This window comes from Sceloporus occidentalis, unplaced genomic scaffold (assembly GCF_023333645.1).
Source record: "Sceloporus occidentalis isolate IW3139 unplaced genomic scaffold, rSceOcc1.0.p SCAF_1, whole genome shotgun sequence".
Taxonomy (NCBI): Eukaryota; Metazoa; Chordata; class Lepidosauria; order Squamata; family Phrynosomatidae; genus Sceloporus; species Sceloporus occidentalis.
In genome coordinates this window covers 8,901,477-9,020,737 of record NW_028316981.1, presented here as the reverse complement: position 1 = coordinate 9,020,737, position 119,261 = coordinate 8,901,477, and the positions used below count along the sequence as shown (strand labels likewise).

Genomic DNA, 119,261 nt, shown 5'->3' with positions numbered 1-119,261 from the left:
CCCCCTCCTCTTCTTTCTCTTCCTCCTCTTCTTCTTTCTCTTCATCCTCTTCTTCCTCCTCCTCTTCCTTCTCTTCCATGTAATTATTTTTATACAGTCGCCCCTCCTTTCTCATGGACTTGAGGTCCGGAGCCTTCAATATTCACGGAGGGGCAACCTCCGTAATTTTCAAATTGAAATTTGACTATGCTCAGGAGTTTAAAATTATAATACTGAAATGTACTGAGGGTAAAGGTGGCCAGGATGATGGATTCAGATCATATCAAACCCTCTGCTCTGGAATGTAAACAATTCGGAGATGGCTCCTGATTCGAGATACAAACCCAAATGTAACAGACGGTACTGCAGAGAAAGTTTGGAGACAATTCAAGAAAACATATATAGATAATAGTTTGATTGATGGACTCCCACGAGGGACAGACATACGTTAGATATAATGTTTGAGCATCCAATGCATGAAAAGGAGGTGTATATGTTTAATTTATATCTAACCAATGAAATGTGATATGTAGTTTTCTTTGTTCAAAGTACTATAAAAGTTTGGTTCACTTTGGGATCTAGGCTCCAGAAATTTGGAAGTGCCCCACCCCCTTTCTGAAGATGCTATGTTTCCTTTTCAGTTGTGCTTCTGGGTCTCCGTGGTTCTGAAAGACTGAAAAATCCCAGAATTCCATAGCCTTGAGCCAGAAAAGAGTTAAAAGTGGTAGGGAGCACAAGGAAGGGCTCCGAGAGAATTGCTAGCAAAGGAAAAAGAGAGAGAGATTTGGGAACTTCACAAGATTGGGGGGCATTCCCACTTAGCAGATAAAACGGATTATATTGGAGCGATTCTGGTTCGGATTATGTTCCGGGAATAATTCAAATTTTTTCCATCGTTTCCATTACCAAAAGGGACAAATTACCTCGATTCATTTAGACCCTGTTTTCGTTCCCATTTATTTTAAATCGCTTTATTTTAAAGCGGATTAACTTGCTCCCCGTTCCCATTTGTGTCCACAAGCTGTCAAGCAAGTGCGTAGGCTTCAGACATCACAAGTCTAGGGTTTTTTTTGGGGGGGGGGGCAGCCAATGAAAATCAGCTGCATCCAAGGCTCTTCTGTTGTGTTTACCCAGACTAGAAGGAGGCTTAGCAAATCGGATCAAGGAGGAGAATGCAGCGGGCTTCATTATTGGGGAGAGAATCTTTGGGGAAGAGAGAAGATAAGGCTTGATCCGTCCCCCTCAGATCCCTGAGTGTCCAGGCTCTCCATTCCCCAAAATCGCTTTGCCTCCCCCATTGCTCCCTGGGCTGTTTGGAGGGCGATCCCATAGTTCCTCTGGAAGGAGCCTCCTTTCCCAAAATTGCTTTGCCTCCCCCATTGCTCCTTGGGCTGTTTGGAGGGCGATCAAGCAGGCAAAGCCCATCTGCTGCTCTGGCGCTCAAGCAGAGGTGAAAAAAGAAAAAAATAGTTTAAAATGGTGTTCAATGGCTCTCCTCACACATCGGTCTATGAATGAGGAGCAGAGGGGAGGTTGCAATCTACCGGGGTAAAGGCTATGCGAATGGAAGAAAATGGTGCCGGCGATGCAGAAAGAGAACAAAGAGGGTGACACCCCCAGGCCAGCCCCTTGAGTGCTGCTCCTCCCATCTCCAGGTTCCTGAATCAGACACCCTTTCGTTACCATTTGGATACAGCGAATCGTACCCCGCTTTCAAAAATAACTTGCATTATAACCTACTATTTTTTAAAACTGAATTATAGGCTGATAATCCGGTTTAAACATTTTAATTCAATTCTAATTCGAGATGCTGTGGGAACGAATGAGGGGTAATGGAGATTGAATTCGAGCTTCAGTGGGAACAATGCACCCTAAATTCGGATCATGACTCGCTTTATAGGTAAGTGGGAACGACCCCTAAAGGAGACTCCACCGCTCTCTGAGGCAGTTTATTTCATTGTCAAACAGCCCTTACTGTCAGGAAGTTCCTCCTAATGTTTAGGTGGAGTCCCTTTTCTTGGTGTTTGCATACATTGTTCTTGGTCCTATTCTAATTCTCTGGAGCAGGGGAAAACAAGCTTGCTCCATCCTCAATGTCACATCCCTTCAAATATTTAAACAGGACTGTTGTATAGGGTTGCCATAAGCCAGGACCTCCAAACCGGGACAAATGTAGGACAAACGTAGGACAACATTTTCAAATGTAGGGCACAGTTTTAATAAATGGAGGACACGCGAAAAAAATGATGACTTTTTAAAAAATGATAATATAAATGCATGTTTCTTAGGCATGATCAAAATGGAGGACATTTTGAAATTTGACAGAAGAGGACATGTCCTGGAAAAGGAGGAGGATGTCTGGTCACCTTGTCTCTGGTCCAAAATACACTGCAGAAATAAAACATAGCTGGACTGAAATGCCCAGAGTTCCACACTGAGGAAAGAATCCAGTTCGAGAGTGACTTAACCGTCCTGGGTTAGTGCTGGGAAATGCTGGGAATTGTAGTACACTGTGGCCCCAGAGCCATCTCTGACAGGGAGTCACATAACCCTCCAAACATAGTTGAACTGCAGTGCCCAGAATTCCTCCCCAGGTGCATCCACACTGAGGAAATGGTCCAGTTTGAGACTGCTCAGTGCTGGGGAATCCTGGGAATTGTAGTCTATTGTGGCCTCAGAGCCTCTGACAGAGAAGTCTCAATGTCTCCCAAACACTAGCATTCCCAGGATTCCCTACCATTGAGTTAAAGCAGTCTCAAAATGGGTTATTACTCCTGCAGAGTGTGAGAGAGATAGAAAGGCTAGGGACTGGATTCATTCATTAACTCACAAAAGGAGGATCTCTGTGTCCAAAACACACTGCTTTGACTGCCAGGGCTCAGTGCTATGGAATCCTGGGAACTGTAGTTTATTGTGGCACCAGAGCTCTCTGACAGAGAAGGCCAAATGCCTCACAGACACCAGAATTCCAGAGCATTGAGCCCTGGCAGTCAAAGTTAGAAAAAATACACAGGGGCAAAATAAATATTGAAAATGGCCACGCACCTCCTCCTCCTCCTCCTCCTCCTCATCATCCTCGCCTCAGTGCCAAAGGAAATGGCCCTCTCCCCCCTGCTGCCTTGCTGGAACCAAACAGAGGAGGAGCTCTGGCTCTTCCTGAGTCTGGCAACCTCCTGTTGCCATGATCAAGCCTTGAAGATAATTCCCCAAACGTTTGGCCAAAACTCACCAAATCCCCCCGTATCTCACCAAATATTCAGTCAAAATCCCTGAAAAGTCCCTGTAATGTTAATATGGCAATAAAACGTAGGCCTAATTGAATAAAAACAATTGGAACTTATTTCAACTCTCAAAATTACCACTAAAACCAACCTCCAAAATCACACCAAAGGCTCTGAAAAGTACCCATTTGGGTGTGAAAGTCACCAGATTGGTAACAGGCCGGGAGTCAAGGAGGAAACCGTGCAGGGACGCCCCCTAGTGGTGAAAAACCGGGAATGTCCCGCCGGCAGGAGGGTTATGGCAACCCTACTGTCGTATCACCTCTTAACCTTCTCTTCTCCAGCTAAACATACCCAACTCCCTAAGAGCCTGTGCAGACCAGCCATTGGAACAGTTGGAAGAGACCACAAGGGCCATCCAGTCCAGCTCCTGCCATGCAGTGTGTTCCACTGTCAAACAGCCCTTACTGTTAAGAGGTTCCTCCTAATGTTGAGGTGGAATTTCTTTTCCTGTAGCTTTCTTCCATTGTTCCAGGTCCTGTTTTCTGGAGCAGCAGAAAACAAGCTTGTTATATCTGAATTGGAGGTTGGAAATGTTGCTTTTGTGGACTGCAGCGGTCATCAAGGCTAACCCCGTGCCATACAGGAAGACACAACCAAAGCATTCCCTGTGACAGATGACCATCCATCCTCTGTTTAAAAACCTCCCGAAACTCCACCACACTTTGAGGCAGCTCATTGCTGTTGAAACAATGGATGTGAAAAGACCAAAAAATAAAGGGTACTGTAAATAAGCTTTATCTATAGTTGTTTAAAAGGGTAACAAAAAATGTATATAACAAAAGTATGCAAAACCAATATATACAAAGGATACAAAAATAAACCATAGTAATAATGGCAAGCACAATAACAAATAGCAAATAATACAAAAATAATACAACTGAAAAGAAGGCTGATAATAGACTGAGTGAAACACTAAAGCTATGAAGGCTCAAAAGTTGATTAGAGGTATACATATACCACTGAAGGTCATCTGTATTCTTAGTAGTTCTCCATTAACCCTATAATGGTCATTAACCCTCAAATATAGTTTGTTACTATTCCAACAATTCCATGGTCTTACTGTCAGGAAACCGCTGGGAGAGATCACCCGGAGACACGGGGCGCGGTGTTATCAGTACACTGATGACACCCAAATATGCTTCTCTGTGTCTCCGACTGATGTAGTGACCAGGGATGGCATCTCTCCTCTATATGCCTGTCTGGAGTCAGTAATGGGCTGGATGAGGGAAAACAGACTCAGCCTGAATCCAGAGAAAACAGAAATACTCGTGATAGGCTCTCCTGGCCCGGGGGTGGATATTTGTCCACCTGTCCTGAACAGGGTCACGCTCCCCCTGAAGGACTCAGTTTGCAGTCTGGGGGTACTTCTTGACACGTCGCTCCACCTTACATCTCAGGTGGATGCGACAGTCAGGAGCACCTGTTATCAGCTTCGGCTGATATGCCAGCTGCGACCCTACCTGGGCTGGAGGGACCTTGAAACGGTGGTACATGTTCTGGTGACCTCTCGGTTGGATTTCTGTAACACGCTCTACATGGGGCAACCCTTGTACCAAACCCGGAAGCTTCAATTAGTGCAGAATATGGCAGCGAGGTTGGTCACTGGATGCTCCAGGACCAGCCATATAACACCTGTTTTACAAGATCTACATTGGCTGCCCATTCGCTTCCGGGTGCAATACAAGGTGTTGGTTATCACCTATAAAGCCCTAAATGGCTTGGGCCCAGGGTACTTGGAGGACCGCCTCTCCCCATATAATCCTCCCCGCACTCTCAGGTCGGCCGGGAAGCAATTGCTGAGGGTTCCTGACACGAGATATTCCGTGACTGCACAGAGGGCGTTTTCTATCTCGGCCCCGCAGCTTTGGAACTCTCTTCCCAGTGAGCTCCGCTCGGTTACCTCCCTTGACCTGTTCAGGAAGAAGCTGAAAACCTTCCTCTTTCAACAGGTTTTCCCCCAGACGCTAAGATATCTGCTCTCTCCCCATTGCACCAGCACTTTAAGCTAGTTATTGTTGTGGTTTTAATCTTGTAATTTTTTACCCTGTTTTTAATAATTTGATGTATTGTTGTGATTTTATATGGCTACTGTTTGTAAACTGTACATTGTGTAGTACTCTTGTTGTAACCTGCTTTGATCTGCCAGGAAAAGCGGGCTATAAATAAACAGTTTATTATTACTATTATTATTAGGAAGTCCTTCCTAATGTTGAGGTGGAATCTCTTTCCTGTAGCTTACATCCATTGCTCCGGGTCCTATTCCCTTGACTTCCTTCCTTCCCTCATAGTTTCTCTTTATAATGGAGGCTTTTGAACAGAGGAAGGAGCCCAGCTTGAATTGGATTGCTCAACAAGTCCAGACATCTCACTCATTGCTCACTGAAAGCATGTAAAAGTGCTTCAGTGGGAAGTTAACAACATCCGGTGCAGTCATGCTGGCTACATGACTCACAGAGTAGTCTTTGATTATGTTGGCTCTTCGGCTTAGTAACGGAGATGAGCACCATCCCCTAAAGTTGGTTACAATTAGCCATTCATGTCATGAAGAAACGTTCACCTTTTTATTCCAGACCAACAAAGCTATGTCTCTGTATTCTAACTGAAGTACAGGACCCCCTGCATAAGGCAAAAAGCGTGCATGCTCGAGACCCATTAGATATAATGGGGCTCGTGCTCGTCGCATGGCCAGGTGCACACGCCATTCTGCCATTCTCCCGGCGGCTTCTGCACAATCTGGAAGCCACCTGTAACGAGTCCATGTATGGTGCGGGCTCACTGTACATAAACATTCCTACATTTTTGTACATGAGACTTTTTTACTGTTTATATTTTAAATAAAATTTATTGTCTGTTAATTGTTAAGCGATAAACAAAAAACATATTTCATCATTTAAGGACAAAGGTATATTTAAATTATTACAGTGATATAAGAAACATTTTACAACTCTTCACAGCTCATACCAACCAATTTTAGAGATGGTTTCAAATTCAGCCTTTTCACCTTTAGATATTAAAAGGCCATATTGCCAATCATTTGTGATACCTGTTATCCAGAATTCATTGGACACTTGCTTTCCTCTTTATACTGGTGTCCATTAAAACAGTAATTACTTCTTTAAACCTCTACATTAACAATTAAATCTCATTCATTCTTCCCAGTTACTCTGCACTTGAAATTCTCACAGAGGACATACTGTTTTGAGACAGGTGGATGACATTCCTTTGCAACCTTGCCAAATCCCATAAAGCACTTTTTAATAATAATTTTTAAAAACTTAGCTTTATTCTTCAATTAAAATTCATTTTGAAATCTCAGCATTCATGGGGGTACCCTTGAGACATTCTTAGATAGTCAGTAAGGTCTCCATTCTAAGAGACATTATTTCCACATCTCACATGCTCCTCCACACTTTTGTTGTGAAATATGGTAGTTTCTCCTAACAGCTCTTCATGCAGTGATAGCTTTTCCTATGGCGATTCCTATGGTCTGACACCAGCAGGGAGATTGCAATGAGATCCACATTCCAAGCCCTTACCAGGCTTCTCCCCAACTGCATGACTTAATATGAGATAAGCATTCAATTCTTACTGAAGCTTATTACTCCTTACAAGCATGTATACATTCTCCTGTTTGGACTGTTTCTGGCTTCCAACAATCCAAGCATTTAAATGGTTTCCTCCTTGTGTGCTTTTGGGCCTGAACAGACAGGCCAAAATAAAGCTGCTTCGGGTGACTTTGGAGGTATGCTGTTTAAATGATGCATGCATCCTAAGAGGCCAGAAGCTACCCTTAAAGCTGTGTTCCAATCCTTAGCACTGGAGCGTGGCTTTGGCACACCTTCCGGCCTCCTAGACCTCCAAGCAATTCAACATTTTCTCCATTGTGTGAGTTCCCCGATGACGGGTGAGGCTTGTTTTCCGAGTGAAACTTTTCCCACACTCCACGCATATAAATGGTTTCTCCCCTGTGTGCACTGCTTGATGACTATTGAAACTTATCTTTTTAATGAAACCTTTTCCACACTCCAAGCATTTAAATGGTTTCTCACCTGTGTGTGTTACCAGGTGATGCGTGAGGTGCGTTTTCTGACTAAAGCTTTTCCTACACTCACAGCACTGAAATGGTTTCACCCCAGAGTGAGTTGCTTGATGACGCGTGAGGTGCGTCTTTTGACTAAAGGTCTTTTCACACTCTAAGCATTTAAATGGTTTCTTCCCAGTGTGCATTGCTTGATGACGAGTAAGGCTCATTTTCCTAATGAAACTTTTTTCACACTCCATGCATTTAAATGGTCTCTCCCCTGTGTGAGTCGCTAAATGATGAGTGAGATGGGTCTTCCAACTGAAGCCTTTTCCACACTTTGAACATTTAAATGGTTTTTCTCCTGTATGCATTGCATGATGGCGTGTGAGGCTTATTTTCTGACTAAATTTTTTCCCACATACCAAGCATTTAAATGGTTTTTCTCCTCTGTGCATTGCTTGATGGCGACTGAGGCTTATTTTCTGACTGAAACTTTTTCTACACTCCAAGCATTTAAAAGGTTTCTCCCCTGTGTGAACTGCCTGATGACATGTGAGGAGTGACTTCTGACTGAAGCTCTTTCCACACTTAATACATTTAAATGGTTTTTCCCCTGTGTGGATTCTTAGGTGTATCCTAAGGTGTGACCTCCAGTTGAAGCTCTTTCCACATCCAAAACACTTAAATGATTTTTCTCTTGCCTGAATTCTTTTATGAGTAATTAACCTCTTCTTCAAATTAGAAGTCTTTCCATGCTTACCCCCTTTGAAAGTTTGCTTCCCTGAGTGAGTTCTTCTATGAAGATTCACATTTGTTTTATACCTGAAGCTTCTCTCATGCACAGGACGAAGATATGTATTGTTTTCCTTTCTTTTCTTTGTTATTTCTTGGTTTGAGATTCCACAAACCTGATCATTTTTAAAAGAAGGCTGATGCAACACCATCGTTTTCTTGTTCTGAGTGTCAGTTTTTCTCTCTTGTCTTTTCATCTGTTTACATTTAGCTCTTGGAATCAAGGCCCTGCATTGTTTTCCTTTATTCTTGTTCTTATGTCCATCTCCACCTTCAAAGGAGAGAGACAAATAGTCAGAATTTAAGAGAATGGTGGAAACTTAAGCAAAAGAGGAAACATATTCAGTGGTAGCAAAAGAGATAACACTGTTTGTTAGCTGATATCTCCTTGCATCAGTCTCAGGGGGAAGAGGCTCTTGACTGGTACTTCTGAGACATCAGTTCTGCTGATTTGCTCCTTCAACTCTTTCCCTGAAAGCTGGTTGCTTAAAGGTTTTTGGAAAACTATAAATTGATGTCTATTTTTAACTCTCTTAACGATAGTATTAAAGTTTTACCTCTTCGATCATTTTTTTAAACATTGTGCTGGCTGGCATTAATGCAGAATTAGTATTGTCCAGCATGGGGTGTTGTGTCCATGGAGACTAGGGCTCAGCTCTCAGCTGAAAAAACCACAGCATGAATTTGGAATATAATTACTGACTTGCTTGGGGGATAGGGCCCTCTTATTTATAGACTTAGGGGCTGTGCAGACAGCCCCAAAGGCGCGACCTACAGCTGCCTCTTTTACAGCCAGATCGGGGTGGGGCCATGGTAACCACACACCACAACCCCAATCTGGACTTTTCAAGGCACAAAAAGGAATCATAAAAAGTGGCTCCTTTTTTAGTCCTGGAAAGGGTGCAATAGTTGCATTGTCGTGGCTCTACGGCACTCCTTCGGTACTGCTTCATGCGGACACAGTGCCAGGAGAGCGCTGTAATGCTGCACACCATGCGCTATGGCACGTGGTTTCACGCCACCCTGAGGGCAGAGCCAGGGTGTGCGTCATATGGACGCTACACCCCGACTCTGTCCCCAACCCGGCCTTTAAGGCCAGTCTGCACAGGGCCTTAATTAGGAATGTCAAGAATACACACTAAATTTCTTATATTTGTCAATTTCAGCACAGTTTTGACTTCAACAAAGAATTCTCAAGTCTTGTGGTGGCATTACTCTATTTCGGACAAAGAAGAAACATGGCACTTTTTTTCTTCAAAAGCTGTAATTTGAGCAATACTCCTGTGTACAATACCACAAGAAAGAAAAGGGCTTACCCAGAGAGGACACAAGATCCAAATTCTCTTCCATCACTTCCTGATGAAGGGCCCTTTGGCCTGCATCCAGCAGGGCCCACTCTGCCTCAGTGAAAAACACAGCCACTTCCTCAAAAATCTGAAAAGGGAAAGAAGTGTTACCTGTGAGTAAAAAACAACAATTCCAGTAAAACAAGACAAGACAATGTAACTTAGGGTTATTCAAAAGAATTTAAATCTTTGCACAACAGCATGCACAGCCACCTTACTGGGCAACTGTGATGGAAACACAGGGCAAGAAACAGAGGTGCAAGGGAAATGGTACCCAGCTTGCTTCTTTCTGGCCCAAAAGGAATCCTGCCCCTTACCAGATGCTTTCTTGCAGAAGCCATTCTAAGTCCACCATCATGAGAAGATGTGCTTGTGTATATTGGCCATGTCTTTAGTTCTCTTCCTACAAGGAAGAAAAATGACAAAATAGAGGGTTATTCACCTTTCTCTCTATTTCTGATCCAACTCTTTCAATACTCTTGAAAAAGCAGCAAGAATTGTAATATGCAAACACAAACAACTGGAAGGGAAGAGAAGAATCAGGTGATCTGAAACGGTAAAGAGACATGAATATCTTAATAAATGCATGCCAGGCCAAGCAAGCATCCCAGGAAGAAGTAAATGGTCCAGAACGTTAATGGGTTTGGAAGAAAGCTAGAGAGGAGACAAACTTCTCACTAGTCATTTCCTGGCTGACATTGAGAAAGTGAGGCTAGCATTCACGTGAAACTGGAACCAGGAAGTGGCCCCCTTCTTTGCCCCAGAAATGCAAAGGTTCTCGATGCGTTCAGAGCCCCACTGAACATGCGCATAGGTGGCAATTCAAATTGTTGAATCCATGGTGTGATATTTGAATGGACTCTGCTTCCCCTTCCCTTTAGAATGGCTTTGGATTGGAGTTCCAATTTCACGTGTGATAAGGGCCTGTCTCTTAATGGCTTCTCATATTTATATGCAAAATGTAACTCTCAGCTCTCAGAACCAGCTTTCAACTGAAATCCACACCAGGGAACAATATCATTAGAGACCTATTAATACATTTCTGCACTGCATATCATCACAGCAGAGGGGAGGGGAGGGGTGGGTTTGCTGTTTCTTGGAGATGGTGATGCTCTCCAGGTTTTAAACTCTCCCTGAACAAGGAAGGGGTAAAAACAAAGGATGTACCAGCCGGGGGCTGTCTAATGGCCAGCTTAGCTCGAGATAGCCCTTCCACTGATCTTTCCTCCCCTGTACACATATAATTTCAAAGATCTCCTTCTTTGAAGGGCTTTAAACAGAGGCTGGCCATCTATAGGGAGTGCTTTGATTGTGAGTTCCTGCATGGCAGAATGGGGTTGGACTGGATGGTCCTTGTGATCTCTTCCAACACTATGATTTTATAATCACAGAATCATAGTAGGAAGGGACTGCAAAGACCATCTACTCCAACCTCCTGTCAAGCAGAAAGAGACAAATAAAGCACACCTGAAAGATGCCCATGCAGTCTCTATTGAAAGACCCCTGAAGATGGAGAGTCTACTACCTACCCAGGAACTCCATGTCACAATCAAACAGCTCTTACAGTAAAAAAGTGATTCCTAATGTTTAGGTGGAATCTCTTTCCTTGAAATATGAGTCCGTTGGTTGACATTAAGTTTGGAGCAACAGTAAACAAGTTCACCTCATCTTCTAAATGACACCAGATATTTAAAGATGGCTTTCATGCCACCTCTGAGTCTTCTTTTCTCCAAGCTAAAACATACCCATTTCCCTCAATCGCTCCTCATAAGGCTTGGTTTCCAAGTTCTGGTGAAGATACATAAAACTTTTAAAGCCCTGCAACCAACCCATTCAAGCCCAGATACTTTAGGCATACTTGAGGCGGGGAGGGCAAGCTGAAAAAGTCCCTTACCCATCAACATGGATCCTCTGTTCTCATCCTTCATGATCCTCTTGGAATAAGAAGGGGCCTTCTCCCATTCAGCAGCCTCTTCCACAAAGAAGTCCTGCACCTTAAGAAGGAGCGAGTATAAGAAAGAAAAAGAAGAGTCAGGAAAGGAACGGAAGAGAGCAAGGTCTATGGGGGCTTGCTTTAGATGATTAAAAAAATATAAAAAATAGAGAACTGGTAGAGAGTTTTACATTATTATGATTATATTTTATATCACAAGAACTGAGACTCAGATTTACAGCAACTGAAAGGATTAAAACAAAGTACAAAAATAACAATTCAAAATTAATCTGTAGAATTGAAATCATTTAAGATTTATAGATATAAAAATATATAGGCAAGACAGCAATAATAGAGTATCACATTACTAAAAGCCAGTTCAGTCAGTTTACACGTGCCTGTGGAAATTATAAAAAAAGTTTTCATCTGCTGATGGAAGAAAAGCAAAGGAACTAATCTAACTTCCCTAGGATGGGAAATCTAGAGCCTAGGGGCAGCCACCGCTCCCAAGTTCCCACCAGATAAAACACATGAGGGGGTAGTAGGATGTCAGGGCCTAAGCACATCCATAAGAGACAATACAGTGAGCCCATGCCATACGCAGGCTTTGAGCTTACGCACAAAGCAAGCTGCGGTGGACAAAATGGTGCAGGTGCTGCAGGTGCCTGCACAGCGCCTCACACGGAAATGCGCTGCCATAGAAAATAATGGGATTTAACTGTACACTGTTTTCCACATACACAGGGGAGGGGGTCTGGAATGAATCCCCCCCATATAGGAAGGGGCCACTGTACAAACTTTCAGAAAGCCTGGAGGACAGCCATTTGGTCAGCTGTGACTGGAAGCTAACCACTAGGCAGTTGAGCTATTATAACAAGGGAGTGATATATTCTGTGTAACCAGCTCCAGTAAACAATCTGTTTGCAGCTCTTTAGAGCACCTGAAGTTTTGACACACTCTTGAAAGGGAGCCCCATGAACAGCATGTTGCAGTAAACCAAATGGGATGCAACTGTGGGCAGACCAGACAACCTCAGGAAAAGATGCAGTTGCTATGCTTTTAGGGGCTGTACATACAGGGGCAGCAGGATCCTGCCCCTTTCTAGCTGGATTGGGGGCTGTGGCAACTGCATGCTGCAACCCCAATCTGGCCTTTTGAGGGTGCAAAAGGGTGCTATAGCAACAGTGTCATATGGACGCAGTGTCAGAGGAGCGCTGTTACCCATGCTGCTCCATATAAATTTTGGTATAAATGATAACCCTTAATGACTCCTAGATGGACTCTAACAGCCTGTCCACCATTGCCAGCAAGGCATGAGGACATGTACACACACCCCTGAGGGGCACCCACATCATCATATCTAAGGAGTCGCATAAAAGGATTATCATAGGAGCAGGAAGAGCAAATATTTGCCTTCCCTGAGGCTCTTGCCCCCTCCCAGGGTCTGTTGTCCGAGCAGCTTAAGACCACTAAGACAATCAGACAGGGACATGCAGGTGAAAAGAAAGTAATTAAACACCTTTGTTCTCACCATCAAGCACCTTTGCCAGAAGCAAGATTTTGCCTATAAATATCATCAGGTTTGCCTGTTCACGGGGCCAGTCTGGATTTCAGGGGGAAGCTCTGTCCCCTTGAACCCTGACCTGGCTCCTGGCCAGTCATTCCATGGCTGAGCCTCATGCCATCCTCATCATATTCCATTTGGATTCCTGGAGGGAGTCTACATTCTGGTACGTATCACCCCAGTGATGCCTAAAATCCTATTCCATGCTAACCTATGCTTTTCCTGAGCCTTGTATGTGTGTGTGTATGCTAGTGAATCGTATGTTTTTCCCCTTATAAATAAATTGGTTATTAATTCTAGAAGTCTGTCTCAGCTCTATTTATTGGAATCCCCTGGTCTACTCCGTATACACATCGGGAGGCGATTGTGCAAGGGCCGTCATAGCAGGCCCTCCTCTTGCAATATTTAAGCTAATAACAATAATAATAAAATTCCCCTAAACGGACCCTTGGCTACAGCGCCATGATGCAGCACACTGTGTGGAGTGGAGCACAGCATCAGGGCAACCTGGGGTGCAGAATTGGGCATGCGTCATGAGGACACTACGTCCTGAATCCATCCCATGCCAGCCTTAATGTCTGGTGTGTACAGGGCCTTAGTTGTGAAAAAGCCCTCCTGGCCACTACCAGTGAAACCTGAGCATCCTGGCTCAGGGCTGAATCCAGGAATTTTCTCAAACTGTGAATCTGTATCTTCTAGGGGAGCATAATCCCATCCAGCAGGAATCCATATTCCTTGTTCTATCTATTGACTGATCAGCAGCCCAATTTTATTATCTGCATTCAAAATTGTTTAAAAGATTTCAGAAATAAACATGCCTGGTGCTTTCACACAACCAGGAAGAGGCACTCTCACCTGTCTCTCTCCCTGCTTCTCCTCCTCTGCCTGGCTCAGGAGGAAGGCCTCTGCCAAGGCCACTGCTTGGGAGGTTGTCTCCGCTCCACACTCTCGAACCCAGCTCCCCATCTTTGGGGGAAGGACGGCCAGGAACTGCTCCAGGATCACCAGGTCCAGCATCTCAGCCTTGGTGTGTCTCTCTGGCTTCAGCCACTGACAGCAGAGATTGTGGAGATGGCTGCAAACCTTTCGGGGCCCCAAAGCCTCCTCCTGGAAGACAAACTGTTGAAAGTGCTGGCGTTGTGCGTCTGATCCCAGCACATCCGCCCACAAACACTTCTTCATGGTTCTTTGCAAGAAATTGCCCCTGCGCTTATACCATATTGTGCTCAGGCAGCCAACTGAGTCCTTCTTTTCCACTTTGGCTGTTTCCTCCAAGGCTGTTTCCAACATGGCTGAAGGCCCATCACAGCCAAGGAAAATGATTAGGGGTGCCAAGGCCTACAAAGAAAGCATGAGGTCCAGTGGCTGAGATATTCTGAAGACCACTTTGAGGTAAAGAGAGGTGTTCAATCCAGTTCAAGCTGGAGAGTGGCTTTTTATTCCGTTCAGAAGCCTCCACTCCAAAGAGAAACTAAGAGGGCAAGAGGCGGGGAGAGACTTGCCTTTCTTGGACACAAACCAAGACCACTGTGCAATGTCAAAGGCTCTCCCTCTTTCACTCTCTAACAATCCCTTGACTTCTCTCTGATCCTTTTCTTGGGCTTCCCTACCATTCCCACTCCCCTCCTTTTAGCACATCTACTCAAGAAGAGCCTATTTGAAGGACATGGGCTTTCAAGCCTCCTCCCAGGGCTACCAGGGGGGCCAGATGTCATAACCACAGAGGAGAACAAGGCACTGCAACTTGTAGGACGTCAAAGGAAAATGTAGGACACGACCAAATAAACCTTTAAAAAACCACTCATACAGATGTAAAATCATAGAATCCTAGAATTGGGAGAGACCCCAAGGGCCATCCAGTCCAACCCCATCCTGCCATGCAGGAACTCTCCATCAAAGCACTTCCTTTGACAGATGGCCATCCAGCCTCTGTTTCAAGACTTCCAGGGAAGGAGACAGCACCACTCTCCGAGGAAGGAGTGTCTTCCGCTGTCCAACAGCCCTTACTCCCAGGAAGTTCTTCCTAATGTTGAGCTGGAATCTCTTTTCCTGGAACTTGTACCCATTGTTCTGGTTCCTATTCTCTGGAGCAGCAGAAAACAAGGTTGCTTCTTCCTCAAGGAGACATGAGGTAAATATAAAACTCCTTCACACAGGAGGGAAGGGGCTTCCTTCTGCCCGGAGGAGGAGGAGGAGGAGGCACCTTCCCTCCTTCCTTGAGGCAGATTAAAAAAAGCGGCCTTGCTGGGCCCTGGCCTCCCTGGCAGCAGGGTTGCTTTGAGGAGGGGACCGGCGAGGGAGGAGCTCTCTTGACTGGGCCAAGAAAGCAGGGAAGGGAAGGGACGGGATCCGCCCCTCAGGGAGAGGGGGCTGCGGAGGGAAAAAGAGAATGAAAGAAAGAAAGAAAGAAAGAAAGAAAGAAAGAAAGAAAGATGAGAGATGAGAGAGAGATGAGAGATAGCCAGATAGACAGAAAGGTGGATGAATAGATGGCAGCTAAATAGCTAGCTAGCTAGGTAGATGATAGATAGATAGATAGATAGATAGATAGATAGATAGATCGATAAAAGCTAGCTAGCTAGATGATAGACAGATGACAGATAGAAAGAAAAAGCCCGGGGGCTGCGCGGCGGGGTTTCCCTGCCTTGGTCCCGGGGCCTGGAGGCGGCGCCAGCGGACGGAGACAGCCCTCCCTCCCTCCCTCCCTCCCTCCAGACAGAGAGGGTCCCTGAGGAGGCGTCACTCTCGGCCTGGGTTTCCCAGAGGGGCGGCCGGCAGCAGCGTCGGGCGGAAGCCTTGGAGGGCTCCCAGGGCCGGTCAGTTGCCACCGCCGCCGCCGCCGCCGCCGGAGGAAGGGGAAGCGCCGCAGGGCTGGCGAGGGGAGGGGGCCACGGTGGAGCGGCGCTTCCTGTCGGCCCTGGAGGGCCCCTGGGGCCTGGGCCAGTGGCGCTCTCTCCGCCTGGGAGCCAGCCAAGCCGAGGGGAGGCCCAGGGCGGCTCCGCCTCCTGTTGCGGGCAGACAGAGGCTTCGGACTTCAGCTCCCAGAATGCCTGACCGTTGACTGAGCCTGACAGAGGCTTCTGGGAACTGAAGTCAAAACACCCGGAGGACCAAGGGAACGGAAAGGCTTGCGGCGATGGAGGGAGGGGCTTTGCGGAAGGGCCTTGGCTAGTTTGCTTCTTGGGTGCTTTCGAGTCATTTCCGGCCCTAAAGTGATCCTTCCGGTGACCCTAAAGCGCAGCTGGGGCCGCCTTGGGCTCAGCAATGACTCGAAGGCCCAGAGCACAATGGTGAGGGGAGGAAGAGAAGCATCTGGGGCGGCGGCAGAAAGCCTGCCTTGAGCCCCTTCCCCTCCCTCCCGTTCTGCCTCCTCAGGAGGGAGCATCGCCAGAGGGGAGCAGGGAGGGGAAGGAGCAGCTGGACCTTAGCAATGGCAGGGGGCCTCTCTGTTGGCAAAGCACTGGCTGCTGCTGCTGCTGTTGTTGTGGTTGTTGTTGTTGTTGTGTGCCTTCAAGTCATTTCCAATTTAGGCAAGCCTAAGATGAACCTGTCACAAGTTTTGTTTTGCTTTTTGGCAGGTTCCTTCAGAGGGGGTCTGCCATGGCCATCCTCTCAGGCTGAGAGAGCGTGACCTGTCCAGGGTCAACCGTTGGGTTTCATGGCTGAGCGGGGAAGTCATAGTCCATCGTGAAGGTAGAGGTGGGGAAAAGCCAGTCTTTCTCTGTTGGAGGGCAGAATTCTGGACAGGAGGCCACAGGTCCCTCCTTGCCTGCAGACTCCGCCTGGTCCTCAGGCAGCAAAATCTCTGCAGAAAGATGGGAAAGCACCCCAGTTCTCTCCTGGAGACCTTGAACCCGCTACACGTCAGGAAAGGGGGGGAGTGGGAGAAATGAGAGTAGGAAGCTTTCTTGGGACAGAGGCATGGGGACAGTGCTGGCTTGTAGAAAGGTTTTGAACCGTGGAGAAGGAGTTATGTACTGGAATTCTGTTGAAATTGTGATTAAAAAGAAATAGGTCAAGCCCTGCTTTGGTTTGGAGATTCCCTATTCCGATAGTGCATTCAGAGAGCAAAAAGTCCATCCCCTGTAAGCAAGAGGATCAGGTAGGCTATGGGTGAGGCTTCCCCTCCAGACCCCCCCCCCATCCATTCTGTCATTTAACACGTAACTGAGAAAAGGACTTTCCTTGCTTGATTTCCAATTGTCAGTTGCTTTCTTTCTTTATAGTGACAAGACTCTCTGAAGTAAACAACCTGAAGTTCCTGTTGATTAAATTTTCACATGCTGCAACTCTGTCGTATGCTGTGATAAATAATTCAGAACAAAGGGAACTATCTCCGGAACGGCTTGGAGATGCTTATAGAATGCAGGAAAGAAGGAAAAGCAGGATTCAATTGGATAGGAAGTAGAAGAAAATACCTTACTGATGTTTAAGCTGAGAGCAGTGGAGCATTTGGGGAAGGAACCGCACAACAGCACCAAATGAAAAATATGCTCATTTCAGACACAAAGTGCCAGCGTTTCAGGCAGTTCTGCTATGAAGAAGCTGAAGGGCCTAGAAAGGTTTGCAGCCACCTCTACAATCTCTGTTGCCAATGGCTGAAGCCAGAGAAGCACACAAAGACTGAGATGCTGGATCTGGTGATCTTGGAGCAGTTCTTGGCTATCCTTCCACCAGAGATGTCAGCTTGGGTGAAAAAGTGTGGAGTAGTGACCAGTTCCCAGGCACAAGCCCTGGCAGAAAGCTTCCTCCTCAGTCAGACAGAGGACAAGAAGCAGAAGGAACAGCAGGTGGGAGTATTTCATTTTGGCACTTTGGAAAGGCTGGGAATATCTATTTTCAAAATACCTGTATTTGATGATGGGCCACCCTAGCTTTCTTTTTCTGTTTTGTGTTCCTTGCTGCTTCTTCTGGTTGTAGGATGTTTTTGTGGAAGAGACAGCTGAAGCAGGGAAGGATCCTTCTGAGACCAAGTGGGTCAGGCCAGACAGAGACAGAGTCTGTGCTCCAATAGGTAAGGGGCTGTGCAGGTTGCTGCACACTGACAGTTGTCTCTGTTTTTTACTTTGAGACCAAACGTGTTTAAGAGAAAAAAAGAACAAGAGAACGACTGCTCCTGTAGGTTGGCAATTTGGCCACCAAACAGGCCTAGACTCCCATCTACAGCTCCTGCACCCTTCCTATGTGATGAAAAGCCAGGAAGATGCACTATAGCCATAGCCAGAAAAAAACTCCTTCTGCTCTGTTAATGTAAGATTAATATTCTCAATCCTGTAAACTTCTCTGAGTCCCAGTTTTAGGAAAAGGGTGGGATATAAATAAATATCATCATCATCATCATCATCCAGAAGAATTGCATGGCGCCCTGCCTAATATTGTTCCTTTGTATGGCTTTGAATCGAAAGCTGCTTTGACAGCTGATCACAGTTTTGAATTTTATTATTATTATTATTATTATTATTATTATTATTATACTTTATTTCTAAAGCGCTGTAATTATATTTTGGGTATAAAAGTGACAAACAGTAGGGATCAGTAACAAAATGTGTCACTTTAGATCACGTTAGTTAATATCCAAATACTGAGTTTCCTTCTCCTTTCTTTCTCCTACCCTGTTTCCCCTGAATGAAAGGTGAACAAGGCTTGCTTTAGATCTCTTTTGTGTGTAGACCCAGGTCGTCTGGCTGAGGACATGGTTTCATCGGAGATTAGCATCTGCTGCGATGAACAGAGTTGATTAATATTGTCTCTCTAGGAATCTCTAGGTCTTCCAGCACAATTCTGCTAGAAGTTGACCATATATTTCTAGAAAAAAAACTTCTCTAAGCATTTGTAGGTCCTCTAGCATAATTCTATAGTCAGCTTCTGTCAGGTGTCGGTCAGAGATTTGAGTTGGAGGACCAGCAGATTTCTAGAAAGATGTTCTCAGGTTAAAAAGAATATTGGTTTTTTATTTGTGTCCCCCCCCCCCTTCACTTTCACAGGACATTCTGACAAAAAAAGAGGCTTCCCTCTTTGGAAACTTGATCAAGTGGAGGAATCTGCTAGGTCTGGATTAGGAAAAAGTCTTCCTGCCATCCAGGCTGAGAGCAGTGGAGTCTTCTTGGAAAGAACCACACAGCACAGCTTGAGGAAAGATACACTCAGTTCAGATCTACAGCACCAAATCTTCAGGCAGTTCTCCTATGAAGAGGCAGAAGGGCTCAGAAAAGTTTTCAGCCAGCTTCACAATCTGTGCTGCCAATGGCTGAAGCCAGAAACACACACGAAGATGCAGATGGTAGACCTGGTGGTCCTGGAGCAATTCGTGACTATCCTTCCCCCAGAGATGGAGAACTGGCTCAAAGAGTGTGGAGTGGAAACGAGTTCCCAGGCAGTGGCCCTGGCAGAGGGTTTCCTTTTGAGCCACATAGAAGAGAAGAAACAGAAAGAGCAGCAGGTGAGAGTGTTTCATGCTGTTACATTCAGCCCTCTACATTCACAGGTTTCCCTCTTGCAGTTTTGTTTGTTTGCAAGTTTGTGATGTAACTGCTGCTGAACTAGTTGGGCTTCCTTGTCCTTTCTTCTCCTTAACACCTCCAGCACAAACCTCTTGGTTTTATATATAGAAGCATCAGTAGTAGTTGCTGCAGCCACCAAACCCCTTCTTTGCACTGCTTTGTTCTCCTTCCTCCCTTCTTCTGCCAGTAGTCCCTGCACCCCATCTTTTAATGATGTGGGATATGGATAAGAACATTGATAAAACTGGGAGTGTGACACTGGGGCCGTTGGCAGGAAAAAGGGGATAGGAGAAAAGAGTGTGGAGAAGGGTCACTGACTGTAGTGATTACTGCTGCTGCTTCTGTCTGTAGAAGAGGGAGGTTGGCGCTGAAGCTGCTGGTAGTAGAAGGGGAAAGTAAAAGGAAGATGTGTGGGGAAAGATCCAGTGGCTGCAGAGATTGCTACTGCTGCTTCTCTCTAAAACCAGGAGGTAGGCACTGAGACTGTTGGCTGGAGCGGAGGTGTAATGATAACGATCTGGTGGTGGTACATTTTAGGGGTGGGCTAGAGATTTTTCCACATCTGCAGAGAGGCTGGGCCCCTAAATTCTGCAAAAGTGGAGGGCCAACTACTTTCAGAGGGCTGTGAATATTTATTTTCAAAAACATCTACTTAACCACTTTTTCCTAGAAATCATCCAGGTGTGGATGGTGCTGTTTGATCTTATCCTCTTCCAGTCCTAACTGTTTTTTCCACTGCAGGACTTGATTATGAAAGGAACAGCTGAGATAGAGAAGGATCCATCTGAAAAGTGGGACATGCCAAAGAGGAACAGAGTCTCCACCTCATTAGGTAAGAGGGCTCTTTTCTTCCTGCTCCCCTCCTCTTGAGTATGCTGAAGACATCTGCACTTTGTGAGTTGCTGCACTTGAATAGCTCTGTGTATTCAATACCTTTAATATAAATCCATTTGTCTATAAGGGAGGAAAGATCAAATGGAAGGGAAGCTTGTGTGGGTTGTTCTTTTGGCCACTAGGCAGCCCCAGAATCCCTTTTGCAGTTCCTGCCCCCTTCCCATGTGGGGAAGAGGCAGGAACCTGGACTATATCACTGACAGCCATAGGCAGAAAGACCTCCTTCAGCCACATTGAAGTACGGATGTGTACCAAGGACCCCTGAATTATATTGTTCCCTTATGTTAGTTTGAATTGAAAGCTGCTTTGGAAATCAATATTGGTTTTGCATTTTGAGTCTATATTAGAAAAGAGTGTCAAAATACGGCTTTTTAAAATGAACTGCTGCTGGTTTCACTCATTTGCATTTCCTTCTTTTCTCCAGCCCATTTTATTCTGAGAGTCCTTCACAATTCCTTGAAGCAAATGCTTCAAATAAATAAATAAACTCTGTGGAGTCCATATTTCATTTTTTACTTTTTTGGAGTCAATTAATATATTTTAAAATATTTAACTTGTGTTAAATATAAGTTTTTGTTGATTTTGGAATGATTTTAATTTTTAATATTTTCATACATTGTGCATCACTACAGGAACCCTAGTGGCATAAGAGGTAGTTCACAAATGCTTGCAAATAGATAAATAAGTACATAAATAAACTTTCAAAATTAGATAGTTCTCCTATCTTTCTTTTGTTGCTATGTATATTTACTCATCCCTTCACATTTGCAGCTTTGATTATTCATGGATTGTATAAATATGTTCTCTCTAGCAATATCTAGGTCCTCCATCGCAGCTTTATGGTCAACTTTAACCAAAGGTTGCGCTGAAGGACCTAGAGATTCCTAAAGCCCTGTTACAGACTGCCAAAATAAAGCTGCTTTGGGTCTCTTTGGAGGTATGCTATTTAAATGATACATGGGTCCTAAGAGTCTGGAGGTCGCGCCAAAGCCACACTCCATTCCTAAGCACTGGAGTACAGCTTTGGTGCAGCTTCCGGATTCTTAGGATGCATGCATCATTTAAACAGCATACCTCCAAAGAGACCCGAAGCAGCTTTATTTTGGCAGTCTGTAACAGGCCAAAGAGAACATTCCATTAGGCATTTGTAGCTCCTCCAGCTATGGTCAGTGCTGACCAGACAGTTGCACTGGAGGACCTAGAAATTCTTAAAGATATTATCTCAGCTAAAAATATCATATTTTCGTTATTTGTGTTTTTTCCACATTCATAGGAGTGCTGTGCCCCTAACCGCAGAGAATGTGGAGGGATGAGTGTATTTACAAAATTTTGGTATCAGTTCTGAGCTTGGAGCTACTCTGTGTTTCCTGCCACCTCCAACTAGTGTGTGTTTCATGTAATTTTGTCTGTGTTTTAGTGACTATGGAAATACCTCAGTCAAAAATAGGAAGATTTGAATGTGACTCACCCTTTATGCTTTTGTATCCTCCACAGAAAATGGAACAAAGGAATGGACAACACATACTAGTTCATCTGCTAATAATGATGCGCTTGGCGCAGCTTCAGTGAGACCGGATCAGGTAGGGGGCAGGATCCCTAGAGGTCTGAGTGTCCCTGACCCCTGCACATTGCCCTGGACCTGAAAGAATCCTTTCTGTTTGTTAGGCTCATCTACCATGGTTGCCATGTTTGAAAATTTAAATCTGGTTAGGCAACTCCAATCTGTCTAGCTGCTTTTTCCTATTACTGTCACTCATTTCTGCTCTTTGACAATCTATGAATTCATATACTAAATAGCACCAAACAGCTTGCTCATTTTTCATGGAAATTTCCTGAAATTCCAATACTTAAGAATACGTAATTGGAATGTTGATGACTATTTGGTTCAACTACAATCACAAATTGGGCACTCTGGTAACCAGAAGGTAATGGCAGTTGACACTGGGCCAGATGAACTGAGAAGTGGCAAGTCTAAAACATATGGGGGAGAAACAACACCTGTTTCAAGTCACGTTTCTTTCTTTAGGTGATCTTTGAAGAGGTGGCTGTATTTTTCACTGAGGAAGAGTGGGCCTTGCTGGACCCAGGTCAATGGGCCCTGCACAGGGAAGTGATGGAAGACAATTTGGGGCTTGTGTTCTCCCTCAGTAAGTCCCCTTCTTCTTTCTTGTGGTTCCTTAAAGATAACGGCTTAAAATCATGATTGCTGTTGTTAACTCCCATCGAGTCAACCGTGGCTCATGGTGACCCTGTGGATGAGACATCTTCAAGAGCCCTTATCTGCCACTGCTTTGCTTAGGCCCTGTAAATTCAGGCCTGTGGCTTCTCTTTGGCCATTCAGACTCCCTTTTACCCTAATTCCCAAACCAGATTAAAAAGTGGGTAGTTCATACTGGTGCCGGTTTATTCACACCTGTTCAGGGGCAAGTCCCCCTCAGTGCAGGTCTTTTGAAAGTGGGATTTCCCCCGTTTCTTTTGAGAAAACCTGGGTGCCGGGTCAAATACAAGGGGAGAGACAGGTCACTGGAGGTGGGCAGTTGGGCAGAACTGTCCCTCCCCTCTGTCTCCCCTCACCTACCAGCGCAGTTGAGTCTATCCATCCAGCATTTTGTCATCCTCTCTTTCTACTGCTTTCTACCTTCCTAGCATTATCTTCTTTTCTAAGAGGTCATACCTTCTCATGATGTGGCCAAAGTATGACAGCCTCAGTTTCATTACCTTGCTTCTTGGGAGAGTTCAGGCGTTATCTATTCAATACTGTACTGTGGGGTTTTTTTTACATTTCTTGCTGTTCTTTTATGGTTAACTGTGTACCTATTTTAAAATTTTGCACAATGTAAATATTTTAGGTATAACTGTAAGCTATGTTGCCTTCATACTTGGAAAAAGGCAAGATATTTATAAGTCTAACAACAGCACTGTTCCAGTCAGTGTCCTTGTCTCTCTTGTGCTTTGACCAGTTCTTTCTTTCCTTTACAGATGCTGAAGAGCCATTGTATAAGAAGGAAGAGGAACCATGCAGGGTGTTATCCATAACAGCCAACTATAAACAGATGGAGGAAAATGAAAGAAACTCTGACTCTCAAGAGAAGGGGAAGAACAAAGCATCTGTTTTTCAGGGTAGGGAGGTCTATGAAATCTCACTGCAAGAAATGATGAAAGAAAAAAAGAAAAGAAATAGATATATATGCCTTCTATGTGGAAGAAGCTTCCGTTTTAAAGGCAGTCTGAACTGTCATGTGAGAACTCACACAGGGGCGATTTCTTTCAAAGGTGATGAGTGCAGAAAGATGCTCAGTGTTAGGAAAGCCCTGATTTCCCATCAAAAATGTTACATGAGTGAGAAACCATTTCAGTGCTTGGAATGTGGAAAATTTTTCAGTCATAAGACAATCCTCACTCGTCATCAAGCAACTCACACAGGGGAGAAGCCATTTCATTGCTTGCAATGTGGAAAGAGCTTCAGTCAGAAGACAGATCTCACTATTCATCAAAGAAGTCATACAGGAGAGAAGCCATTTCAGTGCTTCCAGTGTGGAAAGAGATTCAGTCATAAGCAAAACCTCACTGCTCATCAGAGAAGTCATACAGGAGAGAAGCCGTTTCAGTGTTTGGAGTGTGGAAAGAGATTCAGTCAGAAGCAAAACCTCACTGCTCATCAAAGAAATCATACAGATGAGAAGCCATTTCAGTGCTTGGAGTGTGGAAAGAGGTTCAGTCAGAAGATAGGACTTATTTATCATCAAAGAAGTCATACAGGAGAGAAGCCATTTGAATGCTTAGAGTGTGGAAAGAGGTTCAGCCAGAAGTCAGGACTTACTTGTCATCAAAGAAGTCATACAGACGAGAAGCCGTATCAGTGCTTGGAATGTGGAAAAAGGTTCAGTCAGAAGCAAAACCTTACTTCTCATCAAAGAAACCATACAGACGAGAAGCCTTTTCAGTGCTTGGAGTGTGGAAAGAGCTTCAGTCAGAAGATAGGACTTACATTTCATCAAAGAAGTCATACAGGAGAAAGGCCATTTCAGTGTTTGGAGTGTGGAAAGAGCTTCAGTCAGAAGTCAGGACTGACCTGTCATCAAAGAAGTCATACAGGAGAGAAGCCTTTTCCATGCTTAGAGTGTGGGAAGAGGTTCAGTCAGAAGCAAAACCTCAATGCTCATCAAAAGCGTCATAAAGAGGGAAACCATTTCAGTGCTTAAGAGTTTGGTAAGAGTTTTATTCGAACAACACACCTCAGTCATCGCCAAACAACTTACAATTTCAGGAGTGGTCCTCAAACCTTTCCTCTTCAGCGACAACCCTAGTGCCCCCAAGATCTCTTTCTTGATACTAGGTCTACTGTTTGTGCACCAGCCAGGCAGTGGCATCTACCTCAGTTGGTCCCAGCTCACTACAATCTATTTCTGTTTCAATTTCCTCATTGCCTAATTTGAATTTATGTAGGTCCTCAGTCGTCTTTTTCCCCCTCTTTATGTTCAGCAGTAGGCCTGCCTTTGGAGTTTCTTCCTTGACCATCCTTAGTAATTGTCCCAAGTCATTGATGTTTTCCACTATTAATATTTTGTCAGTCTCCTATCATGTTCCTTCATCCTTGTGGTCTCTTCCAACTCTATTATTCTATCATTCACTACTCCTTCTGAGTCTAGCCCTTTTCTTTGTATGCTATTTTCTGCATACAAGTTGAACATGCATGGTGATAATATGCAGCCTTGCCTGACTCCTTTGCCTATTGAGAGCCATTCAGTTTCTCCATATTCTTTTCTGACAGTGGCCTCTTATAGAATCATAGAATCATGGAATCATAGATTTGGAAGAAACCGCAAGGGCCATCCAGTCCAACCCCCTGTCATGCAGGAACTCTTACTCAAAGCATCCCTGAGAGATGGCCATCCAGCCTCTGCTTAAAGACCTCCAATGAGGGAGACTCCACTACACTCCAAGGGAATTTGTTCCACTGTCAAACAGCCCTGACTGTCAGGAAGTTCTTCCTAATGTTGAGCTGGAATCTCTTTTCCTGGAACTTGTACCCATTGCTCCGGGTCCTAGTCTCTGGAGCAGCAGAAAACAAGTCAGCTCCCTCCTCAGTATGACAACCCTTCAAGTATTTCAACAGGGCTATCATATCACCTCTTAACCTTCTCTTCTCCAGGCTAAACATCCCCAACTCCTTAAGTCGTTCCTCATAGGACATGGTTTCCAGACCTGTCACCATTTTAGTCGCCCTCCTTTGGGCAAGTTCCAGTTTTTCAACATCCTTTTTGAATTGTGGTGCCCAGAACTGGATGCAGTATTCCAGGTGGGGCCTGACTAGAGCAGAATAGAGTGGCACTATTACTTCCCTTGATCTAGACTCTATACCTCTATTGATGCAGCCTAAAATCGCATTAGCCTGGTTTGCTGCCGCATCGTACTGTTGACTCATGTTCAACTTGTGGTCTACTTGGACTCTCAGATCCCTTTCACATGTAGTCTCATTCAGCCATGTTTCCCCCATCCTATATCTGTGCATTTTATTTTTCTGCCCTAAGTGCAGTACCTTACATTTCTCTCTGTTGAAGTTCATTTTGTTAGCTGTGGCCCAGCTTTCTAGTCTATTCAGGTCATTTTGAATGTTGATCCTGTCCTCTGGGGTATTTGCTACTCCTCCTAATTTGGTGTCATCTGCAAATTTGATAAGTATGCTCCCAATTCTGTCATCCAGGTCATTGATAAAGATGTTGAATAGCACTGGGCCCAGGACAGACCCCCATGGGACCCCGCTGGTCACTTCTCTCCAGGATGAAAAGGATCCATTGTTGAGCACCCTTTGCGTTCGGCCAGGTAACCAATTACAAATCCACTTAACAGTTGCCTTGTCTAGCCCACATTTTACCAGCTTGTTTGCAAGAATGTCGTGGGGAACCTTGTCAAAGGCCTTACTGAAATCAAGATATACTATATCCACAGCATTCGCTTCATCTACCAAGCTGGTAATTTTATCAAAAAAAGAGATTAGATTTGTCTGGCATGACTTCTTTCTCTGAAACCCGTGTTGACTTTTTGTGATTATGGCATTGCCTTCTAGATGTTCACAGACTCTCTGTTTAATGATCTGCTCCAGAATCTTTCCTGGTATTGATGTCAGACTAACTGGCCGATAATTGTTTGGATCCTCTTTTTCCCCTTTTTGAAGATGGGGACAACGTTTGCCCTCCTCGAGTCTGCTGGGACTTCTCCTGTTCTCCAGGAGTTTTCAAAGATTATTGTCAATGGCTCCAATATTACATTTGCCAGTTCTTTTAATACCCTTGGATGTAGTTCATCTGGTCCTGGAGATTTACATTTGTTTAGATTAATCAGATATTCCTGAACTATCTCTTTACTTATTCTGTGCTGAAATTCCCCTGTTCTGTCCTCTGCTCCATTATCCTCAGGTTGAGCACCCTTTGCTTTTTCTGAGAAGACTGAGGCAAAGAAGTTGTTGAGTAATTCTGCCTTTTCTCTGTCTTCTGTTAGCATTTTGCCATCTTCTCCACACAGTGACCCTACTGTTTCCTTTTTCTTCCTTTTGTTGCGGATATATCCAAAAAAGCCCTTTTTATTGTTCTTAACCTCTCTAGCAATCCTGAATTCATTCTGCGCTTTAGCTTTTCTGACTTTACCCCTACACATGCCTGCTATTTCTTTGAATTCCTTTTTTGTGATTTCCCCCTTTTTCCATTTCTTATACATGTTCCGTTTCAAACTTAGCTCCGTTGAAAGTTCCTTAGTCATCCATCCTGGTTTCTTGAGACATCTCCCATTTTTCTTCTTCATTGGAACTGTTTGAAATTGTGCTTTCAGTATCTCTCCTTTGAGAAACTCCCATCCGTCTTGAATTCCCTTCTCTTTTAGTATTCCTGACCATGGGATCACCCCCAGTATTTCTCTAAGTTTACTAAAATCAGCTTTCCTAAAGTCTAGAATGCATGTCTGACTATGCCTGGCTTCTCCTTTCCGTTGTATAACAAACTCCAGTAGTACATGATCACTCCCACCTAAGGATCTCACCACTTGCACCCCATTAACTAGGTCATCTTTGTTGGTTTGGATCAGATCCAAAATAGCTGATCCCCTTGTTGCCTCTTCCACCTTTTCGAAGATGAAATTGTCTCTAATTCAAGTGAGGAATTTGCTAGACCTTGAGGATTTTGCTGAGTTTGACTTCCAGCAAATATCAGGATAATTGAAGTCACCCATCACTACTACATCCCTCTTTTTTGAATGTGTGGTCATCTGTTCTAGAAAGACATCATCCAATTGCTCAGTCTGACTTGGGGGTCTGTAGTAGACTCCCACAATAACATCCTTGTTGTTCCCCTCGTTACTTTTAATCCAGATGCTCTCTACCTGGTTGCCAGTATTGATGTCCTGGATCTCTTCACTGGTGTAAATGTCCCTGGCATATAAGACTATTCCTTCTCCTTTCTTGTTTGGCCTATTTCTCTTAAAAATGTTATACCTGTGTATTCCTACATTCCAATCATGAGACTCATCCCACAGTGATGCCTATTATATCATATTTGCTTTGTTGTACTAGCAGTTTGAATTAGTTTTGCTTGTTTCCCATGCTCTGTGCATTAGTGTAGAGACATTGAAGACCAAGGCCCCATTCCCACTGGCCTATAACGCAGATCAGGACACGAATCATGGGTGCTTCGTTTCCATTAGAGCGCGCATTCGACCCACATTGCTCTGATATCGTTCCAATTGAGATTCGAATCTGAATCTAATTATACTGAAAAATCCAAATTTTAGGTCGATAAACCGGTTTAAAAAAATAATGGCTTTTTTGCAAATTTTCCTGTGCCTCCGGAGTCTGATTCGGGGCAAATGAATGGGAACGAAAGGGTGTCTGATTTGGGAACCTGGGGGTGGGAGGAGCAGTGTTCAATGGGCTGGCTTGGGGCTGTCACCCTGTTTCTTCTCTTTCTGCATCACTGGCGCCATTTTCTTCCGTTCACATAGCCTTTCCCCCAGTGGATTGGGAAGCAGGGTAAGGCGACCACGCTACATTGAGCTCCAAACGCAGTAAACACATTACTCCCCCTGCAACCTCCCCTCTGCTCCACATTCATAGACCGATGTGTGAGGAGACCCATTGAACACCATTTTAAACTATTATTTTTTTCTTTTTTTGCCTCTGCCTGAGCGCCTGAGCAGCAGATGGACTTTGCAGTACATGCCTGCTTGATTGCCCCCCAGACAGCCCAGGGAGCAATGGGGCAGGCAAAGGGATTTGAGGTGATTAGAGGCTCCCTTTCTCTCTTTCCCAAAGGGAATCTGGGGAGACACAGAAGATCCTTAGATGCAGCTGCTATTCATTGGCTGCCCCCAAACAACAACAACAAACAAACAGAAATGGGAATGAGGAGCAAAATAAACTGTGTCAACGTGTTTCGAATTAGGTGATGACACTTGTGATGTCTGAAGCCTAGGCGCTTGATTGACAGCTTGCAGACACAAATGGGAACGGGGAGCAAATTACTCTGCTTTAAAATACAGCGATTTAAAATGAATGGGAACGAAAACAGGGTCAAAATAAATCGGGGTAATTTGCCCCCTTTCCTAATGGAAACGATGGAAAAATTCGAATTAGATTCGGAAAATAATCCGAGTCAGAATCGCGCCAATATAAGCCGTTTTATCTGCCAAGTGGGAATGGGGCCCATGTGTCCCCTTGACATGGTGCCTGTGCAAGTTTTTTTGCCTCCCACTTTTGGGTCCTTGCTCTGTTTGTCTTTTTCCCTTTATGACAGTTTACCTATTTTTTCCAGCCCCTTTGCCTTCCAGAATATTGTCTCCCTCCCCCACATAACTCAATTTAAAGCCCTCATGATCAAATTTTTGAGACTATTGGCAAAAACGTTTCTGCCAACTGGCGTGAGATGCAACCCATCCCTTGCCAGAAGTCCTTCCTCATGGAACCTCAGTCCATGATCCAAGAATCCAAATTGTTCTTGGCGGCACCATCTGAGTTACTCAGCTCTGCTATTTTCCTCTCCCTTCCTGGACCATGCCCTTCGACTGGATGAAGAGATGAGATGACAACCTGTGCATCCATTTCTTTCAACTTCCTACCCAAAGCCTCATAGTCCCTTCTGATATTCTGAAGGCTGTGCCTTGCAGTATCATTGGTTCCCACATGAACCAAAAGAAAAGGGTGATGTTCAGTAGGCTTGACAAGTCTTGTCAGCCTCTCTGTCACATCACGGATCTTTGCCCCAGGGAGACAGCACACCTCCCAAGACATCTACTCAAGCCCACAAGCCACTGGTTTAGTGCCTCTCATCAAGGAGTCCCCCACGACCACCACATGCCTCCTCCGAGGCTTAGCAGCGGCTGTTCCCTTTGGTGATTCTTCCAAGGTCGCCTGCTCTGTCCCTGAAGTCTGTCCCTGCTGCTCATCATCCTTCATAACAGAGAGATTGAAATCGATTCTGTAGCTGCAAGCTCACAGAACATTCCCTGGTTTTCCTGCTTCTGTGTGTGACACTCCTCCAACCATCTACTTCTCTTGTATGTGAAGTGACATCCTCCTCCCCAGCAACTTCCTCTGTGTGTTTCCCATTCAGGACCATCTGGTCCGTTCTGGTCAGGAAAACCTCTTGCTTCCTAAGATGCTGATCTGTAGCTACCTGGGCCTCCAGCTGCTGCACTTTCTCTTCTAAGAGGGCTACCAATATGCACTTGGTGCAGGTGAAGTAGTTCCCCATATCCCTAGGCAAAAAGACAAACATCCCACAAGTGTTGCAGGTGACTGCAGCAAGTCCTTCAGTGTCCATACCGAAAGGTCTTAAGGAGGCACTGAAACAAGACTGTGGGCTCTCCCTGCTAAATACCAGTGTAAAGAACCCCTGCTGGCTTGGCCTTTGTCCTCAAACTCTGTTAGTAAGCTCAATCAACTGGAACTATAGTTATGTACAGAGCTCCTGGCTACTAGCTAATTCCAAAGGCAAGTGTCTGTCTCACAAGTTCCCACAAGCCCCTTAAGAGGGCAATGAACAGAAAAGTGTAAAATGAAGGAGATGTCCTCCAGCCCTGTGCCAAGGTGACCTTCTCTTGTGTACTCCAAATCCTCCTAGACTACAAAAAAATAAAAATGAATGTGAAAAAGGAATTGTCCTGAGTATAGATTTCTCAGCAGAACCATCAAGTGTATCAGCACTCTCACCTCTCTGAGATCATTCCATAGCTTTTCATGATCAATGTAATCAAAGGCTTTGCTATAGTCTACAAAGCACATGTTGTTTTTCTCTTGGAATTTTTTGATGTGCTCCATTAGCATATGTTTGCAATGTGGTTCTTAGTGCCACTTCTTCTCCCCAAAACTGCATGTATCTCTGAGATTTCTCTCTCCATATGTCACTGGAGTCTGTTGCAGTATTTTAAACATAATTTTCTTGCATGGAAGATTAGTGCTATGGCCCTATAGTTACTACAGTCCCATGTGTCCCCTTTTTGGTGAATGGGGGTGTATATTGACCATTTCCAGTCTTTTGGCCAGTCTTTTGTTTCCCATCTTTTTTGGCATATTTTAGTTAACACCTGAATTGATTGTGTGTATATGGATTGCAGCAGTTTGATTGGTATCATCTGTTCCTACTGATTTATTTTTCACAATGTCTCTTAATGATGCTTCTCCCTCGCTTACTAGAATTTGGAGTTGTGTTGTTTTCCTTTCCATCTTAAGAGATCTTCTGAGCCATGTTCCCTCTTTGATGTGCTTTCTCTCTTTCCCCCCTTTCTACTTTCTGTTTTTGTGCTGTTTCTCATTACAGGGTTTTCTTGGTGAAATAGTCTCGCAAGGGGGTTCACCTGTCTCTTTTTTCATGCAGTGCTAGCCTGCATTAGCTATGGTGTCACTGCTGTCCTCTCTATGAGATCCTCTGAGCTATGTTAAGAGAGACTGCCATATTTCACAGCAAAAGTGTAGAGGAGGAGGATGTGATACGTGGAAATAAAGTATTTGGGAATGGAGACCTTATTGAATATATTAAGAACTTACTCAGGAAATACCCCCATGAATGCTGAGACTGCATAAAGCTAATTTTTTTATTGATTAAAATGTGGTTTGTGGGAGTTGTTGGTAATGACGCAAAGTAATGTCATCTACCTGTATTAATATCTTCTGTGAGAATTTCAAGTAGAAAGCAACTGGAAAGACTGAATGAGATTTAATTGTTAATGTAGAGGTTTAAAGAAGTAATGTATTAATGGGCACAGATATAAAGACCAATGAATTCTGGATAACTGGTATCAAAAATGATTGGCAATGCGGCCTTTACATGTCTAAAGGGGGAAAGCTTGAGTCTGAACATCGCTAAAGGGTTGTTTGGAAGAAGCAGTGAAGAGTTGTATTTCTTATACCACCGTGTAAAATTTTGGTTATCAGTTAATGGTAGATAACTAATGGATAGTAAATTTTGTGTAAAATATCAACAGTAAAAAAGTCCCATGTATAGAAATTTTTACATACTTCTGTGCCCCACTGCCACCCCATTTCCTGAGGTAAGTCAACCTTCTGTCCAGGAGGAATTTCAAAATGTTCTCCATTTTGAGCTTGACTAAGCAGCATGAATTTTTATTTATATTAGTGTGTTTAGATTTTATTTCGTAATGTATCCCTTAGCACATCTACGCAAGAGCCTACTCAAGGATGTGGTGTCTTAGTGGTTCAAGGCTAGTTCTGATGATCAGAAAATCAGAAGGTTGGCAGTTCAAGGCCTGAGTACTGCAGGATGGGGTGAGCTCCCATCACTAGCCCCCGCTTCTGCCAACCTAGCAGTTCGAAAGCATGCAAATGCAAGTAAATGGGCACCACTTCTCGTTGGATGCAGTCATGCTGGCCACATGGCCACCAGAGCAGTCCTCGGACAACGCTGGCTCTTCGGCTTAATAGTGGACATGAGCACTGCCCCCTATAGACAGGAACGTCAAGTGACTGTCTTTACTTTTACTTAAGAACCTACTTCCTGGCAGGAAGGATGTTGAGCTTTCAAGCCTCCTTCCAGGGCTACCAGCAGCCTAGAGTGACCAGAGGAAAACAAGGCCCCGCAAAGTGTAGGACAGTGGAGAAAAAATGTAGGGCGTGGCCAGAAAAACCCCACTGACATAAATGTAAATTCACCAAACAGTGTTACCTTTATTGGACAAACCGAAATGCACAATACACCTGTTGCAAGGTTTCAAAGCTCCATTGGCTTCTTCCTCAGGCAAGATGTTACAAACCAAACAGGAGAACAATTGGAGATGTTAGTAAGATGCCTGCATTTTGTTTCTGTCCTTGGCTAAGATGGCATGGGGAGGGTATCTTTTGCAGGCAGGCTCCTCCTCCTCTGGCCATGCGGAAATTGGGCAAAGTCCAGGAAATTTTTAAAGTCCATTTGCCTCTCAACCAGGACTCCTCTTCTGCAATCCAATATGTCTCCGTTCCTGTGAGGCCACAGGCCTCTTTGTAGGCAGAGGACAATGGATTCCTCCAGAAGTCTCCATGTTTTTGCATCAGGAACATTTTGGTAGGTTTTGAGGTAAAACATACCAAATTTGAGGAGAAAAAAATTGGACTTTGCCCAGTTGCCACATGGCCAGAGGAGGAGGAAGAGGAGGAGGCGCCGGCCTGCTAGAGATACTCTAGTCTCAGGAGCAGCAGAAAACAAACTTGCTCCCTCCTCAATATGACATCCTTTCAGATATTTAAACAGGGCTTTTATATAATAATAATATTTTTTATTTGTATACCGCTTTTCCTCCAGATCAAAGCGGTTCACAACATACAAGCTACATGTCACAAAGCAATACAATACATCAACAGTGACATCAGCTCTTAACCTTCTTTTCTCCAGACTAAACATTCCCAGCTCCCTCAGTCGTTCCTCATAGGGCATGGTTTCCAGACCCTTCACCATTTTAGTCACTCTCCTTTGGACACGCTCCAGTTTCTCAATGTCCTTTTTGAATTGTGGTGCCCAGAACTGGACACAGTATTCCAGGTGGGACCTGACCAAAGCAGAATCGAGTGGCACTATTACTTCCCTTGATCTAGACTACTTTTTTTTAATCCGCCTCTATCCAAATGGGAGGCGGGCTAAAAACCATTATTATTATTTAACCATTCCAGCACATCTATTATTTTCAGGCAGGAAGAGAGCAGGCTCCAAATCGCATCCTTCTCTAAGTGCTGCCCGAGAGATTCTGGCACCTGAGGCGAAGAAGGGGCCCCTCACTTTCTTCTTTCGGTCCCTTCTGTCCTTTACACAGGAGGAGGAGGACCTGAGACGGTGGAAGAAGGCATGAGGTAAAAATAAAGCTCCTTCACACAGGAGGGGAGACATCTGGGGCTGGAAGAAGGGGCTTCGTTTTCCCCAGACAGGATACGCCTTCACTCCTCCCTGAGGTAATTTTTAAAAAAACCCAAGCTTGGTTGGGCCCTGTCCTCCCTCGCGGGGTTGTTGTGAACTGAGGAGGGGAGTGGGCGCCTCTTCCTCCGAGGGAGAGGGGACTAAGGAGAAGTACTCTCCCTGCTGAGGGCCCGGCTCCACTTCTCTTCCCTCAGAGGCTGCGCTGGGTTTCCCTGGCAACCGCTGTCACTCTTGACCTAGGCCCCGCCCTATCCATCCCTGGCTCCACAAAGGGGGCGGGGCCGGCTCTTTTGGGTTTCGAGTCGTCTCAGGAACCTCCCTCCTTCAGAACAAGGGCTGTCATTCTCGGCCTAGGCCCCGCCTCTTCCGGCCGAGCGGGAATCTTTACCCGCCGTAGAGCGTGAGGAGCCACCTGTCCGTGGAGGATTCTGGGAAGGAAGGAGCCCGGATGTAATGCTCCCCTTTTTTGCCTTCCTCTACGGATGGAGGGAGCTCTATTAAGCAATGACAAGGAAGACAAGGGCAATGGAGGCACAAAGTACAACAATCCTGGAGTAACAATAGTCCTAGGCTCCCCATTCTGCCGCAAGGTGGGTGCCAGGTAACTATGCTGCTGTTAGCGCTGATGCTGCTGTGATGGCCAGTGCAAATTTCAATCGTTTACTGTATAACGAGGCATGCTAGACCCGAAACACACTGCAGAAACAATCCAGTCTGAGACCACTTTAGCTGCCCTGGCTCAGTGCTAGGGAATTCTGGGAATTGTAGTTTGTGGTGGCACCAGAGCTCTCTGACAGAAGGCTAAGTGTCTCACAGAAATAAAGTTCCCAGGATTCCCTAGCACTCAGCCAGGGCAGCTAAAGCAGTCTCAAACTGGATTGTTTCTCCAGTGTGTTTTGGACCAGAAATACAATAAGGCATGTAGCAAAGATACAAATTTTATGACAATCCTCTGTAAAGGGCAGTATACAAATAGTGCTGGTGCCCACTTCATGTACAATACAGTCAGCCCTCCATATTTGTGGATTCTCTAGCCACAGATTGAAGCATCCACAGCTCGAAAACATTCAATATATAGTTGTCCCTCCATATTCACTAGGGTTAGGAGCACAAGACCCCTTTGAATATGGGAAAAGTGCAAATATCAAAAACACCATGTTTTAACTGGAGAGGACACCTCTCTAGGAATCTCTAGGTCCTCCAGGGCAACTCTGTGGTCAACGTCCAACAGACACTGACCATAGAACTGCGCTGGAGGCACTAGAAATGCCTAGTGGAGAGTTCTCTCTAAGAATCTCTAGGTCTTTCAGTGCAACCTTTGGTTAAAGTTGACCATAGAGCTGCACTGGAGGACCTAGATATTCCTAGAGAGAATATATTAATCAAATCTGTGAATAATAAAATCCTCAAATATCAAAGAGGGATGAGTGTATATATAAATTCTGAGAGGCAAACCTTCACTTTGATGTTTTTAAGGGACACCATTTTGATAAAGCGTTGTATTTTATAGAACTTTGTTATCCCATGGGGAAGGGGTCCTGGAATGGAAAGAAAGATGCCATTCCTAGCTTGAATGGGATTGTAAAACACCTAACTAGCACAGGAGAATGGAAATAATAGCTCCTTCGCCCAATACCTTTTTTGTAACATTTCCAGTCTTTTGCCTTGCAGGACAGTCTGACAAAAAGCAAGCTTTCTCTCATTGGAAGCTTGTCCAGATGAAGGAATCTACTAGGTCTGAGTTAGGAAAAGGCCTTCCTTCTGTTCGGTTAGAGAGCAGTGGAGCATTTTGGGCAAGAACCACACAGCACAGCCTGAGGAAAGATATGCTCAGTTCAGATCTACATCGCCACCGTTTCAGACAATTCTGCTATGAGGCAGTAGAAGGGCCCAGGAAAGTTTGCAGCCAAGTCCACGATCTGTGCTGCCAATGGCTCAAACCAGAAAGGCACTCCAAGACTGAGATGCTGGACCTGGTGGTCCTGGAACAATTCTTGGCTGTCCTTCCCTCAGAGATGGAGAACTGGATCAGAGAGTGTGGAGCAGAAACATGTTCCCAGGCAGTGGCCCTGGCAGAGGGTTTCCTTCTGAGTCAGGCAGAGGAGAAGAAGCAGAAAGAACAGAAGGTAAGAGCATTTCATACTGATACAGTCAGGCCTCTTCATTTGCTAGTTTCCTTTTTGCAGTTTTGTTTATTTGCAGATTGGTAGCTGCTGCCAAACTAGTTGGGCTTCATTGTCCTCTCTTCTTCCTTAGCAGCCCAAGCACTAGCCTCTCAATTGTATATATAGAAGAGGCAATAGCAGCCATCTGATCATTCTTCACAACCCTTTCTCTGCCCCCTCTTCTCTTGCCAACACCCTGATTTTTATAGATATGCAATGTGGAGAGTGATCCTGGTAACACCAGGAACTTGGCACTGGGCCTGTTGGCAGGAGGAGGGGGGAAAGAAGGAGTGTGGAGAAGGGTCCGATGGCTGCAGAGGCAGCTACTGCTGCTCCGGTCCCTAAAACTGGGGTGTAAGCACTGGAGCTGTTGGCTGGAGAGGAGGAGGGGTGAGAGGAATGATCTGGTGACTTTACATTTTTGGGGAGCCTAGAAGTATTCATAGTTTTCCCAATTGCTTGGAAGGGTTGGGCTTCTAACTCTTGCAAAAGTGGAGGGTCAATTACTTTCGGAGGACAGGAAATAACTTAGCTTGAAAAATGTCTGCATAACCATTTTTCCCTATAAATCATCCAGAGTGTGGATGGTGCCGTTTGAACTTATCCTCTACCATTCTTTTTCTGATCCTCATTTGTTGGTCATTCTGACTGGTTTTTCCACTGCAGGCCTTGATTATGAAAGTAATAGCTGAGGCAGAGAAGGATCCATCTGAAAACAAATGTATCCTGCCGAATAGGGACAGAGTCTCCACCTCTTTAGGTAAGAGTGAAGAGGGTTCTTTTCTTTCTGGCCCCCTCCTCTCGAGTATGCTGATGACATCTGGGCTTTGTGAGTTGCTGCACTTGAATAGCTTTATATATTCAAGATTTTGAATATAAGTCCGTTTTGTCTATAAGGGAGGAAAGATCACATGGAAGGGTGGCTTGTGTGGCTTGTTCTTCTGGCCGAAATAGAAAAGGAGACGCTAACAAAGTATCAAGATACTTTGTATCCCTAAGTACTGTATATTACTATAATGTAACCACTGTTAGTGATTACATAGGCCCTTTCTACATGGGCCTTTGCCACACCCCCAGTACGTCCTAGGGGTTGGCCGAGGACACAGCGTCCAATCAGGCCTCACCCCTAAGACATACTGGGTACGTCAAAATGGCACCGCCCTATACACATGGGCGCCGCCATTTTGACGTCACGGACGCTTATCACAGTAATGACGCCGCAAGAGTGCCATTGGTGCCTCGCGGCATCATAACTACCACCACAAAAAGAACCCGCTTTTTGCAGGTTCTTTTTGCTGCGCCAGAGAATCGCACAGTTTGTCTGCTGTGGTTCCCTTGCGCAGAAAACACGGGTGCCGGCAGAGCGCCCTTTTTGGGCACTCTGCAAAGCGCCATAGTTAACCTATTTTAAATATGAATTTTTGTTGCCTTTGGAATGATTTTATTTGTGTATTTAACATTTTCAACATTTTCATCCATTGTGCAGCAGTGCAGAGATCCTAGTAATTTGAGAGAAGGTAGACAAATGCTTTCAAATAGATAAATAAATAAATAAATAAACTTGGTTTAGGCTGTTTTCCTATTTTTCTTTTGTTGCTATGTACATATTTACAAGATTTTGGTACCCATTCTGATCATGGAGCTACTCCTTGTTTCCTGCCGCCTCCAATTTGTGTGTGTGAGATGTAATTTTGTCTGTTGTTTTACTGACAAGGATTGGAATATGAATTATCCTTTCTTCCTTTGTGTCCTTCACAGGAGGTGGAACAAGAGCATGGACAGTGCAGACTAGCTCCTCTCATGATAGTGATACTCTTCATGCAGCTTCAGTGAGGCTGGATCAGGTAGGGGGCAGGATCCCTGGAGAGCTGGATATTCCTCATCCCTGCACATCTCTCTGGACCTAAAAATTCTGTTCATTAGGCTTCCCTACGGTGGTTGCTATGTTTGAACATTTAAAGGTGGTTATCAATTGTTTCTTTTTCCAGTGTCAGCCATTTCAGCTTATGAACAATCTATGAATGCAAATTGTAAATAGCTTAAATAGTACCAAAGAGCTTACTAAATTTCCATGGAAATTTCCTGAAATGTCCAATTCATTCCAATACATAATTGGAATGTTGATGATTATCTGGCTCAACCACCATCTTGTATTGGGCACTTTGGTGGCCAGAAGGTGATGGCAGGTGACAAGTATAAAGGATATGTCTGGGAAACACCTGTTTCAGCTCACATTTCTTTCTTCAGGTGAGCTTCGAAGAGGTGGCTGTATTTTTCACTGAAGAGGAGTGGGCTTTCCTGGACCAAGGACGATGGGCCCTGCATAGGAAAGTGATGGAGGAGAATTTGGGGCTTGTGTCCTCCCTGGGTAAATCCCTTTCTCTCTTATGGTTCATCAAATATAACTGCCTATAATCATGGTTGCTATTGTCAACTGCCCCTGAGTCGGCCCCAACACATGGCGACCCTATGGATAAGACATCTTCAAGAGCCCCTATTATCCACTGCTCTGCCTAGGCCCTGTAAATTCAGGCCTGTGACCTACCTCATTGAGTCTGTCCATCTGGTGTGTGGTCTTCCTTTCTGTGTACTGCCTTCTACCTTCTCTAGCAATATCGTCTCTAATGAGTGATGCTGTCTCAAGCCAAAAGTACAACAGCCTCAGTTTCATTATCTTGGCTTACTAAGAGAGTTCAGACTTTATCTGTTCAAGAATCCATTTATTCCTTCATTTGGCCATCCACAGTGTCCTCAGCATTCTTCTCCAGCATCACATCTGAAATGAGTTGAGTTTCTTTTTATCCATTTTCTTCACTGTCCAGCTCTCATATGCATACATGGTGATAGGGAATATAGTGGATTGGATGATTCTAACTTTATTGCTCATTCTTAATTATTTTTTATTTCTTCATTGTCTAGGCTGAATTTATTGGATACTCCATGGTCATTATTTTTGTTTTCTTCATATTCAGCAGTAACCATGCCTTTGCACTTTCTTCCTTGACCTTCCATAGTAAGTCATTAACATTCATTAACTGACCCCTTTATGGATTCTTCCTTCTTTTGAATGTGTTTAATAAGATCATTGCCAATAAGACAGTCTATTGGAATGGAATCATAGACTGTAAATCTCCATTGCAGTTCATGTCCTCTAAATATTATGTTTAATTTGGCCACTGGCATTGAAAACACAGATCCACCTAGCCCTTTTATAAACATCTGCTCATTTGGGCACAGATATTGGGGTTGTATCAACTGTGATTTGATTATGCATGGAATGCCCACTTATACAATCTATTTATTTGTATCTCTTCTCTATGTTCTGTGGTCTCAATTTTATGAGGTATCTTGTTGATTAATAGACATGGCCTGGGACAGTGGCCCTCGCAATCATCGCTTGGTCTCTCCCCTGTCGTTTTCATTGTAACTGCAGGTTCAGTACTTTCTCTATGACCACCGTTTTTATCTGTAGGCCTCACTGTACTTATGCAATAAGCTGATTTTACCTCTCTATTCTGATTTTTTGGACAACTGTATCTAAAATGTCCCAGTTTTCCACATTCATAACTTATTCTGTTACCAATATTTGTTTGTTCTCTCTTAGACCAACCATCTCTCTTATGGTCTTCAGGGTCATATTCTCTTGATGCAACACTTTTCCTCTCAGTTTCATGTGTTTTCTTCTGTTGCCAAGGTTGAAAATTGTTATCATGGTCAATCCTCTCTTTTGAGGTATACCCATTTTGGAGATTTATTTGTTCATTTTCTGCCAATTTTTCTCTGTCCTTGGTAATTTTATATCATCCCCTCTGATTAAGGCCAATGTATCTATTATCTTGGCTGCCTCAGATACGGTTTTAGGTTGTCGGTCCTGAACCAACCACCTATATTCTTGGGGAATGACATTATAAAACTGTTCCAAGCCTATCAGACTTTGTAATTCATCTTTAGTTGTTATTTTAGACCCCTCAATCCAACTTTTAATAAATAATCCAGTCTACATCCTAGCTGGGTATAGGTTTCATCGCTTTTTTTCTTAATCGCCCGAAACTCTCTTCTGTGGTGTTCAGGAGTTAATCCAAATCTCTGTTTTGCCATATCTTTAAACAAATTGTAATTTTGGGCTTCATCTGGCCTCATTTCAGCATAAATTTCTGTCAGATCACCACTAATATGTGACCTCACATAGCTCATCCTTTCCTCTTCTTTTATATTTAATTCTTCACAAGTTCTCTCAAAGTTAGTGAAGAAGGACTCAATATTGTCTCCTTTAGAATATCGTGGAAACCGTTTCATGTCAATTTGAGGTACTTGGTTTACCTCAGCCACCATCTGAGTTTGAGGGATTCCCTGTTCTAACATCCTCATCCAAAACTGATGATCCATCTCAGCTTGTCTTGCCCTCAGTCTTTCTAACTCAATCTCCTTTTCCCTTTCAATTTCCTTTTCCCTAAAAACCCTCTCATTTTCTATCCTGTCCTTTTCCTTTTCTTTTTCAATTTTGGCCATTTCCTTTTCAATTTTGGCCATTTCAATTCTTTCTTTTATTTTTCAAATCTCTACACTCTCCTGAGGTTCAGAGATTACGGTGTCAACACTAGCCACCATTTCTTCTCTGAATTCCTCCTCCACCATTTCTGGCCCTGTTGGAGGCTTGACTTTCTTAGGAGGCATTGTTGATAGTATTTCCTTACAATTACCTCAAACTTTTACCTCAGGAAACACTCTTACTTTACTCTGCCTCAACTGAGTCAAAAGAATCCACTTGGATTTAAAGTCAGACTCGTGATTCCCTAGAATACCACAAATTTTACCTCAGGAATCACGTCTATTTAACCGGGTCTCAGCTATGCATAGAGACTCCACTTGCCCCTAAAATCAAATTAGTGATTCCTTATATTTACCACTGACATTTACCTCAGGAATCACAACGTGTGCTTTTTCTTTCCTACTAGTCTCTTACCACTACCAATACGTTTACCTCAGAGACTAGTCTTATCTAGGGTTGTCAGTTTTCAAGTGATCTCCTACAAATTACCTTTTTTTGGTTTTACCTCAGAGATCACTTCTCTGAACCTAACGCCTAGATTTTAAACTGTAGGTTTTTCTTTCTTTCAGTTTAAACCTACTATCGGGTATCTGGTATTTCCACTCAGACCCCTTAACTTCAGCACACCTTCGGCTACTAGATTTTTCGTATCCCGGCACTGCTCACCAAATTATGTAATGAACCTCCTTTCTTATGTGGCAGGCGCTTGGGACTTTTATTATCCCACCCCGCTGCCACCAAATCATGTAACGATTTCCCACCACCTCACAATTCTTTCCCTCTTTTTACCCAACACCCCTGTGGGTTTTCAATGGTCAGTAGCATGGATGGATTTCAAAAACAAGGCCAAGTGGATAGATAAACAAGAATAAACATTTATTTTGAAACAGAATAAGTGTCATATCTCCAGAATAAGTGTCATACCTTGAGACATATATTTAGTTGAGATTATATTAGACTTTCTATGTATCAGTTTAGGAGGGGAAATAGAGATCTACAGCTTTAAGAAAGGCAAGGATTGTGGGAAATCCCAGGGTCTTACACTGTTTCCCTCTAGCTAGTTTCAGTTGTGTAGTAAGATTTCAGCCAAGTCAGACCTGGAGAGAGTATTTTCCTTTGACAAAGATAAGTCCACAGAAGAAGAAAGATAAAACCCACCAAGAAGAGAGAGCAAGGTATTTAAGAAGGTCTATTGAGAAAAAGGAGATCAGTTTCATGTTTTTGTGTTTATAACCAGTAAAGCTTTTGAAAACTTTAGAAATTTGTGGACAAATCTTTTGTTCAGGCTGTGTTCCTAGGAGCCAGAGGCCTTACTACACCCAAAGTCCATAGCATTGCTCTTGGGACAAAACAATAAGCAAAGATAACTTTGGCAGGAAGTTGTTACTATGTCTTCTTTTGGTTACAAATATACAGGTCTGGTTTTAACTTTCAAATAATAACTCAGCCACACAGGCTCTAATCTCCCTCAAGAAATTATGTAACCCAAACCCCTCTTTTTAGAGTCTGGCTACACTGAGTCTCTCTTCTCTAGACTCTCCAAAAGTATTATTGTCCCTCTCTGGACAAAGCAGTTCTTTAACTAAATATTCCCTCAAGAACTATTGGAACTCAGTCCTCTCTTGGACTTTATTGTTCCCTCACTCTCTAATCCTAACTATCTCCCCAACTCCACTCCAGCTCCACCCCTCAGGATTTTAAACCCCAATTGAAGTTCTAAACTGTCCCAGTTCCAACTGACTCCCAACTGCCAGCTCGGAATCTTTTTAAAAGTCCCAGCCCGCATTCTATTGGCTGGTCCTCTGCTGCCTTCTGATTGGTCAGCCACGTGTTCTGTGCAGTTTTGTGAGACATTTGTTTCAATTTCTTTCAAATTCATGATTACCTTTTCAATATTACTATATTTAAGAAGGCTGGCTCAATGCTAGGGAATTCTGGGAACTGTAGTTTTGTGAGACATTTAGCCTCGTCTGTCAGAGACCTCTGGTGTCACAATAAACTACAATTTCCAAGATTCCCTAACGTTGAGTCAGAGCAGTTTCAAACTGGATTATTTCTCAAGTGTGTTTAGGACCTAGGTATTCGTTATGTGAAACTTTGATTGGCGTAAAAGGAATATTTTTCCTCCCAGGAATTATAAAATGTATGTTTAATATATCAAATATGGTATTTGTGTGCCATTTCCAGTTGCACATAATACATTTTAGGTTCCCAAAGTAAGAAATTTACCTTTGTTGTATTAACACTGCATTTCTCTCTGGTTCAAAAGTTTTCTTTTTTTATCCAGGTTTTCAAAAGTGTTGCAAATTTTAGCCTGGGCTTCTGCTTGGCAGAGGAACTCAGTCCCTTCACGGCTACCCACCAGAGGGCTTCCTTTGCCAGTTGCCAAAGTGGTTCTCTCTTGTCACCATTAAGAATGACAGGTTGAAAGGCAAGAGAGAAGGCAAATGAGGGAGCCCTTCCTTCCATGATGACCATACAGGTTTCAATGGCTCACTCATACAGAAGAGCAGAATCCAGTTTCTCCTAGCTGTTTTGTGCTTTGGCTAAAAATGTTTCTGCTGCATCTTACCTGACATTGAAATCATACCAGATAGTTCCTGCCTACAATCTTAGTGTGCAAAAGGAAAGATACCTAGGGATTAAAAAAGGAAGGAGTGATTAAGAGGTTGATAACAAACTTAGGTCCAAAACACTACAGAAATAATCCAATTTGAGACTGCTTTAACTGCCCTGGTTCTGTGCTAGGGAATCCTGGGAATTTTAGTTTATTGGTTCACCAGAGCTTTCTGATAGAGGCTAAATGTCTCACAAAACTACAGTTCCCAGAATTCCCTAGCATTGAGTCAGAGCAGTTAAAGCAGTCTGAAACTAGATTATTTCTGCAGTGTGTTTGGGACTTTAGCCACCAGTTCTTCAGATTATAAAATCTGTAGAGCATCCCAGGGAGAAAGGGAAACTCATTGTATATCTGCTCTTAGGAAAGCCAGTGGAGAGGCTCTGGATTCCCATATATAATAAATAATAATAATAATAATAATAATAATAATAATAATATTTATTTATTTATTTATTTATTTGTATACCGCCCTATGGCGAACCAATCCGGGCGGTTGACAACAGTAAAATATAAAATATAACAATTAAAAACACTTTATCCCTCCCCCTCTTAAGACAGTATTAAACAGTATAACATATTAAAAACACAATATCAAAGCATAAAAACAACAATTAAAAACTAAAAACCCTGATATCCCTCTGTTGATCCTCAACCATCACTAAGATGGGGCCACGGGAGGAATGAGGGAATCAGGGAACCTGGGCCGGGATGGTTAATCTGGAAAGGCCTGCCAGAAGAGATCCGTCTTGACCGCTTTTTTAAAGCTGTCTAATGATGTTATCTGACGGATCTCATTCGGCAGGTCATTCCAGAGTTTGGGGGCGACAGCAGAGAACGCCCTCTGGGAGGTCGCCGCAAGCCTAGATTTTAGAGGCTGCAGTAAGTTCTTCCCAGAGGACCAGAGAGCACGGGGAGGATTGTAGGGGAGAAGGCGGTCCCTGAGATAGCTTGGACCCAAGCCATTTAGGGCTTTAAAGGTGATAACCAACACCTTGTACTGGGCCCGGAAGCTGATAGGCAGCCAGTGGAGGGACCTCAAAACCGGAGTAATGTGGTCCCTCCTAGATGTTCCTGAGACAAGCCTGGCTGCCATGTTTTGAACCAGCTGTAATTTCGAGTCAAGCACAGGGGTAGCCCCATGTAGAGTGCATTACAGAAGTCAAGGCGTGAGGTTACCAGCGCGTGCACAACCGTCTCGAGATCCCTTACTTCCAGAAAAGGGCGCAGCTGGCATATCAGCCGAAGCTGATAACAGGCACTCCTGACCATCGCATTTACCTGATTTGTCATCAGGAGCAATGAGTCAAGGAGCACCCCCAGACTGCAAACACAGTCACTGGAGGAGAGTGTGACCCCATCTAGGACTGGAGGTTGCAACCCAATTCTTGGTTTCGGGGCCGCTACCATGAGCACCTCCGTCTTGTCTGGATTCAGTTTCAGTCTGTTTTTCCTCATCCAGCCCATTACCGCCTGAAGACATTCATTGAGAGAAGAGATACCATCGGAATTCGAGGCCGACGAACGAGATACGGAGAAATAGATTTGGGTGTCATCAGCGTACTGATAACACCCAGCACCATGACTCCGTATTATCTCACCCAGCGGCTTCATATAGATGTTAAATAACATTGGGGACAAAATAGCCCCCTGAGGAACCCCACAAGTGAGGTACCTCTTACTGGAGCTACAGTCCCCGAGTAGCACCCTCTGAGACTTGCCCGAGAGGAAGGACCGGAACCACTGCAAAGCAGTGCCCCCGATACCTAACCCCCTCAGGCGGTCCAAGAGGATGCCGTGATGTATAGTATCGAAAGCTGCTGAGAGGTCTAAGAGCACCAACAGGGTCACACTCCCCCTGTCAATGCTCAGACGCAGATCGTTGGTCAAGGCAACCATGGCAGTCTCAACCCCAAAGCCTGTCCTAAAGCCGGTTTGAAATGGGTCTAGATAATCAGTTTCATCCAAGACAGCTTGGAGCTGAAGGGCAACCGCCCTCTCGATCACCTTGCTCAAAAATGGCAGCAATGACACCGGCCTATAATTCCTCATATCCAGGGGGTCTAGGGAAGGTTTTTTCAGGAGTGGCCTAACCGCCGCTTCCTTTAAACAAGATGGAATATGTCCTTCCCTGAAGGATGCACCGATGATATCCGTAAGGAATCTCATCAATGCATCCCCCCCGGGCGGCCAGCCATGATGGGCAAGGGTCGAGAGGGCAAGTTGTCTTCCTCACCTTACCAAGCAGCTTGTCCACGTCATCAGTACTCACAGATTGGAACTGATCCAGTATGACTACATCGGCGGAGTCACTGGACGCCTCACCTGTCGACTCTGTTTCAACGGTGGCATCTAAGTCGGCTCTTATCTGAGAGATTTTGTCTGCAAAGAAGTTGTTAAACGGGTCACAGCAGGCCATCGTCGGGTTAAGTAAGGGATTTGGCGCAGGGGGCACCTGCATCATTTCCCTCACCACCTTAAACAGCTCTGCTGGACGGGACTCTGCAGATGCAATACGTGCAGAGGAGAAGGCTCTCTTTGCTGCACGTATTGCCTCCCGATAGGAACGAAGAAAGTTCCTATGGCGAGTTCTGTTGGATAAGAGTCGAGTCTTCCGCCACCTGCGCTCTAGCTGTCGTCCAAACCGCTTCATCTTCTTCAGCTCTGGCGTGAACCAGGGCCTCCGATTTGGGGCGGGATGGCAAGGGCGCTTGGGAGCGATCGTGTCGATAGCCCTGGTAAGATCGGTGTTCCAGGTATTGACCAGAGCATCGACAGGATCACCGGCATTCCCAACCATTAAACCCTCTAAGGCTGTCTGGAATCCAATGGGCTCCATCAGCCTTCGAGGGCGGACCATTCTAATGGGTCCGCCACCCCCGGTGGGGCAGATATTGGCTCTAAGTTTCGTCTTGACCAGGAAATGATCCATCCATGACAATACGGAGGTACTTACCACCTCCGCCCATGGATATTCCTGCTCCGTACTGAAGACCGCATCGAGTGTATGACCTGCACAATGTGTGGGCCCTTTGACCAATTGGGATAGGCCCATGTTTGTCATGGTCTCCATGAACTCCTGAGCTGCACCTGTTAAACTGGTCTCGAGCGGGATGTTGAAGTCCCCCAAAACTAAGAGTCTGGGGGTCTCCAACAACAGCTCAGAGACCAGCTGTGTCAGCTCGGTCAGGGAGTCTGCTAGATAACGGGGTGGCTGGTAGACTAGCAAAATCCCCAAACTATCCCTGGTCTTCAGGCTAAGGTACATACACTCGAAATGGACTGTGTTCCGGACAGGTATCCTGGCCAAGGTCAGATGGTTCTTATAGACTAGAGCCACTCCGCCCCCCTGCCCACTTCCCCTCACCTGCTCACTGACAAAGTACCCAGCTGGGAGGGCCTGCGCCCATATGGCAGTGCTATCCTCTCCCAGCCAGGTCTCTGTGAAGCAAGCCAGGTCGGCATCTTCATCCAGGAGGAGGTCCTGGATGATATGGGTCTTGTTTTTTACCGACCTGGCATTGCAAAGGAGCAGAGTGAGGTTCTGTGGAATGGTTGGTCTGCTCTCCAAGCCATTTCGAGAAACAGAGGGAACTGAAGGCGGGATAGCTTTCAAGCAGCGATCCCGTCTTCTTTTGCAACATCTGTTCCCTCTATCCCAACCATACCTCCCATTCCCCAGCACAACTCCAATGGCCGCCCCCGCCACATTCCCGGCCTCAGGTGAGATGGTGAGAGGTCAAAGCCCACTGAATTGGGAGGGTGGTGGTGTTCCCTGGGCCCTCAAGGGAACCCACTGCGTCCGCAACTCTCCCTCCGCTACAACCTATGCGGATGCAAATGGATGCCAGCCAACCATTTGTGTTAAAACAGCTGCTCCCGGGCTCTGGAACTCCCTTTCTAGAGGGAACCCTCCTTGCTATCATTCTGTAGGCTATTGTAGGGCTGACAGCTCAGGGGAGAAAGACCTTTCTCATACTCTGTTTTTGATATTTCTTGCTGTTCTTTTTAATAGTTCATGGTTTTAACTATATTTTAATTGTAAGCTGTGTTGCCTCCATACTAAGAAACAGGCAAGATATTAACAAATCTAACAACGCTACTGTTCAAGTCAGTCTACTTGTCTCTTGAACTCTGACCAGTTTTTTCTGTCTTTTACAGATATTGAGGAGATACTGTGTAACAATGAAGAGGAACCGTGCAGAGTGTTGTCCATAGCAGCCAACTGTAAACAGATGGACGACAATGGAAGGAACACTGACTCTCAAGGGAAGAAGAAGAAGAAAGCATATTTTTCTAAGGCTGAGGAGCTCTCTGGAATCTCAGTCCAAGAAATGACAAATGAAAGAAAAAAAGGTAATAGTTATATCTGCCTTCTATGTGGAAAAGGTTTCTGTTTGAAAGCAAACCTTGACTATCATGTGAGAACTCATAACGGTGTGATTTCGTTCAATGGTGATGAGTGTGGAAAGATCCTCAGTGTAAAGAAAGCTCTGAACTCCCATCAGAAAAGTTACATGACTGAGAAATCATTTCGGTGCTTGGAGTGTGGAAAGAGTTTCAGTCAGAAGCAAAACCTCACTCGTCATCAGGGATGCCATACAGGAGAGAAGCCGTTTCAGTGCTTAGAGTGTGGAAAGAGCTTCAACTGGAAGACAGCCCTCACTACTCATCAAAGAAGTCACACAGGAGAGAAGCCATTTCAGTGCTTGGAGTGTGGAAAGAGTTTCAGTCAGAAGCAAAACTTCAATCGCCATCAAGGACGTCATACAGGAGAGAAGCCATTTCAGTGCTTAGAGTGTGGAAAGAGGTTTGTTAAGAAGATAGCACTAACGTATCATCAGAGAAGTCATACAGGAGAGAAGCCTTTTCAGTGCTTGGAGTGCGAAAAGAGGTTCAGGCAGAAGTCAAGCCTCACTGTGCATCAAAGAAGTCATACAGGAGAGAAGCCATTTCAGTGCTTGGAATGTGGAAAAAGATTCAGTCAGAAGCAAAATCTCATTGCTCATCAAAGAAATCATATAGATGAAAAGCCATTTCAGTGCTTGGAATGTGGGAAAGGGTTCAGTCAGAAAATAGCACTAACGTTTCATGAAAGAAGTCATACGGGAGAGAAGCCATTCCAGTGCTTGGAGTGTGGAAAGAGCTTCATTCGGAAGACAGACCTCAGTTGCCACCAAAGAAGTCATACTGGAGAGAAGCCATTTTCATGCTTAGAGTGTGGAAAGAGATTTAGTCGAAAATATATCCTCACTACCCATCAAAAACATCATACAAGGGAAAACCATTTCAGTGCTTAAGAGTGAGGTAAGAGTTTTATTGAGAAAACACCTCAGTAATCATCAGACAATTCACACTAAGGTGTAACTGTTTCAGGTGGCTTGTTTAATGCTCTGGAAAGCTGCAGTGGACAGTCACTGGCCTGTTACAGACTGCCAAAATAAAGCTGCTTCAGGTCTCTTTGGAGGTATGCTATTTAAATGATGCATGGGTCCTAAGAGTCCGGAGGTCGCACCAAAGCCACACTCCATTCCTAAGCACTGGAGTGCAGCTTTGGTGCAGCTTCCGGATTCTTAGGATGCATGCATCATTTAAATAGCATACCTCCAAAGAGACCCGAAGCAGCTTTATTTGGGCAGTCTGTAACAGGCCACTGTTATCATTTAGGGCAATCAGGGATAACATAGAACCATAGAGTTGGAAGAGACTTCAAAGGCCATGTATTCCAACCCCCTGCCATGCAGGAATACAGCAGCAAATGACCTCCGACAGATAACTATCCAGCCTCTGTTTAAAAACCTCCAAACAAGGCGACCTCAGTCCAGGGACGTATATTCCACTGTTGAACAGCTCCTAGCTTACTGTTAGTAAGTTTCTCTTAATGTTGAGGTGGAATTTCTTTTCCTGTAGCTTGCATCTATTGCACCATATCCTAGTTTCTGGAGCAGTAGAAAACAAGATATGACATCACTTCAAATATTGAAACAAGGCGATCATATCACCCTCTAACTTTCCCTTATCCAGGCTAAACATACCCAGCTCACTAAGTTGCTCCTCATAGGGCATGGTTTCCAGACATTTTGGTTGCCTTCCTCTGGATACATTCCAGTTTGTCAACATCCTTTTTGAACTGTGGTGCCCAGTACAGGACACAGTATTCCAGGTGAGGCCTGACCAAAGCAGAACAAAGTGGAAGTACTACTTCCCTTGATCTAGACATTATGCCTCTTTTGATACAGCCTAGAATTGTGTTGGCCTTTTTAACTGCCTCATCACACTATCAACTCATGTTCCAATTGTGGTCTACTAGGACTCCTAGATCCCTTTCACATATAGTCTTGTTAAGCCAGGTGTCCCCCATCTTATATCTATGCATTTCATTTTTTCTGCCTAAATGTAGTATCTTACATTTCTCCCTGTTGAAATTCATTTTCTTAGTTTTAGCCCAGCTTTCTAATCTATTAATTTGGTGATTTGGTGTCATCTGCAAATTTGATAAGCATGACCTTCCCCCAAATCGTTGATAAAGATCTAAACAGCATTGGGCAGAACCCTGTATCACTTCACTGGTCACTTCTTTACAGGATGAAGAGGAACCATTCCTGAACACCCTTTGAGATTACCTGGTCAGTCACTTACAAATTCACCTAATAGTTGCATTTTCTAGCCCACATTTTACTATTTTGTTTGCAAGAATATCATGGGGGACCTTGTCAAAGATCTTACTGAAATCGAGATATGTTATATCCACAGCATTCCATGTTGGGGCGTGGAAAGACGCGATGTGTCCACCACAACCACCTGCAGAGTTGAACCACGTTGACAGGACGCCAGGAAGAAGGAATCTGTAAAGAATCTTAGTTACGTAGGCAGACTTCCTCTCACACAGGAATGAATCTCTGGACAACGAGGTTTCCCTCAAGGAGAGGGTTCTTTAATCTTTGTTACATAACTATTTACAAAGATTACATTGATTATCAGACATCTGTCTTGGATTCTCATCAAGTTACTCCAACCAACCAACCAACTATAAACACAACCTCTGAGGCAGCCACATTAACACCAACAATCTCACTGTCTCAGTGACAGTTGAGAACGACAGTTGACAGTTGCATCAACATTCCAGTGACGCACTGTTTGAATGCTGACACATTTAACTGTTACTAGAGCTGTAAAGTGATCAGGCAGACCCAGCTCCACCAGGGATAGCCTGAAGGAAGAGGCTCCTCCCTCCTTAACTGTCATCTTCTAGCCTCCTATTCCCCTCCAGCTATGCTCTGACTGTGTGGGGGAGAGGCTCGTGTACCCTAATGAAGTTGTGAGCTATGCTGGCGGTGGTATAATAGCCACCGGTAGGGCCTCCCATGCCAGACAGGTCACAACCGAAGGGTCTGACCAAGAGCGCCAAAGGGCAGGAAGGGCTCTCTAGCCTTATGGCAACCATCCTAGAAGAAGGCAAACTCTTTGAACGCTGACACGTTTAAGTGTTACTAGAGTTGTAAATAACTTGCACAACAGCTCCACCTAGTGGCCACATCATTGTCATTTTATCAGACCTGTTTCAATATGGTCCTGACATTCCATTCATATACCAAGCTGGTAATTTCATTCATATATATATATATATATATATATATATATATATAATTAACCTTTATTTATAAAGCGCTGTAAATTTACACAGCGCTGTACATACAATCTTTATAATTGGACGGTTCCCTGCCCTCAGGCTTACAATCTAAAAAGACACGACACAAAAGGAGAAGGGAGATGTGGTGGGGAAGGGGCCTCTCTAGTAGGATAATACATATAAAATACATAGCAATGCAGGAAATGATTCAATAAAACAAACACCAAAAAGAACATCAAATAGCAAGTGACAATTATGCAATGCCTGGGGAGGCTTCTCTGAACAGGATGGTCTTCAACTCCGTTTTGAAGCTAGTTAAAGAAGTGATGGCTCTTGCTTGTGGGGGAAGAAGGTTCCAGGAGTGAGGGGCAGCAAGGGAAAAGGGGCGAATCCGGGATGGGGCAGAGGAAATCCTGGGCTGAGACAGCAGACCTTGACTACCAGAACGGAGGGCCCGAGTGGGAAGGTGAGGAGAGAGAAGATCTGATAAGTAAGGAGGGGACAGTCCATGGAGGGCTTTAAACGTTGACAGCAGGAGCTTATACTGAATGCGGAAAGGGAGGGGGAGCCAGTGAAGGGATGCCAACACAGGAGAGATATGGTCAGAGCGGTGGGTGGAAGTGATAATGCGTGCAGCTGAATGCTGGACAGAGATTAAAGGACGGAGGTGAGAAAGAGGAAGCCCTGCCAGAAGGATGTTACAGTAATCAAGTCATGAGATCACTAGGGCATGGACCAGGATCTTGGCAGTAGAGGCAGAGAGATATGGTTGGATTTTGGCAATATTGTACAAAGAGAATCTACAAGCCTTGGCTGTGGTCTGGATCTGAGGGATACACGACAGAGAAGAGTCAAAGATAAAACCAAGACTGCGGGCTTGCTGGACCGGTTGAATAGAAATGTTGTCCACAGAGACAGAAAAGGAGTGTTGAAGGGTGGGCTTAGGAGGAAAGACAAGAAGCTCCGTCTTGGACATGTTGAGCTTCAAACACCGTTGGTGCATTCACTGGGAGACAGCTGTGAGGCAAGACGAAACTTGCTGTTCAAGCCTTGGAGAAAGGTCAGGGGCGGAAAGATACAGCTTGGTGTCATCAGCATACAGATGGTAGGAAAAGCCAAAAGAGCTGATGAGTTTTCCTAAGGACAGTGTGTAGAGAGAAAACAGAAGGGGACCCAGAACAGAGCCCTGAGGAACTCCAACAGATAAGGGAACAGGAGAAGAAGAGAAGAAGAGATCCAATTAGTCTGGAATAACTTGTTTCTCAGAAACCCATGTTGATTTTTGTGATTATGGCATTCCCTTCTAAATGTTCACAGGCACTTTAATGATCTGTGCTAGCATCTTTCCTGGTATTGTTGTCAGACTAACTGGGTGATAACTGTTGGGATCCTCTTCCTTTCCCTTTTTGAAGATTGTGACAAAGTTTGCTCTCCACCAGTCATTTGGACATCTCCTGTTCCCCAGGAGTTCTCAAAGATCATCGCCGTCCTCACATTTGTAGGGAGATGTTGCTTTTTCTCTGTAGGGGAACAGCCAAAGCAGTATTTTAAGTGTTTTAGTTTTTGCAATTTTATTTTATTGTGAAAAAATATGAAAATTTACAAATGTACATTGTAGAAATGCGATTGTTCATAACAATCAAAACAGAATAAATTAAACAAACACACAAACAAATTCTATGCCACAAGAGATTGCAGTTATGTTATTTAAATACAAAACGGGGTTTGTTGCCTTTGTGGCTAGGATCCATCTGTGAATCATAACTGTAGCTCATTCCAAGGACTCTCCTTCCTATGGCTTCTCCATGCACTTTTCATGACTTCTGCAACCGAGAGTCATTCTACGTTATGGACTATGCCACACATAGTGGTACCTTCACAAGCATTTTTGCACCTTGTAGTCAGGGGGGGTGTCTCTCCCTCCTTCCTCATGCTCTCAAGTCCAGAATATCTAGGTTTCCATTTCCTTTTGGTGTTGTATGAATTGCTTATTAACAATTTGTTAACAAATATTTACAACATTGGAAATTAGCTGCATTTCAAAGACTTTTCAGGATAGTATTGGCTGCTTGGGATCCCTTGTGGGTGCCTCCCTAAACAGGCATGGTTCCCTACCCTTACCTATTTAGACTGATGGAGTGAGAATCCTTTGGCATTTGTCAGCTAATCTGTATTTTTCTAGGACCACTTTTATTTTCTGGCTGCCTCAGCATCTAACCTATAACAGAATTAATAGCAACACTCCACTTAAGCCATTCTTAAGTATTGGAATCTCAGGTTATTACTATGGGAGAAGGAGCACACACGCTGCTAGTCTTTTAGGCTATGCTTTACAGGCAGTAGATACACAAACATACTGTCAGGGCTTGCTGTGGGTCCTCTTCCTCTCCTGCTGAGCTGGAAGGAACCCACTGAGACCACTTTTTATCTAAAGATTTTGCTGCCACTACCTAATGATTACCTTATCACATGTTAGCAGTGCATGGGGATGCTGACTGAGAATTCTACTGGTATTTCTCTTGCTAACCTAGGGAAGAACTAGGCCGAGGGTACTGAGGTGTTCCACATGAACACTGTTAACCCTGTCTCTTTCCTCCCTGAGACACACACTCCTGCCTAGCACCTCATTCACATCCACTCAGATCTACGGGGAGCTGTTGCTGTTTCTGTGTTGGGGCCCAGCCAGGGTAGCATTTTAAACTGTTGTGTTGTTTTTGTTTTGGAATTTTACTGTACAGTGGACCTTTGTTATACACTGGGGTTTGGTTCCAGGATCCCCCGTGTATAACAAAATCCGTGGATGCTGAAATCCCATTAAATATAACGGCAGAGCAAAATGGTGTCCCTCATAAAAAATGGAAAATCAAGGTTTGATATTTGAAATTTATACCTTTTTTGAAAATTTTCAAACTGTGGATGCTTGAATCTGTGTATAAGAAGGGCCGAATGTATAATCACAGAGTTGTAAGAGAAAACAACAGCTATCCAGTCCAACCTCCTGTTTTGAAGTAAGACACAACAAATGGCCATCCATCTTCTGTTTAAAAACTTCTGAAGAAGGAGACCACCACACTCTGAACTATCAAACAGCTCTTACCATGAGAAAACTAATGTTTAAGCTTAATCTCTTTTCCTACAGTTTGAATCCATTGCCCTGTGTCCTAGTGTCTGGAGTGGCAGAAGACAAGCTTGCTCCATCCTCAATATGACATCCCTTCAAATATTTAAACAAGTCGAGTTCCATCTTAACCCTTTGCCAGGCTAAACATACCACAAGTTAAACAGGAGTCAACAGTGTGATACTGAGAGGGACATAAATATGGCTGAACTTATGCTTTCTTGCTTTCTGCTTCTGTACATGGCTTTACAAAAGAATCAGTTACAGTAGACTCATAGAATGAGCTACAGAGTAAAGTGTAAATGGGCTATGATGGCCCCTACCTTTTGTTCCTGCGTGTGTCCACTGTACACACTCACACCGCACACACGCGCCCCTCCCTTCGCCAGAGCTTTGAGAATACAATGCTCTCCCTTTGCTGTGGCCTTGAAGGGAACAGGATCATCCTAGCTAGTATCTCTTTGCATTCCAGACTCCGAGCAAATGTAATAGCAAATGTAATAGCAAATGTAGAGCCAATAAGAAAATAAGTGACCATTGCGTGGACAGTAAATGCAACCAATTATTTGTTGTTTAGACAATAGCCAATTAACTGCCTGTTGTATAATCATGTGTGTACTAAATAGCCAATTAAGCTAATGCTATGTAAACAATGAACTATAAAAACTTTTGGAAATGGCTATTGGGTGCGGCAGCAATTTTATCACCATCTGCTGGTGTGCTGTCGTCTTGGCCAAATAAAGTGCGTATTGCCTATGGACATTTCGGGTTCTTGTGTCGTCACTCAAGGACACTCCTTTCAATTGAACATGTTGGGAATGTTTCCCTAACAATACAGCAGCTAAAAAACACAATGTTATTCTAAGCTGTATCAATAGAAGTCTAGTGTCTAGATCAAGGGTAGGCAACCTGCGGCCCGCGGGCCGGATCCGGCCCGCCAAGGCCTTCCAAGCGGCCCCCGAGCACTCCTGCCGCCGATTGCCGCCGATTTCCCCCGTTTTTTTGCCGCTCCGGGCGCCATTTTGTTTTTCAAAATGGCGGCCGAAATCTTGCGAGACCTCAGGATGGCAAAGGTCACACGAGATTTCACCGCCATTTTGAAAAACAAAATGGCGGCGCCCATGTAGCAGGCCTGTTACAGCCCCTAGAGCACTCCAACAGGGCTCCAGGGGCTGCAGTGGGCCTGCAGCAGGCTCCACCTCGCCCTCCGCCCTCCTCCTCCCAAGAGCAGGGAAAGGAGGAGGAGGAGGCAGCAGAAGGAGGGCAAAGCCAGGGAGAAAGGGAGCCAGAGCAGCAGCTGCAGCCACAGGTTGGTTCATTGGGGGAGGGGGTTAGGTGGGTGTTCTTTGCAAAATGCCCTCTCAGTAGTACTTTGTGGCTTTTCTTTGCTCGCTGCCTTTTATTTTGAATTGCATTTTAGTAATCTCCATGCCTGTAACTTTAATATTAATATTATTATTTAATTGCCCTGGTGTTCTTTGCAAAATGCCCTCTCAGTAGTACCTTGTGGCTTTTCTGGGTTGAAAGAGTGCATGTTTCCTGCCTTTTATTTTGAATTGCATTTTAGTAGTTTCCATGCTTGTAACTGATAATTATTATTATTATTATTATTATTATTATTTTCACTTGCCCTTGGTGTTCTATGTGCAAAATCCCCTCTCAATGAGAAAGAGGAGGAGGAGTGTGACTTTCCAAAGTGCATTTCTGTGTATTTTTGGTGCATTTATTGCTGAAAGGTCTGCTGTAACAATGATAGCAGTGGAGGTGGTGATGATGATGATGATGCTTCTGTGGAAGCTCCGCCCCTGGAGGGTAGAAGCTCCACCCCTGTTATGTGGCTCTGCCCTGGAGGGTGGAAGCCCCACCCCCAGCATGCGGCTCCGCCCGGGGGGTGGACGCTCCACCCCTGTTATGTGGCTCCGCCCCTGGAGGGTGGATGCCCCACCCCCAGCATGTGGCTCCGCCCCCCGGAGGGTGGAAGCTCCACCCCCGGCTTCGGCCCCCCAGTTGTCTGAGGGACAGCAACCTGGCCCCCGGCTCAAAAAGGTTGCCTACCCCTGGTCTAGATCAAGGGTAGTAATAGTACCACTATGTTTTGCTTTGGTCAGACCTCACCTAAGATACTGCATCCAGTTCTGGGCATCACAGTTCAAAAGAGATGTTGACAAGCTGGAGCATGTCCAGAGGAGGGCGACCAAAATGGTGAAGGGCCTGGAAACCATGCCCTATGAGAAGCAAATTAGGGAAATGAATATGTTTAGCATGGAGAAGATAAAGTTAAGAGGTAACTTTACATGACTATCACATGACTATCGTGTGAAATCTGTACTTGGAGCAAGAGGCTAATGTTAGAACAGAATATGGAGAAACAGGCTGCATCTTTCATCCTATTTGTTCAACTTATATGTAGAAAATATCATACTAAGAACAGGCTTGGAAATAGAGGAGGAGTGAAGATAGGAGGAGATAGGAGGAAGGAAAACCATGAAGATATGCAGATGACACCCTACTACTAGCAGAAAATATTGCAGACCTGGAACAACCACTAAGGAAGATAAAGAAATGCAAAGGCAGGCTTATTGCTGAACATAATAAAGAAAACAAAAATCATGACTATGGAAGAGCTACACAAATTCAGATTAGACAATGAGGAAATAGAAACAGTAAGACTTCCTGTACCTTGGGTCAAACATTGATCAGAATGGGGACTGCAGTCAAGAGATCAGAAAAAGACTGACAGTCGGGGGGACAGCAATGAAAGAATTAGAAAAGACCCCGAATTGTAAAGATATACAGCTAAGCATGGAAGTCAGAATTGTATAGGTCATTCCATAGTGGAATACAGTTCCCTCAGAGAGCGGTGGAGTCTTTTCCTTTGGAGGGCTTTTTTAAAAAAGGATTTTGGATGTTGTTATACTTTGTTAAAGAAGTTATGGCATAAGGTTCAGCTCATCTATCCAAGCTTTTGTAGATTTCAGTCTACTTCCTCAGATGCATTTGGTGGAGTGGAAGCCAGATACGGACATATATATGCCATTGGTATGTGAGGATGTCAATTCAAATTACAAATCATTTGTGCATGGAAATAAAGTTGCAGGTCCATTTTTAAAGATGGCATAGGAAACTGGTCTTTGCCCATGGAGATGAACTGGTGGATCCAGTTTTGCAATGGGACTGGCCTGTCTTGAGGGCAATAGATGAATCCCATGAGGATAGTGTTGATGTGTGTAGTGTGTCAGGAAACCATGGTCTTTGTTCAATCCATTGCTGAGGGACTGTAGTTTGTGGGTGATTTCCAGTTCTGCTGTTTCTCTTCTCCATCTACCTTTGTAGTTGTTTTGTACAAGGACCGCTGTTCTGAGGTCTGAGGTGAAATGCCCAGGGAGACCGTGTATTCCCACTCCTGGTGTCTGATTTATTATGTCCATGTATCCTCTGGCGCAGGGACGGGTCTGTTTGTCCAATGGGGTGCCCTACATTCATCCACCAAATGCACCTGAGGAAGTAGGCCACACAGGAGGGAAAGAGGGGGGACGTCTGGGGCTGGAGGAAGGGGCCTCCTTTTGGCCACAGGGGGCGCCTTCACTATTCCCTCAGGTAAATTTAAAAAAAAGCAAGGGGCCTCCCTCGCGGGGTTGTTGTGAAGAGGGAGCCGCCTTGACTAGAGCGGGCGCTTCTTCCCCGAGAGAGAGGGAGGGCCTGGCTCCCCTTCTCTTCCCTCAGAGCTTGGGTTGCCCTGGCAACCGCCCCTTCCATCCGGGCCTCGCTTGAGAGGGAGGCTGGGGGCGGGGTGCTTGGTTTCCCTGGCAACTGCTGTCACTCTCGGCCTAGGCCCCGCCCCCTCCTTCCCTCGCTCCACGGAAAGGGGGCGGGGCTGGCTCCTTTGGGCTTCGAGGCGCCGCAGGAACCTCCTTCCCTCAGAGCAAGCGCTGTCACTCTCGGCCTAGGCCCCGCCTCTTCCGCCCGAGACAAAGGGTCCTGCAGAGTATGAGGAGCCTCGATAGAGCTACTGGCGGAAGCCGTGGAGGACTCTGGGAAGGAGGGAGGTCAAAGGTCAGACGCCCCTCTATTCCCCCCCTTCTTCTGTGGATGGAGGGGGCGATATTAAGCAGCAGCAAGGAAGACAAGGGTAGCAGAGGCACAACGAAGAAGAGCCCCGGCATAAGAATAGCCTGAGGCTCACAACTGGCAGCAAGGTCTGTGTCATGTAAGCCTTTTCCTACGGGTCCCCGCCTGGCAGAGTTCCTGCAGGGCAGAAGGGGGCTGGACTGGGTGGCCCTCGTAGCTCCTTCCAACTCTGTGATTCTGTGAAATGCATCTGAGGAAGTAGACTTTAGGGGAAAAGCTCATGCTGCCAACTTCTTTCTTTCAGTTAAGTCTAGAAGGCGCTGCAAGATCTCTGTCTTCACGGATAACAGGGCTATATCTCTGAATCCCTAGAGAACAGTTTATCAAGGTAAGTTTATCAGTTCAGCTGCTGTTGGGGAGCCAGGGAACCCCTTCCCTGTTCAGAGGAGTCTGTTGTGCAGCTGTCCCTCCACATTGGCAGTTCTGACTTCTGCGGATGGTTTTGATTAATAATATGTTCTCTCTAGGAATCTTTAAGTCCTTCAGCGCAACTCTGCCAGACGTTGACCATAGAGTTGCGTTGGAGAAGCTACAGGTTCCCAGAGAAAACACTTCTCTGGGCATTTGGAGGTCTTCCAGCATGATGCTGTGATCAACCTCTGGCAGATGTTGGTGACCATAGAGTTGCACTGGAGGACCTGGAGATTCCCAGAGAGGTGTTCTCTCAGGAAAAAAGAAGAGTTGTTTTTTATTTGCGCTTTCCCACATTCCCGGGGTCCTTCACTCCTAACCCAGCGAATGTGGAGGGACCACTCTGTTTTCCTGCGTAGCCAACAGAGCTCCCCCTGAATGTCTTTTCTGGCACCTGAGGCAATGGCTTAGTGCTCCCTGCATGGCTTGAAAACTGAATTGGGAGCAGAGCACCACCTCCGCCAAGCTCTCATGGTTGTTGTGGAGGAGAAAAGGGGAAAAGTCATAGAATCATGGAGCTGGAACAGACCCCAAAGGCCATCCAGTCCAACCCTATTCTGCCATGCAGGAAATCACAATCAAAGCATCCCAGACAGATGGCCATCCAGCTTCTGCTTAAACACCTCTGAAGAAGGAGACTCCACTACACTCCAATGGAGTGCATTCCACTGTTGAACTGCCCTTGCTGTTAGGAAGTTCCTCCTAATATTGAGGTAGAATCTGTTTTCTTGTAGCTTGCATCCATTGTTCTGTGTTCTAGTCTCTGGAGCAGCAGAAAACAATCTTGCTCTATCCTCAATGTGACATCCCTTCAATATTTAAATAGGGCTCTCATATCACCTCATAACCATCTAGGGCAATCACCCTTTACTGGAAATGAAAGGCTGCTAGGAGTAGAGTTGGCCCTCCCTGTTTGTGGCTTTGACTTCTTCAGATTTATTATTCAGGGATTTGATTAATATATTCTCTTTAGCAATCTCTAGGTCTTCCAGTATGACTCTGCCAGAGGATGACCATAGAATTGCACTGGAGGACATAGATATTCCTAGAGAAAACACTTCCTTATGAATTTGTAGGTCCTCCAGTGCAATTTTATGGTCAGCTTCTGGCAGATGTTGGCCAGAAAGTTGCATTGGAGGACCAAAAGTTGCATTGGAGGACCTAGAAAGGTCTTCTGTCAGTTTTAAAAAAGTGTTTTGTTTTTTATTTGCGTGTTGTCTTTATACTGGCATAGGGGTCTTACACTCCAAACCCTAGCAAATGTGGAGAGCCCACTTTATTTACACCTGGAAGGAGGGAGGAAGGAAGGAATACAGGGGGAAGAGAGGGCAAGCAGAGGCTTTTCTCACTCTATACCACAGACCAGCTTCCTCCTCAGAAAGTGATTGCCTTGGAATGGAATAGCTGGAAACCAAAGAGGAGCACCATGTCCCTCCAGTTCCTCTTCCCCTCTATTGAGACAGAGCAGTACAGAGCTTCTCCTAGTGGCAGGGATGCTGTCCTCAAGCAGCAAAATGTCTTGTGCCAGCCCTGTAGGCCCCATAAAAAGACAAATGAAAAGAAAACAGCCATTCGCAGCTTGAATGTGATTGTAAAACAGCTAGCTAGCACAGGAGATTATAAGTAATAGCTCCTTAACTCAGTATCTTTGTTGAGGTCTGTATTACCAGTAATATTTCCTGTCATTTTGTCTTCTTGCAGGATAATCTGACAAAAAAGAGAAATTTCTCTTTGGAAACTTGTCCAGATGGATGAATGTGCTGGGTCTGAATTAGGAAAAGGACTTCCTGCCATTTGGTCTGAGAGCAGTGGAGTATTTTGGGAAAGAACCACACAGCACAGTTCAGATCTACACTGCCAACGTTTCAGGAAGTTCTGCTATGAGGAGGTAGAAGGGCCAAGAAAAGTTTACAGCCAACTCCACAGTCTGTGCTGCCAATGGCTCGAACCACAAAAGCACACCAAGACTGAGATGCTGGATCTGGTGGTCCTGGAACAATTCTTGGCTGTCCTTCCCCTAGAGATGGAGAGCTGGCTGAGGGAGTGTGGAGCAGAAACGAGTTCCCAGGCGGTGGCCCTGGCAGAGGGTTTCCTTCTGAGTCAGGCAGAGGAGAAGAAGCAGAAAGAACAGAAGGTAAGAGCATTTCATGCTGATGCTAATACAGTCGGCTCTCTGGATTTGTGGGTTTTCTTTTTTCAGTTTTGTTTATTCATAGGTTTGTGAAGTAGCAGCTACTGAACTAGCTGGGCTTTGTTGTCATCTCTTCCTCCTTTACAGCCCCAGCACTAACCTCCTGGTTTTATATACAGAAGGAGCAATAGCAGCTGCTGCAACCATCTGATTCTTTTCCTCAACACTTTCTCCCGCCCCCCCCCCGCCCCCCCCCAGCCTCATTTTCCTGCCAGCAGTGCCAAAAACCTGATTTTTATAGATATGGGATATGGAAAATGATCCTGGTAACACCAGAAGCTTGGCATGGGCCTGTTGGCAGGAGGAGGGGAAAAGGAGAATGAAAGATTGGGGAAAAGGATCCAGCGGCTGCTTCTGTTTCTATTACTGGTACCTAGGTGCAAAGGCTGAGGGCTAGAGAGAAGGAGGGGTGTGAGTAATGATCTGGTGACTTTACATTTTTGGGGAACCTAGAGATATTCACAATTTTTCCACTTGCATGGAGGGCTGGGCCCCGTCTCCCACAAAAATGAAGGGCGAACTACTTTCAGAGGGCTGGAAATCCTTATTTTCAAAAACCTCTGCTTAACCACTTTTCTCTAGAAATCATCCAGAATGTGCATGGTACTGTTTGACCTTATATTCTTACATTCTTTTTCTGATCCTCATTTATTGGTCATTGTGACTGGTTTTTCCACTTCAGGTCTTGATTATGAAAGAAACAGTTGGGGCAGAGAAGGATCCATTTGAAAATAAGTGGAGTATGCGTGACAAGAACAGAATCTCCGCCTCATTAGGTATGACTGAAGAGGGCTCTTTTCTTTCTGTCCTCCTCCTCTCAAGTATGTTGAAGACCTTGAATATAGGTCCATTTGTGTATAGGAGAGGAAACTTCACATAGAAGGGTGGCTTGTGTGGCTTGTTGTTCTGGCCACAAGACAGCCCTAGAGTCCCTTTTGAAATTCCTGCCCCCTTCCCATGTGGAGTAGAGCCTGGAACCTAGTCTAGATCACTGAAGGCCTTAGGGAGAAAAACCTCTTTCAGCCCCATTGAAGTTCGGAAGCAAACCAAGGAGCCCTTAGGGAAATTGTTCACTGTGTTAGTTTGAATAGAAAAGTGCTTTGGGAACCAATCTTGCTTTTTCATTTTGGGTGTATATGAGAAAAGAACCCCAAAATATGGCTTTGTAAAGTGAACTGCTGCTGGTTCCAGCAACTCACATGCATTTCTATCCAACCCATTTTATCCCGAAAGAGTCAGTCAAAATTCCTCGAAGCAAATGCTTCAAATAGATAGATAAATAAACTGTGGATTCAGATAGGTTTTCCTACGTCATTTTTATTCTTCTCATCCAGATGTGATATTTTACCTTTCTTGAGTCAGTTAACATGTTAAATTAAAATAACATAGATAAAATAACTTCAGTGGGAAGGTAACAGAGTTCGGTGCAGTCATGCTGGCCACATGACCACCAGAGCAGTCCTCAGACAACACTGGCTCTTAGGCTTAGTAATGGAGATGAGCACCACCCCCTACTGTCGGTTATGACTGTAGTCCCTTCATGTCAAGGGACTACCTTTACCCTTACCTTTCTTTCTTTGTGTCCTTCACAGGAGATGAAACAAGGCCATGGGCAATGCAGACTAGTTCATCTCATGATTGTGATACTCTTCATACAGCTTCAATGAAACTGGATCAGGTAGGGGACAGGATCCCTGGAGAGCTAGGTGTGCCTGACTACCACACCTGGACCTAAACGGGTCGTTTTTGTTCATTAGGCTTGCCTACAATGGTTGCCATGTTTGAACATATAAAGCTGATTAGGCAACTCCAATCTATCTAGTTTCTTTTTCCAATTAGTGTCAGCCATTTCTGCTCACGAACAATCTATGAATGCATATCATAAATAGTTTAAATAGTACCAAAGAGCTTGCTATATTTCCATGAAAATTTCCTGAAATTCCAATACTTACGAATCAATAATTAGAATAATTGATCTGGTTCAATCACCATCCTGAATTGGGCAATCTGATGGCAGGTCAGACTAGACCAGATAAACAGAAGTGGCAAGTGGGGAACACCTGTTTCAACTCATGTTTCTTTCTTCAGGTAACCTTCGAAGAGGTGGCTGTGTTTTTCACTGAAGAGGAGTGGGCCTTACTGGACTCAGGACAATGGGCCCTGCATAGAAAAGTGATGGAGGAGAATTTGGGGCTTGTGTCCTCTGTGGGTAAGTTCCCTTTAATTCTTGGTGTTCATCAAATATAACTGCTTATAATCGTGGTTTTTGTTGTTAACTGCCCCTGAGTCGGCCTCAACTCATGACGACTGTGGATGAGACATCTCCAAGAGCCTTATCCTCCAGTACTTTTTTCTTAGCCATGTAAATTCAGGCCTGTGACCTCCCTGGTTGAATCTGTCCATCTGGTGTGTGGTCTTCCTCTCTTTCTACTGCCATCTATCTTCCCTAGCATTATCATCTTTTCTAATGAGTGATGCCTTATTAAGCCAAAATATAACAGCCTCAGTTTTATAATCTTGGTTTCCTAGGCGTGTTTAGGTTTGATCTGTTCAAGAACACGTTTATTTGTCTGTTTGGCTGTGCACAGTATCCTCAACACTGTTCTCCAGCATCACATCTGAAATGAGTTGATTTTCTTTTTATCCACTTTCTTCACTGTCCAGCTCTTACATCCTTACATGGTGATGGGGAATACAGTAGATTGGACGATTCTAACTTTATTGCTCAGTTGTATATCTTTGCACTTTAGGATCTTGTCTAGTTCTTTCATGGATGCCTTCCTATTCCAAGTCTTCTTATTTCTTCACTGCAGTTTCTGTTCTGGTCAGTGTTTGAACTAGGTATGAGAACGCTTTAAGAAATTCAATTTCTTAATTGTCAGGGATGAATGTATGGATCCCTGTAGTCCTTATTTTTTTTCCTTTATATTCAGCAGTAACCATGCCTTTTCACTTTCTTCCTTGACCTTCCTTAGTAATTGTTCAAAGTCTGTGATGTTTCCCACTAGTCATCCATATCTTAGATTGTTAGTATTCCTTCCTCCTGTCTTCATTCCTCCTCCTTATGAATCCAAACATGCTTTTCATATGATATTTTCTGTGTACAAGTCAAACAGGTAGGGTGATAGAATGCATCTTTATCTGACCCCTTTGCTACTTGGGACCCATTCTGTTTCTCTGTATTCAATTCTAACAGTAGCCTCTTGTCCTAAGAATAGATTTTTCATAAGACTATCAAATGTAGTGGATCACTGATGTCTTGATCTATTCAGTCAGAGGCTTTGCTATATCCTATAAAAAACACACTGATTTTCTTTTGGAATTCCTTTGTATGCTCCATTAGCCAGTGTTGTCCCTAGTGCCTCTTGCTTTTCTGAACCCTGCTTGCCCTACTGGGATTTCCCTCTCCATGTATGATTGGAGTCTATGCTGCATAATTTTAATCATAATTTTGCTTGCAGGGAAAATTAATGGTATGGTCCTTTCGTTGCTGCAGTGGTTGTCATCTCTTTTTTTTTTTTTTTTTTTGTGGATTGGGATGTATATTATTGGCATATTTTAGTTATCACTAGTGTTGATTATATATGTGTGATTTGTAGCCATTCTATTGGAATATCATCTGTTCCTGGTCATTTATTCATCTTCATATGGTTCTTCTTTGTATGTTTCATTTGTTTCATTTTCTCTTTTATATAGCTCTTTTTTTTTGTATTGCTTCCATCGTATTTTTATTTCTTTTTGATGTTGTAATATGTTCCTCTTCTGATCATAGAGCATCTCCACTCTTGATTTGAATTCTCTTTTGAGTTCATAATTATCTCTTCAATATTACTATAATTAAGAAGGTTGAATCATACATGAATCAGTTATGAAAGCTGAAGAGCAGAGTCCAGTTTCTCCTAGTCATTGTTCCTCAAAGATGCTCAAGGGGGCTGAAAGTTCCAGAAGCAAGGTGTGCAATTGGAAGTAACTCCTTGTCCATTCCAAGACAAGGGGAAAGCTGTAGAGTGTCCTGAATGCAAGGACTGGTTGGCTTCAATAAAAACTGGTGTAATGTCACCTGCTGTCACGGTAGAAACCCTCACTTGAAATATTCATCCTGGGTTTCCACATCCTTGCACATGAAGATGAAGAACCACCAAATGATTCCCTTTCTCCCATTACAGAGCAAAGTATTTGAGCATGGACAACTTGTGGCCCTCCTGAAGTTACTGCACTACTAAACCCATCATCACTCATCCCTCAGTTGTACTACATATGACTGGTGGAGCTTAAGTCCAAAAACATTTCTAGAGCCACAAGAGTTGTGCTTTGTACTATGGTTAAAAATTCTCCTGCAGCATTTTGCCTGCTTTTGAAATAATCCTAGATAGTTCCCGTCTACACACTTGGTGTGTGAAAGGAAATATACCAAGTTATAAAAAAGGAAGTAGTGATTAAGAAGTAAGAGGCTCTGGATTCCTGTCTGTCTCTCAAGATAGCTTCCCCATGTTCATGCAAATGGGTGTCAGCCACCTAACTGTGTTAAGACAATAGTGTTAAGCTGCTCCCAGGTTCTGGAACTCCCTTCCTAGAGGCTAATCTGGCACCCTCCTTGCTATTATTTTTGTTTGGACTAGCCTTTGAGGGCTGAGAGCTCAGGGAAGAATGCCCTTTCACATTCTTTTACTCTGTTTTTGGTATTTCTTGCTGATCTTTTTAATAGTTCATGGTTTTCAGTATATTTCAAAATTTTGCACAATGTATATAATTTAGCTACAACTGTAAGCTATGTTACCTCCAAACTTGGGAAAAGGTAAGATTCAGTTCAATCTCCCTATCTCTCTTGGACTGTGACCAGTTCTTTCTGTCCTTTACAGATGTTGAAGAGCTACTGTGTAAGAAGGAAGTGGAATCATGCAGAGTGTTGTCCCTAACAACCAACTATAAACAGATGGAAGAAAATGGAAGGAACACTGACTCTCAAAGGAAGGGGAAGAAAAAAGCATCTTTTTCTAAGGGTGAGAAGGTCTGTGGAATCTCAGTCCAAGAAATGACAAAAGAAAGAAAGAAAATTAGATATATCTGCCTTCTATGTGGACTAAGCTTCCGTTTTAAAGCACTCCTTAACTGTCATGTGAGAACTCACACAGGGATTTCTTTCAATGGTGATGTGTGTGGAAAGATCCTCAGTGTAAGGAAAGCTCTGATTTCCCATCAAAAACTTTACATAACTGAGAAACCATTTCAGTGCTTGGAATGTGGAAAGAGGTTCAGACAGAAGGCAGGACTTATTTATCATCAAAGAATCCATACAGGAGAGAAGCCATTTCCATGCTTAGAGTGTGGAAAGAAGTTCAGTCACAAGCAAACCCTCACTACTCATCAAAGACGTCATACAGGAGAGAAGCCATTTCCCTGCTTAGAATGTGGAAAGATATTCAGCAAGAAGCCAAACCTTTCTGCACATCAAAGAAGTCATACAGGAGAGAAACCATTTCAGTGCTCTGAGTGTGGAAAGAGGTTTGGACGCAAAACAGGACTTACTTATCATCTAATAAGTCATACAGGAGAGAAACCATTTGAATGCTCAGAGTGTGGGAAAAAGTTCAGTCACAAGGAAACTCTCACTACTCATCAAAGAAGTCATACAGGAGAGAAGCCATTTCAGTGCTTGGAGTGTGGAAAGAAGTTCAGTAAGAAGCCAAACCTTACTGTGCATCAAAGAAGTCATACAGGAGAGAAACCATTTCAGTGCTTGGAGTGTGGAAAGTGGTTCAGTCAGAAGACAGATCTCACTTCTCATCAACGAAGTCATACAGGGGAGAAGCCATTTTTCTGCTTAGAGTGTGGAAAGAGGTTCAGGCAGAAGTCAAGCCTTACTGTGCATCAAAGAAGTCATACAGGAGAGAAACCATTTCAGTGCTTGGAGTGTGGAAAGAAGTTCACTCACAAGCAAAACCTCACTTCTCATCAAAGAAATCATACAGATGAGAAGCCGTTTCAGTGCTTGAAGTGTGGAAAGAGGTTCAGTCACAAGCAAAGCCTCATTACACATCAAAGAAGTCATACAGGAGAGAAGCCATTTCAGTGCTTGGAGTGTGGAAAGAAGTTCAGTAACAAGTCCAACCTCACTTTGCATCAAAGAAGTCATACAGGAGAGAAACCGTTTCAGTGCTTGGAGTGTGGAAAGAGGTTCACTCAGAAGAACGGACTTCGTTCTCATCAAAGAAGTCATACAGGAGAGAAACCATTTCAGTGCTTGGAGTGTGGAAAGAGGTTCAGCGAGAAGCCAAATCTCACTTCTCACCAAAGAATTCATACAGATGAGAAGCTGTTCCAGTGCTTGGAATGTGGAAAAAGGTTCAGTCACAAGCAAAACCTCACTTCTCATCAAAGAAGTCATACAGGAGAGAAGCCATTTCAGTGCTTGGAGTGTGGAAAGAGGTTCAGTCAGAAGACAGGACTTACTTGTCATCAAAGAAGTCACACAGGAGAGAAGCCATTTCCATGCTTAGAGTGTGGAAAGAGGTTCATTCAGAAGCAAAACCTCACTACTCATCAAAAATGTCATACTGGGGGAAATCATTTCAGTGCTTGAGAGTGTGGTAAGCATTTTATTGAGAAAATACCTAGTCATCATAAAACAACTCATACTAGGGTGTACCTATTTCAGTCAGGTTTGGCACACTAGAAATCCCAGTTGCCTCTACCACAAGATTATCGGCTTGTTTGACACTCCGGAGAGGTGCAGTGGACAGTCACTGATGTCATTTAGGGCAACTGGGGGTAACATTGCATCAATTCCACTCACATCTGCAGGTAGCTGTTGTTTTTATTTGTGGGGAGCAGCCAAAGCAGCAAGTGTTGTTTGATTTTTTTCAATTTTATTTTATTGTGAAGAAATAAAAGACTTTGCAAATGCACACTGTAGAAATATGATACAGTAGAGTCTCAGTTAACCGACCTTCAGTTATCTGACACTCCGGATTATCCGACGTCCCATGCTTCTTCATGAGAAGAAGCATGGGACGTCGGATTAGGGACCAAAGTCCCTCGCCTCCCCTCCTCCCTCCCTCCTTCTTCCTTCCTCCCTCCCTCCCCTCCCTCCTTCTCTATTTACCTTCCTTCGCAGTCACCGAGTCCTCTCCTTTGGACTGAAGAGCCCTTTGGAAGAAAGAGGAGGTCCGGGAAGAGGAGGACCGGGCGGGTGCCCAGGCCTCTTCTTCTTTGCCTCCCTTTCCTCTCATCCAAAGGACTCCAGGGAGCCCATCGAGGGAGAGGAAAGGCCCAGGAAAGAAAGATCTGGGCCCATGCCAAGGCCTTTCCCTCCCAGCTTCGCTTTCCTCCCCGTGAACGTACTCTCAGGAGGAAAGGCCCGGGGAGGAAAGGCCCGGGAATGGGGGCCTGGGTGTTTGGCCCAGGCTTGTCCTCCACAGCCACGGAGGACAGGCCTGGGTCAAGCACCCAGGCCTCTTCGAGGAGGCTGTGTCCTCAGCCCAGGCCTGTCCTCTGCAGCCACGGAGGACAGGCCTGGGCCAAGCACCCAGGCCTCTTCCAGGAGCCTGTATCCTTGGCCCAGGCCTGTCCTCCACAGATGGGATTAAGGTAAGTAGAGAGGGGGGGAAGGGGTAGGAAGGGAGCGGAGGGACTTTTGCAGTCAATGGCAGTGCAGGTGTGTGTGCGCCGTCATTGGGGACAATGCGCCTCGGATTATCCGACATTTTCGGTTATCCGACTATTAGTCAGCCCGTTCATGTCGGATAATCGAGACTCTACTGTAGTTCATAACAATGAAAACAGAATAAAATAAACAAATACCCATGGGATGTTGTGTCAGCCTCAATGAAATTTTACATTACATATAGTAATGTGTACCTTTTTTCTGTTAAATAAGTTCTGTGCCACAAGAGATTGAGGTAGTGTTATTTAAACAGAAAAGCGGCTGGTTGCCTCTTGTGGCTAGGATGTGTCTGAATCATAAGCATAGCTCATTACAGGGACTCTTCCTTTGGCTTCTCTATGTGCTTTTCATGACTTCAGCAACCGAGAGAGAAGCTACATTATGATGGATTATGTTGTATAAAGTGGTACCTTTATAAGCCTTTTTGCACCTTGTAGTCAGGGTCTCTCCCTCCTTCCTAATGCTCACAGGTCCATGATATCCAGGTTTTCATGTTCATTTTGTCATTGTATGAGTTACTCGTTAATTAATATTAATGATGTTCGGAATTAGCTGCAGAACCACCAAATACTTTTTCAGGATAGTATTTGGTTGCTTGAGATCCCTCCTAAAACAGACATGGTTTCCCATCCTTACTTATTTAGACTGAGGAAGTGATCATCCTTTGGCATTTGTCAGCTAAACTTATCTGTTTTTCTGGGTTCACTTTTATCACCTTCTGGCTGCCTGAGTGTCTGACCTGTGACAATCATAAAATTCAAACAGGCAGAATTAACATCAAACTTAGGTTAACCATTCCTAAGTATTGGAATTTATAGGAAGGAGAGGCATTACAAGTTAATAAGAACTGAATCTTTATACCATCTACATCTCTTTACAAGCTTTCACTATAGTTAACCCACAGCATGAAACATTACCTACCAACTCAGCCTTAAACCATGTAACTCAGCCACTTATCCACTATCCATTTATCCATTTAAATTCCTTTTCATCTGGCATCTCTTGAGTTATTTATTGGTCAATACCATCCTTATACAGCTACTACCATCTCTTGTTGATAGTTGTGTTGACATTCTGCCTTGAACTCAGCTATCTTAGTTACATACACACACATTCTACAATACACAGATCTTTCTGCTTTATACAGTTGGGCATCTCCAATCTCAAAATCGAAAACCCTCCAAAATCTGAATTTTTTTCCTGCCAGCCTCCTGCTTCTACTTTTGAGGGAAAGTGTTTTTTAATTCTGTTTTAAATTGAGACAGTGTATTCAGCTATTAAATCTCTTTTAATAGGTTGTTCTAGGAATGGCTGCAGAAGGTTGCCAACCTAGTCCTGACTGACTGGAGTAAATGCCTCCCAGAGGACCAGAGCATACAGGGGAGATTTTACAGGATGAAGTGATCCCATAGGTAAACTGGACCCAAACCATGTAAAGCTTGAAAGGTAATAACCAATGCTTTGTACCTTGCCCAGAAACTAATTGGCAATCAGTGGAGGGATTTTAATATTGGTGTGATATGATCACTCCTGGATGCACCAGTGATCAATCTGGCTGCCATGTTTTGAACTAATTGAAGTTTCCAAACGTGGTACAGAGGTAGCCCAATGTCCAGTGCATTGCAAAAGTCAGTTTTAAGGCTACCAGCAAATGCAGTGCCATCTTTAGTTCCTCCAGCTCTAGGAAGGGGTGCAGCTGATTAACAGCTGAAGCTGATAATAAGCACACTTGCCGTCACATCTGTCGGAGCTGTCATTTGAAGCGATGGATCCAGGAATGCTCCACTGCTCTCAACCTGGACAGCAAGAAGGTGTTTTCCCAAGTCATGCCCAGCAGATTCCTTGTCCTCCATGTGAAGAGAACACTCCTTCATCTTATTTCTTCTCCTTAAGATGGCAGTCCTATGGGGGTGTTTTAATCCCACTGCTGCCACCAAATTTATGTGAGGCACAACCACAATCCGTTTTTATGATGGTGAGCCCAGGGGAGTCTTTATCCCACTACTGACCCCAGTGTTTTGTAAAATGAGTAGCGCGGTAATAACTTAGGACTAGGCTTGTCTTTTGAAAACAAGCAGTAGAACTTTATTTAAAACAACGGTTTGCAAAGATGTTACGGAATCAGATGGTTTATGCACTGGTTACTTTCTTGGCTTGAACTCGTCACTTTAATATGTTTCACGAAGAACACTGTCTAACTTTATCTAGGACTCCCATGGTCCCACTAGCAGTTTGTCCTTCTTAACCTTGGGTTTTCCAACCACCACCAAAGATATCCCTCAGGATATATTATTATACACCAGCCACTCCCTTCTCCAGAGTCCTGGATGTATACAATGGCAGAGAGCCTTCTCTCTGAGACTCGGCCCCTGACCCTTTCTGACTTTCTCTCCCAGAGTTCTAAACCCCAACTGACAAAACCAACCGCCACCCACAATCTTCAAATCCCCCAGCCAGCACCTGATTGGCTTCTGGCCTCTGGCTGGTGATTGGCTGGTTTGTGGGTCTGTTCACTACACTCCATCTTTGACTTGTCAAGTTTCCACAGAGAGAAACTTATTTTTGCTAGGTTGCCCTGCAAGATAAAAGACTGGAAATGTTAAGGGGAGAGAGACTTCAGAGAGTGATTGTTTACATCCTCCTGGGCTAGGGAGAATCTTTTTAGAGTGCCTGTGGGAGCCAATGTAGTGTAGTGGTTTGGAAGTTGGACAATGGCTCTGGAGACCTTGATTCGATTCCGAGCTCGGCCACGAAACCTACTGGGTGACCTTAGACAAGTCACATGCTCTCTGTTGGGGCATGTGGAAAGATGCGCTGTGTCCACCATGACCACCTGCAGAGTTGAACCACGTCAACAGGACGCCAAGGAGAAGGAGATGTCTGCAAAGGTATTCTGGTCAAGAAGGAAATATTCCTTCACCACTGCAAATGGCCTTGAGCTCCTGGCTTGAGAAATAACAACAGAACGAGCCTTCACTCTTCATGAGGGCTTTAATCTTCGTTTGCAGTATTTACAAAATATATATATACACAGTGTATTGGACAACTGTCACTAATACACACTATTTACACCAACCAACAATAAGAACACAACCTCTGAGGCAGCCACAGTAACACCAACCACAGAGAGGCAGTTGCTCTCACACACCAACTGTCTCACTGTCTCTCAGTGACAGTTGCATCAACATTCCAATGATGCACTGTTTAAATGCTGACACACATAACTGCCACTAGAGCTGCAAAATAACCTGCACAACAGCTCCACCTAGTGGCCACATCCATGTCATTTCCTGACACTCAGCCTCAGTGAAAGGCAAGGGCAAACCCTTCTGAACAAATCGTGCCAAGAAAACCCCATGACAGGTGTTAATGTATATTTAAGGTGAAAATGTTCAGATGTGGCAATGGTTGCTGAAATCTAAATTGGCTACAATTGAAGGCCAGAAGCCTGAGCCGAAGACGGGATGTTCAAAGTCAACGGATCAAGACAAAATGTAAACATGAAATGTTTTCTGTCTGTACAAGGATTGGTTCCTATGTTGTATAGCAACATGTAAAAAGGAGGCTGGACTAAGTAGTCACAGTGTGGGAATGTTGTACATATGAAACAAACACTGTTCTAGTGGATTCTGGGAGTATGGAGTCTGAGAGAGTAAGAGGTTTTTTGTACGGTAGTAGTAACTAGCTCGTGTATTTAGAAACAAGAAATAAAAGCCCTCTAAAGAGTGAACCTGCTAGATTGTGAGTCTTTATTTAAACAGCTGTTTCACTAGGCATTGTTCCAGCAAGCTGCAAAGCCTGTTTTGGAGTTTTGCTTTGATCCTGAGTTGCAGAGGAGTCTGCATCTGCATCCAGTTGGCACCAGACCGGGACCACGGGCAAGAGACATCACCCAAAACATCATCAACACTTTAGGGTTGCCATAAGTCTTGAAGGCACATGACTGGAAAGGCACACAGCACATACATACGAGGAAATGGCTTGTGTCAACCTCAGTGTGCAGTGCCATTCCTACTTACAATGCCAGGTGAGCAGACATCTTCCTTTTGCAGGACACTAGCTTTTATATGGTGATGCCCTTGATTTTTCTTGAATTTTGAACAAAATTTGGTGCCTTTGTGGGATGCTGTGGTTTAGTGGTTAAGATGTCAGTTCTGATGATTGGAAGGTTGGCAGTTTGAGGCCCAAGTGCTGCATGATGGGGTGAGCTCCTGTCACTAGACCCAGCTTCTGCCAACCTAGCAGTTCAAAAGCATGCAAATGCAAGTAGATAGATGGGTACCATTTTGGTGGGAACGTAACAGCGTTTGGTATGCCCTCCTCCCGAGGCCAGCTCTCTCAGTTCCCCAGCTCTAGATTGTTTCTCAACAGTCAGGACTCTGTAGTATGGCAGTACTAGGGGTCCCAATCTACCTTCTGTCACACTCATAGATATGGATCTACTCACTATATTTCGATTCTGTACTGTCTAGGTGTTGAAGGTAGTGGTTAGATTGGGAGAAAATATTAATATCTTCACTGGCTGCCCATTAGTTTCTGGACACAGTACAAGGTGTTGGTAATAACCTTTAAAGCCCTTCATGGCTTGGGTCCAACCTATTTACAGGATCGCCGCCTTCTGTATAATCCACCCCGCACACTTGGGTCCTCCGGGGAAAATGTACTGCAGCCCTTAAAGACCAGGCTGGCTGCAGTTACCCAGAGGGCCTTGTCATCTGTCACTCCAGATTATGGAACAGCCTCCAGAGGAGATCCATCATATTGCCAGTTTAGACAGCTTTAAAAAGGCTGTCAAGATGGATCTCTTCTGGCAGGCCTTCCCTGAATAGCTTGGTCAACTGCTAATATGAACTATCATATTGAATACCCCAAGAACCCCATCTTCCTGTCTTTAAGTATTTTAATGGTTTAAATATTAGTCATTATTGTTATGTTGTTATAGATTATTAATTATTTTAAACCCAGAATTTTAACCAGAAATCAGCAGAGAGACCCTGGAGTCATGATTGAAAAGGAAACATAGGCCCCTTACAGACGGGCATAAAGTACGTCCTGGGGAGGTACTAGGCATAGGGAAAGTGCGTGCCTTACGCATGCACCTAACCTTAATACGTCCCCAGGTCAGACGTACAAAATGGAGGCACCCGTTCCACACGGGGGGGCTGCCATTACGTCACGAACGCACCGCCTCCAAATGGGGCAGCGCACATAGAGCGCCCTTTCCGAGGCACTAGAAGGAGCTTCCGCAATTTGCGTCACTGGCACAGCCTTTAGACGGCTGCGCCAGTGGTCCAAGGGAGAAAGGGGCTGAGTGGCCCCTTTCTCCTCCTCCTCGCCACCACCGGGTGTCCTTGGGGCATGAAGCCCCAAGGACACCCCTTTCCAGGCCATGGGGAAGCGGTGGATCCGGGCCTTGGAGGTTGCCATTCTGGCAGCTGAGGCCCTGATCCGGCAGGGAAAGGAGCGCCTACAGGCCACCCCAAAGGGGCGGTCTGTAATGCACCATAGTTTATTTAGCTGCAGCTGTTCCTAGTAGGAAATTCATCCAAAGTACTGGGACCCCAAATTCACAGTGAACCCAGTTTTTATAGTACTTTGAAGAAAGAAAACTACAAATCACATTTCATTGGTTACATTGAATTAAACATTTACACCCCTGTATTTTCATTGGATATTCACATATGACACCCAACACGTGTCACTATCCCTCATGGGTTACCCACCAATCAGTCTTTTATCTTTATGTTTTGTTTCACTGTCCTAAAACTGTTTATGCAGCACTTCCTTTTATTTGGGTTAGAATAATATGTTAGGAGCCATTTCCAAATTGTTTACCTTCCAAAACAGAACATTTGACACGACGGAGAATAACCACCTTTGCTCTTAGTTCATTTCAGCACTAATCTTCAGCTCCTGAGCATTAGGACAATTCTGAACTTTAACCATTCTACCACAATGTCAGGATGATTGTGTTTGCTGAAGGGAGGGAGGTTGGTAAGGGAGATTACTCTTCTACTGTATCATTTTATCCTCATTGTCAGCCGCCTTGATCTTTTGGAAGAGGCGGGAGAGAAATAAAATTTTATTATGATTACTATTAGTTGTAACCAGGGAGGAGGGGCGAGGTTTCTACTCTCAGTAGCACCTTTGAGGCTCACTGAAAGAAAGAAGTTGGCAGCATGAGCTTTCCTAGACTTAATGCATCTGAGGAAGTAGACTGAAGTCTGCAAAAGCTCCTGCTGCCAACTTCTTTCTCTCTAGAGAGCTGGAGCAGAGAGCCCCCCTCGCAGGGTTGTTGTTGTCAAGGCTGTTACAGATGGAGGGAGGACAGAGGGCTACTGGAATGGACTCTTGTCTTCTCTCTCTCGCCCCCCCAACAAACGGCGCCGGGGGGAGATAAGGCCCCCATCTAGCTGTCACTCTTCGGCCTTGGCCCCGCCTCTTCCGGCCATGTGTCAGCAGACTGTCCTAGAGAGGACCAGAGGACCTCTGTCACCTCGGTTCCTTCCCTAACGGAGGGCTTCTAAGGGAGAGGAGTCAGCGCAGCCCAGTCTTCTGGAGCCAGAGGAGCAGAAGGTCCGCAGGGAGGGAGCAAGGCAGGCAGTCTCCCATTCCCCTTCGGGGAGGGCTGGGGCTGGGGCTGGGGCTGGGGCTGCTGTGGGTCCTCTGGGGCGGGGAGGCCCTTTGGGGGACTTCTTCTGGGCCTTCAGTTGTCCCTGTCATGGGGCTTTCCTGGGCAAGTTTCCCCAGAGGGAGTGAGCCATGGCCATAGACTGCGTCAGTGGAAGTCTAGCTGGAGGCAGAGGGAGGGAATGGAGCCGCTCTAAGGGCTGACAGCCTCGGTTTGGTTTCCTTTGAGAAACTGGAGCCATGTGTCCAAAGGAGGGTGACCACAATGGGGAAGGGCCTGGAAACCAAGCCCTGCCAGGAAAGACTCAGGCAGCTGGGGATGTTTAGCCTGGAGAAGAGAAGGTTAAGAGGTGATATGATAGCCCTGTGTAAATAGTTGAAGGGATGTCATGTTGAGGAGGGAGCAAGATTGGTTTCTGCTGCTCCAGAGAACAGGACCAAGAACAATGGAGTCAAGCTCCAGGAAAAGAGATTCCACCTCAACATTAGGAGGAACCTCCTGACAGTAAGGGCTGTTTGACAGTGGAACACACTCCTTCCTCGGAGTAAAGTGGAGTCTCCTTCCTTGGAGGCCTTTAAACGGAGGCTGGATGGCCATCTGTCAAAGGGTTGCTTTGATTGTGATTTCCTGCATGGCCAAATGGGGTTGGACTGGATGGCCCTTGGGGTCTCTTCCAACTCTTATTGTCCTGTTCTGAAATTAATACCAAATTACCAACTGGAACTTACTGTACCAGTACTTGACTAAATTGCTAAAATACTCAGTGGAAGTTGATTTAAAAATTGTCTTTATCACACCAACTTTAAGTCTTGTAACCTGGGTTAAACACTTCTTCGCTTCCTCAGGTGTCAAACTGTTGCAGTGGAATAATAAACAAACCAACTTCACAGAGAAGTGTTTCTGTCTCAGCAACTTTGAGTCTTGTGTCATGGAATGAATAGTACTTTAAGCTTGAATAGTGTCAAGCTTGAATAAATCTTTATGACATGTATCCTTCATATATTATTTTCTCCCCTTTGGAGATCCACCGGTGGCTGGGGGTTGTGTTTGTGTTAAAGGGCAGCCATTCTCTCAAGCTGGAATTCCTGGGAGCCAAAGGAGGAGCCCTCCATTTCCTCTTCCACTCCGTTGGAGGTTAGAGCAGGACAGAGCTTGAGGGTGGCTTGAGGGTTGCCATCTTCCCCTCAAGCTACACAATGTCTTTAGGCACTCTAAAAAATTCCCGCAGGTTGATCCTGGAAATGCCAGATTGACAAAATGCCAATAAAGGGAGCAAAAGGCACCAGGAAAACAATAGAGAGCGGGAAGTGAGGATTTGTCAGGACAGAGCCACTGGGGCAGTGCTACAGTGTATGAAAGTTTGGGGCTGTGGAGGAAAGAAGAAGCTGCCCTGAGTCCCAGCCCTGGGAGAAGGGCGGGATATACATACATATAATAATATAATAATAATGAGTGGGAAGTATGAACAAGGGAAAGGAAAGAAAGCAGCTGTTTCCAACTTGAATGTGGCTGTAAAATATCTCCCTAGCACAAGAGAAAGTAAATCATACAAACATCTTGCTCTCATTATTAAGGTCTGTATCCCAAGTGATAATTCCACTCTTTTGTCTTACAGGAAAATCTGTTAAAAAGAGAGCAATTTCTCTTTGGAAATTTGACCAATCAAAAATGGAGAAGGAGGAATCTGCTGGGCCTGAGTTAGGAAAAGGTCTTCCTCCCATTCAGGCTGAGACCAGTGAAGCATTCTGGAAAAGAACCGCACAGCACAGCCTGAGGAAAGATATGCTCAGTTCAGATCTACAGCTCCAACATTTCAGGCAGTTCTGCTATGAGGAGGCAGAAAGACCCAGAAAGATTTGCAGCCAACTCCACAGTCTGTGCTGCCAATGGTTGAAGCCAGAAAGACACACCAAGACTCAGATGCTGGACCTGGTGGTCCTGGAGCAATTCTTGGCTGTTCTTCCCCCAGAGCTGGAGGGCTGGCTCAGGGAGTGTGGAGTGGAAACAAGTTCCCAGGCAGTGGCCCTGGCAGAGGGTTTCCTTCTGAGTCAAGCAGAGGAGAAGAAACGGAAAGAGCAGCAGGTGGGAGTGTCTCATGCTGGTACTTTCAGTAGGCTGGGAATATTTTCAAGCCTATCTTAAAAAGTGTCACCACTTTTTCCTAGAAATCATCCAAAGGATGGCTGATTCTCTTGCACTGTATCCTCTTCCATTCTTTTTCTGAGCTTCATTGATTGGTCATCCTGACTGTTTTTCCCCCTGCAGAACTTGATTGTGGAAGGAACAGCTGAAGCAGAGAGGGGTCCTTCTGAAACCATGTTGCACAGGCAGAGAGTCTCCACCTCAGTGGGTAAGACTGAATGGGCCTCTTTTCTTCCTGGCCTTCTCCTTTCAAGTATGGTGAAGATGTGTATTGTGTGAGATGCTGTCCTTGAACACTCATATGAATTGAGAACTTTCAGATTATATGTGTTTGAGAAAGGAAAAAATCAAATGGAAGGGAGGTTTGTGTGGGTTGTTCCACCAGGCAGCCCCAATATCCCATCTGCAGCTCCTGTCCCTTTCATGTGTGCAGGAGAGCCTGGAACTTGGACTATATCACTGAGAGGGATAGCTTAAGGAAACTGCTTCAGCCACATTAAAGTATGGATGCATACTAAGGAATCCTTAATGATACTGTTCCTGTGCTTATGTTTGAAATCAAAGTTGCTTTGAGATCCAATCATGGTTTTGAATTTTTGGTCTATATTAGAAAAGAGGCACAAAATGTGGCTTTCTGACGCAAACTGATAATGGTCCCAGCAACTCAGCTGCATTCCCCTTTCTCTTCTTCAACCCAGTTTCTCGTGAAAGAATTAGGGCAGAACAGACTGGCAAGAAGGGGCAGTTTCAAGCCACTCGCACTGAAGACACTTTGGGGCTCTGGCAAATGCATGCCACAAGTCCAATCTGCCTTGAACCTGGCCTCAATAGGAGTGGAAAAGATCCGCTCCTATTTGGGCTGGGAAAGAGCCACCTTTCCCAGCCTTCCTGCAGTCCCAGGGCAGCTCCAAGATGCTCCTGCGGCATGTAAATGCCATGTCACTGGAGCATCTTGAAGCTGCCCATGTCTTGGCAGCCAGTGTGCTCCCAAGATGCCCAGAAGGCGTCTTCAACGGGTCTTCTGTTCTGGCATTTAGTCAAAATTCCTTGCCTGCTGAGCATTGCCATCTCCCATTGGGCTTTTGGGGTATTTATTTTCCTTTGATTTAAATTATGTGTGTGGGTTGGGCAAGAAACACACAAAGTAGTTCCCTCCTTCATGAGAATGATTTCTCATTTTGAAGCTGAAAATTACCTGTCCCTGTATTTACCTGTGTTTTCTTCAGTTTTATATCAAGGATCTTTTCTTTGCTGTTCCTTCTAGACCGTTTTGCATCTTCTCGCCTTGACTTGACTCTTCTTGAATCAGATTCCATCTGTCTTTAAAAAGTTCTAAAATTTATTTCTTAAAATTTAAACTACTTTTAACAAGGAGTTTCCAGTGGGTTTCAAGTGTTTTTATTTATGTAATTAAATGTTTTAAACTTTAACATCCGTTGTTCATCACATCAGGGACTCTGATGGTTTGAGAGGCAGTAGGCAAATGCTTAAAACAGATAGTTTCAAGTTAACATTTATTGTACTAGCCAAAGGCCATGACAAAAAAAGCTTAAAACAGATAAATAAATAAACTTTCTGAAGTAGGTAGGTTCCACTATACCACTGTCTTTCTTTTTATCCAGATTTCAGCTTTTACCTTTCTTGAGTCAGTTAACATATTTTAAAATATTTAATCTTTCTTTTGTTGTTTTGCATATTTTTACATGATTTTGGTACCCCTTCTGATCTTGGATTTATTCTGAGTTTCCTGCCACCTCCAGCCTGTGTGTTTGGTATAACTTTGTCTATGTTTTAGTGAGTATGGGAAGACTTCAGTAAGAAATAGGAAAATTGGAATATGACTCGCCCTTCTCCTTTTGTGTCTTTCACAGGAGATGGAACAAGGGCACGGACAACGCATGCTAGTTCATCTCCTGATAATGATATGTCTGGCTCAGCTTCCATGAGACTGGAGCAGGTAGGGCGCAAGACATCTGGAGGGATAGGTGTCCCTGACCCCTGTAAATCTCCTTGGACCTGAAAGAATCTTTCCCTTTCATTTGGCTTATCTACAACTGTTGCTGTGTTTGAACATTTAAATCTGGTTAGGCAACTCCAATCTGTCTAGTTTCTTTGCCAGTTAGCGTCAGCTTTCTCTGCTCATGTGAGACATTTCTTTCTTCAGGTGACCTTCGAAGAGGTGGCTGTGTTTTTCAGTGAGGAGGAGTGGGCCTTGCTGGACCCAGGACACTGGGCCCTGCACAGGGAAGTGATGGAGGAGAATTTGGGGCTTGTGTCCTCTCTGGGTAAGCCCTTTTCTTTCTTGTGATTCATCAAATATAACATGCCAAAATCACTATTTTCTCTTCAATATTACTATATTTAAGAATGCTGAATAATCTTCTTTTAGCCTGGACATTTTTGGTGATGTTACACGAAGCCCTAAATTAACAGAACTTTATCTAGAGATCCGAAGGCCAATTTGTGGGGTGGGTGGGTATTTTTTCACCAAAGCATTAATTCCCAGGAAAATTTTAAAAAGAAAGGATTATAGAATGTTTTCTTTTAAAATGATGAATAAAATGTTTAAGAGAAGGTATTCAATTATTTATTCCCCCACATTATTTCTAAAAACTATGTAGCAGGTAAATGTAATTCAAGATTATATGCATGCAATTCCTAGTCTTGGGGGCGAAACAGGCGGGCATAATATACCCGCTTGGGAGCAGTGTGGGGGCATGGTATTTAGAAGCAGTTTCTGTCCCATAGCCAGGTCTGAAACCAGACTGGCGTGGATCTAGATAATCTGTTTCATCCACGATCCTTTGGAGTCGAGAGGCCACCACACATTCCAGCACCTTGCTCAAAATGGAAGGTTGGAGACATTAATCACTTCCCTTACCCATTCCACCAGTTCTCCTCTGGCCCGTTTATTAAGCCAAGAAGGGCAAGGGTCTAGTATACATATAGTGTATAGACATATATTCCTCAAGTAAAAAGTTACCTTTGTTGTGGAAAGGGTATTAATATTTCATTTATTAATAATAGATGGGTATAATCTTTTAAAAAGAAATAGGCCAAACAGGAAAGGAGGAGTAGCAGCATTATATGTCAGGGATGTTTATACCTGTGAAGAGATCCAGGACTTAAATCCTGGAAGCCAAGTGGAAAGCATCTTCATAAAAATTAAAGGGGAGGGAAATAACAGGAATGTTATTGTGGGAGTCTACTACAGACCCTCAAGTCAGACTGAGGAATTGGATGATGCCTTTCTAGAACAGATGACCACACAATAGCAATAGCAAGTACATTTATATACTGCTTATCAGTGCACTTAAGCACTCCCTAAGCAGTTTACAATGTGTAAATTAATTCCCCCACCAAGCCAGATATTCATTTTAGCGATCTATGAAAGGATGCAAGTCTGAGTCGACCCTGGAGCCCAGCAGGATTGAACTCACAAACTTGTGGCTGTAACAGCTGCAGTACCAGCATTTAACTACTGCACCATCAGGGCTCCCTACACTCAGAAAGGAGAGGTGTTAAATGATGAGTGACTTCAACTACCATGATATTTGCTTCATGTGAAACTTAGCCTGAACTTTAAGGTCTAGTAAATTCTTCACGTGTCTCAAAGACAATTTCATTGTCCCAAAGGTGAAAAAGGCAACAAGGGGATCAGCTATTTTAGATCTGATCCTAACCAGTAGGGATGACCTGGATAATGGGGTGGAAGTGGTGGATACTTGGGTGGGAGTGATCATGTTCTCCTGGATTTGTTAAACAGTTGAAAGGAGAAGCCAGGCATAGTCAGACACACAATTTAGACTTTAGAAAAACTGTGTGTTTTATATTTCTCTGTGTTTTATACTGTGTGTTTTATATTTCTTGCTGTTCTTTTTAATGGTTCATGGTACATTTTTAAATATTGCATGATGTAAATTTTTAGTAATATCTGTGTTGTGCCTGCTAGAGTGCACCAAGGCACTCTATAAAAATATAATTATATTATAAATAAATATTATACTCTTACGGTCTGTGTCCCTGTCTCTTTTGGGCTCTGACCTGTTCTTCTCTCTTTTACAGATGTAGATGATCCATGGTGTAAGAATGAAGAAGAACTATCCAGGGTGTTCCCCAAAAGAGCCAATTATAAAAGAATGGAAGAGAATGGGAGAAAAACTGGCTCTCAAAGGAAGGGGAAGAACCAAACATCTACTTCTCAGGGTGGGGAGGTCTGTGGAATCTCAGTGCAAGAAATTACAAAAGAAAAAAAGAAAAGAAATAGATATATATGCCTTCTATGTGGAAGAAGCTTTCACTTTAAAGTAAGGCTTAACTGTCATGTGAGATCTCATACAGGGGTGATTTCTTTCAATGGTGATGAGTGTGGAAAGATCATCAGTGTTAGGAACGCCCTGATTTCCCATAAAAAAATCTACAAAAGTGAAAAACCATTTCAATGCTTGGACTGTGGAAAGATCTTCAGTCAGAGGACAGTCCTCACTCGTCATCAAGCAACTCACACTCGGGAGAAGCCATTTCAGTGTTTACAGTGTGGAAAGAGCTTCAGTCAGAAGATAGAACTTACCTCTCATCTAATAAGTCATACAGGAGAGAAGCCATTTCAGTGCTTAGAATGTGGAAAGAAGTTCATTCAGAAGATAGGACTTACTTATCATAAAAGAAGTCATACAGGGGAGAAACCATTTCAGTGCTTAGAGTGTGGAAAGAGGTTCAGACAGAGGAAAGGGCTTACTTTTCATCAAAGAAGCCACACAGGAGCGAAGCCATTTCAGTGCTTAGAGTGTGGAAAGAGGTTCAATCAGAAGATAGGACTAACTTATCATCAGAGAGGTCATACAGGGGAGAAACCATTTAAATGTTTGGAATGTGGAAAGAGCTTCAGTCAGAAACAAAATCTCAATACTCATCAAAGAAGTCATACAGGGGAGAAACCATTTCAGTGCTTAGAGTGTGGAAAGAGGTTCAGATGGAGGGCAGATCTCCCTTATCATCAAATAATTCACACAGGGGAGAAACCATTTAAATGTATGGAGTGTGGAAAGAGCTTCAGCCAGAAGTCACACCTCGTGTCTCACCAAAGATGTCATACAGGGGAAAAACCATTTCAGTGCTTAGAGTGTGGAAAGAGCTTCAGTCAGAAGATAGGGCTTACCTCTCATCAAAGAAGCCATACAGGGGAGAAGCCATTTCAGTGCTTACAGTGTGGAAAGAGGTTCAGTCAGAAAACAGGACTTATTCATCATCAAAGAAGTCATACAGGAGAGAAGCCATTTCAGTGCTTAGTGTGTGCAAAGAGCTTCATTCAGAAGATGCAACTTATTTCTCATCAAAGAAGTCATACAGGAGAGAAGCAATTTCACACAGGGGAGAAACCATTTAAATGTTTGGAATGTGGAAAGAGTTTCAGATGGAAAATGGGTCTTACCTGTCATCAGAGAATTCACACGGGAGAGAACCCATTTAAATGTTCAGAGTGTGGCAAGAGCTTCAGTTGTAAGTCACGCCTCACATCTCATCAAAGAAGTCATACAGGGGAAAAATCATTTGAGTGCTGTGGAAAGAGGTTCAGCCGGAAGACAGGGCTTACTTGTCATCAAAGAAGTCATGCAGGGGAGAAGCCATTTAAATGCTTGGAATGTGGAAAGAGCTTCAGTCTTAAGGCACACCTCACGTCTCACCAAAGACGTCATAAAGGAGAAAAACCATTTGAGTGCTTAGAGTGTGGAAAGAAGTTCAACCAGAAGCCAAACCTCACTGCTCATCAAAGAAGTCATACAGGGGAGAAACCATTTCAGTGCTTAGAATGTGGAAAGAGGTTCAGTCAAAAGCAAAACCTTACTACTCATAAAAGAATTCATACAGGAGAAAAGCCATTTCAGTGCTTAGAATGTGGGAAGAGGTTTAGTCAGAAGCAAAACCTCAATTCCCATAAAAGAATTCATACAGGGAAGGAGCCATTTCAGTTCTTGGAGTCTGGAAAGAGCTTCAGATGGGGAACAGATCTCACTTATCATCAAATAATTCACACAGGGGAGAGACCATTCAAAAGTCTGGAGTGTGGAAATAGCTTCAATCAGAAACTAGAACTCACAAGTCATCAAAGAAGCCATACAGAAGAGAAACCATTTAAATGCTTTAAGTTTGGAAAGGGGATTCAGTCAGAAGGCAGCTTAGACAAAAGAGAAACCATTTAAATGTTTGGAGTGAGGAAAGAGCTTCAGTTGAAACCCAAACCTTGTTCAACATGCTGCCCAATCACTGGGAATCCGGGCGTCTTACAACAGAGGGGATAATAGACAGTTCCCTGCCCTCAGGCTTACAATCTAAAAAGACATGACACAAAAGGAGAAGGGAATGGTCCAGCATTCATCTCTCCCTCTGAGGCCTGGACCAAGGCAGATGGACTGGAGAGAGGGCTCCTTTTCTTCAGGCTAGCCCCGATGGAGCTGGGCCTGCCTGGTCAACTCCCTCATAGGCTGGAAGATGACAGTTATGGAGGGACCCAAAATTTAAACATTCAGTCAAAATATTCATATCATCAAATTCCCCAAAATAAAATTTCTCACATTAATATAAGAATCACAGAATTTGCTCAATTCTAACTCTCTTTATACATAGAGGCTTCTAATCCTAGCTGCCTCAGAGAGAAACTTGGCAACTGCCAGAGTGACATTTGGGCATTTATCTTCCTGCAAGAATTTTACATTAAAAAAAAGGTTTGCTCTTCTTTTCATCTTAATAATGGATAGATTTTTGGCTTGTTGAATCAGGTTGTAAAAAATACAGTGCAATAAACTATGTTTCATAGACTCTACATCCAAAGTATTACATGGGCGTCTTCTTTCTACATAAAGAACAACAGCAAAACTGCCATTAAGTAGTTCTATGGAATAGACAGTCAGCCCTCCTTATCCATGGATTTGTTTATCCATGGCTTGAAAATACTTTAAAAATATACATATTCCCATAGCCAAACCTTGATTTTGCCCTTTTATATAAGGGACACCATTTTTAGCATGCCATTATATTTAATGGGACTTGAACATCCACGGATTTTGGTACCCATGGGGAGTCCTTGGAAAAACCCAACGGATACCAAGGGCCCACTGTACAAAAGAGTCAGTAATGGAGAGGGATGTCCAGTGAGTAGCCTTTTGGTCTATCTGACTTGCTTGCTTTCATGAAGAGAAGGTTAAGAGGTGACATGACAGGCCTGTTTAAGTATTTGAAGGGTGTCATATTGAGGAGGGAGCAAGCTTGTTTCCTGCTGCTCCAGAGAACTGGACACAATGGAGCAATGGATGCAAGCTCCAGGAAAAGAGATCCTTTTTTTATACAGTTCCAACTGATCTGAGAACCAACATAACATTTAAAGTGCTGGAATTAGAACAGGGGGGATCTGTGTGTATATGCCTCCCAAGCCACCTGTTTCTCAAGGGGGAATAGCAAATGTGGGCTTAGGGAGTGGGCCTGTCAGCCCTGCTCAAAATGGAGGACATCTTGGAATTCCTCCTGTCTGGAAGGTTCAAATGTAGGACACGTCCTGGGAGAAGGGGGCGTCCGAACCTCAAAGGAGGGCAAGGCACTGCAAAAGATGTAAGGCATTCAAGAAAATGGCTGGTGGACATGGCCAATTAAACAGCTGACAACACATCCATAAATATAAACCAATGCTGCTTAGTCCTGCTCAGAATGGAGGCCATTTTGGCATTCCTCCTAGACAGAAGGTGGGAAAGGACAAAGGAGGGCCTCTGGTGACCCTGAAGGGAAGGACAGAGGCCTCCCTGGCTGCCCATAGGACAGCCTTATCCCACGCTGGGACTCCGTCTTCCCCCCGGAAGTACAGAGGGAGGGAGACCGGAAGTGACTTCTTATTCTTCCCCCCAGTAAATGGCGGCGGTGAAAGGGAGGGTTCTCTCCTGGCTGTCACTCTTTGGCTTCGGCCCCGCCTCTTCCGGCCATGTGAGACCATGGTCCTAGAGAGGCGCTGCAAGGAACCCGGAAGTAAGGAAGGACTGTCTATCCAGAACTCGGTTCCCTCCTGGAAGACTTCTAAGGGAGAGAGGACTCGAGGAGCCTGGAGGAGGATCCAGTCATTCGCCTTCGTTGGAGTCTGAGGGGAAGGTCAGCTGGGGAAGAGGAGCTCCTGATGGTGATGAATAGTGATTCAGGGTGATTAATAGGAACTAATAGGCAGTGGGAGGGCCAGCATTGAGTCGTGGTTTGAGTCTTGGACTATGACTCTGGAGACCAGGGTTCAGTTCCCCCCTTGGCCATGACACCCACCTTGGGCGAGTCACACTCTCTCAGCCTCAGCGCCAGGAGGCCATGGCAAACCCCTTCCCAAGGAAGGTTCATCAGAGGGTTTGGGTTTGTTTGTTGTTGTTTTTTTTGCTATGGCCGTCCTCAGATGCTGAGAAAGTGCGACTCGCCCAAAGTCACCCAGTGGGTTTCCATTAGGGTCTCCATACGCGATAGGATGGGAGCACCTGGCTTAAGGAGACTATGTGAAAGGGATTGAGGAGTCCTAACAGACCACAAGTTGAACATGAGTCAGCAGTGTGATGCTGCAGCTAAAAAGGCCAATGTGATTCTAGGCTTCATCAATAGAAGTATGCTGTCTAGATCAAGGGAACTACTAGTGCCACCCTCTTCTACTTTGGTCAGGCCTCACCTGGAATATTGTGTCCAGTTCTGGGCACCACAATTCAAAAAGGATGCTGAGAAGCTGGAGCATGTCCAGAGGAGAATAACCACAATGGTAGCCTGGAGAAGAGAAGGTAAAGTCACACACACACACAAAACAGGGAGAAAACCGTAAGGTACTACACTTAGGGAGAAAAAAAAGGGAATGCACAGATATAGGATGGGGGACACCTGGCTTAACTACATGGGAAAGGAATCCAGGAGTCCAAGTAGACCACAAATTGGACATGTCAACAGTGTGATGTGGCAGCTAAAAAGGCCAATGCGATTTTAGGCAGCATCAATAGGAATATAGTGTCTAGATCAAGGGAAGTAATAAGGCCACTCTATTCTGCCTTGGTCAGGAATACTGTGTCCAGTTCTGGGCCTACAATTCAAAAAGGATGTTGAGAAGCTGGAGCATGTCCAAAGGAGGGCCACCAAAAAGGTAAAGGGTCTGGAAACCATAAAGCCCTATGAGGAGAAACTCATTATGTTAAGCCTGGAGAAGAGACGGTTAAGAAGTGATATGATAGCCATGTTTTAAAACTTATGGCGACCCTAAGGGAAACCTATCACGGGTTATTCTTGGTAGGTTTCATCAGAGGGGGGTTGTTATTGCTTTCCCTGGAGGCGGAGAGATTGTGACTTGCCTAAAGTAACTTGGTGGATTTCCATTGTTGAGCAAGGATTAAGACCCTGGTCTGCAGAAATAATCCAGTTTGAGACTGCTTTAGCCACCCTGTCTCAATACTAGGGGATTCTGGGAACTGTAGTTTTTGGGACATTTAGACTTCTCTGTCAGAGAGCTCTGGTGCCACAATAAACTACAATTCACAGGATTCGCTGGCACTGAGCCAGGCCAGTTAAAGCTGTTTGAAACTGGATTATTTCTGCAGTGTGTTTTGGACCATAGTCTAATGCTGAAACCACTACACCACACTGACTCTATTTAGGAAATACAGGCCCAGGGACAGGGCCACCATCAGGCAAAGGAAAGTGATTGCCTCAAGCTGGAAACCAAAGCCTCTATCAGGACAGAGAAGCACAGAGCTTGTACTGGTTTGAGGAATACCATCTTCTCAAGCAGCAAAATGCTTAACATTGGTCCTGTAGGCACTTTTAAAATAGGAAAGGAACCATTTCCATCTTGAATGTGATTGTAAACATTTCCCTACCACAGGAGAATGTAAACAATACCTCCCTGAAGTCTCTCTCCCCAGTAATATTTCCAGACTTTTGTCTTGCAGGACAGTCTGGCAAAAAGAGAAGTATCTCTCATTGGAAAATTGACCAGTTATAGATGGAGAATCAGACTTAGGAAGACACCTTCTTGTTGTTCAGGCTGAGAGCAGTGGAGCGTTCTGGGAAACAACCGCACAGCAGAGCCTGAGGAAAGATATGCTCAGTTCAGATCTACAGCACCAGTTCTTCAGGCAGTTCTGCTATGAGGAAGCAGAAGGGCCCAGAAAAGTTTACAGCCAACTCCACTGTCTGTGCTGCCAATGGCTGAAGCCAGAAAGGCACACAAAGACTCAGATGTTGGACCTGGTGGTCCTGGAGCAATTCTTGGCTGTCCTTCCCCCAGAGATGAAGAACTGGATCAGAGAGTGTGGAGCGGAAACGAGTTCCCAGGCAGTGGCCCTAGCGGAGGGTTTCCTTCTGAGCCAGGCAGAGGAAAAGAAGCAGCAAGAGCAGAAGGTGAGAGATACTCATTTTAACAACCTCGGAAGAATGCAAGGCTGGGTTGATCATGAGCCTTGGTTGGTATTGAACTCACCCCCTTATGATTTGTGAGTGAGTGGCTGCAGTACAGACATTTAAGCACTGCACCACCAGGGCCCTTGGGTGGTATGAGGCGGTATATGAATGAATCATATTTTCATAACCACTTTTTGTAGAAATCATCCAAAGTGTGCATGGTTCTCTTGGTCCTCATCCTCTTCCATTCTTTTTCTGATCTTCATTTATTGGTCTTCCTGTTTTTTCTCCTGCAGGACTTGATTATGAAAGGAACAGCTGAGGCAGAGAAGTGTCCTTCTGAAACCAAGTGGATCATGGCAGACCAGGACGGAGTCTCCAGCTCAGTGGGTAAGAAAGATGGGGGCTTTTTTCTTCCTGGCCCCTTCATTTCGAGTATGGTGATGACATCTGGGTTGTTTGAGTTGCTGCACTTGAACAGTTGAATGTATTCAGCACTTTGACTATAAAGCAATTTGTCTGTAAGGGAGGGGAAAAAGTTAAATAGAAGTGTGGTTCCTGTGGGTGGTTCTTCTGGCCACCAGACACTCCCAGAGTCCTTTTTGCAGCTCCTGGCTACTTTCTATGTATGAAAGAGCTTGGAACTTGGACTATTTCACCAATCGTCATAGACAGAAAAAACTTCTTTAGTCACATTGAAGTGTGAATTATATTAAGGAGTGTATAATGGCATTATTCCCTTGCATTAGTTTGAATTTAAAGCTGCTTTGCTAACTGATCTTGGTTTTGAGTTTTGGGTGTTTATGAGATAAGAGCATCAAAATGTGGCTTTTAAAGCTCATAGTTCCAACAACTCAGTTGTGTTCCTCTTTCTCTCCTTCAGCCCAGTTTCTCCTAAGAGAAAATACTTTGTTCGCTAAACATTGCCATCCTTTTGTTTTATTTTCTATGCATGGGTTGGGCAGAGAACACACAGAGTAGTTCATTCTCTCCCACCTTCCCTGGTGAGAATAGAGTCTCATTTTGAAACTGCAATGACATCCTAACATCCACACATGTTCTCTGCAGTATTTTATTTCAGAAAGACTTTCCTTGCTCTTCTTTCTACACCAGCTTCATTCTTCTCATCCAGATTTTATTCTTCTTGAATCAGATTCTATATTTCTAAACATTTAACCTATTTTAAAAGGGGCCTTTTGTTTGGTTATTAAGTATTTTTATTTATTTATTTAACATTTTAATAATCCATTGTATATCACCTCAGAGACGCTAGTAACCTATCTTTATTTTGCATACATCTACAAGATTCAATAGCCCTTCCAATCTTGTAGCTACTCTGAGTTTCCTGCCACCACCAACTTGTGTGTGTTTGATATATAGTAATGTTGTCTGTTTTGGTGAACAGGGGAAAGACTTCAGCCAGAAATAGAAGGACTGGAATTTGACTCAGCCTTTCTCCTTTTGTGTCCTTCACAGGAGATGAAACAGGGGCATTGACAATGCAGACTAGTTCATCTCATAGTAATGATACTCTTCATGCAGCTCCAGTGAGATTGGATCAGGTAGGGGGCAGGATCCCTGGAGGGCTGAGTGTCCCCAACCCCTGAACATCTCCCTGGGCCTGACTAATATTTTCCCTTCATTAGGCTTGCCTACAACAGTTGCCCTATTTGAACATTTAAATCTAGTTAGGCAACTCCAGTCTACCTAGTCTTCTTTTTCAGTTAGTGTTGGCTTTCTCTGCTCATGAGAGGTGTTTCTTTCTTCAGGTGACTTTTGAAGAGGTGGGTGTGTTTTTCAGTGAGGAGGAGTGGACCTTGCTGGACCCAGGACAATGGGCTCTGCACAGGGAAGTGATGGAGGAGAATTTGGGGCTTGTGTCCTCTCTGGGTAAGTCAACTTCTTTGTTGTCATCATACATAAGCACCAAAAAAACCATTACTGCTTTTTAATTCTTACTGTATTTAATACATCTAAGTCATCCTTTTCCAATATGTCTCATTTCTGGGATGTGGTTACTGTAAATCTTAGGGTGACAGTCCTTTTTCTAGAGATGTAATAGTATCATGCTATTCAGCTTTGGTCAGACCTCACCTGGAGTACTCTGCCCTGTTCTAGGCACCACAGATAAAAAATGATGTTGACAAGCTAGTGTGTGTCCAGAGGAGGGTGATCAAGATACTAAGCAGTCTGGAAACAAAGTCCTATTAGGAACAGCTTAGGCAACAGAGAAGAGAAGACTGAGATGTGATATGACTTCCATTTTTTAAAATGTGAAGGAATGCTATGTTGAAGATGGCACAAATTTATTTTCAGCAGTTCCAGGAACTAGAACAAAAACCAGTGGCTTCAAATTGCAAGAAAGGAGAAGCTTCCTAAACATTAGGAAGAACTTCCTGACAGTAAGAGCTGTTCCTCATTGGAATAGGGCCTGAACAGACAGACCAAAATAAAGCTGCTTAAAGTCACTTTGGAAGTGTGCTGTTTAAATGATGCATGCATCCTAAGAGGCTGGAAGCTGTGCCAAAGCCATGCTCCAGTCCTAAAGACTGGAGCACAGCTTTGGCGCATAATAATAATAACAACAACAATAATAATAATAATCATCTGGACTCTTAAGATATGTGTGTCATTTAAACAGCATACCTCCAAAATGACCTGAAGCAGCTTTATTTTGGCCTGGCTGTTTGGGCCCATAGACTACAACAGAGGTAGGCAACCTTTTTGAGCCAGGGGCTGGGTTGCTGTCCCTCAGACAACTGGGGGGCCGAAGCCAAAAAATAAATAATTAAATAATTTAAAAACAACAACAACAACAACAACAACAATTAATTAAATAAATAAACCAGGACAAATGTAGGACAAACTTTTCAAATGGAGGACACTTTTTTAAAATGGAGGACACGTAAAAAAATTTGCTGATTTTTAAAAAATGTTAATATAAAGGCATGATTCGGAGGCTTCTATAGACAACTGCCCCCCTTGCACGCCGCTTGTTCCCCTTGCCTGCCACTTGCCCCCCTTGCCCGCCTCCTCCTGATAGGCCAAAGGCTCCGGCGGCAGGACCGGGCGGGGGCCGGTCCCAAGGCCTTGCCGGGCCGCATCCGGCCCGTGGGCCGCAGGTTGCCTACCCCTGGACTACAACGTAGTGTGGTGGATTCTTCTTTGGAGGTCTGAAAACAGAGATTAGGTGACTGTCTCTCTGGAATACATTGGCAGTGTGTCCTTCATGGCAAAGGTTAATTAGATGGCACTTGTGGTCCCTTCCAACCCTGTAATTCCATGTGAAGGCTCATGGAAAAAAGGGGAAAATTATGGGGGGAAACACTTTTATCCAAAGCCTTGCTTTCTCTGACCAAAAAAAAAAAAAAAAAAATCAAAAAGAGTAGGTCATAGAATGCATTCTTTTAGAATGATGACCAGAATGTTTAAGACAAGATTTCAATTTTTTATTCCTTCACACTGCAGTAAGACCTCATATAACACAAGGGAAACTGTTGTGTCCAATGAAAGTCGTGTATAACCTGATACTTTTCTAAGCAAAGTCAAAGGCTTTCATGGCTGGCATCCATAGTTTTTTGTGGGTTTTCCGGGCTGTGTGGCCATATTCTAGAAGAGTTTATTCCTGATGTTTCACCAGCATCTTGGCTGGCATCTTCAGAGAATGCTGGCATGGAAGTGAGTGGCATTTCTAGGTCCTCAAGCTTAAGTCTGTGTTCAACTTTCAGTGGAAACATACCATAAACATGCTGAAGGACTTTATGCTTAGAGATAACATATTTTTTTCAGTTGTGTATAACTGAAACTGCATTATATGAACTAGGCTATTTAAGGTGCTAGAAGAGGTTGTCCGGAGCATTGGGGTAAGGTGTCACGAATATGCTTTTGACACTCTATTTGCCCTTTTCACCCCAGTCGAAACCATTCCAGTTCTCAGCCAGTGACTGTTTATATTATTTGAATGGATGTGGGTGAACAAATTGAGATTTAATCCAGACAAAACAGAGATGCTCCTGGTCAGTTGAAAAGCATATCATGGAATAAGGATTCAGCCTGTGCTGGATGGGATTACCAAAGATGTAGGCCCACAGCTTGGGTGTAATCCTGTATTGAGATCTGAAGTTGGATACTCAGGTTCTGAGTTTCTCTTCTGTGGGATTTCTGACTTCGCCATAGTGTCACGTGCCTTAGTTACATCCAAATTGGATTACTGTAACACCTCCTCTGTAGGGCTATTTTATGTTCAGAAACTTCATTTGATCCAGAGAGCTGCAGCCAGATTGCTAACAGGTGCTGCTCCCTTGTTGTAATAGCTCCACTGATTGTTCTTCCCAACCACAACTCAAAATGCTGGTTATGATCAATAAAGCCTTCTAGGGTGGGTCCCCCATATACATAAAAATTTGTTTCCATGACCCCCACTGATACAAAAAAACATGGTTGCTCAAGTCCTTATACATAAAATGGCATTGGGCAGCAGCAGAAGCAGTTGCAAGGCCCAGCCGCCAGGCATATATTTTTTTGGACTTATGAAGTGAGCAGCTGGAAGGCTCTCTGAAGCTGAAGGAGAGAGAGACAAACCAATACAAGGCTGCAGACATGAGATCCTGTTACTGTACTAATATTGTGAAGGGCAATGGTGACAAGGCTGGGGCAAAAAGGATGCATTCCTCGTGCCCCATCTCTGGAGGGGCCTGCCAACCACCATAGTATCATTACTATGAGATTAACTTCTGCTTTTAAAATGAAAGAGCAGAAGTGTCTTACCACTGCTGCTGCCTTATGCCACATTAGTACAGTAATAGGGACTCATGTTTGCAGCCTCATTGGTTCATGTCTCTCTCCTCCAGCTCTGGTGATCCCATCAACTGTCTGGTTCACAAGCCCAAAGGATGTGCACCTGGTAGTCTGGCCTTACTGGCACCTCCACTCCTGCCCTGGGACCTTTTTTTTTGGTAGATCAGGAGCCCACAGACGCCAAGGGCCTGCTGTACAGCTTGGGTCAGGGCCTGTAACTTCCCAAATGAACCTGCTCAAGCTCTTAAGATTTTCAGAGAGGCATATCTGTCTATCCCACTGCTTTCACACAGATGTTTGCTGGGAATGTGGGCGAGGGTCTTCTCTGCAGCTGCTTTGGAACTCCCTTCCTAGGTGAGGGTAGGATGGCTCCTTCTTTGCTGTATTTTGGCAGCAGATAAAAACCCTTCTATTCCAGCAATCCTTTGGAAATGGATTATTAACTAGAGAATGACTTTCTATTGTGCTGTACTATTTTTATTCTTTGTTTTAAAATAGTTTATATAGTTTTAATTCTGTTTTTAATTTTATATTGTTTTTATCTCACCTTCTGTACATTTTTAACTATTTGGGATTTTATTGTAATTTTCTGTCCTTTGTAATCCACTTTGAGTCCCAGTCTCATCCCTCCCTCTCTGGGATTCTGACCAATTCATTCTCTCTTTTCCAGGTAAAGAGGAGCAACTGGTTGAGAATGAAAGGGAACCATGCAGGGTGTTGTCTGAAAGATCCAAATTTCAACAAACAGAAGAGAATGGAAGAAACTTTGACCCTCAAGAGAAGAGGAAGAGCAAAGCATCATCATCTCATGGTGCTGGGGCCTGTGGAATCTCAGCTGGAGAAGTAACACAAAAAGGAAAAGAAAATAATACATATATTTGTCTTCTATGTGGGAGAAGTTTCAGTTTTAAGGCAAGCCTTAACTGTCATATGAGAACACACACAGGGGAAATACCTCTTAGTGGAGGTGAGTTTGGAAAGATCATCAGTGTTAGGAAAGCTCTGATTTCCCATCAAAGAATTTACATGAGAAAGAAACCATTTAAATGCTTGGAGTGTCGAAAGAGCTTCCGTCGGAAAGCACACCTTACTTATCATCAAGCAACTCACACCAGACCGAAATCGTTTAAATGCTTGGAGTGTGGAAAGAGCTTCAATCAGAGATCATTCCTCATTTATCATCAAAGAAATCATACAGGAGAGAAACCGTTCAAATGTTTGGATTGTGGAAAGGGCTTCAGTCGGAAGACACTCCTCAGATGTCATCAAGCAACACACAAATCAGAGAAAGTATATAAATGCTTGGAGTGTGGAAAGGGATTTATCCAGAAGATGCACCTCACTCGTCATCAAGAAACTCACACAGGGGAGAAGCCATTTGAATGCTTGGAATGTGGAAAAAGCTTCAGCCGTAGGCATACCCTCTCAAGTCATCAAGCAGTTCACACGGGGGAGAAACCATTTGAATGCTTGGAGTGTGGAAAGACCTTCAGACGAAAGACAGATCTCACTTGTCATCAAAGAATTCATACAGGGGAGAGACCATTTCAGTGTTTGGAATGTGGAAAGAGCTTCCGTCGGAAGATATACCTCACGTATCATAAAGCAATCCATACTGGACAAAAACCATTTAAATGCTCAGAGTGTGGAAAGGGTTTCATTCAAAAAACACACCTCATTTCTCATCAGGCAATTCACATCAGAGAGAAATCATTTAGATGCTTTGAGTGTGGAGAAAGCTTCAATGAGAAATCACTCCTCATTTATCATCAAAGAAGTCATACAGGGGAGAAACCATTTAAATGTTTAGAGTGTGGAAAGAGCTTCAGTCATAAGGCACTCCTTACTTGTCACCAGATAGTTCATTCAGGGAAGAAACCATTTCAATGCTCGGAGTGTGGAAAGAGCTTCAGTCGGAAGTCAGAACTCACTAGTCATCAAAGGACTCATTCCGAGGAGAAACCATTTCAGTGCTTGGAGTGTGGAAAGAGCTTTGGTAGGAAGACAGAACTTACTTATCATCAAGCAACTCACACAGGGGAGAAACCATTCCAGTGCATGGAATGTGGGAAAAGTTTCATTCGGAAGAGAAGCCTCACTCGTCATGAAGTAACTCACTCAGGAGAAAAACCCTTTAAATGCTTGGAGTGTGGAAAGAGCTTCAGTCGGAAGGCACTCCTCACTTGTCATCAAGCAATTCATACAGGGGAGAAATCATTTAAATGCTCTGAGTGTGAAAAGTGTTTCAGTTGGAAGACAAACCTAATTCGTCATCAAGCAACTCACATGGGAGAGAAACCATTTAAATGTTTCGAATGTGGAAAGAGTTTCAGTCAGAAGACATATCTCACTTGTCACCAAGCAACACATACAGGGCAGAAACCATTTAAGTGTGAACAGTGTGGTTATTGCTTTAATCAGAAGGCACACCTCAATCGTCACCAAGCAACTCATACTGGGGAGAAAATGTTTGAATGCTTGCAGTGCGGAAAGAGATTCAGTCAGAAGACAGATCTCACCTATCATCAAAGAAGTCATACAGGGGACAAACCATTCAAATGCTTAGAGTGTGAAAAGAGTTTCACTCGGAAGACGCACCTCACTTGTCATCAAAGAATTCATACAGGACAGAAACCATTTACATGTTTTGAGTGTGGAAAGAGCTTCAGTCAGAAGGCAAACCTCATTTGTCATCAACGAAGACACACAGGGGAGAAACCGTTTCATTGCTTGGAATGTGGAAAGAGCTTCAATCAGAAGTCACTCCTCATTCGTCATCAGAGAAGTCATACAGGGGAGAAGCCATTTCAGTGTTTGGAGTGTGGAAAGAGCTTTAGTCAGAAGTCACGCCTCACTTGTCATCAAAGAAGTCATACAGGGGAGAAGCCATTTCAGTGCTTTGAGTGTGGAAAGAGCTTCAGTCGGAAGACAGATCTCACTTGCCATCAAAGAAGTCATACTGGAGAAAAACCATTTCAGTGTGTCGAATGTGGAAAAGGTTTTATTCGGAGGACAGAACTCACTTGTCATCAAAGAATTCATACAGGAGAGAAACCATATCAGTGCTTGGAGTGTGGAAGGAATTTCATTCAGAAGACACACCTCACACGTCATCAAACAACTCACACCAGAGAGTAGCAATTTCAGTCACTAGTGAAGTCCAGATGGCTCCACCATAACATTGGCCTGTTACAGACTGCCAAAATAAAGCTGCTTCGGGTCTCTTTGGAGGTATGCTATTTAAATGATGCATGGGTCCTAAGAGTCCGGAGGTCGTGCCAAAGCCACACTCCATTCCTAAGCACTGGAGTGCAGCTTTGGTGCAGCTTCCAGATTCTTAGGATGCATGCATCATTTAAATAGCATACCTCCAAAGAGACCCGAAGCAGCTTTATTTTGGCAGTCTGTAACAGGCCATTATCACCTGTTTTGGAGCTGTGCAGGATTGCTGTCCTCAGTCACAGGTGTCATTTGAGTCAACAAGAAGTGACATTGCATCTCTTCTGCTCACCTTTGGTGCTGATCAGATAGCTCTTGCCATCTAATCCAAGACAGCATTTTTGAGTATTCTGAATCTTTTCTGAGTACTTTTATGACTGTAAAGGTGTACACTTGTGCCATCATTGGATCCCAACAGCTTACCCTGGACTATGGCCTACAGGCCACACAGTGCCCACCTTTTATTTCAAGGCTTGTAGTGTAGGAAATACTTCCACAGCATTTCTATTGCCCTCACATCTCATCAAAGAGCTCACACATGGAGAAAACCATTTATTAATATTTTTATTAATAAAACATTCTCTGAAGATGCCAGCCACAGATGCTGGCAAAACATCAGGAAGAAACTCTTCTAGAACATGGCCACATAGCCCGAAAAACCCACAAAAAACTATTAATATTTTATTTATTTATTTATTTATTTATTTATTTATTTATACTCCACTCTTTATAGAATCATAGAGTTGGAAGAGATGGCCATCCAGCCTCTGTTTAAAGACCTCCAAAGAAGGAGACTCCACTACGCTCCAAGGGAGTGTGTTCCACTGTCGAACAGCCCTTACTGTCAGGAAGTTCCTCCTGATGTTGAGGTGGAATCTCTTTTCCTGTAGCTTACATCCATTGCTCTGGGTCCTAGTCTCTGAAGCAGCAGAAAACAAGCTAGCTTCCTCTTCAATATGACATTCCTTCAAGTATTTAAACAGGTTTATCATATCACCTCTTAACCTTCTCTTCTCCAGGCTAAATATCCCCAGCTCCCTGAGTCGGTCCTCATAGGGCATGGTTCCCAGACCCTTCACCATTTTGGTCGCCCTCCTTTGGACATGCTCCAGTTTCTCAACATCCTTTTTAAATTGTGGTGCAGCTTACAAATTGTTAATTAGACCTTTCCCTGCCTTCAGGCTTACAATCTAAAAAGACAAGATACAAAAGGAGGAGGGAATGGCAGTGGGGAAGGATGAAAGTCCAACAGATCCTCTCTCCCCCAATGTTTATGTTTATGTAGTCAGTGTTTTTAAAGAGCTGTAGTAGGAAAAGCTCCCTTAGTTCACATGAAAAAACTGGCAGAAGGCCTGCATTTTTGTCAGATTTAAAACTAATATATTGAATTTAAAATAATAGGTTATTTTTAGTTATACTGGAATTGTTGTGAAGCATATTTTAGAAAATTAAGGATTATACAAATGAAGATTAGTTGAAAATGGTTACCACTAAGGACACAAAACCACTTCAACTTTTTGCTTATGAGATTATGCACTATTATTATTGGGTGACAAATATTGTCCTATTTATAAGATTTAAATATGCAGTTGGCCCTATATTGCTAACAGTACGTAGCAAAGACATGGGATGTCTACAGGTGGAAGTTAAGGAAGAAAGTACAAAAGCAGGGCATGTTGTTTGCCTTCCAGTTATTTCCAACTTATGGCAACCCTGTCACCGAGTTTTTTTAGCACAATTTGTTCAGAGGTTTGTTTGTTTTTAATCTGAGATTGAGAGTGTGGTTTGTCTAAGGTCACCCAATGAGTTTCCATGGCCAGCCATGGATTTGAACCCTTGTCTCCTAAGTCATAGTCCAACACTCAAACCACTACACCATGCTGGTGCTCAGACCAAAAAAATAGGGTTGCACCTGAATATTAAGAAAACAAACATAACCAAAGAATATTTCCATAAATTGAATGTGGGTGATGGAGACATCATCATTGTTAAAGATTTTTAGACCTACTCTAACTTATCAACAAAATGGAGACTGTAGTCAAGACATCAGAAGAATGCTAAGATTTCGAAGGTCATCAATAAAGGAACTGGATAAGCTCCTTAACCATAAAGATGTATAATTGAATAACAAAGTCAAGATAATCCATGCCATACTATTTCTGATTTTTGTGTATGGTTGTGAAAGCCAGAGAGCGAAGAAAGCAAGACAGGAAGAAATGAACTCATTTGAAATGTGGTGCTGGAGGAGACTTTTGTGGGTACCATGGACTGCAAAAAAGGTAAATAAATAGTTCAGAGATAAAATTAGTCCTGAACTCTCTCTAGAGGACAAAGTTGAGGCCATCAGACTTGAGACATACCACGCAGCGATGATATACTCTCCTCCAATGAGTCATAATATCTATTGAAGTTGAAAGAGTTAGGTAAAGAGGAGGACCACATTACAGGTGTATTGAAACGAGTCAAGGAAATCAAGAAATCTGGTATATACGTATATGTTGGAAAGTATTACACTTGGTATTAATTGAATGGAATACAGAGCTGGATTGCTTTATAGAAATCAACCATTGGAAAACTTCTTGTTTTAGTATCTGAAATTTCTTTAGTTTTAAAATTATATTTGGTTCAGGAGTATTGGACACCATTACATTCTTTGGAAAGAAATCTAGACTACTTCAGCAAAATGATCATGTAACACAGTTTATGGTGCACTGTGTCATTATGAATTGGGCATATTCAATGGTTATGCCTTTTGGGTTGGATTTATTACATTCTATAAATTTTGTATCCAAAAATCTTAGATTTTTCTAGACACATGCTGGTTTAAATTATATCTCTTTGACATGGAATTTAACAATGGTCTGTATGACTGGATCCCAAGTCCTCTTAGTTTTGATGTAAGATCACTTTTGGAAAGCAAAAATCTCACTACTTCGGCTACTCATCAGTGTGCATTTTCTAGTTATTAAATTTTTAAAAGTGTGTTTTGGAAATATGGCCCATTTACATTTATGGTTACAGAGGGGCAGGGAGATGTATGAACAGGGCTGCTAATGACGGTAACTTTAAGTACAATTCTTTTCCCCACAACCAGTACATCTATATTGTTATCCTCTTATCACACTTTTCCCCATTGTCTTCTACAAATCTTGGTCCCTCTCTGATGCTCTCATAGGATCTCATAGAAGGGGCCCAAAGAGGCAAGAATTCACTGCTGAAGTTGACCTGAGAGATGATAATCTACACTTTTAAAAAAATCCCCAACAAAGGAGAGCCTGTCACCTTCCAAGGCAGTCTTTAGTAAATACCATTTTCCACCAGGAAATGCTTCTTAATGCATAGCCAGAATTTTCTTTGTTGGGATTTTGAATTCTTTTCTGTTCTGGAATTGGATGTAGACATTACTGGTATAAGGTATGCCCTGGTGAGTAGCCCTCTACTGCATTTCACTGTTAGAGAAAGTTGGCCTATTGTTTCTCTTGTATAGAGAAAGGACCCAACTTCCCACCATGGTGCTGCTTGCCTGTTACACCTAGGCTTTCGGTGGGACATTTAATCATGAGAGAAGGTTTTCTCATTAGGTCTCTTATAGAGAAAAAGGAGAGAAACATGTCAAGGAGGATGGGAAGGAGTCAAAGCACAGGATTTCTCTTCAGATACTCAAAATAATTAATTCAAAGACCTAGCTGTGTTAATCTGGAAAACCAGTGTGCAAAGGGATCTTGTAACATCTTTGAGACTAACTGAAAGAGAGAAGTTGGTAGACTTGAGTCTACCTCACATGCATTTAACTAATGGTGTGTTTTTGTTGGTCTGTTGTTGGTCTGGGGCAAGGTGGGTAAGAAATATAATAATAATAATAATTTGCATCTGGAGTAGAAAGCGACAACAGAGAAGACTGTTCCAAAAACTGAATACACCTTATATGTAGAAAGGGTGGTTTCTGGTGCTCTCACTGCCTTAATTTTAACAAGGGCCCATAGTGTCAAACATGGAGAAGGGATCACAGAAGAAAGGTGGAAAGGATAAATAAAGCTAAACAATTTTATTGACAGTTTTGGTTTGGTTTATACTTTACCTTTTATGGTGATTGCTCAGGATGATTAACAAGATTACAAAAAAATATGCAATTATAATGACAAATTACTTGATGATCACACATCTAAAAAACACAAATTTACATGCCTAAAATGATGAATTTCTAAGATCACGTTGCCAACATTTGTTAACGTACTATGTTTTTAACTGGCACCTGAAAGAAGTGTGGGGAACTGCAGGACTGTCTAGCCAAGGGGGATCCAAACCTAGGATACCAGCACTGAGAAAAGGCTTTCACATCATCACCTGAAAGGGAGTTTCATCAGCCGGGTATCCATGTGCTTCAGGATTCCTAAGTCACAATGTCATATCAATACAGGTATGGGCATGACTTTCTAAAGAGGAAATTTTATACCAGAGGCAGAAGTAACATGGAAAGAATAGGGATAAGTTCCTGCACCACACACAAAAAATAAGTTCCACATGTTTCAGCAGACTTTCGATTCAGAACTAGCAGTACACACGTGAAATGAAACAACCTGCTCAGGTAAGCCTTGTATCCAGGAATATTTCTTTCACTTCATATGATTTCCATTTCCATTGCACTTAATGATCTTACAGGTTGAGTCTCCCATATCCAAAATGCTTGGGACCAGAAGTGTTTGGGATTTTGGGGTTTTTTTTGGACTATTTGATCTACTTAATAAGATATCTTGGAAATGGGACTCCAGTCTAAACATGAAATTCATTTGTGTTTTGTATACACCTTATACGCATAGTCTGAAGGTATTTATTCCCATTCCGTACATGGTGATAGGCTATAATGGCTTGGACAGTCCTCCCTTTGGTGTTCACAGTTATATTTTCACATAGTAGGAATCTTCTCTAGTCGTTCATAAACTTTTGTCCTTCAGGTGTTTTCCACTTCAACTCCCAGAAGCCCCAGACAGTTTGGCCAACTGTCAGGAATTTTGGGAGCTGAAGTCCAAAACGTCTGGAGAACTCAAGTTTGGGCATCACAGCTCTAGTTCCTTCATAGCTGCTGTTCCAATTCCTTGTCTTCTATTCCTATTCCATACATGATGATGGGGGGGCACAACAGCTTGGACAATCCTCCCTTTGGTGTTCAGGGTCCTATTTCCACACTGTAGCAACTTGTCTAGTTCCTTCACAGCTGCCCTTCACATTCCCAGTCTATTCCTATTCCATACATGATGGGGAATCCAGTGGCTTGGCCAATCCTCTCTTTGGTGTCCAGAGTTACATTCTCACACTGTAGGAACCTGCCTAGTTCCTTCACAGCTGGCCTTCCCATTCCTAGATTTCTCTTCCTATTCTGTACCTGATGATGGGGACTACAATGACTTGGACCACTGTCACTTCAGTGTCCTGCTGCCTTATCTTTGCAATGCAGGATCTTGCCTAGTTCTTTCCCAGCTGCCCATCTCCCCCCCAACGCCATTCAGGATGTCCCCACCCAAAGCTCCTCCTCCTGGTGTCCCCTCCCCCGGAAACTGAACTTTCTCACGCTTCCCCCCCCCCCAAAAAAAAAGAAAGGCACCTAAGGCCCCAGAGGCGCTTGTGGGGAGCTGAGATTGATGGGTGAGATCCTGGCTCTGGGTGAGTTCGACCTCTGGACTGGAATAAAAAAAAAATGGGGGGGGGGGGTAGGAATGTTCCAAAAGGCAAGGGGAGGGGGGCGATTGTTGCGTCACAAAGGAGGAGTAAAAAAGGGAAAGTGGCTGGGGAGCAAAGGGAGCCCTGAAGCCCAAAGAAAGGGTCTCTGTGAATCCAAAAGCAAACAATTTGGAGGAAGGGAACCTATAGGAAGGCGTTGACTGTATGGAAGGGCTTGATTTCTTACCCAGTGGCCACCCTTTGCAAGACCTGGGGTGGGAGGAGGTTTGCTAGAGGGGAAATAGTCTCCAGTCATATATATGAGACGAATATATATGGGACTGGAGACTAATCTCAAACTGGATGATTCCTGCAGTGTGTTTGGGGCCTTATATTTAGATGCACAGCCCAAGCAGGTGTGCATTTTAAAAGAATCTGAATGAAGACCATGGTCCAAAAAAACACACTGCAGGGATAATCCAGTTTGAGTCCGCTTTAACTGCCCTGGCTCAATGCTAGGGAATTCTAGGAACTGTAGTTTTGTGAGACATTGAGCCTTCTCGGCCAGAGACAGCTCTGATGCTGCCACCACAAACTACAGTTCCCAGGATCCCCCAGTATTGAGCCAGGGCAGTTAAAGCAGTCTCAAACTGGATTGTTTCTGCAGTGGGTTTTGGACCTATTTCTCCTCTAGCAAGCTACCTCTCAGTACTTCCAGAAGGTGGCCATCAGGTGAGAAATAAATGTATTCATTAATTTATTATTTTATTCATTTCATTTATATCCCGCCTTTCTCCCTGGAGGGACCCAAGGCAACTCATAGATAAAACCTGTAACATTATTATAAAATTCAAACAATTAAAACATCTATATATAAAATCACATAAAATATACACAATAAAATATCATATAAATGTGGTGAAGATGGCTTCTTACAGTTACAGTAACTGTCGCAAGTTTTTGTTTTGCCAAGAGATCCTGTCGCACCTTTGAGACTAACTGGAAGAAAAAAAAGTTGGCAGCGTAAGCTTTCGTAGACTTCAGTCTACTTCCTCAGATGCATCTAGGCTTTTTTGTTTTGTAAACTGCTTAGTACATCAGTAAGCGGTATAGAAATGTACTTGCTATTCATGCTATTATTTTGTTATGGTTAGAGGCCTTCAAGTCTTATGGTGAAACCCTATCATAGTTTCTCTTGGTACATTTGTTCAGAGAGAGTTTATGCTGAAGCTGAGAGAGTGTGACTGGCCCAAGGCCACTGAATGGGCTTCCATGTCTGAATGAGGGTTTGAACCCGGGTCTCCTGGGTCCTTTGTCCAGAGCTCAGACTATTGCACCACACAACCTCCAATTGCCATAGCTCTATTTAGGGAATATTTGTAGTTTGGGGAGGGACGTAGAAATCTCTGTAGGTAGATGCTAGAGCAGTGGTTGCCGACATTTGGTCCTACAGGTTTTTGGGACTTCCACTCCCAGAAGCCCCAGCCAGCCTGGCCAACAGTTTGGAATTCTGGGAGTTGAAGTCCAAAACACCTGGAAGGCGAGGGTCTGGAAATCACAACGCTAGAGCTAGAGAGCCAGCGTAGTGGATTTGAATGCTGGGCTAGGACGGTATCCACATTGCAGGAATAATCCAGTTTGACACCGCTTTAACCGCTGTGGCTCGATGCTATGGAATTCTAGGATGTGTAGTTTTGTGAGACATTTAACTTTCTTCTGTCAGAGCTCTGGTGTCACAACAAACTACAATTCCCAGAATTCCATAGCATTGAGCCATGGCAGTTAAAGTGAATTATTTCTGCAGTACGGAACTAGCCTAGATCATCTTATCAAGTGTGTTTTGTGGCTGGGCAAGGAATTTAACTTGGGTCTCCCCATTCTAGCCCTATACACAAGCTATGAAATTGTGGCAGCAATTCAAATTGTGGTGGATTTTGCTTGAGGGAGAGGAGTTCCCTCAGGATCAGGGAAGACATTTTGGCAAAGAACTGAAGAGGCAGGCCTTCCATGTTGGTATGTAAAAGCAGAAAGCTAATTGAAGGGTTGGAAGATAGCGTGAAAGCCACATAGTTCCCTGCATTGCCACCACAGTGCCAACTCTGACAATCTGCTGCCTGAGGCAATTCCCTCATGCTGCTTAAAGGGATCCTATAGCACCTCAGAGACTCAGGTCCAAAACACACTGCAGAAATAATCTGTTTTAAGTGCCCTGGCTCTGTGCTAGGGTGTTCTGGCAACTGTAGTTTTGGGAGGCATTTAGCCTTTTCTGTCAGAGAGCTCTGGTGCCCCAATAAACTACAATCCCCAGGATGCCCTGAGCCAGGGCAGTTAAAGCGGATTATTTCTGCACTCTGTTTCGGAACTAACTATACAAAAGAAGTTGTAGCCAAAGCTTTTGTAGAATTGGTCTATTTCCTCAGATGCACAGGAATGTTTTTCTGTCCTTTATAATCAGACTATTTGAATTGCCAGAGAAATGCAAAACTTATGGGTTTGGTGAGACCAAGTCTATAAAGGTTCATGCTATAATGTCCCTTGCACAATTAGTCTCAAAGGGGCTATAAAATCCCATATTCCAGACTAACACGGCTATGTCTCTGAATGCTGTTTAAAGTTAGGGCTGGCTCTGCTGTGGCTACTGACACTGCTGATGACTGAAGTTAAATTTAAACTTTGTTGTTGTGTGCCTTCGAGTCATTTCCAATTTATGGCAACCCTAAAGTGAACTTATAATGTTTGTGGAATTTTTTTGTAAGTTTCTTTAGCAGGGGTTTGCCATTGCCATCCTCTGAGGATGAGTGAGTGTGACTTGCCCGAGGTCACCTGGTGAGTTTATGGGGCCGAGCCGGGATTCGAACCCTGGTCTCCAGAGTCACAGTCCAACACTCAAACCACTACACCACACTGGCTTGAAATTTAAAGTGGCTACACCCATTTTCATAACCCCCCATGTGTTATGTTTTGTAGGACTCTAGCAAAGAGAGTGGTCTGCAGGAACCAACCAGAGGATTGACAAGATGAAAATGGAGGAGCAAGACTCAGCAAGCACCATGATGAAGGATGGGTTTGAGGGACCGGGAGGAGCACCTTATGTCCTCCACGCCAGGAATATTGGGGTGTTTCCGCCGCTGAGACTGGAAGAACAGATTAAGCAGGAAAAAGATGATGGCCAGTTTCAACAGTGGGATAACCAGTGGCAAGACTTCTTGAAAACAGTGGAGTCGCCTCACTCAGGCTGGGCAGTCCCACAGTTATTGGAGGAGCCCACTCCATGGGACGATACGAAGGCTTTTCTGGCCTCCTTTGAGCAAGTGGCCAAAGCCTGCCGGTGGCCCAAAGGAGAATGGGCCACCCGCCTCCTGCCAGCTCTCCGTGGAGAAGCTGAGCAGGCCTTTCACAGGCTAGGAAGCCAAGATAGAGAGGATTATGGGAAAGTAAAGGCGGCCATCTTGCGCCAAGATGCCCTGCGACGGGAGAAGCAGCGTCAACACTTCCGGCGTTTCTGCTACCAAGAGGTCGAGGGGCCCCGGGGGGCTTACAGTCGACTCTGGGAACTTTGCCACGGGTGGCTAAGAGTCGAAAAACACAGCAAGGAGCAGATTTTGGAGCTGTTGGTCCTGGAACAGCTCCTGACCATCTTGCCTCGAGAAATGCAGAGCTGGGTCCGGGAACATGGGCCAGAGACTTGTGCCCAGGCAGTGGCCCTGGCGGAGGATTTCCTTCTGAGGCAGGAAGAGGCCGAAAGAGAGGACAAACAGGTGAGGATAGGGATTGAATTTTTTATGTAATTGGATTTATATCTCACCTTTAACCCTGGGCAGCTAACAACCTATGTAAAGTATGAATAAATCATAGAATTATCAAGTTGCAATGAGATCCCAAGGGCCATCCAGTTCAGCCCCCTGCCATGCAGGAACTCACAATCAAAGCACCCCTGACAGATGGCCAGCCAGCCTCTGCTTGAAAACCTCTAAAGAAGGAGATTCCTTCACACTCCCAGGCAATGTAATCCAGTATTGAACAGAAATTTCCATCAGGAAGTTCTTCCTAATGTTTAAGTGAAATTTCTTTTCCTGTAGCTTGGATCAATTCCCCTGTGTCCTAGTCTCTGGAGCAGTAGAAAACAAACTTGCTTCATCCTCAACATGACATACCTTCAAATGCTTAAATTTGAGGCTATCATCTTGCCTATTAAACATAGAAAAACTATGCAGTTTTTCTACATTCATGGAGGTCCTTCGCCCCTAACTCCCTCAAATGTGGAGGGACCACTGTAATCCCCAATGACATCTCATAGAAAACCAACTGCCAACAGCCCATGTGCCAAATTATCATGGGTGCTCCATTCCTTAGTACTACCTCAGAAAACTACTAAAAGTAAGGGTAAAGGTAGTCCCATGACCTGAATGTCTAGTCATAACCAATTGTAGGGGGTGGTAGAAGAGCCAACGTTGTCCAAGGACTACTACGGTGGTCATGTGGCCAGCTTGACTGCACCAAATGCTATTATTTCCTACTGAAAAGTGGTACCTATCTATCTACTTGACTTTGCATGCTTTCAAACTGCTAGAAAACTACTACTGCCCAGAAAACAGTTGTTTTGTACATGAAACATTTTCTGCACAAAAACCACAGCTTTATATTTTTTTAAAAATCACACTTTTCTTCAAGGAATAATTCTTCCACCAAACTTGAAAATGTTCAAATCTGGGAAAAATTGAGCAAGATTTTTTGTTCTATTCTTCTTCTTGATTATTCTCAACTGCCAGGAACTCCAATTTTTGACCAGGGAGCTAGTAATAACAAAAATTATTTCCATCCCTACAGTGAGCCATAGCAAGATAATTCCTTCTTTAAACACGGTTTCTGAATCAAATTTGGAGAAAGGACACTTGAATACCAAAGAGTGAGTGCATCTGAGTGCAGAACCAGGCTGTAGACTAGGGGCCCAAACATACAGCCCAAAATAAAGCTGCTTCGGATCACTTTGGAGGTATGCTGTTTAAATGATGCATGTGTTCTAAGAGGCCGGAATCTGTGCCAAAGCCAGGCTCCAGTCCTAAGGACTGGAGCGCTGCTTTGGTGCAGCTTCTGGCCTCTTAAGATGTGTGTGTCATTTAAATAGGATACCTCCAAAGTGACTTGAAGCAGCTTTATTTTGGCCCATCTGTTCAGGCCCTAGAGGTTTGGGGGAGTGCATCCTGATCTGAAACAGTAACCTTTCCAGGTTCTGATGTGCCCATCAAGCTGTACCTCCTTTTCAGAAAGGGATCATCCTTGTCCTTTCAGGGGCTGACACCATTCGTAGAGGTAGCTATGAGTTTCTCTGAGAGCTCATCTATCCTCCGGCCACGGCAGGTATGCAGAGAAACCAACCCAGGAGGTGATGCTGTACATTTAGGTAAGTGCAATCCTCTCACCTAGATTTTTCAGTGCACTGAAACTCTTATATGACCACTGTTTGATAGTTCAGGGGAACGAGGTATATTTTGCCCAAAGGTCTTTAAACATAGATTGGACAGACATGTGGTGTGGAATTCCTCTACTGAGTATTTTGGACAAGGTGTTAATGGTAAGATAAAATGAGGGGCTGAGGAGAAACATAGACAGATCTCTAAGCTCCTTCTGGGAAGGATACTGTTAGCTATGCCTACTACTCTTACTAGGATTTCTCAGGTCTTAGGGTTTTGCTCCTCAGTTACAGCCTTCAGGGCAAGAGTAAGGACTCTCAGGGTGAGAGCACCGTCTTGAATGTCTCTGTGTGTGTGTGTGACTTGTTAGTATGTTGTCATTAATTTATAATTAATTTGAAGTATATATTCTGCATAACTGTGGTTGATGGTTAAGGTAATACATAATCACATCTCCAGGGATATTCCCTACATCACAGGTTTTGGCTCTGATATCTTTCGGCCTGGGAAGTCTGCCTAGCAACCCTTATTACCAGTACTGTTGTTGTTACTGTGTGATTTCAGGTCATTTCGAATTTATGGCCACCTTAAAGCAAACCTATCATGGGGTTTTCTTGGCAAGATTTGTTCAGAGGAGATTTGCCATTGCTTTCCCCTCAGGCTGAGAGGATGTGACTTGCCCAAGGACACTCAGTGGGTTACTACTATGACTTCTACCAAATATTGTTGTTGTTGTTGCTGCTGCTAATCTTAATCTGATTGTTAATCTGGATCAATTTTATTTTTTCTTCATTTGAATAGAATACACACAGATAGGGGAATGTGAAGAAAGTAAGTATCGACCTGAGCGCCCCCAGCAAGTGGAGCCATCTAGAAGAAGATCTGGAGAGATCTTTCCCCAGGTTGAAGATGAACACAGATCACTGAGGCAGCTCAGAGACCATTGTTCCAGGACCACAGGGGATAGGTCACTTTCCTTCGTGTCTGACAAGGAGGCCTTCAGTGAAACTTTTGAGTGGCAGAGGTCAAATTTACTTGGTAGGTCTGAGGAAGGATTCAGACAGGGTTCCTGTTTTCCGATATGTGAAAAAGTTGACCCCCAGGAGGGCCCATTCCAGTGTGCAGAATGTGGAAAAGTTCTCAGTCGCAAGGATCACCTTAAGAGACACCAGCAAATCCACATAAGGAAGAATAAATTGCATCAGTGTTCATATTGCGGGAAGTGCTTTCGGCAGAGGTCAGACCTCATTTTCCATGAGAGAATCCACACGGGGGAGAAACCACATCAGTGCTCTGCCTGTGGGAAGAATTTCAGAAGTACTTGTCAGCTGATTGTTCATGAAAGAATCCACACCAGGGAGAAACCGTACAAATGCTCTGCTTGTGGCAAAAGCTTCAGCCAGAATGCAAATCTCACTGTACATCTGAGAACGCACACCGGTGAAAAGCCATACAAATGTTCTGTCTGTGAGAAAACCTTCATTCAGAAGTCCCACCTTATGAAACATGAGAGAATCCACACCAGAAAGAAGACCTGCAACTGTTTTGCATGGAAAGAGCTTCCTTTGGAACAGGATTCTCCCTGTAACGTGTGACATAATTGTGTAACTCTTATGCTTGAAGAAAGAACTTCATTTCTAATGTGCAGGTTACTTCTCATGAAAGAAATAATCTATGCCAGAAAAAAAATTGTATAAGCATTCCCTCTGTGAGAGATTTTCAGCTGTAATTTTATCCATAAATGTCAGAACTAGTTGAATTCTTCCCCTCCAACTCAGTAAATCAGGCTTCTGTGGATGTTTGGTAAGCTTTATTTCTAGAGTCAGTAAGATGCAATTAGTAAGGCTTCTTGGACAGAACTGAAGCCGAAGCAAATACACATCAAACATAAGTGTACCAAAAACATTAGCTTCACCTTACAAAATTGGCCGGCTCAAACATTTCCCCATTGTCTCAAAAAAATTGGTTCGTCTTTGGTTGTTTTTCCTTCTTTCTCGGGGCATCCTTGCTTAGTTGTTCTAACTGTCACAGAAGGTCAATAACAGTCAGCGTTTTGAAAACCAAACGTAAAAACATCTTGTGTCATTCCACAAATAGCCAAAAGCTTGCTGGCATAAAATGGACAGAACTATTGTAAAACAGCAAGGGAGGGTGCTGTTGCCTTTATGTCCTTCTTGCAGACAACTGATGGACTACTGGGGGGCACAATAACCCTGATCCTGCAGGGTTATTTTTATTTTTCTAATTGTGCTTCACCTGACAAATCATTCCAGAATCCAGAGTAGCTGCTAAGAAGGCCCTACATCTCTCCTGTCATCCTCAAAATAAACTTCTATGTTGGGGTGGAACTGGTAGCATCAATAGGGAGGTGCGAGGGGTGCGGACAACACCAGATGACAGCCCAGAAATGGGGTGACACCAGTGCAGCCTTCCTCCCGCTGCTGGCAGCCGTGGAAGAAGAGGAAGGGCAAGGGCAAGAGCATCTCTCCTGACTTAACCTCTGTGCTGCTGCCTCCTCATGAGGAAGCTGCACAGAGGCGAAGCGGGGAATGAGCCTGGCCCTCCTGTCTTCACTTCCATGCGGTTTACTTGTGAGGAAGGAGCCGCATGGAGGCGAAGGTGCAATGAACCTGGCCCTCCTGGCTTAGCCTCCCTGTGGTATCCTTGTGAGGAAGGAGCCACATAGAAGTGAAGGTGTGGTGAACCTGGCCCTCTGGGCTTCGCCTGTGTGCGACTCCCTACTCATGAGGAAGCTGCATGGAGGCAAAGGGGGAGAGCCTTCCTCACTTGCATGCCCCCCCACACCAGGTGACACCAAGCCTGGGGATGCCATTGGGTGGAACACAAAGTATTGGCGAGGGGAAAAGCCAACTACCGGTGCAGTCAGGGGACAAGTATCACCATGTTATTAGGCCTTCCTGGTCACTAAGAGAGGACATCTAGGGTCGTTTTGAGGCTATATATATATATATATATATTATTATTTTTTTTGCTAATACAGTAGGCCCTCTGTAGCCATAGAGTCTTTATTCATGGATTCAAGCATCCATGGTTTGAAAATATTTCAAATGAAGGCAGTTTGACACCGTTTTAAGTGCCATGGCTCAAAGCTATCGACTCCTGAGATCTGTAGTATGTTATGGCCTCAGAGCTTTCTAACAGAGGTCCAAAATACACTGCAGAAATAATCCAATTTGAGACTACTTTAACTACCCTGGGTCAGTGCTAGGGAATTGTAGTTTACTGCGGCACCAAAGCTTTCTGACAAAGAAGCCAAATGTTTTGCAGTGTAGATGCAGACAAAGAGACATACATTTCAATGGGCCTACTCTTGCCTACATATTGACTCAGTATTGTACTACTGATTCAATGCACCTTTTTAGTTTGGTTTACCACTAGATTCAGGCCTACATGTATGAAAGGGTGGGCAGGTGTAACCACCACTCTCACTGATACCATAAGCCACCCATAGACCCAATTTAATTCAGTGAGGTCCATCGTACCTCATTGGGAAGTGGAACATGGACTTTCAGGAAAGGAAATTCCACCTCAACATTAGAAGAACTCCCTGACAGTAAGAGCTTTTCGACAGTGGAACACACTCCCTCTGAGAGTGGTGGAGTCCCCTTCTTTTGAGGTCTTTAAACAGAGGCTGGATGGCCATCTGTCAGGGATGCTTTGATTGTGAGTTCCTGCATGGCAGAATGGGGTTTGGACTGGATGGCCTTTGGGGGTATCTTCCAACTCTGATTCTATGTTGAAGGGATCTATGAGCCCTAGAAGGCCACAACTTGTACATGAGTCAACAGTGCATTGCGGCAGCTAAAAAGGCCAATGCGATTCTAGGCTGCATCAATAGATGTATAGCATCTAGATCAAGGGAAGTAATAGTGCCGCTTTGTTCTACTTTGATCAGGCCTCACCTGGAATACTGTGTCCAGTTCTGAGCACCACAATTCAAAAAGGATGTTGAGAAGTTTGAGTGTGACCAGAGGAGGGCAACCAAAATGGCGAAGGATCTGGGTATGTTTAACCTGGAGAAGAGAAGGTTTAGAGGTGATGTGATAGCCCTGTTTAAGTATTTGAAGGAGTGTCACACTGAGGATAGAGCAAGCTTGTTTTCTGTTGCTCCAGAGACTAGAACAAGAAACAATGGATGCAAGCTCCGGGAAAAGAGATTCCACTTCAACATTAGGAGGAACTTCCTGACAGTAACAGCTGTTTGACAGTGGGAGACACTCCCTCAGAGAGTGGTGGAGTCTCCTTCTTTTGAGGTCTTTAAGCAGAGGCTGGGTGGCCATCTCTCAGGGATGCTTTGAATGGCAGAATGGGGCTGGACTGGATGGCCCTTGGGGTCTCTTCCCATTCTAGGTCCTATAGTTCCTGCATGGGCAAAGGGTTCAGCTGGATGTCCCTTGGTGTCCCTTCCAGCTCTATGACTCTCCCATGTATTCCTCCAGTCTTCTGAATCTTGTGTGTGTGAGAGACCAACAACCAATCCACTCATTGTCCAGGCACGTCTTTAGCTGAATCTGCACTGTAGAAATAATGTGGTTTGACACTGCTTTAACTGCCATGGCTCCATCCTATGGGATTCTGGGATTTGTAGTTTTGTGAGAGATGATAATAATAATATTTATTTGTATCCCGCTTCTCCAAAAAGATCGAAGCGGCTAACAATACAACATCCATAAAATACAATAAGCATACAATAAATGTCTCATTGTCCATTGCATTCCAAACTCTCACACCCATAATAAATACAATTAAATTATTAACCATTGTTAAAACGGAGAGCTCTGGCGCCACCACCATAGACTGCAGACCCCAGGGGTGGAGCCATGGCAGCTAAAGCGGTGTCAAACTGCATCATTTCTGCAGTGCAGACTCACCCATCTAATTCTGGCCCACTAACTAACTCCTAATCGGCGTGAGCAGGGTTAAAACCAGTGAGTTTCTTGGATGACCTTTCGACAATGGCCAGAGCGGCAGAGCGGAAGTAGCGTGCTGATTTTGACGCTGTGCGCTTGTGGGTTAGAGAGCTACAGAGAGAGGCGGCCGGCGTGAAAAAGGTCCCGGGCTGACTTCCGGCGTGGCTTCCTCCTTCGCAGGGTTGTGTAATCCAGGAAAAGGAGGGCGAGAGTTGCAGGGGCTGCGGGTGAGTCTCTGGGAAACTGGTGGAGGGTATGGCTTAAAAGGAAGGGAATGTCGCCTCTAAAAGGGACCAGAAACCAAGGGAGGGAGTCATTGGGAGCCAGTGATTTGGGTTTGCATCCACACTGCAGAAATAATCCGGTTTGACACCGCTTTGACTGCCCAGGCTCAGTGCTATGGAATCCTGGGAATTGTAGTTTATGGTGGCGCCAGGCTCTCTCTGACAGAGAAGGCGAAACGTCTCACAGAACTACAGCTCCCAGGGTTCCCTAGCATTGAGCCAGGGCAGTTAAAGCGACCTCAAACTGGATGATTTCTGCAGTGTGTCTTGGGCCTTAGACTTCTTTCAGAGAGCTCTGGTGCCACAACAAACTACAAATCCCAGGATTCCAAAGCGCTGTCGAACCGGATTATTTCTACAGTGCAGCAGCCAAGGAAAGAAGGATGGAATCCTGGGAATTCTGCTCAGGAATTGTGGCTGCTGTTGTTTGCCACCAAATTGACAGACTCCTATGAAGGAGGAGCTTCCAAGGGTGCACCCACACCACAGAAATAATCCAGTTTCGTACCACTTTAACTGCCACGGCTCCATACTGTGGATTTCTGAGATGTGTAGTTTGGATAGACACTGAGCCTTCTCTGTCATAGAGCTCTGGGGCCACCACAAACAAGCTGTGCACACAGACACACCGGGTGACACCAGCTGTGAGGACAATACTGGTCCCAGTACAGTGTACTGACTTTCCTGATGGGATACAGAGGGCCTGCCATCTCCTCCATTTGAAGACTTTGTGCAATACTGCACTACACACTCTTTGTTGTGTGCCTTCAAGCCGTTTCCAACTTATGGCAAGCCTAAGGAAAACCTGTCAAAGGGTTTTCTTGGCAAGTCTCTTCAGAGGGGGTTTGCCATTGCCATCCTCTGAGGCTGAGAGAGTGTGACTTGTCCAAGGTCACCCAGTGGGTTTCCATTGGTGAGTGGGGATTTGAAGCTTGATCTCCCAGTGTCCTAGCCAGGCACTACGCAACGCTGGCTCCAAGTATTGAAATACAAACATTAAATGATAAATTAAAACATTTGCCAGTTAAAATGTTCACAATGAGAGGAGGTTCAAGCAAAAAGGGTCATTTTATCAGTCGCTGTTGTCTATGATCAGGATGACCCAATAGTAAAGGAGGACAAGGTGCCACAAAATGTAGGACATTCAATATAAATGTAGGTTAGTACAAAATAAAAGCTAAAAACATGAACATGAATTTCAATTCATGCTTCTTAGTCACACTCAGAATGGAAGACATTTTGAAATACAGAAGATTGAGATACAGGCCGCGTCCTGGAAAAGGAGGACTTCTGGTCATCCTGGCTATGATAGCAAAATAAAACCACCCCATTCTGATGCAGTCTATCTGTCAGTCTCGACAGAAGAAGAAGGAAACTGGTGTTTTATATCCTGTGAGATATACCCAAGATAGGATCTGTAACTTGGGTTTGGTCCAGCAAGGTTCTCCTTACTTTCTGCTTGTTGTTGTTGTGTGGCTTCAAGTCGTTTCTGACCTATGGCCACCTGAAGATGAAGCTATCATGGGGTTTTCTTGGCAGGATTTGTTTACAGTGTATTTGCCATTCCCTGAGGCTGAGAGAGTGTGCTGCTTCTGTGTTAGGAGTCATAACGCCACATGCCACATTCACGCCTTGTCCTAGATGGAGATGAAAATCTTGTTTCAGAGATGTTTAGATCTGGCAGTAAAGCAGACGACAGGAAAGGGGTCTTAATCCTATTCCTATTCTTACCGCTATTACAGTTATTTGTGCCTTTCTCCTAAAACTGGGACTCAAAGTTACAACGTAAAAGAACAGAACAATTTGAAAAAACAAACAAACAATTTTCTCTGAAGATGGCAGCCACAGATGCTGGTGAAACATCAGAAACAAACTCATCTAGAACATGGCCACATGGCCCAAAAAAGCCACAAAAAAAACTATAAACCATTTTCTAACTATTGAACCCTACCACACTGGTCTCTCTGTAGACTGGTTACAGTGATCCCCAAACTTTGGTCCTCCAGGTGTTTTGGACTTCAACTCCCAGAAGCCCCAGACAGCTTGGCCAAAAGTCAGGAATTCTGGGAGCTGACATCAAAAACATCTGGTGGATCAAAGTCTGGGAACCACTGGGTTAATAAAAAGAATGTAGATTATTATTATTATTATTATTATTATTATTATTGAATATAGCTAGATCAAATAAGGATAATAACAATTAAGAGAGGGGTAGTAGGTTTATTAAGCAAGATGATAATGATAGGTTATCATATATAGGTAACATAGATAGATAACATAGATAGATAGATAGATAGATAGATAGATAGATAGATAGATATATGTGGGAAGTCATACGCTTTTTTCTATTTTTCTTTTTAACTGCAGGTAGGGGAAAAGGAACTGAAACTTTAATGGTCAAAGTGTTTTGCTTCTTTTTGTGTGTGTGTTTTTGCCCATGTTTATGTATTTAATTAACTATTGAATAAAGTTATTTATAAGAAATAACAAAACTAAAGTGAACATTAATATGGAATTAAACTATTAAAACAATTCAAACCTCCAAAGTTCCTGCTTTGGAGGTTGTTAAATATTAGGAGGGACACACTCCCTCAGAGAGTGGTGGAGTCTCCTTCTTTGGAGATTTTTAAAAAGAGGCTGGATTTCCATCTCTTGGGGGTGCTTTGATTGAGATTTACTGCATGGCAGAATGGGGTTGGACTGGATGACCCTTGGGGTCTCTTCCAACTCTAGGATTCTATTATTCTATTTCTGTGTACGAGAGCGGAATTGGTTGCCAACTTTTTAATCAGCTTCTGCTTCAGTGCAGTGTGAGCAGGCAATCATATTTATCTGTGTTGTAAAAAAAGAAATTCACATAGGAATTCCATCAAGTCAGAACTTTAAAATGGTAACCCTTTTTGGAGGACAGTTCCCAGAATTCCTCATTGATTATACTAGCTGCAGAATACTGGCAGTTCTCATCCTAAAAGCACCATTATGGAATTGAAGGAATTGCACTGAAGGAATTCTTGACGTTAAGGAAGGGTAGGCTGAATAAGATCTCTGAGATATGGAGAAAAGGCTTTCCTGTTCCCTCACACCATTTTGAAATTTGCGTGACTTTTTCTCCTTTCTCACAGATCTCATGTGAGTTAGTTCAAGTGGTATTGTAGCTTTGTGGTACTTATCAGAGGAATGACTTTTACCAAAACTGTGGCTAATTCTTTCACATATCTTCAAACACTTCTCTTGCCTCAGGGTCTTCAACTCTGGTCTTCAAGAAGCTGAACGTCCCGTTTCTTGTTGGAGCATCTTTCATGCAGAGAAGGCCACCAGGGATGAAAATGGAGGAGGCAAGCCAAGTCGACCCCAAACCGGTGGAAGGATTGGAAGGGGCAAGAAAGACTTCGCATGTCATTGAGAGGAGCTGCATCCGTGAATTCCTACAAAAGATGCCAGCACCACAGATTAAAGAGGAAGCCAGCGAAGGTCTCATTCAGCGTTGGGAGGTCCAATGGCAGGACTTCCTAAAGGAAGCAGAGTCACCTCGCACAGGCTGGGGGCTCCCCCAGTTGCCGGATGAGCCTGCGCCATGGGACGATGCCAAGGCCTTCCTGGCCTCCTTTGAGCAAGTGGCCGAGGCCTGCCGGTGGCCCAGAGAAGAGTGGGTGAACCGACTCCTGCCAGCCCTCCGAGGAGAAGCCGAGCAGGTCTTCAGCAGGCTGGAGGCTCGAGACAGAAAGGACTATCGGAAGGTCAAGGCAGCCATTTTGCGTGGTGATGCCTTCAACAGAGAAAAGAGTCGCCAGCACTTCAGACACTTCTGTTACCAGGAGGCTGAAGGGCCCAGAGAAGCTTACAGCCGACTCCAGGAACTTTGCCACCAATGGCTGAAGGTTGAGAGGCACACGAAGGAGCAGATCCTGGAGCTGCTTATCTTGGAGCAATTCCTGACTGTTCTGCCCTCCGAGATCCAGAACTGGGTCAGGGAACGAGGCCCCGAGACCTGCGCCCAGGCGGTGGCCCTGGCTGAGAGTTTCCTCCAGATGCAGAGAGAGGTAGAGCGACAAAAGTCTCAGGTGAGAAAGAAAGAGAGAGCAAGACATTCACATACTGAGCTCGGTCCCTAAGACCACTTGAATAAGTCCCAAACCCTGTTCCTCCACCCTGAAGGGGACCTTGCCTGCTTTTTCAGGTTGCACCATCCTTTGAAGAAGTGGTTTTGAGTTTCTGTGAGCCGGAAGCTGTTCCATCCACCCCCGGCAGCCACAGGCCACTGCCCAAGGAGACCAAGCAAGAGGATGGCAATGAAGAAACCATCTTGATGGGTGAGAACTAGAATCAAAGGGTGTTAGATTTGGAAGCAGTCACCGAGGTCATCTAGTCTGACTGTTTGTTTGCAGGGATCCTATAAGCTCAGCCCCCCTGGACAGATAGCCTTTGTGTGTTTGTTACCATGTTTTAGCAGATAATTGAAAACCATTATTTTGGATAGCTTTCTTGTGGTTGCTCAAAAATAAGCACCATTTTCCCAGCATAATTTTTTTGGGCATGCAGCTGACTTCATCAGTTGCTGTCCATTTGAGTTTATGCCCAGTTAGGTGCCATAAGTCTCAAGACACATATAGACCATGAAAATCTGAGAAATGTGCAAGTAGTGATTGTTTTCGTTATTTACAATTTGTGATGTTAACTCTGGAGGTTTTGTTGCTTTTTTGTAGAAAAACTCTTGAAGGTAGCTAACAAAGGCCCCATACAGACAGGCCAAAATAAAGCTGCTTCGAGTCACTTTGGAGGTATGCTGTTTAAATTATGCATGCGTCCTAAGAGTCTGGAAGGCGTGCCAAAGCCACGATCCAGTCCTAAGGACTGGAGCGCAGCTTTGGCACAGCTTCCGGACTCTTAGGATGCACGCCTCATTGAAACAGCATACCTCCAAAGTGACCCCAAGCAGCTTTATTTTGGCCTGTATGTATGGGGCTTAAGCTACTTTTTAAAAGCAATATGTTTAGTTATTCATTACAGGGTTTGAAAAATAACCATTATTCATTGCAGTGTTGAATAAATAACTTGTGGCATTGCTAGTTAGGCTGCCCATTGGTTTTCAGTTCCTTTGTTTTGCTTTTTTGTGAGGATTGATGTGATGAATCACATAAAGTGTGAAAAATTCCTGTCCAGATGTCTCTAATGTACTTTAAAAGGTAGGTTTTTCAAGTAACTGGAAACTGTTACTCATAACAACATTTAAAGTAACTTCCCTGTTATTTGTTATTATATAAAGGGATCTTTTAGCACTTTTGAGATTAACTGAAAGAAAGAAGCTGGTAGCATGTGTTTTTGTAGACTTGAGTCTATGAAAGCTCATGCTATCAGCTTCTTTCAGTTGGATTGCATCTGCACTTCAGAAATAATCCAGTTTGACACTACTTTAACTGCCCTGGCTCAATCCTATGGAATTCTGAGAATTGTAGTTCTCAAGCGTTTCTTTGTTGATTCTGTGGAGAAGCCTCCCTGTAATATGGGATGGGAAAAATACATTCCTTGGACCACACATGGCCCCTTCAGAGCTGTCATTGAGGTCTCTGACCCCTCCAGAATCGCAGACCACATTTTTTTTTTCTGGGCAAAAAGGGTGATTTGCTTCTCTTGGAAACATCTGAGTGGAATAATTTACCTTCAGATTGTGAGGTCTCCCTGGACTGTTTAACTTATTTAAAAAATATTCCAAAATCAAAATGGACTCCCAGCCACTTTTTTGCTTGTTTTTGTACAAATTTTTTTGCCATTTTTGGTAGTCTGCCTGGCTTTAATATATTTTGGGGTGCTGAGTTTGAAAATGTCATAGGAATACATTTTAAATTATAAGTTACTGTTAATTCTCTCTTAATTTCAAAACAGGTAATTTTGTTCTGTTTTTTTCCTTCAGGTGCTAAAGAGTGGATGCCCATCAGTGAAGGAGGAGAATTGGTACCAGAAGGTTCTGAGCAATTGGCACCCCACATGCCAACCATTTGGAGAGCAACTGAGAACATCCCAGGAATTTGTGAGCAGAGAACCTTTCTAGGGAGTCATCTGGAGGTCAGCTCAAGGCAAGGAGTAGATATATCTGTGACATCGGGGGGACCCTTCCAGGATCTGAAGGAAGATGTGTTTCAGCGGAGATTCCATCCTGGTAAGAGACCAAATATCTGCGGTGTGCTTAGAAAAAGGTTTGGTCAAAGCGCAAGCCTCATTAAACAGGAGAGCGTCTATGCAGGAGAAAAGCCTTTTAAATGCTTGGACTGTGGAAAAAGATTCACTCAGAAATTTCAACTCCTTGGGCACCATAAAAGATGTGAAAGCGAGAGGCCTCACAAGTGCCCAACTTGTGGGAAACGTTTCTCTCGCAATTCCTATCTTAATACTCACCAGAGAATCCACACCGGGGAGAGGCCTTACGAGTGCTTGCGCTGTGGGAAAAGCTTCAGCCAGAAAGCTAACCTTAATACACACCGCAGAATCCACACGGGTGAAAGGCCTCATGAGTGCCCAGTGTGTGGGAAAAGATTCTCTCGCAACACATGCCTTAACAGACACCAGAGAATCCATACAGCACGTTAGCTGTACAAAAGGCTTGGACGGTGGTGGTGGTGGCAGCGCTTCTTGTAGAAAATCAATATCGCCCATAATTCTTACTCACATGGGATGACCTTTAGCCAGAAAAATCATGTTTTTAGACACTGTAGAATGCAGGGGCATTCATTTGCTAACACAATAAAAAATGTTCTCCATTACTTCCATGGCTGTTTTTGTTTTTTTGGGAGGGGAACCAGTGGATGTACAAATGCCTGTGTACATGCTATTAGAAATTGTGTCTCACATTATATAGGTAGGGCTGGCAATCGGTTGTCCTGCTGCTATTGGCCTGCATCTCCCAGAGTTCCTCAAAGTTTACTGACCTAACTAGGGCTGCTAGGAGTTGCCCGTGATTCTCTGCTAAAGGCAGAGGGACTCATTCTTGAAGAAAATCTGACCAATGTGACAGAACCTAGAGTGAAGAGTAGCAGTAGAATTCTCCACAAACCAGTACAGTCACTCCTCCATTTTCGTGGACATGGAGTCTGCGTCCCTCGTCCGTTTGTGAGCAGCAAATGGAGGGGGGCAAAATAGGGCGCATGCCCATGGTGCGCACCTGTGGGCGCATGCCACCATTCAAGCCAATAGGGCTTGAATATTGGCGATTTTCCATTTTTGCAGGGAGGTCCGGAATAGATTCCCCATGAAAAATAGAGGGGCAACTGTAATTTATTTAATGTGTTTCCTCTATGTGGAGAGTACAGCCTTTTTTGAATGAGGAAAACTTGTGCCAGGTTCGGGCTTGTGGTTGTTGTGTGCCTTCAGTTTGTTTCCAACTTGTGGTAACCCTAAGGTGAGCCTATTACAAGAGTTTGCTTGGCAAGATTTTTTCAGAAGTGGCTTTGCCTTGCTGTCCTCTGAGGCTGAGAGAGTGTGACTTGGCCAGGGTCAGCTAGAGAGTTTCCACGGCTGAGCGGGGATTGGAATCCTGGTCTCTGGAGTTGTAGTGCAACTCTCAAACCACTACTACACCTTGACGCCACAAAAATAAATATATAAATGGTTAGTTGCTGGGTTGGACAATATCTTTAC

The 119,261-nt window shown here is 44.1% G+C and overlaps 7 protein-coding genes across 18 annotated transcripts; 6 read left to right on the top strand and 1 right to left on the bottom strand.

The window, feature by feature from the left end:
• Positions 1-4,123: 4,123 nt before the first annotated feature.
• LOC149320633 (uncharacterized) lies at positions 4,124-15,513 on the bottom strand. Of its 2 annotated transcripts, none has more exons than XM_089504547.1 (5): positions 13,778-15,513; positions 11,320-11,419; positions 9,743-9,828; positions 9,396-9,513; positions 4,124-8,350 (listed from the first exon to the last, which is right to left on the bottom strand). In XM_089504547.1, the coding sequence occupies exons 1-5, from the start codon at positions 14,210-14,212 to the stop codon at positions 7,113-7,115; spliced, it is 1,977 nt and encodes a 658-aa protein (XP_089360673.1). In that variant the 5' UTR covers positions 14,213-15,513; the 3' UTR covers positions 4,124-7,112. The 2 variants fall into 2 exon arrangements, with proteins under 2 accessions (XP_089360673.1, XP_089360680.1); XM_089504554.1 differs by having other exon boundaries at positions 11,320-11,413.
• A 249-nt stretch (positions 15,514-15,762) lies between these two features.
• On the top strand, positions 15,763-35,447 carry LOC149320632 (uncharacterized). 4 transcript variants are annotated; one of them, XM_089503515.1, is made up of 9 exons: positions 15,763-16,212; positions 17,149-17,712; positions 17,843-17,936; positions 18,907-19,361; positions 20,164-20,254; positions 21,811-21,896; positions 22,343-22,463; positions 23,296-24,525; positions 35,370-35,447. In XM_089503515.1, the coding sequence occupies exons 2-8, from the start codon at positions 17,404-17,406 to the stop codon at positions 24,516-24,518; spliced, it is 2,379 nt and encodes a 792-aa protein (XP_089359641.1). In that variant the 5' UTR covers positions 15,763-16,212; positions 17,149-17,403; the 3' UTR covers positions 24,519-24,525; positions 35,370-35,447. The 4 variants fall into 4 exon arrangements, with proteins under 4 accessions (XP_089359641.1, XP_089359634.1, XP_089359628.1 ...); XM_089503508.1 differs by lacking the exon at positions 35,370-35,447 and adding an exon at positions 33,598-33,840; XM_089503502.1 differs by lacking the exon at positions 35,370-35,447 and adding an exon at positions 33,476-33,840.
• Positions 34,104-67,851, top strand: LOC149320631 (uncharacterized). Of its 5 annotated transcripts, none has more exons than XM_089503472.1 (8): positions 34,104-34,288; positions 35,370-35,824; positions 36,530-36,623; positions 37,622-37,707; positions 38,111-38,231; positions 47,191-48,264; positions 60,907-60,918; positions 65,691-67,851. In XM_089503472.1, the coding sequence occupies exons 2-8, from the start codon at positions 35,417-35,419 to the stop codon at positions 67,085-67,087; spliced, it is 3,192 nt and encodes a 1,063-aa protein (XP_089359598.1). In that variant the 5' UTR covers positions 34,104-34,288; positions 35,370-35,416; the 3' UTR covers positions 67,088-67,851. The 5 variants fall into 5 exon arrangements, with proteins under 5 accessions (XP_089359598.1, XP_089359582.1, XP_089359575.1 ...); XM_089503456.1 differs by lacking the exons at positions 34,104-34,288; positions 35,370-35,824; positions 36,530-36,623; ... (2 more) ...; positions 47,191-48,264; positions 60,907-60,918 and adding exons at positions 49,612-49,655; positions 49,783-49,889; positions 58,150-58,233; ... (2 more) ...; positions 62,100-62,185; positions 62,596-62,716 and having other exon boundaries at positions 65,367-67,851; XM_089503449.1 differs by lacking the exons at positions 34,104-34,288; positions 35,370-35,824; positions 36,530-36,623; ... (2 more) ...; positions 47,191-48,264; positions 60,907-60,918 and adding exons at positions 49,612-49,655; positions 49,783-49,894; positions 58,150-58,233; ... (2 more) ...; positions 62,100-62,185; positions 62,596-62,716 and having other exon boundaries at positions 65,367-67,851.
• Positions 67,852-75,293: 7,442 nt separating this feature from the next.
• On the top strand, positions 75,294-83,732 carry LOC149320630 (uncharacterized). The gene is made up of 6 exons (XM_089503151.1): positions 75,294-75,305; positions 76,417-76,883; positions 77,067-77,151; positions 78,815-78,900; positions 79,108-79,228; positions 81,009-83,732. The coding sequence occupies exons 2-6, from the start codon at positions 76,470-76,472 to the stop codon at positions 83,141-83,143; spliced, it is 2,841 nt and encodes a 946-aa protein (XP_089359277.1). The 5' UTR covers positions 75,294-75,305; positions 76,417-76,469; the 3' UTR covers positions 83,144-83,732.
• A 1,266-nt stretch (positions 83,733-84,998) lies between these two features.
• Positions 84,999-95,355, top strand: LOC149320629 (uncharacterized). Of its 3 annotated transcripts, XM_089503096.1 has the most exons (6): positions 84,999-85,073; positions 86,885-87,335; positions 87,632-87,725; positions 88,812-88,897; positions 89,105-89,225; positions 92,803-95,355. In XM_089503096.1, exons 2-6 carry the CDS (start codon positions 87,036-87,038, stop codon positions 95,268-95,270), a joined length of 3,069 nt encoding a protein of 1,022 aa, XP_089359222.1. In that variant the 5' UTR covers positions 84,999-85,073; positions 86,885-87,035; the 3' UTR covers positions 95,271-95,355. The 3 variants fall into 3 exon arrangements, with proteins under 3 accessions (XP_089359222.1, XP_089359228.1, XP_089359227.1); XM_089503102.1 differs by lacking the exon at positions 86,885-87,335; XM_089503101.1 differs by lacking the exon at positions 86,885-87,335 and having other exon boundaries at positions 85,002-85,101.
• Positions 95,356-100,438: 5,083 nt separating this feature from the next.
• Positions 100,439-108,199, top strand: LOC149320628 (uncharacterized). Of its 2 annotated transcripts, XM_089505131.1 has the most exons (4): positions 100,439-101,009; positions 103,974-104,764; positions 106,296-106,407; positions 107,219-108,199. In XM_089505131.1, exons 2-4 carry the CDS (start codon positions 104,024-104,026, stop codon positions 108,010-108,012), a joined length of 1,647 nt encoding a protein of 548 aa, XP_089361257.1. In that variant the 5' UTR covers positions 100,439-101,009; positions 103,974-104,023; the 3' UTR covers positions 108,013-108,199. The 2 variants fall into 2 exon arrangements, with proteins under 2 accessions (XP_089361257.1, XP_089361263.1); XM_089505137.1 differs by lacking the exon at positions 100,439-101,009 and having other exon boundaries at positions 103,799-104,764.
• A 3,302-nt stretch (positions 108,200-111,501) lies between these two features.
• On the top strand, positions 111,502-118,388 carry LOC149320627 (uncharacterized). Its single transcript, XM_089505212.1, has 4 exons — positions 111,502-111,575; positions 114,873-115,693; positions 115,810-115,942; positions 117,541-118,388. Exons 2-4 carry the CDS (start codon positions 114,932-114,934, stop codon positions 118,212-118,214), a joined length of 1,569 nt encoding a protein of 522 aa, XP_089361338.1. The 5' UTR covers positions 111,502-111,575; positions 114,873-114,931; the 3' UTR covers positions 118,215-118,388.
• The last annotated feature ends 873 nt before the right edge of the window (positions 118,389-119,261 follow it).

Coding starts and splice junctions, on each gene's coding strand:
- LOC149320627 (XM_089505212.1), top strand. CDS start 114,932: ATGCAGAGAAGGCCACCAGGGATGAAAATGGAGGAGGCAAGCCAAGTC. Junction 115,694..115,809: donor TAGAGCGACAAAAGTCTCAG/GTGAGAAAGAAA, acceptor CTGCTTTTTCAG/GTTGCACCATCCTTTGAAGA. Junction 115,943..117,540: donor TGAAGAAACCATCTTGATGG/GTGAGAACTAGA, acceptor TTTTTCCTTCAG/GTGCTAAAGAGTGGATGCCC.
- LOC149320629 (XM_089503096.1), top strand. CDS start 87,036: ATGCTCAGTTCAGATCTACAGCACCAGTTCTTCAGGCAGTTCTGCTAT. Junction 87,336..87,631: donor AGAAGCAGCAAGAGCAGAAG/GTGAGAGATACT, acceptor TTTCTCCTGCAG/GACTTGATTATGAAAGGAAC. Junction 88,898..89,104: donor CTCCAGTGAGATTGGATCAG/GTAGGGGGCAGG, acceptor TTCTTTCTTCAG/GTGACTTTTGAAGAGGTGGG.
- LOC149320628 (XM_089505131.1), top strand. CDS start 104,024: ATGAAAATGGAGGAGCAAGACTCAGCAAGCACCATGATGAAGGATGGG. Junction 104,765..106,295: donor CCGAAAGAGAGGACAAACAG/GTGAGGATAGGG, acceptor TTGTCCTTTCAG/GGGCTGACACCATTCGTAGA. Junction 106,408..107,218: donor AGGTGATGCTGTACATTTAG/GTAAGTGCAATC, acceptor TCATTTGAATAG/AATACACACAGATAGGGGAA.
- LOC149320631 (XM_089503472.1), top strand. CDS start 35,417: ATGAAGGAATCTACTAGGTCTGAGTTAGGAAAAGGCCTTCCTTCTGTT. Junction 35,825..36,529: donor AGAAGCAGAAAGAACAGAAG/GTAAGAGCATTT, acceptor TTTCCACTGCAG/GCCTTGATTATGAAAGTAAT. Junction 37,708..38,110: donor CTTCAGTGAGGCTGGATCAG/GTAGGGGGCAGG, acceptor TTCTTTCTTCAG/GTGAGCTTCGAAGAGGTGGC.
- LOC149320633 (XM_089504547.1), bottom strand. CDS start 14,212: ATGTTGGAAACAGCCTTGGAGGAAACAGCCAAAGTGGAAAAGAAGGAC. Junction 11,420..13,777: donor AGAAGCAGGGAGAGAGACAG/GTGAGAGTGCCT, acceptor CTCCTTCTTAAG/GTGCAGGACTTCTTTGTGGA. Junction 8,351..9,395: donor GGATCTTGTGTCCTCTCTGG/GTAAGCCCTTTT, acceptor TCTCCTTTGAAG/GTGGAGATGGACATAAGAAC.
- LOC149320630 (XM_089503151.1), top strand. CDS start 76,470: ATGGAGAAGGAGGAATCTGCTGGGCCTGAGTTAGGAAAAGGTCTTCCT. Junction 77,152..78,814: donor GAGAGTCTCCACCTCAGTGG/GTAAGACTGAAT, acceptor TGTCTTTCACAG/GAGATGGAACAAGGGCACGG. Junction 78,901..79,107: donor CTTCCATGAGACTGGAGCAG/GTAGGGCGCAAG, acceptor TTCTTTCTTCAG/GTGACCTTCGAAGAGGTGGC.
- LOC149320632 (XM_089503515.1), top strand. CDS start 17,404: ATGAAAAATATGCTCATTTCAGACACAAAGTGCCAGCGTTTCAGGCAG. Junction 17,937..18,906: donor CAGAGTCTGTGCTCCAATAG/GTAAGGGGCTGT, acceptor TCACTTTCACAG/GACATTCTGACAAAAAAAGA. Junction 21,897..22,342: donor CTTCAGTGAGACCGGATCAG/GTAGGGGGCAGG, acceptor TTCTTTCTTTAG/GTGATCTTTGAAGAGGTGGC.